Genomic DNA, 122,553 nt, shown 5'->3' on the forward strand with positions numbered 1-122,553 from the left:
GCCGGTTCCCTGGGGAAGTGGCTGTAAGGGCAGGGACCCACAGGGCCTGGGTTCAGGGGAAGGAACTGGGGCTTAAACCATCTCTGACTTCCAAGGTTTGCCACAGCAGGAGAGCCACCACCTACCCTGTACTTTTCTTTTTGGGATAATGGTTAATAAAGACAAAGATAACCCAAAACTTTAGCCTTTATGTAATTGCATTGGTAAAAAAAAAATACGAAGGAAAAACCCCAACCTCTCGCAGAACAGCCAGGAGCCAGCACCGAGCACGGCGCGTCCCCAGCCCAGCCCCCTGCACAGCAGCTCCCGTGCGGGAGGGCGCAGGCCAAGGGGCGCCTGGCCCCGTCCTGCCCGCACCGGCTGGGGCTGCCTCGGGGAGTCCCGTCAGGCAAGGCCGGTGCGGAGGGAGGGGCGGGCGGCAAGTCCGGGCCGAGTTCCCCCTCCCTCCCACCGCCCTCCCGGCGCAGCCCCCGCCCCCGGCCGGCCCCTATGGCGCTGACGTCCCGGGCCGGGTCGGGCCGTGCCGGGCGGCGGCGCAGAGCAGCGCAGCGGCGGCGGCAGGGCTTGGCAGCCGGGCACCGAGCGCGGCAGCAGCAGGTAAGGACGCGGCGCCGGGCCGCGTTGCAGGCCTATGGCCACCTCGCCCTCCCCCGCCGCCCTCTCCGCGTCCTCACCCCGGCCCGGCGGGGGGCGCCGGCCCGCCGCCTTCCCCCCGCCCTCCCCAGCCCCGGCGCGGCGCGGCCCGGCCCGCCGGCAGGTGCGACCGGCTCCCCGGCGGGGCGTTCGCTTCGCCGGAGGCTTGGCCGCGGGGAGCGGGGCTCCGCGGGGGCCGGCGCCCTCCGGTGACAAACGCCGGCAGCAGCGGCGGTTGCTTCGTGAAGGGGCGCCCGCCCGGGGCCGGGGGGCGGCTGCGCCCCCCGTAGCTCTCACCGTACGCACCTCGGTAACGGCGGGAACGGGCTACCGCCGGCCCCGGCTGCACCCAGACTTCCCCCATGAGGTACACTAGCAGTCTGAAGGGAGTTTTTTCTTCCCTTCCTTAAATGAGCTGCCGTGGGAATTCTTTTCCTGTGGTTTTTTTTTTTTTCTTTCTCAGTATGATCCTCTGTAAAATGCCGTCTGTGCTGCCCTACAACTGAGCTCCTCTCTTCACTTCGGAGGCATTTCTCTGCTGGTGGGGTTGTCCTCGTCACGGAAAATAAATCTTTTACAGCCTTGAGCGGCCGAACGCGGTGTGACCGGTAGCGCAATTAAAGTACGTCTTCTCCTGGCGTGTTTCTCGTTGAAGTACTTTTGCAGGGTGCGTTTCTGGAGGGCGGCGTGGGTAAGCGTGATGCGCTACCAAAAACTGGTACCCCGCTCCTGTAACTTGTGCTCGTTACTGAACAGGAAAACTTAAAAAGGCTCGTTCCTTTTAATGAGCCATCGCAACTTGCAGTGCAGCGTATTTATTGTTGATGCTTGTCTGACGCTTGGCCCTCAGATTGCTCACTAGTAAATCCTAATGCTACCAGAGGCCCATAAGATTGAGATAGCCAAATTAGTAGATTACAGGTTGCATAAAAGGATGGTCATTACCTGTTATTTCATCTATATATTGCTGATGTCAGCCCTTTTTCACGAAGGTGGAGAGAAGTAGTAGGTGGTGAGCTGCCTCCTATCTTGCTCTCAGAAGGAAGAGGCCTTTGAGGCGACCTAATTTCTTACAGTTCAGTTGGCGTCGCTGGGCTGCGGAGCGGCCTGTGAACTGGGTTTGCAGCTGCCGGAGTACAAAGGTTGGCCATGGGGCTCAGTCTTCTTTCTGATGCCAACATGACAAATCAACAGAGGGTAGAGATGAACTCTGAAGTTAAATGTCATCTGCCATTTTTCCTCTCAAGATAGAGGGGAGTGCTAGGAAAAAAAGCCTAATAACAATAGAAATTATTTAATGATTGAAATTATCGTTGTGCAGATTTAAAAGTGTAAGTAAACATGTTGTTGCAGTATCCATTTAAATATCATAAAGCCGTGCTAGGTAACTATAGTTAAAATGTTAACTATGAAATGTACCATTTCTAAAATAGCTGCAAAAAAGAAGTCTGTTTATTGTTGAGGTGGGAGAGTAAACATTGAAATTGTCAGAGCAAAAGTTAGAAACCTTTACGATGTTGTTTTTACTAACACAGAAATTAGGATTTAACTTGACTCTATTTTTAGTGGATGTGTTTTTAATGTGTATAAGTTAATAATCTATTTAGTGATGGTACAGTTATGCCTTTGAGTGTGCAACTATAAAGCCAGCAGAGTGAACATAAAAGCAGTGAAGTTTGCTGTGAGGCTTAATAGCTTTCTGAATTAAAACAATGTCAGTTTTAGTTTGCAGAAATTGCAAGTAAATTGAACGAATTTCCCCGCCCTGAGTGGGCGTTAATGTATAATCTGCGCTAAGTACTGTGTCCTTCAGGGTCTGGGATGGCTGTGCATGTTTGTTTTGATACTGGGTCGGTGTTTTGACCTGTTAGTCATAATGTTCTCATTAGGAAGGTGAAGCAGTGCTTCCTTGCACCTTGTCCGCAGGGGTGGAGGAGGCTTGTGGCCCAACCTAGCCTTCATATTCTCTTGGTATTTGGTAATGCTGGTCTGAGGAAGATTTTGAGGTTTTAGAAATTTTGATGGTCTCATGAATGATGTCTAAAGGTGAGTAGGGACTAACTTTTTATTGTCACTTTCAATACGAAATGTGGAAGTGTGAGGTTAAGCTGACAGGTTGAAAACAAACAAAAGGGGTGTGTTTTGGTTTTGACCCAATATGTGGTTAGTTAAGCTTTAGAAATCCTTTCTGAAGCATGTGGATATTGGAAGTTTACAGGGACTTGAAAAGCAGCTGGACAAATCAACGGAAGAAAAATCCACTAAGGGTGACTTGTACAGAGTATCTGCTGTAGCTCAGGGAGTCACTGAGCTGCACTTGGAGCCTGGGAGAATATACTGGGAAAGTGCTGTCAAGTATTTACCAAACTTCTGTATTCATTTCAGGCATTGACTACTGCAGGTGGCGTACTGGAGACAACAGACCTGCCGTCTGACCCAGTAGGGCTGCTCTTATTAAAATTATTTACTCATCTGAAGTGTTTGAGAACAGCTGAGCCAAAGGGACCAGGTCTAGAGATAGTAATGCTGGGTGATTATTCTCACAGAGTGGTTATGGGTTGTTACTAAACTGGGAAGTCAGCTTAAGTGGTGCTGGGGGCAGTTCTGGCACCTTTGTACTTTGCTGTTGTCACTGATGTCTTTGATTAACAGAATTATCGCAAAGTCTGAAGGAGACCGAGAAGGGGTTTCAGGACTTAATTTTGATAATCTGTTTTGGAGGACAAGAGGTTTTTGGTAAATTTGATGGCTGTATTCAAGTACAAGATAAAATTTCCAAGAAGGAGATCCCATAATGCAGATCGGTAAAGTCAGCTTGGCAGCACCGCCATGGAAGCAGACCCGAGTGTTATGGGGGATCACGAAAAGCAGTGGGATGCAGTATTATTGAAGTTTTATCATTTACCTTTTCCCACTAGTGAAGCTTAAGTTAACAGAATAATGTCTTCAGTTTTGGTCACAGCTCTTTTAAGAAAGATAAATGCAAATGTCTCAATCTGGCAGAAATGGTCATCAAGGCTTAGGAAGGGTTTGGAAAACGTCATCTACAGAGACCATGTGTGTTTGAAAAACATGGTCTACAAAGGCCAGCCAAACTCGGTTCTATCAGAAAGAAGATGCTACAGTCTTAAAGTTAGTGAGAACTGGTCTTTGTCCCTCTGTCAGTGACTGTATTGAAAAAGATGAAAGTAGTTTGTACCAAAGATTTGTAGTTCATGAAATCTATTATGTTTTGGGGAAAACTGGAACAAGCTGAGGTTGTGCAATCTACTTTTTGCAAAGGTTTTTGAAATCAAGTAGGACTTGCGTTAAGGATATATTTAAAGACTTTCCCTCATGACTTTTACATGTTTTCACACAGAGGTTTGAACTTGATTTCTTCAGGTGCTCTCTGTATTCTGGCATGAGTTTATGTGGAAAAAAACATTTTAGTGCTCAAAAGAAATGCGATTTCTGTGATAAAGAGCTAGAATCTTTCAATTATTGCTGGTCATCTGATGTTGCAGCTTGCTGTGTTTGGTTTTAAAGTAGTTAGTGTTGAGGTAAACTATTGCATTCAACAGCAAAATGTTGTGGTTTAAGAGCATAGCCTGTAATCCTGTAGGAAATGTAAGTGTAGGATCATACTGTGATTTAAACCAGGAAAATCAGAGGGATAAAACCTGAGGTATTCATCATCTACTGTAGTATATACTATATGTGGCTTCATAACCTGTGTCCAAATGTTACAGCATCTTCTGTCCTGAAATAGTTTTAAAGAACTGTCAGCCTATTTAAAAAAAAAAAAGTAATCAGACTTGTTTCTTTAGGTACCCTCATATCGAATCTGTTTTTTAAAGTGTGCATGGGCAGATAAAAATTACTTAACATTTTAACACAGCATGTTTTAACACAGCATCTGAAGTACTTATAGACACTCTAATAATGTAAAGAACACATGAAAAAAACCCAGTTTTTGAATTGGAATCTGTGGATAAAGGCTTTTCTTTTTTCCCCCTAAAATACCAGTTTTGCAAAGCTAAATGTGAAGTATCAGCAGCCCTCGTGGTTTCTCCTAAGGTTTTGATGGCAAGAAAAAGACATATAAATCCTTGAGTTCTTTAGTCTCTGGCAGGATGATTTCTTTAAGTAATGACCATTCATATTTAATAGTATGTATTTAATTGGAAAGAGCATGCTTATTTTGTCTTTCAAAAACTGACTGACTTACAATACCAATTAAAAAAAGAAGTTGATTTAGCCAAAGTGAGTGCTTGCTTTTTCTTTTGTTAAACAACATGCAAAAACGGAGCAGAAGGCAATGAGGGCGGGTTCGGTCCGGTCCTGCCTCTGCGCTGCATGCCGCAGCTCAAAGGCCGAGCCTGTTGCCACCCGTGGATTGCTTAGCATGGCCTTGTGAAAGTGGTTTGGGAGCCCCTGGAGCATGTGAAATTTTTCCGAGTGAAAAGGGAGTGAGTTGCAGTCCGGCGGCATTTACCCTGCAGACACGGTACTGGCTGCAGCTCCTGTGGGCACGCTGTGGCTCTGCGAGCTAAATTGCAGCTACTGTCAGTAGCATGGCATGCACAAACGCTTGGCTAGCATGGGATGGTATCTCTGCTGCCGTGACTATGCTGCAGGTCATACCCAGAGCTCATGCAACTGGTGAAGCACTTCTGTCAAGCCAGGGGCCTTCCCTTGCCAGCTGAATGTGGCTCACTCTGCGAGTGGGTGGATTAAGAAAGGGTAGTTCATGCTTGCTTCGGGGAATGAGAGAAGGATGAGGCACCTGCAGTTAAACCTCGTTTTCCATATGTTCACCTCACAGCACCGCTGCTGCTGTGTTTACCTGGTCACAGTGGTAAAGGCAGAACAGGGCCAGCCTCCAAACTGGGATCCAGCCTAGCAGTGCCGAGTGGAGCTGTCGTGAGCGCTACTAGAGCTGGCGTGGCTGTGTCTGTATGTGCATCTCTCAGAGCCCAGTCTGCTCTCAGAATAATCAATAGAGAAATTCCCAGATTCTTCAGCTGGAAGTCTGAGTGAACCCTGGATTTGTAAATACTCAACAAAAGGCCTTTTCAGATAAGAGAAAACTTACATTTGCTTTTTGAAGTAACCTGTCTTGAATGACCTTCCTGGATTTGTTTTGCAAAGGTAGTTAAATGGACAATGAAATTAACAGTATTATTTGCATATTGGATAATTCCTTAGTTTCTTGAACAAATTTGTTTTCTTTGTAATGAACAATGTTTAGCAAACTGATTTGAAATTTGGGGGAAAAAAATGAGAAGCAGGGAATGTAACACAGTCAGTGGTTCACAAAAATCTCTCTAGTATCAGCAACATCTGTGTCTATACTGGTAGCAACAACTTCCTGAATTATATCTAAAGTGTTCTTATGGATCCTTTGGGCCTGATCTGAAGTTGTGTAAGTATTGTTATATTCTGTATTTTCCGCAAGTCCAGCTCATGATTTGTAAGGTCCAGAACTCTGTCCCTTGCATCTGCTGTACTCTCTTACAGTGACACTTGGCAAGGGTTTGGTTGTCTCAGGTTCTTTCTTAGTGCCTTGGGTCCAGAGCAACCTGACTAAAAGGTGATACTGTAAAAGCCATGTTTCAGAAGCAGCTGCCCATGGGAGGGCAGCGTGTCCTTCTCCAGCCCTCTGGCACAGCCCATGAGCAAAGCCGTTCCTGCGTCAGGGTGAGGACATCCCATTCTGAGTTCCCATCCATGCTTTGCTCTTTCCTGAGTTATTCAAGCGCAGCCCATCACACCCGCTCTATAGTGGTGGAGGTGATAGCAATAAAAATCTTTCACAAAATCCTCCGTGGCAAAGATGAGCTATTTTGCTGCATCTTCCTTTTTCTCAGCTGGGCAAGTGCTGTGTGCAGGCACGCCAAACCTGCCCGCTGTGGTGCTCTGCTTGTTTGAGGGGAGGCATGGGAGAGTTTTGGGAGTGGGATGCTCTGTAGCTGCTCTGCTGGTTTGAGGTTTAACCGTGTGTGGTAACCTCCTGTTTACGTATGACACAGTTTTCAGGGCAAGGATCAAAGCGTTCAGGAATGAAGAGACCGACAACTATTTTTAGTAACTTAAATTTTAATGATTCTCTAGGGTTGCAGTTTTGTGAGTAGTTGGGCTGATATAATTGCCTGCTGTCCTCTGAAAGGAGGAAATCTTCCTGTAGCTCCGCTCCCTTCCCAGCAGCGCTGATGGTCATTGGGCTCTTCCACACCTCAGTGCAAACTGCTAGCTCTGCAGAAAGCAATGAAACCCATCATCTTACTCTTCCTCAACTCCGAGTTATGGAGGGATGTCGTGAGTTTCAGAGCTTATGCAATGGGACAGCGGGAGCATGTAGTGAGGAGCAGAAATGAGGGGAAGGCAGATGAAGGGTTTGCCTCTCTTGGGTGGTAAGCTGCTGCCGGGTCAGCTCTCATGAAACTACAGCAGGTCTTTTAAACCTGCGTAACCCTTCGTTGCTGTGACCAAAACGTACACAAATGCCTCCAGTAGCCCTGTTGCAGAGAGAAATGCAGACATAAAGATCATACATAGGGAATTTTAGAGTCATAGCAATAGGACTGTAAAGGATTTTAAAGGATCACAGACTTCAGAGGGCCCAAAAATAACATGGGCTTTTATTACTGTATAGGGATAAGAACACTTAGTTTTAGTACATGTGGTGGTTTTGGGGGTGGGGAGGAATTTCTTTTGTGGTTTTTCTTTTTTTTTTTTTTTCCTCCTCCCTACCTGGGTTCCTTTACAAAGATAGGGAAACTAATGAGATAAATCTTGGTCTCATTTTATGGATGCCTAATAAGTTATTTTTGCAGAGTTTGCTGACTGCATTAAAGCTCTTGCTGTGCTCATTCAACAAGCCTTTTTGACAGGGGCGTGGCTACACGAATGGCATTCTGCAGCATATTTCTGCTCTACTGCAAGGAGGGTTATTTAGGTGGATGCTACTAGATGCGTGTTTCTCCTTCTCTCATACATGTTGGCTTGCCTTTCAATGAGCATGTTGCCAGGCCTGTTTTTTTCCTTCTCTTTAATTTTTTTTCCAAAAATAGACCTGCAAGCTGTGTATTTATTTGTGGGAATACAGGTACATGTTGCATCATCACTTTGTTGGCCTTATTTGCTTTTTGTTGGGATCAAGCTATTTCTCGGACACTTTAATGGTTTTTAGAGATTTCAGTACCTGGTCTTCCATAGTTAAAAGCATTGCTTCAAATTTCTCAGTTTTCAGGAGAAAGAAGAGAAATGGGCTTATCTGTCATGTTGTGTTGAATCAGAACTGTTGGGAACAGAGCATTTAACAGCAAGTGTACAGAAGAAACAAGTTTCAGAGACAATGTGATGATGTTAGTCTTTAATTGTCAACTGAGTAGAGTACTCTTGCATCTTCTCAAGCATCTGAAATTAGCTGTGGTCGGACGCTCAATCTCAGATTTTATGGACCTTGAGATAGTGTTTGGTTCACTGCATGAATGTCATAAATTAAAATTATTTTTTCTTCAGGTGTTTGGGCGTACATTATGGGCTTTTGAATAGTAGTGTAATGTCTTAGTATTTTTTAGGTCATTTATACAAGAACAAATTTTAAGCTTTGGTTAGGGGAAGGATGCTTTTTCAAATACATTTAGTATCATATCTTGATGGTAATCTGAAGCAAATTTTAGATTTTGTTTTTATGTTTTGCTTTGAAGTTCTACATCCTTTCAAAGAAAAAGATTATTTCTTACTAACCTAGGGAGAGGAATCTTAGACATGAAGTTTCTTAGCCTGTTATCATGGTCTACGAGTCATGTCTTGCTCAAAAGGTCAACACCCACAGAACATGTTTTTTGTAGTGCAGTGGACTAAGTAGCTGCTTTTCTTGGGGCTGTAACAGTCTTTCCTATTGTAAATGAAAATACAGTCTTTCTGTGGTATGGGATCTGATGCTATGGTATTTTTGTATTAAATGCTAAATTGTAATTATAGATCATCGCCAAAGCAGCAGTGATAAATATAAATAATATATTGACCGTATATTCTTGTGGACTGTTTTCTTTACATTTAAATTCTTACAGCCTTTCCCAATTTTTCATGCATATATGTATTTTGAAAATATTATGTCAGATTTCTTTTAACTTGAAACTCAAAGTACTTTTTTTAACAAGTGTTGGAGGTCAGCTTTTTTATTTCTGTTGATACGGAGTTATGTGTCTCTTTATGTAGCCTAGCAGGGTTTTAAGATATTAAGCTGGTTCATAGACTTTTTTTTTTTTTAAAAATTGCCTTTTGCAACTTCTATTGCAAACCCTTCTGTTATGGTTCTGGATCAGTTACTGTACTCTGTAGAAGAAGAATTTTTCGTATCCCTTTAAAAAATGCAGTTCTATTATTTCCTGATTTTTTTATATTTTTTTGGGTAAAAATTTGGGAATTCATGTGAGTAATAAGTATTGACTGCTTGAGTGCATCAGATGGAAGAGGAAATTTGTATGGTGTCAAAGACAACTGGCTATTTGAGATGAGTTGTTTTCTGTATTAATCCTGGTTTCTTTATGAAACCCTGTGGGAGGGAAGAGGGCAGACAAAGGCCGTGTTATGCCATGGCGCGTTTGCTGAGTGACTCTGGTGCTTAAGCCCTAGGGAGGAGGTAGAAGCAGGGGAGAGGGAAACTAGGAGGAGGTAGGGTGGTTTGAGTGAGGAACACATGAAGGCTGAAGGATGATGCCAAGGTGGGAAAGGCTGAGGAGCTGAGAAGGCCAAAGGGACCCCAGCAAATTCAAGAATTGAAGATTGTAGTGGAAGAAAAATGCTGCTTTGACTGCTTGAACGCAAAACAGGTTAGCATCAGGGGTTGACCTTCCTACCATGCCTGGGCTGGACTTCAAAGCCATGTTTTGCTTCTCAACTGAAAGATGCTCTCTGATGCCCATACGTGCCCAGGCACTGACCTCGGGTGTGCCTGCCGTGGGCGTAAGGAGAACACAAGGCCTTGCAATTTGGGCTAAGTATTTCACCCCAATAGAGGTAAAGGTTTTGGAGTGACATCTGAAGGTGTGCTGAGGTGTGGTTAGTTGCAATTAACTAAAGCTAATTGGCGCATATTTTCCTAGGTTTCAGCACATTCTCTATAGCAGCCTCTCTTATTTCCATCAGTCCTCGTGTTGGAAATGGCCAAGGATTTTTGAGAGGATCCAGGTAAGACACGAGTCTCCTCAAATGGATATTAATTCCTCCAGTGTACATACTTTATGGAGAAATTTTAATAGGCAAGGTACAGCTGTGCATGAGGCTCATGTGGCTTTGTTTTGTTTAGTTTGATCAGCTGCTCCATTTTAAATTCATGGGCTAGCATTTGTGATGAACATCTTGTAGGCAGGCAAACCCACAAAACTCCAACCGGTAGTCTCCAGTCTGACAATGAGATAAGCACGTCTGTGTGAGCAATACAGGATTTTTTTCAAGTATTTAATTTTTGAGGCCTTTTCTTAAGGAAGAGCTGTGTAACTATTACACACCTGAAGATACAGGAGAACCAAGCTGAATATGAAATAGTAGCCATGTTTGCAGGAAAAACGATTTTATGCTGTGAAGAATTAGCCTAGTGATGTTAGCAAGCATTTAAACAAAGCTTGGTGGTTGGTGTTGGGGGCTGTTTATTTTTGAATCTCATGTCTTAGCAGTCTTCAGGTTACTACGGTTGAATATTAAGGGTGGCTTTCTTTTCCCTTTTTTCTCCCACATCAGCACTTCCCTTAAGCATCTCCTGCAAGTGTTTGGACTATGCTGTACTTTTAATATAAGCTAAAAGCTTCTACTAGTACCTAGAGAAGTTAGAAAAACTAAAGCGCCTTCTCTATTATTGTACCTCTGTCAAGGTGTTCACGTATATTTCAATACTAACAAGAAGAAAAGGCGGGAGAAGAATGAACGGTTTTTTAAAGGTCTTCCTGTAGCTGAGGGAGAATTTCCCCTTTTTTGTGTACCGGGGCTCTTCTCCAAGGGCCCCCACCCAGCTGGGACGGGAATGGTTTGGTGTGGAGCTTGAGTGCTTCAGGCTACAGTGAGTCATACATGGGATGCAGACCTTGGTTCAGTGATAGCTGATACTACCTCTTTGCACTGCTGGATATAATGGCAGTCAAATTTTGACCCAGATGCATGTGATAGCGTTCATTTGGAGTTCACCAGAGCGTAAAACATAATGAATACTCCAGTATATGGTGTTAGCATGTCACCTGGATTGGCTTCCAGGGTTGCATGGTGTCTGGCCCATCGTTCATCTGCCTGGACCACTCTGAGATCCAGGCTGCAGCAGAGGTGTGGTCTAGAACCTTGGTGCTTCAAGTACAGGTGTTTGTGGGTGGCTTTGCAAGGTGGCTTCCTCTGAATCAGAGTTCTGTTTTCAGGATCGTCTGCTGCCCTTAAAGAAGCCCTGCGTATGCACTATTCCCAGGACACCTGCCTTTTCTGCCTTTTTTTATTTTTCTTTTTTCTTTTACTTTGCTAATTCCAGGATATCCTGCCTTTTGTGTTTCACAATTTGCTGGAAATGAGAAGGATTTGCATGGCGTCAGTCCTACAAATGAGCATGCAGTTTCGTATGCTTTTCGTGGCCTGCATATGCCAAGATAGATTGCAAGTGGAGTTTGTACAATAGAGCAAGTAAAACTGGCTGCATCAGTACGGTTTTCCAAGGATGAAAGAGATGCTGGGTTTTGTTTTACTTGGCAGCGAGGCTTGGTGTCTATTAAGAAGTGTAGTGGAGAGATGCAAGGCAGAACGTCTGGTGAAAGCAGAATTGAAGGATTGGCAAGAGAGTTTTAATCAAAATCTGTATTTTTCTTTACTCTGCCTTCCCTTGTTGAGGATGACCAATGTCATACCAGTAAGTGCTGCATTGGGGATGGCTCTAATTATTTGGAAGCTGTCAACCTAAAATTACCCCTGCTTATCAGCCTGAAGTTGAGAGAGTGACGTGGAGGGGACATTTGCTGCAGGGAACACTCCTCTCATGGCAGGCTTTGCTCACGTGTGCCCAGCATAGCCTGGAAGCCCTGCAGTGGAATGTGCTTGCTCCCCGTCTGAATCAGCGGGAAGGTGTATTTTTTGTTCTTGTAGACTGTTGTGGGTTGCTTCTCAGCTGGGGACTCCTTTGGCTACTCACAGTGGTCCTTGCACTGGTTGATATCACACTGATCTTGTTCTGGGTCAGCAGAAGCACCTTGTCACCATGCCAAAAGCATCATAGCAAGAAACCCCTGTGCCTTTTGATGCTCACAGTGTGTGTGGATTCACTAAATTCCCAGACCAAAGCAGCAATCTCTTTTCCTGTTTTTGGAAGAATGGAAGTGTGGGGAATACTGCTGTGTTGAGCTGGAGATCTGCTTTAGAAGCTAATTTTAGCTTTAGCTTAATGTGTAATGGGGGAGGCAGTTTAGAGTAGAAGGGCTTGAGAAGGGGAGTAACTATCAGAGGTACAAAATTATTAACGCTGGTGTTGACCAGGGTGGGGTGGGCAGAAGCAGCCACGTGATGTAGGGAAAGCACGATCTGGAACAGTGGCTTTGCCGAGCTGCAGACATGCTGAACCAAGGAGGCTAAGATGACATGGTTCACCTTCCAGGCAGAACCTTGCTGACCGCTGGGCTCAGGGACACAGCATGGTGCAGGACCAGCACAGTCCCCCTGGCAGGGTGGGGAGTTTCTGGTGTTCCCCAAAACCAAAAGCAGTCCAGAGCATTTCAAGGAGTTTTTCTTACCTGGAATGGCATAAATTGTGATTTTCTAGGATGTGTCCCTTTCTGCTGGCACATTTTCCCTGAAATATCTTCAGTGATCCTGCCATTTCCATGTTCTTTGATTTGCTGATAACTGACAGTTTTAACAACTGATGTGAGTTTCTCTTTAGAAAACAAAGAAAAACTTCAGAATTTCTCTTCAGAGAGCAGCTGAAGATGGGAGAAGAGATAAACTATGGGATACCTGGGGAAAGGGGAAAAGCTGAGTGCCAAAGATCACTAAAATCATTCACTGCGGTTAAGGCCTGTCTTTCATTGCAGTGCTACAGTAGAAGGACAGGTCAGGTGGAAAATTAGTCCTCTCTCCTATACTTCTGTTCCCTTATGTTTTTCAGTATAAAACGGGTTCAAGAGACTCTCAGCTGTAAAGGCTTACAGGAGGACTGCTGTAGTTATTAGAGCACTTCCTGGGTGGCTCAGAGTTCGTCTCCAAAGCCACAACTGGTTTATTAGGGTTTCCTATGCTGTTATTACAGGACGCACTCTGTATACTTTTCCAGAATGATGTCAAAAGCTTCTGTATTAGAGGCAGATCATCACACAGCACAAGCTGCTGGATGCTTGAAGAAATAGTTGAATTACAGCATCCAGTAAAATTTGAATAAGTTTTATAGAGTAGAAACTGAAAAACCAAATACTTTTGGAATAACCTTTGAAAAATACTTTTGCTTCTCCGTTGTGCGCTTAAACTTGAACATCAGCAAGTTTTGCTAACTTGTCACTTCTTACAAAAAAAAATTATCTCTTAACAGACCAGGTGCAGTGGTATTTTTCTTTTAGCAGAATTAGATTTGTATCCTTCACAGATCATAACACTGGGAGGTAAGCCAGCATGGCTCACCATGACTGTGAGTGGAATATAGAAAACAGCCATTGCTTGTTGTACAGGCATTTGAGAAGACATTTAATTAATTTCTTCTTTTCCTTGCTGTTCCCAGGTTATTGGAGTTATTCAAGAAGCATATATATTTTCTCTAAATTGTCAGGGTAAACCATTATAGCTAGCAAGTGCTTTTTATTAGTTACCCAAACAAAGTAGAAACTATGGAAGATGTGAATTTCCATTTGACAGAGCATTGATACTGAAAAGCAATGTCAGGTTGATAGTTAATATTAGTAATTTTCTTTCTGTTTAGTTAGAAAGAAATATTGGCTGCTTTTGTTTTTTTGGGGGATACTGGGGCAAAATTGTACTCCAGGTTTAAATATAGTCTTCTGAATGACACCCTGGTGCTTATTTTAAATATCCTTTATTTTTTATTAAGATAATTCTTCGGACCTTGTGTCCTTCAGTCGATAAAAGAAAACATGTATGTCCTCATAATTGAAGACAGGTATGCTACTGTGGAGGGTGGAGTTGGGAGAGGTGGGAACCTGAGTCTTCCTAAAGAGAGGTGGAGTCTCTGGTAACATAGTGTGACGAGGCTACTGATTCATCTGTTGTTGCGTTTTGCAAAATGGGTCTGTGGGTTGGTGTAGTTGGTGTGGGTTTCTTTTTTTGTTCCCTCCCCCACCTACCCGGTTCAGTGGGTTATGAGTTGTATCATTGGCTGCTTTGTACAATCATCTTACTTTTTTTGAACTCAGTTATTCTTGAGTTCTTGCCTCAAGACTTCATATAGGTCCCTGGAAGGTGAACGAACCGCATGTATTTATTGTGTTCTCTGTCTCAGTGCCAGGCAAAGAACTGGGCTTTTCTGGATTCCTGAGGAAGTGCCTGACTTGAATTAACCCTCTGAAGTAGTCAGATTTATCTCTATTCTATACATGATTTTTTTTCTTAAACTGTGTCTTGAAGTTCTTCTAAGATGATCTTAGATCTCTAATCATATGATATTGTCAGACAACTATACTCACAGCTTTTAGTTTTCTAGTTTCCATGAATCATTCAAAACCAGAAACTGTTCTCTGAGGAAGATACTAATTCCAAAGAGGAAATGTAGGAAATCTGTGAGGAGTTTGGTATTATCATCCTCCTCCCTCCAAGAGGGTGCTCAGATCCTTCAACAGTGTGAAGAAATATCCATTATGAGAGGAGATTTGAAATATTTCTATACACAAGCAAGAGTTTGCATTGGTTATATCTGACCTTCATGTAGAATTTCCTGATCACTGTAATTTAAGCTCCTTTTGGAGCTCAAATTTTGTATGAATATACAAAGAAGATATATTGACCGTGTGCATCTACAATAGGCGATATATTTCCTGCAACGTAGGAAGTGCTGAACATGTCCAGACTGGAATCCCAAATAGAGTGCTTGAGTGAACTTAAGCTGGAGTATTGCACACCAGAAGTCCAGAAAGCCGAAGAGGATGCTTCCTAAAGCCCTGCACAAAGGAATCATTGGGTTCTTTGCTTGTGGGTCTGTTGATGGTAAGTTCTACATGATCCCACAGGCTTTCTGTTGATAGCAGCACAGCCTCTTATGCATCTTTGATCAGTTGGTTTGAGTTAGGATTGTGTTTTTCATCCTTTAGAAACTAGTAGCATGTTAGTTTTCTCACAGAAAAAAACAAGACTGTTTTGTGTTTTGGCAGTCAGCAGTGAGGGTCTTGCTTGTCATCACAAATGCATTGATTAAATGTTTCTGTCATCGGGACTTTGTATGTGCCTTTTTGAACTGTTTCCTAGACCTTTTGATTGACATTGCGAGTACTTAGAAATGTCAACAATATCTGCAAATGCTGAAACCAGCCAGGAATTTACTCTCAAGTGTTTCTGGCAGAAGGCACTAGCACTTATATTTGGCTGTGTCTGTATACATGCTGAAAAATAAATAAAAAAGGTAGCTGCTTTGCAGACTGGGTGTGATGTCTTGCAAATCAGGCTGAGAAATATTGAACTAGGAAGTAACAAAAAGTAAAAAAAAAGTAGCCCTATTTTAAAATCTGTGTTATTGGTTAAAAGTAATTCTAAAAAGATTTTAAAAATGATTGATTGCCTTTGTGCTTAAAATAGTGCCTGTTTCTAGTCTGTGTAGCCTCTTTTTCTAGTGATCGTGTGTTACAGCTTTTTCTGCTAGATTGAAGAATTCTTTAGTTTTCCACACATATATATTTTTCCTATTTAACCTGTGATGATGCAATCTTTTTTTTTTTGTTTTTTTTTGTTTGGCAAAGGGTTTAAGACTTCAGGGGATTTCTGTGTGGCTGGTAGTGAGCATGTATGTGTGAGAACAGCAAGAGGATGTGTCTTCAAGCTTAGAAATTATTAAAAATATATTTTTCAGTGTGAAGGCTTTTGAAACTCTTCAGTTACATTGGGCTAGAATTAGAGGAAGGCTTTAAAGGTGCTGCTCTTTATCACAGAAGGTGTTTGAATTAAAAGAAAAAAGTATAAGAAGGTTTAAGTATCTTTGAAGCACGCTTAAGAATTATTTCACATTATCCTCTTCTCTAATTGATTAACTGGATAATAGGTTTAAATGTGCCAAATAACAAAACCCATGGATTTTATAGCAACTGATCTAAATTGATCTAATTAAGTTTGGTTTTTTCCTCTTGTGTCACCTGGGTGAATCCTAATGATGTATGGCAGGTTGAATTAAATTGGGTTCACAGAATGGCAGGGTTTGGAAGGGACCTCTGGATATCATATTGCCCAACCCCACTGCTTGAGTAGGCACACCTAGAGCAGGGGGCACAGGAACATATCCAGGTGGGTTTTGAATATTTCCAGGGAAGGAGACTCCACAACCTCCCTGGGCAGCCTGTGCCACTGCTGTCACCCTCACAGGAAAGAAGTTTTTTCCCATATTGAGGTGGAACTTCCTGCGTTCCAACTTGTGCCCATGGCCCCTTGTCCTGTCATTGGGCATCACTGGAAAGAGTCCGGCCCCATCCTCTTGACACCTACCTTTCAGATAATTGTAAGCATTGATAAGATCCCCCCTCAGTCTTCTCCAGGCTGAACAAACCCAGATCTCTGAGCCTTTCCTCATATGGGAGATGCTTCAGTCCCCTGATCATCTTGGTAGCTCTCTACTGGACTCTTCCCAGTAGTTCCCTGTCCTTCTTGAACTGGGGAACCCAGAACTGGATGCAATACTCCAGTTGTGGCCTCACTAGGGTGGAGTAGACAGGGGAAGATAACCTCCCTTGACCTGCTGGCCACAATCCTTTTAATGCAGCCCAGGATATTGTTGGCTGCCTTGGCCACAAGGGCACATCGCTGGCTCAGGATCAGCCTGCTGCCCACCAGCACTCCCAGGTCCTTCTCAGCAGAGCTGCTTTCCAGCAGGTCAACCTCCAGCCTGTACTGGTGCATGGGGTTGTTCCTCCCCAGGTGCAGGACTTTGTTCTTGCTCTTGTTGAATTTCATGAGGTTCCCCTCAGCCCAGTTCTCCAGCCTGTCCAGGTGTCGCTGGATGGCAGCACAGCCTTGTGGTGTATCAGCCACTCCTCCCAGCTTGGTATCATCAGCAAACTTACTGAGGTTACACTCTATCCCATCATCCAGGTCATTGATGAATATGTTGAACAGGACTGGACCCCGCACAGACCCCTGGGATGCACCACTAATTATGGGTGTCCAAGCAGACTCTGCCCCGTTGATCACAACCCTCTGAGCTCTGTTCAGCCAGTTCTCTATCCATCTCACTGTCCACTCATCTAACTCACACTTCTTAAGCTTACCTATGAGGATGTTATAGGAGACAGTGTCAAAAGCCTTGCTGAAGTTGTGGTAAACAACATCCACTGCTCTCCCTTCATCTACCCAACCAGTCATGCGATCATAGAAAGCTATCAGGTTGGTCAAGCATGATCTCCTGTTGATGAATCCATGTTGACAACTTCTGATAACATTCTTTTCCTCTACATGCCTGGAGATGACCTCCAGAACAAACTGTTCCATCACCTTTCTGGGGATGGTGGTGAGGCTGACTGGCCTATAGTTTCCTGGGTCTTCCTTCTTGTCCATTTTGAAGACTAGAGTGACACTGGCTACCCTCCAGTCCTTGGGCTCCTCTCCTGTCCTCCATGACCTTTCAAAAAGGTGAAAGTGACAGCATCCACCAGCTCCCTCAGCATTTGCAGGTGCATCCCCTTGGGGCCCATGGATTTGTGAGGATCCAGTTTGTCTAAATGATCTCTAATGTAATCCTCCTCAACCAAGGGGAAGTCCTCCTTTATCCAGATTTTGTCTCTCCCCTCTGGGAGCTGGGATGCCTGAGGGCCAGCCTTAGCAGTGAAGACTGAAGCAAAGAAGACATTCAGTAACTCTGCCTTCTCTGCATCCTGCATCACCAGGGCACCCACCTCATTCAGCATGGGCTCACAGTTTCCCCAGTCTGTCTTTTACTACTGATGTATTTAAAGAAGCCCTTCTTGTTATCCTTGACATTCCTTGCCAGATTTAGTTCCAAGTGGGCCTTGGCCTTCCTCATTGCATCTCTGCATACCCTGCCAATGCCCCTGTATTCCTCCCAAGCAGCCAGTCTCTTTTTCCACATAGTGTAAACCTCCTTCTTCCATTTGAGTTTCTCTAGAAGCTATTTTCTCATCCATGCAGGTCTCCTGGCTCCTTTGCTTGACTTCTTCCTCACATGGATGCACTGATCTTGAGCTTGGAGGAAGTGGTACTTGAATATTGACCAGCTCTATTGGACCCCCCTGCCTTCCAGAGCCCTAGCCCATGGGGTTCCTCCTAGCAGGTCTTTGAAGAGGCCAAAGTTAGCTCTCCTGAAGTCCAGGGTTGTAATCCTACTTGTTGCCCTGCTTCTACCATACAGGATCCTGAACTCCACCATCTCACGGTCACTGCAGCCAAGGCTACCCCCAACCCTCATATCCTCAATCAGACCTTTCTTGTTTGTAAGTATAAGGTCCAGCAGCACATCTCACCTTGTTGGCTTCTCTACCACCTGTGTCAAAAAGTTATCCTCATGCTCTGCAGGAACCCGCTGGATTGTGTGCGCCTCGCTATGTTGCTTTTCCAGCAGATATCAGGGTGGTTGAAGTCCCCTGTGAGAACCAGGGCCTGTGATTGTGAGGCTACTTCCAGCTGTCCATAGAAGGTCGTGTCAAGTTCCTCTTCTTGATCAGGTGGCCTGTAGCAAACGCCCACAACAGCGTCACCTGTATTTGCCAGCCCCTTGATTTTTATCCATAAGCTCTTGAATCCTTCCACCCCTAGGCAGAGCTCGATACATTCTAGTTGATCCCTCACATAAAGAGCAACTCCCCACCTCATCTTGCTGGCCTGTCTTTCCTAAAAAGTATGTAGCCATCCACAACATCATTCCAGTCATGCGAGCTATCCCACCATGTCTCTGTAACTGCAATCAGGTCGTGGCCCTGAGACCTCACACAGCTCTCTAGTTCCTCCTGTTTATCCCCCATGCTTTGTGCTTTGGTGTACAGGCATTTCGGAGAGGTACTTGAGCATGCAGGTTCCCCTGGAGGGGTGCATGAGGATCCACTATAGCTATGCACACCCTTGAGGTGGTTGGTCTGCTTGTCATCTCATGTGGCAGCTAAGGCACCTTTGTCACTGCTCTGGTTGGTCTGTCTTATTCCCCTGTTGGATGTGATGGCATTAACATTGCCACTTTGGACCCCACCTCACCTAGCTGGCCAGCCTGCAGGGTTGTGCCCGTTTCTTGGGAACGGTGTTAAGAAAATTAGAAATTTCTTCAAAAATGTTAATTAAATAAATGTACCAAGTGGAAATGGCTGTTCAGTGCATTTCTGTTCCACCTGCGCTTGGTCCTTCTCACTCATTTTGGCAATTCCATTTGATTGCTTTTCTTGATGGTCTCAATATTGAGCATATCGACTGCACTTTGTATGTGTAGATGTGTAGCTGATACATGCTTTGAACCTGTGATGTCAGCTATGATGTAAGTTTTGCCATTACCTTGCAAAAATAATTTAGTCTTTCTGATTTCTGGGCCCCCTGAAGTTTCTGCTGGGCACCTGGATTCTGCCAGAAATTTCACATCTGTGGGGTTTGTGGAATATTATTTTTTCTTAATCCATTTTTGGGGGCTGCCAAACCAGCAGTTAAAAATAACTGTTCTAGAAGAGCATTACTTAAATCCTTACCATCATACTGGTCAAATCTCTGTGATCCACATGAGGTGCCCTACTTTTACAGTTGTGAAATGTGATGTCAACCATCCTTGACATCAGATAGCTCAAAGAAAGGTTGGTAATCATTTCCAGAATCTCCGCACATCTGAACTCAAGTTGAGTCCAGGTAACTCAGGCCATGCTTGTATGTATTTTGAGATTTTTTGCAAAATGTTACAGGTAACATCAGCAGGGGGAGATGAGAAAACCTGCTCACTTTTCAGAAATATTGAACAAAATCTTCAAAGCTGTGGAGAACCATTAGGTTTAGAAAGGTTTGAATTTTTAACCTGAATCACTAAGAAAATGCCCGTAGTTAATGTTGCAGATATTCTTTGTATTTCTGCATCTGATATTTTGCTTTTAGTAAAGGGAAACTTTTATGTGTAAGAAAGGATTGTATGTTAAAAATGAATGCAGTTATTCTGCATTAACTTTGAATTGTAGGTGGACTTATTTTTGTGCTTTAGAAAAAGCAGGCATTTAGTCTGTATTCATTCTTTTCGACTGCATCCTTCACACCTTTGCCTGTATTTTCGGAGATGTGGAGAGCCAATGTAACAGCTCGCTGTTGCCTCAAGGAGGAGTTTCTGCTCCCATCTCCGCCTTCTCATGGATATACTTTCTACTTCTACCTTATGCAGGCAGTGGAGTTCACCCATCTTCTTGAACTGGGAGGGATTGTTTGAGTGGATTAAACCATGCACTTTGGCTGAGATATTTTTCTGCAAGCACCGGTGCTGGTACTGCTTGAGTGGGGTGGAGGGAACTGGGACTTTTGTCCTTGGGGCAGTGAGCTGTTAAGTTACCTCACCTGCTTTTTTTTTTTTTGAAGGTTCTGGATATTCTTAATGGTTTTCTAGCTGATTGTGAGTGGAGCTTTTCACAGTGAGTAAGGGGGCTGAGTTGTCCTGGCAGAGGGGAAAGAGGGTTTTACTTGTGGTTTTTTTGGAGGAGGTATCTGTGGTTTGTGGGGAAGAGTAACATTGCACTGATCTTGTGTTTTGGAACTTTAAACTTCTGTGTGCAAGCCTTGCACGCTGTCCTTGAGGGTATTTTTAATAATCTCTTCCTGTGTATTTTTAAAACAATTTGGATTTACATTTTATATATTGCCCATAATGAAAGAAAAGTTTACTTTTTATAATCTGATGTTGGAACAGGAGCAGAAATTTCAATATGTGATTAGATTTGCACAACTGCAAATGTTAGCTGTGCTTTTGGCTTAAAGCCTTACTTCAAATCTGTCCTGTCCAACAAGCGGTGGGAACATTATTCTCCTCTGGAGAGAGGAATCCATACCCCAGTTTTAGACAAAACAGGATGATTAAAATTATTTGTAGGCTGAATAAGCGCAGGCCTTTGTTCAGGAGAGCTGAACAGGGTTATGTCGAAACATGCAGGAACAGGAGTTACTCACATTCCTGTTGCCGCTGCTTCCGGGTTTCCGGTCCACAGCATCATCTGATGGGGAGCTGGTGGTAAGTTACCAGCTGAGTCTAAGTGATATTTTACTTTGAGACCTGTTGTCTGATGAGACAACAGTATCTTCGGGCGTCCTCCCGCAGCTGGGGTGAGGGCTGCTTGTTGGGCACTTGTTGGAGTGCAGTGCCCATGGGTAGGCTGGGGAGAGCTGCCTGGTGGTGGCTCACAGGCTGGGGGCTGCTAGATTGTCTTGGGGCAATTTAGAGGGTACTAAAGATAATTTTAATGATGCTTTGTTTTTAGAGAGCAAAATCACTACAATTATATCTGAAGGGGGGAACTCAGTTTAGCTGGTGTTTGAACTCTTTAAATGTATGCTTCTTTTAAAAAAGTATTGGACTTTGGAAGTCTAAGGCAATTTTTTTCTGTTGCAGTAGCAATAGTCTGTCATTGGAGGGAAGGAGGAGGAATAACAGCTTACATTATTTAGAAAAAAAAACAAAGTTATGAGAAACTGTCTTTGCATTGTTTGAAGGCCTTTTTTTCCTGGTTAAGTAATGCTGTATGATTGGTATCTATATGTTATATGATCACTAATGCTCAGTATTAAAAAATAAAGCTTAGAGTAAACTGTCGATAAAGTTAAAATGCAGATAAAAAAGGGGAAAAAATGCCCTAACCTGGCCCATGACTATGTTGGAGCAACAGTCTACAATTTCTGTGTTTTCCCATGCCAGGAACCATCAGCAGTTGGGTGAAGAGCAAGTAGAGGTGTGTCTCTATTGGTCTTTCAGTTCATCTTGCTTGCTGTTGTGGTGAACCTCCTGGTTGTCTGCATTTACTGCACTGCAAGTCCAGGCACCAAACTGGATCCTGTTTGGATGATACTGGAGTGGGTGATGCTCCTTAGAAAAACATCTGATGCTCTCCAGCTGTGAATTCATATTCAGTCCAGGGACCCAGACTAGAGCCATTTGGTACCGATTAGATTTAGTAAAACCTTCCAAATGCCTGTGGTATGGGCACTGGCCCCTCAGTGCTGCTGTTTCACTGTAAAAATTTGCTCTTGTCGTTCTGTGTTACTTGTTAACATAGGTGAATCCATTGAGTTGAAAATAATCAGTGTTTTCATGTTTCATTTTGTTCCTGAGATGAAAATTAATGTAATGCGATCCTAGCCCCACTGTAATGTTAAATTCTGGGATAATTGTTAAAGAAGGGAAAACAAAATGGAAACTAGGTTTTCATGTAATTGAAAGAAGAGGAGGGAAAAGTGGCTGTGATGAGTTTTCTAACCTCTGGAGGTGCGCTATTTGTATAAAATATTTTGCATACTCTGAAATTAATGCTCAAGTGCCGTAGATAAATGCTCTTGTCTTTGAGCTGCTGAGTCCACTTGGGAAGTAGCAGTGGCAGCATGACAGGGCTCATTTTCCCGGAAATTTTGTTCCAGCTGTAATGGCTCATGAAGTTTTAAATTTAAAAACACCTGAGCCACATTTTGCAGCTGAATTTACAACCTGACTAAAAGCTTTCCTTGACTCCACTTTTGGTCTCCTTGCCAAAATAAATAGGCCTTTCTTAGCATGTGACCATGGTGGTTTGTCCTTTGCGTGAGCTTCTGTACAAAATTTGTAATTATATTTAAGGGTTGGTCCTAGAAGCTGTGATTTTGCATGTGTTATTTTCAGTTTACTTTCATATCAGATTTATTGAGACCGTGTGTGCCTGTCGTTGCTGTGCTTTAGTACAATTCCCAGCCTCAGGGACCGCCCTCTTGCATGTGAAGAGACAGTGCGTTCACTCTATCTCCTGCACCACTGGACTTGCTATTGAAAGCCTTAAAGCTACTCCAGATTTCTTCTGAAAGATGGATTTGGCCAAACCTGGTCACTTGTGTAGGTTTCGTAACACTGGGACAGAAAATTAATAATGATTTTTGTGGTAGTGCTGGTTGGTCATTTTTAGTCACTGTTGACTTTAAGAGAATCTTTTGAGCAGGGATGCACTTTCTTGCAGCATTCCTGTTAAATTGATAAATAACATTTTATACATGGCAGGGGTGGTAAGCAGTGTTCAGATGATGTATTTGAGGTTTTAAAGTGAATGAGTAAAGTACAATTGGACTTTGAGATCCGTCTTCCACATTAGATCTTCTAACCATTTTCTGAACAAGAAGTGAGTGCGTTGCTCTTGGGCTGGATTTCTTATGACTCGTGGTCTGTAAATGTATGGAGCTGGGGGAGCTGCATCAGTTATTTGAGGCAGCTCCCCAAGACACTGACCCAGCAGTAAGAACAACAGCTTGTCTGGCAGGAGTACATTTGTCTTTGTCTCTGGCAAAATCTGAGCAAAGATTAGCTGTGATCCAGAGTCTATATTCTGCTTGGCCACATACCTAGGTTTAGGGAAGCCCAGAACTTTCTCAGACCTTGCAGAGAGTTAGTGTCCTACCAAAAATAAGAGAGTTGAGCTGTGGTCAGGATGTGGCTAATGTGGAAGTTGTTACGGTCTGCAATTTTCCCTGTTGCTGAGATCTTGTCAGTGCTAATGGTAGATTTTGTCTGATTTGTTGTTGTTCAGATGCCTAGTCTTTACAGCACTTTGCCTTCTGTGAAAATAGAAACTCTTCTGGAATAGTACAGGAATTAAAGGTTATTTTAGAATCATAGAATGGTTTGGCTTGGAAGAGACCTTAAAGATCATCTAGTCCCACCCCCCCGCCATGGGCGGGGATACCTCCCACTAGATCAGGTTTCTCTAAGTTCCACCCAAGCCTGACCTTGAATATTTCCAGGGATGGGGCATCCACAGCTCCTCTGGGCAACCTGTTCCAGTGCCTCATCACCCGTGTCATAAAAAATATCTTCCTTGTATCCAGTCTAAATCTACTCTCCTTCTGTTTAAAACCATTGCCTCTTGTCTTGTCGCTAAAGGCCCTGGTTAAAAGTGTCTCTACATCCCTCTCTTACAAGCCCGCTTTAATTATTTAAAGGCCTCAATAAGGTCTCCCCAGAGCCTTCTCTTTTCCAGGCTGAACAACCCTAAGTCTCTCAGCCTTTCTGCACAGGAGAGGTGTTCAGCCCTCAGATGATTTTTGTGGATTGTTAGTGGATTTTATTCTTAAAACTTATGTTCCAGATCTTCTTTTGAGATAGAGATAGTGTAGGTGGTTTCTTTGCAATTACTGTCTTTTGCTGAAATGACTATTTGTACATTCTTGCCTCATAATAAGGAGCCCAGTACACTCATCTCCTCAAGAAAACTGATAGATTTACTGACAAAACATGGTCTGTGTCACATTCTCTGGGCAGCTCTGGATACTTGGTTTTTTGTCCTTTGCTGTTGATAACTGTCTTAAACTGTCTTAAATGGCTCTCATGCTCTTTTATGTTAAGAGAAAGCTTTTGGTCTCATCCCTCAGAATTACTTTATCAGTGACATTCGTGAACTCAGCAGTAGATTTTTCTGTTTGTTTTGGTGGTGGTGGGTTTTTTCTTTGGTGTGGGTTTTATTTTTTTTTCTTCTCTTCCTTAAGGCAAGATTGAATAGATTTAGACAAGAATCTTGCCTTTTTAGTTACCGGTTTCTGAAGGGCGAATTTCTGAGTTCATTACGATCTGTTGAGGATTGTCTGTGTTTCAGCCCATTGCCTGTAAATTATACCCATACTTCTTGTAGGATGTACAAGCTGATACGAAGAGATGAAAAAGGAGGCAGTACCTGATAATATAAGTGTTTCTAGGAGCTAATTCTGTCTCTGAAAGAATTATGGTTTCTGTGCAGAGACGGATTTCAGTAAAGAGTTTCTGGATTGTACTGTGTGTCTGCAGTGGCCTGAGATCAAGCATCTGAGGTTTCCTGCAGACCCTCCGGCAGCCTTTGATGCTGCCATCCGCAGTGCTTAGTTTATTTGATTTGACTTGGATCCTGGCTGAGTATATATTCTTATTTCTCTAAAATATCAGTTCCATTTTCACTCTGATATGTACTGGGAAGTAGTGTTTGGCAGCGTTCTCTTGTTGCTGGACTCTAAAAACAAATTACAATTCAAATGTGTCTCTCTGTTCTGTTATTTATATGTGTATGTATTTATCAAACTGATAAAACTCAATGCAGGTTGCTTTCTTGCTTATCTCTGTATTTACAGCTTTATTACACTCCAGTGAGAGGGTTATATAGCTGAAGTTCAAAACTTGACAAGACAAATGAGTTCAGGGAAGGGGTTGCAGTTGTGAACTGGGTACCCCCGGCAGTCCCTGGAGTATGCCGGGAGAAAAAGGTTACTGATAGCCTTAAGGTTACGATCTGGCTCTTGACTTTCTCTGCTGGAATTGTCAGGTGCCCTGAACTTAAGGGAGGGACTGAGCACAACTCATCTAAATGTATGGTATTCTTACTGGTTAGTGTAACCTTTTTTCTTCAAATATTTTTCTGAAAAATTACTTGAATTGTGGAGAGTTCTTGAATTGCTGGTGAATTACCAAAAATTCAAAAGCACTCAAAAGTTTTTTGTTTTGGGGTTTGTTTTTCTTTTTTCTTAAATTGCTGGTTAGGAATATGCCTCTAATCTTGTGAGGGGATGAAGTTTGGGTTTATCTGTGTTCATATGAATTGGAATAAATTACTGGGATTCAGTCTACCTCAGCCTCTTTCTGAATTGGCTTGGCAAAAGCTGATGTAAAAAGCAATATATGCTTGCTTTAACTGGTACAAGCCCCTGCTGGTTACACCAAGATGTGCTTTTAACCGACGTTTGTGATGGTCTACAGAGGATTAAAGTTCTGGGGCCCCGATTACTTATCATAATGTGCAGCTTATGCAATTCAGATTATGGAAGCTAGTGACCAGATATTTATACACCAAACCAATATTTATGATAAATGATAACATTTCATTTAGGTATTTGGGGATTGAAGTAAGGACTTTCTTACCTTACTGCCGAGTAATGTGTTTGGCCGACTTGAGGCCGGTTAGTAGCTTTTGGTTTATCTTGTACACAGAGCTCAAGGAGAAACAGGCGGGTGCAAAGTCTTAGAATAAACAGATCAGTTCTTGTATTAGGTCACCTGAGGATGAGCAATAGCTTGGCAGCAGGGTGCCTTGGGTGGGGAAACGGGGCACTTCAATTTGGCAGTAGGAGAGTGAGAGATGTAGAAGATGAATGGGTGGAGAAGGCTGAAAAATGACACAACTGGAGGGGAATTTAAACTTCATTAGCCTGGAGAGAGTCATCCTCAGTCTTCAATAAGCATTTGTTCTTTCTGATGTTTGTACTTGGAAAACATGGCACACGAGGGTGTGAACAAATACACCGTTAAAGTGCTAGCTGAAGGGGTTTGAAGTTACCTGCCCTTGTTGAGGCTCTTCGTTGGATATGATTTAAGCTAGCATGCTTGAGGACTGCTAGCAGAGGTCATGCAGTGTGGTCTCTCAGCTACAGGGGTCGTTAACTCCAGAGTTCTCCTTGTTAGCTTGAACTACTCCACCAGCTAGATCCGCAGAGAGCGTGTCTGTCCGCTCCTATGCATTCTTTATACTTTATCATGAGACAGCTTAAGATGCCTTTGGTTTTGCTTTGATGCCTTTATCTGTTTGCTGAGTTCTGCCTTATGCTTACTTACCTTCCCCTGTCACTGCCCTCTGGTTTTACTAGGGCTGACTTGCAGAGTCTGAAAGCATTTAGTTGGTTTGAACAACCTCTTTCAAACTCTGTCTCTTAGCCATATTGGTTTTCTCCTGGTTTTCTGGTCCTCTTTTCTGTTCAGTAATGCTTCTGAAGTAGTGTCCAGACCATAACTGAGGAGTTCTTTCTTTAATTTTAACATCAGCTTTTTTTTTTGTCTTGCTGAAATCTGACATTGTGTTTTTCTCCTTTTCTTCCTTCTGCTTGATGGTATTATTGGTGTAGGTATTGCTGTTGGTCAAGAATGCTTGTGCACATTCCACTTGGCATACTTACTCCTTGGTTTGTCAGGGAGCTCCACTCGGGTTATTGTAATTAACAAGAACTGGGACAGAAACTTCTCTATTTCATTAGTAGGAACTAAAATAGGAACAATGTTCTTGAGAGAACGGTAGCTTAAAAAGCTGGCAGAAGAGCAGGAATCACAGAGGAAGTCATCAGACCTCATTGATTCTAATATGAATCAAGTTTAACTGCCCAATGTCGTAGTCAAAAGACTGCATCCTCTGTGGTTAGAGTTCTGCAAGCTGAGAGTTGTACAAAATTTATCTTGGTCTTGTATAGCAGCAGTTGCAGTTGGACAAGTACTGGCTAAAAAGGATTTGTGCTGATGTTTGACAGAATTTTATAACTGGCTAGAATTTTATTAGGAAATTAACTAGAAATATGTTGCTGCAGATAAGAGCTGTTTCAGCCTAGCTTTTGTGGTTTTGAGGGGTTTTGTTTGCCTTTTTTCTCATTTTGAACTGTTACTGCAATGGGATGCTACTGTATAAGCCACATCTCGAGAGGTCCAGTCAGTACTTGCCGTGAGGAGCGTGGGTGGGCACAGTGCATAGGGGGCCTGCAGTGGCATTAGGTGCCGCAAAGATCTTCGGTGCTCATGGGAACTGACGAGGGATGTATTTTCAAAGACTGGTAAGCCCAGTTGGGCAGAGCCCCCCCAAAAGCTTTCCTCACAGCACTTGCTCCTGCAGCCCCTGTTGTTGGCAGACGGGAAAACTTTCCACCAAGCTTTTGCAGCTGGTGGTTTTGATTAGGTTTAGTAAAAGTGAGATGTTGCTTTTTGGTAGATGTGAAATTCTTGAAGCTAGAACTACTGTTATATTTGTACAGGGTCCTCAAACAAAACTACAGAAGATGATGCAAATGCTTCCATCCTAAAGTTTGCTGAGAGATAAATCTGTTGGCATTGGTAGCAGATGGAAGCTGCTTGTTCTCTTCAGTGTATTCTTTTATTTTAGGTTTATAGAAATTAGCTCTTCTTTTTTTCCCCTTCACATATGCTTTGGTCCTTCTTCATGGAAGTACATCATGTCAAGTACAAACACGATCAGAGTTACCTCAGGATTTGATATGAGCCAGTATGAATCTGCTAGGTAATATAAAATGTGTGTTGCTGTCTTCCTTTGCTAAGTCTCTTTCGACCCTTTTTGTCCTCTCACGTGGTAGAGTTCATGAGAGTGCTTGCTGCTTCTCTGTTGGTGTGCAATGAGCCATCCTTTTCTTTGTTTGGCCCTTATTGCAGGTTTGTATCTTCCACCATACGCACAGAGTTGGCATGTTGTAACTTCCCAAACCCTTCTTTGGCTTTCTTGGAGCTTCACTGTAACCTCCAACGGCAGATTTCCTTGGCCGCGCAGTATTTATTTTTGTTTCTTAGGGGGTACTGCGGCTCTTGGCACTTAGTAAACAGCGGAAAGACACTTGGCCTTTTAGAAATCTCTTCAGTTAGAAGTACAAATTATGTTAGATAATCTTACTACAGTAGATCCTTTTTTAACGATCTCCTTTTTAATGAGCTACATTTTTGTGATGTGAAAGGTGCATATACATTCAAAAGTGAGAGTTGATTAAATATGTTGTGTTTGAAGAAGCATAAAGTAAATGTATTTCAAAACTGGAAGAGTTGCTTGCCTACAGCTCAATGCATGTAGCACTTTATTTTCAGAATAGTGATAAATACAAAATATTCAGTTCCTGTGAAGGGAATTTCTTACCATAATTTGAGTTAACAAATCTGGTTGTTTTCAACAACTTGGGTTGCAGGAAACATTAAAATAGTTGCAGACAAAGTGGAGGTGTGTTGTGGTGTGTGGTGGGTTTTTTTGGTTTTTTTTGTGTCTATTTTTCCCAAAGTACTTGTTCTTACTCAGACCACCTCCTGCTCTGGATCGGTATTTCTCAACCTGGCCAGGAGAGGAAGAGGCAGGAGCAGGGAGCAAAGTCAGGAGTGTAGCTGGGGTGAATTGACTTGAGCAGCAATTAAGATGCAGGAAGGTGAGATAGGTTTGGCAGAAGACCTGTACAGCTTACTCGAAACTGTCTCTACCACACCCTTTCTTCTGTGCCTTGAAATTTTGTCTTCAAGGATATATTTCTGAGGTTACTTGCATCTTTTCCTTCCAATTTCAGAACTTCTTCATAAACATTTCCCCCGGTGAGAGAAGTGGAAAGAGAACATCCGTGTTCTAGGCAAAGGTGTTTGAGAAATGATGTGGAGCGATACAGGCTGGCTTTACTGAGGCCTAGAACAGTTTTTTTGTAATTGTGAATTGCCACATTTTTAATGTGGAGAAAATAAACCTAGATTTCTTTTCTGCTTTAAGCATGGGGGATTGACTTGTCTTTTTTAAATGTTTTGACTAGTAAACACAACAGCAGACAGCAGAGCAGGTATTTCCTATGTGAATGCTAAATACAAAGTGAATACCAATACAACAGAGTGATTCTTCCAGAAGTACCACAGAAATAAGTTTCTAGCCGTTCAGTATTGAAAACATGTTGATGCATGCAAATATACAAGAAAATGACTATGGCATGAGAATAATTTCATCAGATGCTGTGCTCAAATTGTCTCTGGCAGTCAGAGCATGTAGCTTTAAAGGAAGTTTTTATGTAGTAAATCTCAGATATGTGAACTGTTGCTCTTTGTTTTACTTGCATGCATCTACGAAATATATTGGCAATTAACATGTCAGCATTAATATTTTCAAGGCAAATTGTTTTTGAAGGTACCTTTGTACCTTTGTGCTGTGCTGAATTCTAGCCCGTTCTCTCCTTTTCTGTGTTGGTAGAAGTCTCCGCTTGACACAGTTCCCTTGCTGTTGTCATCATAAGCAGGTATGGGAAAACTGCAGTTTGGTATATGGCTAAACTAGAATGTGTTAGTGCAGAGTAAATTGTAGTAAATTGAAAAAATAAATAAAAATTGAATGGGTTTAATATTCAGTTAAGCAGTGCAGTTATTGACTGTATTGCATTTAGCTGAAAAAAAAAAAGTCTGTACAATATCTGCAGTTCCTTTGAAATGTTCTGTCACTTGCAGCAGAGTGCTGAATGCTGCCTAAGCTTTGATTTGTTGCTGTTTCAGTTAAACAGTGAACTGGGGCTGAAGAAATAACGTGACTGACAGTAAGCTACCACCATGTATCAATGTTTTCCTCTCTCTGGTCTGTCCTGTGTGTTGACAGGGCCTTTCCCAAAGCATCCCTCTGGGCCCAGTGTAACCTGCAGAATTTTGAGCAGCTCTTAAACAGATAAGTGGTAGTTTGTTTTTTTTATTTTAATATGAAATACCGATGTAATTCTACTTTTACTGTGATACTTTGCTACTATACGTATTTTGACTAGTTTGTTTTCCTTGGATTTAGCCAACTAAATGAGATACCATCAGTTGTTTAATGAAGTTTAATTTTTAATTTCTTTTAATTAGTTAATTCAGCAGTCAGTACAGTGCCTTAGTTATAGTAAACTGTTCATAGGATAGTAAATAGAATCAGATCATACAAATACTTACCTCTGGGCTCTGGTAAAAAGTTTAAAACTGCATTACTATATTTTGCTTTCCTAGAATTCTTTCACCTGATGGTACAGTTTGATTTACTTTTGGATACCCTACAAAGCCAAAATGTAGTTGTGTTACATTCTTTTAAAATCAATAATGTTTAAGTAAAGATAAGTGGGAGGATACATACCAACTTTTGACTGAGGAATTTTCAGTTGTTTCTTGTTCTGTGTTATGTAGATAATTTTTTTGAAAAACAATATCATTAAACGTTCTCCAAAAGAGGATTTAATAGTGCAAAAGAAGTTAAAGAAGCGCTGGCGGGTGTTTTTCTTGCTGTTGTAATCTGTGGAGTTCAGTATAGTTTTGTCTTGCAAGTTGTTTGTACTGCTGGCTACTAGTGTTTAGCCAGTGCTGAATGTTGAATACTATTACTGATAATGAAGGCAAGGTCTATTACTGCTTGCCAATTATGAAAATATAAAATCTGACATTTGAAGGAATAGCTGTTAAGTTTACCAACTTCAGACAAAGGCTTGTTTTATTACTGTCCTTTTCCTGCTCAATGGAGAGAGAAACTCCAGTATGGGGTTCCTGGTCTCTCTCTGCTGACTGTAGAAAGGGAAAAGGGCAGATGGCTTCCTGGTTATAAGTGTAACCGTGGTGAATTCTCTCCTTCCTGTTGGAAGAAGTCTTAATTGTGGAGACCAAAATGACCTAGCAACTTATCTACTCCTTTAATATATGTTCAGTGCATATATGCAAATATAGAAGTGGAAAATGGTTCATTTTGGCCTCTCGTTCGGAAGCATCGTTCAGGTGACTGCTTGTGTATGTTGGTGTTGCTCTCAGATTTGTTGCCTTAGTGCTTTTAGCCTGGATATGAGCCTTTTTGCTTATATAGTGTTCAGAAATGGTGTGCTTTTTCAACAGTAGTGAAGTTGGCTGCATGTAGACTGGATTTACATGAATGCTCATGAGGGGTGGGGAGGTGTGTTGCCGCTGATAGCTATTAATGGTCTGTAACTAGACTGGGCTATATTTTCATGGGGAAAATATGATTCGAAGGTTCCCCATGCAAATCTGTATTTTTCCCAGTTTATACTCCGAGATACGTATGTTTTAATGATTAAAGCATAGTTTCATGTTTTAAAAAAGTGCTGTTTTCTTTTTCTAAAGGATTTATATCAGGTAGTTGAACTTTGAACTACTTTTGTTTCTGCTTACCTTAAAATGCTGGGCTGGAAACCGGCCATTCAAGAGCTGGTTCAGGAAAAAACTTCACCTCTCTCAAGGGTACATCAGCTGGAGGGGTACGTGGGAGCAGGTATGACCTGGCGGTTTCGGTATCCAGTTTTAAAGTGCTGCCTGTCAGAGTCCTGGCTGACAGAGTTGGAATGGTGCCAAAACCAAAATGTTACAACTGGTTTTGTGTCCCTTCCCAGGCAGAAGGCTGTATTTATTACAGGTAATTGTCCCGTGAATAACTACTACACTCATATTTAGATGCCTTCACCCAGTGGCTTCTTAGAAGCTTGCAAAGCCTCAGGTATTTTTCTTAAACATGCATTTCCTGGTGGTGGCTGGATTCAATCACTGCTCTGTTCTTCAAGATTTTTTTTTTTTTTTAGCTCATGACATTCTCCTATCATGATTTATTAATAAAGTATGAAGTAGGGTTAAGAATAAGAATGAATGCAAAAGCCCATGTCAGTGAGCAAAGCAGAAGCCTCTGGATGCTAGTTGGGAAGGTTGGATTCTAGCTTCTGGCAAAAACTTTGGCACTAATTTCAGGGTTCATTTCTTGTGCGACATGGTTACGTCTGGAGCCCTGGCCATGCTACTCGGGATGTAAAAGAGAGCCTTGTTTTTAGTGGTTGTGTGACATATCACTTAGGTACTAATTTGAACTAGCATTTTAAAAGCAAATGATAGGCTTGTGAAGAAATGAAGGCCTGATTATTTCCAGAAATAAACTCAGCTGTTTAGTAACTATGGCTGAGATGGCAGTTGTACTCAGAGGTCAGACCTGGCTTAAAAAAAAAAAAACAAAAAACAAAAAACAAACCAAACTGTAAAACTGTGGTGTATAATAGATCTGATTTACAGTATCCAAAAGTAAAGAAAAAATGGCCAGCAGCCAATTGTGAGTGAATACAGATGTTGTTTTACAGGATTTATTGTACAATGCTGGCAGCACATGATGAAGGTGATGGTGTTTTGCAGAGTTCATGGGATGTGGCAAAAGTTTCGAAGTAAATAGAAGTGAATGTGATGCTTGAGGTTTTAGAACACAAACTTTCTATGAGTAGTTGAAAATGTTTTCCTGTATTAAATATAACATTTTAAATAGCATGAATTGGGTGAGTAGAATACACTAGAACCATTTGTTAAAATCTTCATGAGCTTCTTACATCCTGAACTGAAGTCAGGGAGAAAAAAACTGATTAACTGAGTAAATTTAAACACAAAACCAGATGTCAACACTAAATTAAGAACTCTATAGCTAGTTTTTTCTGTTTCTTCAGAACATGACTTCATTAAAAAAATAATTGACTTTGCATTTTGAGTCTTAGCTTTAGAGTTACTTTTTATGTTCTATCATTTCACATTAAAGTTAACAGCAAATTGCCTTATTCCTTGACAAGTAAGATGTTAAGGCCAATGGCGTTCTCAAAGCAGTCACAGCAAGCCTTTTCCTTCTCTTCAAATATTTCTAAAGTCCTTGGAGGCAGCAAAAAGCAGGTCATGTGCAGCATGTCCTGACAGATTCTCTGTGGGACAAGAGTGTCCTTTTCTGCTTGTAGTTGTACACCTTTCTGGTGGGCTGATGACTCTCTGTCCTTGCAGCTGCTTATGGCAAAGGGGTCTGCAGTCTGCCCTGGTTGTGAGGAACTTTGGAGCTCTTTTTTCCTTCAGATGTGGGAAAGGAAAAATGTGGGACGTGTTTCCTAGTTTACAGGCTCTGGGAGTCTGCTGCCAGTGTTTTCTTTGCTGCTTGGCAGGCTCATTTCTTTCATGCTGAGAGAGGCAAGTTACACCTTGGTGATATGAGGTGGTACTTACAAATTTTGGAATCACTAAAACATGTCAGTTTAGTATGTGAATGAGTTTTGGAGGGGAGTAAGAAACAGCAAGAAGTGAGCCTTTCAAGCTGTGTGGACTCCCTATTCTTATTAGGGCAAGGACTATAAAGTAGATTTAAAAAAAAAAAAACTAATTCAGCATATTTAAAATGGCACCGTTAGCCATTCAGAGTGTGCCAATCCTGGCAACTTTCCTGGTTAGTTCAATGAGCATTGCATGCAATCAAATACTCCTTTTAATTAGGAGCTTATTTAGCTGCATAACTTGAAGAGCCTATGGTTTGAATGTCTTGGCCTTTGCATCTATTTCACTTGTAGACCTTAGATTCCTCTAAAATGATTTTCACATCATACTTTTATAGAAAGTGTGGTTGGTGTTCCTTAAGAGGCAGAGTGGTAATGTCATAGTATCGGAGGTCTGTCTCTCAGAAGCTTGTAATATGATAAATCGACTGTGACCAAATATATTCATGGGTTATTTAAACGCCATATGCCCAGCCATATGAAAAGAGTGGGCATATTCATTCATCTGAAATGACTGTTGTGTTTCTGCTCATGTGCCTTGACACGTGCCTGTTACAGAAATCCAAGTATTTTCACACAAAATCAGGTACAGACAAGTATGACAAGTTAGGGAAATTGGGGAAGGACCTGCACGGATTAGTCTGTGGACCCCACCCCCAAGAATGATCTGTTCTTGAATCTTCTCCATACCCAGGTCTGAGGGACTCCTCTGTAAGCAGAGTCATGGGTTGGAAAAAGGCTGGAAGTATCTTGTCCTGACAGGCTGGCTACTTCCACATGGAATAACAGGAATGGACATAATAAACTGAAGTCTGTGTAGATAATCCTGATAGTTTACTAAATTTGTGTACACATTTTTTCTTGAATTTTTGTTTTTCTTACAGGAAATACTGGATAGATCCCACAATGGAGGACGGGAAGCCCGTTTGGGCTCCACACCCAACTGATGGGTTTCAGATGGGGATGATTGTGGACATTGGCACTGACAACTTAACTATTGAACCTTTGAATCAGAAAGGCAAGGTAAGTGTCTCACAAGCAAAGGAACAGAGAAAACCTTACAAAAACTGTTTTAGCTGTAGGACAAATCTTTACCAGTATCTACCACTGCACACAACCTGAAGGAGTGGGAAATGGGTTTTGTCTGGAGAAGGATCTTTGTTCAACCTTAGCTTGCATTGCAAATGAAGTATCCCACTGATAAGGATTGCTTTCGTTCTGTCAGTTTTCTGCATGTGTGTGAAAGACAGAAGGACTGAACCTCCATAACAATTTGATTCAGTACTGTATATTTTTCTAAATTAGAGGCTGCTTAAGAGTCTACTGTCGAGGTCAGCTTCTCTCTTTTCTCTTAAATGCATACAGACAGTGTCCTACAGGGATGTCCTAGACTCTGGCTTAGATTAGACACTTTACTGTTAGACTGAAGATTGAGAGATGAATCCTCTTACCTCAAGCACCCTGAGAAGTAACATGATGTCAAACAAAGGTCCCATGGAATTGCTACATCAAATCAAAGGCAAAATAAATGGAACTTTTAAAATGAAGTCCTAATTCATCCTAATCAGTGTGTTCCAACTGCTTCATTCATCATGACATCTTTCAGATTCAGTATGTTGTAATTAAATGTCAGTTTTTACAGGAAGTACGATGTATGTATCAATTACCCTAATTCAAATGGTCAGCATCCTGGTTTTCACTAGCTGGAATAAGATGAGACACTGTTTTAAAACTTGTGATTTTGGTCTTTGTGAATATGTGATATGTGCCCTTTCAACAATTTTGTCCTTTCTGTATCTTCAGGTGTGGAAAGAACACTTTTTTTTTTTGTAACTTCTTTTTTCATGTCAACAAGAATAAAGAATGCCTTGTCACAGGTCGAAAGGTTATTCAGCAGCCCTTCCTTTTGGGGGGAATGTTTACAGACTTTTTTTTCTACATCTTAGAGAGGAAGTTGATGTTGCATTCCTTAGAAATATAAAGCAAGTGTGATGTCTGATTTTTTTTGTGAGAGAAGTCTGTAGGTTTAGTAGTAGTAGTATGCATTCTTCAGTTTGCGGAAGAGAACATTGTTCAGGCAAGAATATTAAATATTCTAAAACTAGGACTAAGTATTCTTTAACTGACCTAAAAGATTTTGACTCCCCCCTCATTTCTATTTATATCCCCAAATGGTTCTGATGTGATAAAGAGCAAAAGCCGGTATATTGAAATGAAAACAGGCAATAAGGGGATTCCTGAGTCACTATTTATTTCTAACATATGCTCCTTTCAGGGAGTTTTGTGTTTTGTTTTGTTTTGTTTTTTTTTTTTTTAACAAAAAGATGATCCTGAAATACAAATATCTTCATGGTTCACAATGAACAATCTCTTTTGCCTAGAAAGTTTGTTATTCTGCTGTTGACTGTTTTCTTGAATTAAGCAGATCAGTCAGGGGCCCAATGTTCGTTCATCTGAGGGAACAAACACTTCACAGTTTAAATACCATAGAGATTATGGTCCTATATTTCTAATTATCAAGTTTCCTTATATTAATAAAGGTGGAGTAAGACATTTTCTTAATTACCTTCTCTGTTTTTTTCAAGGTGTCATTGGTCTCTTTTTATAGTGAAATGTTTCTCATTGCTTTTTGTCTTTTTAAGAAGACACTGTTCTTGTGCGCTTAAACCATTAATTTGAAGCAGTCAGCATTAATACCCATTATTATCAACTTTGTTTACTTAAAATGATAGTTCAAAAGTGCTCTTCAGAGTGATCCAGCAGCTCCAGAGTTGCCCATGATAATTACAGGGAGGAGAGGAGTAACTTGATCCTGTAAACGTATCCGGGCAGCGTAACTTATTATTATTTTTTAATCTGGGTCATTAGCATGTCATATGTATTCTCTGTAGGCACTGGTATCTTACTGGAGATCACAGGCCGAAAAGGAAATGTTTATGCATATGTTTGATTATTGCCTTTTTATACCATTTAATGGTTAATTAAAATATGTTGTTAATGGCTGCAATAAATGCTGCAAGGCAACATTTTCATGATGTCTTGAAAAATCTTCCCTCTGTTCCCCACCTGTAGCTAGCTCTGGTGTTGCAGAGTGGCACCCCCTCAGCTCTGCTCGCCGAGCTGTGGGTGACATAGCAAACGAGCTCAGAGAACGGATCCACCTTAAAAATGAAGGAAAGTTTCCAGCACAGCAGCAAGCAGTGGCAGGAGGACTAGGACCTGAGGCTGTCGTGGCTGGAGATTGCTTTGGGTTATGAAGCCAAGTTATCTAGTCCAGACTGGGTGAAGGTAGTTGTCCAATACACTGATTTACTTATAAACCAGCAGTAGTAGTTTTGGGTACCACAGCTCATACAGGGTTAACGACATTTACATTTCTGTGCGGAGGCTGGGTGTCTAAAGAGAGGTGGGGATCTGAGTCACCTCGTTTATGTTGTATGAGAAAGAGTAACCCGAGCTGCAGGAGCCTGTTATCAGAACAGAGGGTGCATGTGTTACTCGATGGGAGGTACTCCCTGAAAACTAGATCATCGCCTTGCAAAGCTGATAAATGCCATGACTGGAGAGAGAACAGAGAAACTGGAGAGGGGTTTGCAAATGAGCGTGGTCCTACCTAGGGCTGGAGCGCTGCCTTGAGGGTGGGCTCCAAACCGGAGCTGGCAGTCGCACGCCAGTGTACAAGGAAGGAGGCGGGTAGAAAGGCAGCGAGTTGTTAAACTCAAATAGTGTTGCATTTATGCTTCTAGTTGGAGTGTACTTTTCTGAGCTTACTGGGAATCCTAACCTCAGATCCTGTTGCATGTGTCTTTGTTGTGTTGCTCGATGCTGTGTGTGACAGGGAGAAGGCAGATGAGAGCAAAATTGCCAAACATGGAATTTACTCTTTTCCTGGAGGTAGCAAATCTAAGTAAAGCAATTACGAAGAGGTGCCTCGGAGGGCTTGCACCTTGGATACCATCCTGGGATCCTCGTGGCACTGAGGGGTGGGGGGCAGGTGTTTCTTAGAGCTTCAGCAGTAGTGAGTTTCTGGCAGTTGGGAGGGCATGTGGTGCTGCAGGCACTTGCTGACACCCATCGTGCTGTCAACTGAGAGGCACCTTGTGGCTCTAGACCAGTTCTGAAGGGTCATAGAGGGCTTTATGGGGCACCTGCTCTGGTATGCTGTGAATAACCAGAAAGGTATTTTCCTGGGCTAAGTATAAATGAATAAATGTACTTTGAAAGTAAGGATCAGAATGTCCAAAGTTCAGTGTTTCAAGTGAAGGTTTTTTTTTTTTCCTTAAGCAGAGAGCACAGCTTGCTTGTGCTAATGAGACATGTTCTTGCCTGTCTTACTGTTCGTGCTGCTTTAGGTTGGTTTGTGAAATACAGCTGAGGGTAGGGATGTCTCCTGTCTGTATCTGGAAGGTATAAAGGAAGCATGGTTACACATATTGGATTACATGGTAGAAAGAAGATCCTGCTTGAATGGAAAGATATCTTTTTTCACTCCTCTAGTTTCTGGGAGAATAATTAAGATTGCCACTGGATTTCAAGGGTTGCTTAGTTACAAAGAGGGCAAAAAAAAAAGCACCTACAAAAAACCCTAAACCCTGTGTTTTGTCTCCTGAGACCACTTTAGTGTCTCTGAGATTCATATCCTCTCTGTTTGCTAAGAACAAGTTTGTCCTAAGCTGTGTCTTAATGCAAAAGTCTTCCACCAAATGCCTGAAGTGTTTTCTCTTTACAATAAATGATTAAAAAAGAAAAAAGGGACAACATAGTAAAGGATTACTTTGGATTTTTTTTAATTGATAGATCTGGAATACCTTGCCCATTTTCCTAGTTACTGTATTAGATTTCAGTAGTAATTGGCAATACTCAGAGCACTGCACATCTAGCTAATGCTACCTGCAGAACAAGGAATTGCTTTACATAAAGCAGTAGTCCAGCTGTGACATATGGAGTGAAATTCTTTGTTGGCATAGTTGAAGTTAGACTTTATGTTCTGATCTAAAGTAGTCCAGCAGAAAACCATCAGCTTTCAGATGTCTTTGTATGGCTTATTTGTTTTATCACTGCTGAAATATTCTAGAAAAAAATTCACAATCCATATTGAGGAAAAAATATTTCTGAATGACACAATACAGCATAAATTCTCACATCTTTTTTTCATTGTAATTTATCTTGGATCAGAAGGCTGAGTGGTGAGGACATTGGAAAAAGCTCTTCCTTCCTCTACTGGGTTAGATCTGATATGGCTGAATTATCTGATATGGATCTAAAGATCCATAAATTTAAAGTATCAGAGACTTGTGAAGAGTCTTACAGAATAGCTGGGTATTGTGTTCGTTCTGTCCTGTGAAAAAAAAAAATATGTCTTTGTTAGTGGTTAACACATCAGCAGACAAGAACAAGAAGTGAAGTTACATTTTTGTGAAGCCAGTCATGCTCTTCTATTAAAAAAAACCACCTTTCCACTGTTTCATGCACAGCGAACTGATTATGTTCGAAACTGTTGTGTTCAAATATATCTTTACCCAAAGAGAGATACCTTGATTGTTGACAAACTTGCAGAGAAAATTATTTGGATAATATGTATCTAGCTGCAGTACTGTGAGAGGGAGGAAATGGGGGAGGAATCTTTGCTCTGCTAAAACTCTGAATAGCACCTGGCAACTTTCTGAGGTAGGTAAAGACCTTCAGGTCCTGCACGGCTCCACCAATCTCCAATAAAGGTTACTTTGGAGGAAGTTGGTCTGATGGACATTCAGATGTTCCATCATCATCAAGCAGCTCTGTTTCCCTTAAGAAAGCTTCTTGTGCTTGTTTTTCTGCATTAGATCCTGATAAGGGGATGACAAAATATAATTTATTATGACTACAAATTGCATTCTTTATCATAACTTTGTAGGGAAGGGAAGGGATATCGTAGACTTACTGTTTTCCAACTGGCAGCAATTAGTTCTCCTTCAAGTCATTTTTCTCTTCCCACTTCTAAGGGAGTTGGAGTTTGTGGTTGTTCGTGATGGTGTAAGCTACAAAAGCTCATATATTATGTCTGTTGTACTGAAGCAAGGATGAAGCAAGTTGTATTTCTTCTAAGCTTTCACGTGAGATGTTTCTCGTGGGACTATCTTGCTGAGTACAATGTTAAACAAGCAAACGTGTTTGTTTATTAAGGTCATTCTTTAGATCCAGTTGGTTGCCTTTTCAAATATTAGACTAGACTTCTTGTCTCCCTTTCCATAGGGAAAAGGAGACTGTGCCTGCAGCAGCGTGGTGGTTATCATGTTTAATTGGTGCAACAGGGTTGCTGTTCATTCATGGGTAGCTCAAACAAGTTATCACTATAGTAAACAAAAAAGTATAATTAAAAGTCTACCTCTTACAATAGGTGTTTTTGTGCAGGTGCCGTAATGTGTCTGTTAGGATGGTTTTCCTTCCTTTTTACAACAATATAAATTATGATTTCTAGAGAATAAAGAAGAAACAAAGTTTGCTTTTGTTATGCATTTTTCCAGTTGGACATGAACACTTGATAATAGCTGTTTTGTATAACTGGCGTACAAGGGTTGAAGGAAGGTCTTGTTTTAGTTTAGTATTGATTTACTGAAGAAGAAAAAACCCAAACAGCAACCAAAGCTACAGTATTTGGGGATACAGAGGATGTTATGTATTGAACATTTATATTTTAAGTAGGAATGTTATAAAACAGCATATGATAATGACAGCATAGTCCTTTCACTGAACTAATAATTTGATTTTTATTCTTTGTGCTTCTTTGCAAAACTGAGGAAGGTCTGTGTCCTTTACAATACTGTTCCCTTTCCAGTACTTTTTTATCCTCATTTTTTATATTACACAATATTACATGCAATTTTGGAAATGAACATCAAATATTATTGCAATAAAAATATATTACAGTGAGTGCATTTTTATAATGTCGTGTAATAATGTAAATGCAGTAGCTCCTCTCTGCATCTAGTAGCTCAGTAAAATTTCCAATGTTGAAGTATAAAGCTGGCAACTTCATTTTAAAGCATGCACAGTTACAGCGGACTCATTGTCCGCTGTATCATTGTATCATTGCATCAGACATCTTTGAACTCTATTTTTATGGAATTCTTACACTGTTAGTATTTTTCATCTAACAGACTTTCCAGGCTGCTATCAATCAAGTGTTTCCTGCAGAAGAGGACAGCAAAAAGGATGTAGAAGATAATTGTAAGTTACGAATTTAAAAATAAATTATGCATTTGAAAATAATATCTCTGTAGAAGAGAATAGTTTCCTTACAAGCTTCCTGTTTCTTCCTTGTGGTCTTTGTTTTGCTTCTTTGCTTGAATTTATGTATGACCTTTACTAGTCCTTTAAACTTCTTAAAGTAAGCCCATTTTAAACATAATTTATTGTGTTTTTTAGTTTTCAGTTAAACACTGTAGAGGAAGTCATAGTTATATTATTCCTACATACGACTGTTTCTTGACTTCAGATATGTATCAGATGTCACTTAACTGCATGAGCTTCAACTGCATTCAGCATTATGGGGGTTACCTATATTTTTTATAGTGCAGGAAAAGAATTAGTTCCTTTATCAGCAGCTGTATTGTACAGTGTTTTCCTGCGTGTAACCCATTCTCAGAGAGCATTCCTGTGGAAGTACAGGTGGTTCACAATAAATTTTAAGATAACCTTCCCAAAACTGGAGACAGGAATCTGGACCCACTGGGGCCACTGGGAAAGGAAATGGGTTATAGTGAATTAGATACAGGAGTGCTGCTGGAGAAGGAGTTTTGAGGTGAACTTGTATGATAAACTTCAGTGCTGATCTACAGAGCTTTTATTTTGTTAAACATTTTATAGTTAGATATGTGGAAACAAATACAGATTTCAAATCTGGGGATAGGGGACAGAGTAGCAAGGAAGGTGAGTAAGCGCTAGCGTCAGCTTTTAGTGAACTGTTAAACAAATATTTTGCTGCTGTTGCTCTGTGTGAGCAAATCACAGAGGCTCTCCTGTCTTGAAAACCTAATGAAGGCAATTCTTTTAAACATTTCTTGTGGTGCTTACTGGTTGGTGAAAATACTAATAACTTTGTAAATGGTGGGCAAAATTATCTTCTGTTGTTACTCATTTAAAATAAAGGCTAGGACTTTGGAAGTTGTTTAGGTGATTTAACCACAATTCCTGTTTTGGAATAGGGGCTAGTATTTATATCCCGTGGCAGGAAATACAGCTGTTACAGCTGTTCCACAGGGAACAAGATGAGACCTGAGGCTTATGACCTGACTTAGATGGTACAGTGTTGTTACAGGTAGCTGGTAGCCTTGTTTCCAGTTGCTTATATTTTTGCAAACATTACGTGGGTTGAAATTTTTCAAAGCTGGTGTCTGTATTCTCTGCACATGATGGTTGTTAGGGAAATGCATTTAGTCTGTGCATCTGTCACAGTGATTTTACTGAGATGTCCTGGCATCTCGGTGTCCTAGTGCCAGGGAATTGAAATTTGGAATGAGATTATGGAAAAAATTTGAGATTTGCACAAAATACTATTCAATTAAGTTAAAAGAGTCTTTCTATCAGAGAAAATGTCTTCCTTGGCTTACTGAGTAAAATATAAGACTTGAAAATTCTCTGTCCAGTAATCCTTTCTGTACCAAACATTATTTTGAGACTCTTCTGACATACTCTCACTTTTTGTTCACTAGTTGATATTTATCAACTGTGTGAAACCCAATTTGATTTTCCTTTTATGCCAGAGAGCATTTGTGCTGAGTACATTGGTCTTTAAGAATAAACTTCATAAAATACTGAATGCTTTCAGTCTCTGTATAATACTGTTCTGAAATATCCTGAAAACCTAGTTAATAATACACTTACCTTTCCAACCCCTGCTTTAGTGATTAACTCCCTTCTAGAAACTAATTTGCCGAAGTATTGCTTTTTTTGCACCCTTAGTCTTTCATATCCCGAATGCAATAGCTGCAAGAGACACCTTTTTGAGAATCTATCCCTTCCTTAAATGAAAATTTTCAGTAAAAGCATTTTCCTTTTTTTCTGATTCACATTCCTCCCGCCCCCCAGTTTTGGGGTGTTGTCACCATGTGTGGAATTTCTTTTTTATGGCCAAGAAAAAGGAGGGCAAAGTATTGGATAAAATTCTTTTTTAAAAAAAATTCTACAGATGTAGAGCCTTGCAATTACTTGATAAAATTATTTTCTATACAAACCCTGCTTCATTGTGTGCACAGGAGAGCCAGGGTAGGTTTGACGTTGATGTTTCCTAGCCTTTAGTGGCTGACTTAATTTCTGTGAACTTTGTGTGCGTGTATAAGTAAATATATAGTCTATTAAACGCACATACATACACTGGTTCTATTTAAGCATGAGCCATATGAATATTCAGAATTATTTGGTGACTTCCTTTGCCTATGAATATGGATGCCTCTTCTAGAGGATTTAATCTAAAGTTGCATTTTAAACTTGCTGACATAAGCCTTAGTTTGCATGTCTTAACATTCCTTTGGGGAGGAAGCTCCCATTATGCACCGAATCTGCAGGTATAACTGCTTTAACAAGCCCTGGAATACTTTTGCAGAGAGGGTACTGGGGCTGCACTGAAATCTGGGGTCCTTTGTTGTTTAGATAACTATGAAGTTCTTATTAGGATGCTTAATGGATGACTGTTGCCTTTAAAATATACTGCAGACCCTGAGAGGTTCTTATGAAGGTACAGTCAAGGGAGAGGACTGTTTCTTTTAGTGTATGTCGACAATTACTATATAGTAGTTTGTCAACTTGATGCTGAGAATCCAAACGACTTAAATTAGCAAACTTCAAAAGTTAACACCTTGTTCCCTCCCCCAAGGCACACACAAGGGGAGAAGGGGATTTTAACTTTCATTAGAGCAAGCTGGAGTTGCTGTTTCTGGCCTATTTCTTTTTTAGTCTCTCTCGGGATGACCTTGTTAAGAGGTGAAGGCATAAAGAGGTCTGTGGAGGCAGACTTGCAATTTGTGGTCCCAGTGACATTTTCTCAGCTCCATGGACTGAGTGTTCCTGGGGAGGGGAGGAGGAGAAGTCCTGCTGCGCAGCGCCAGGTGCCTGCGCTCGGTTGCTGCACGTACCAGTGATGTTACGTGGGGGTGTAGGTCTGCTGGGATGACAGAGGAAAGGCCGTGGAGATTGGGGCCAGCCTGCTGCTTCCTGAAGGTATCATGCACAGGCCTGATTTCAGGGCTGTTATGACCCAAATGGAGATTTCACTTAGTGTAAAGCTGAACGTGTGCTGTGTGTGCCTCCGCCAAGGCAGGGGTGCACATGCAAGGGATGTTGCGGAGGAAGATGGCTTCTTCTAAACAACCCAGAAGTTGCAAGGTCCTTTGAGAAGCATGAATGATTCCAGCCTTAAGAAGCAAAGCTATATTTGGTCACATAAGGGAAGGAAGGGCTGTTATTCATTTGAGCTGCGCAAGCCGGAGGGAGGCTGCACACTGCTGCTGAACCAGCCTTTGTTTCAGCCAGTCTGGTGTAGGTGGTAGGAGGCAGAGAGCTCCACAGCCACTCCATGGTCCACTGCGGGAGGAAGGGTGGAAGATTGAAAACGAAAACACACATGCACTTGAGAAGCTCCCATAACCCTTTGCCAGTATCTTTTGGTTCAGCATTGAAGAAGCTGTTAAGAGCTGCTTCCTGAGCTTGAGGTGTCCTTGCAGGGCGAGGTGGCTGGGCAGGTTGCCTTTAGGTCATAACAACTGGCAGCCCTACTTACACTTTTGTATAAATAAGTTGGAATACATTTATCTCTGCTGGATCCCACGAGAAAGGGTATCAGTCCAACTTGAGAAACACTTTTGTTGGTCATTATAGATTAGAGGTGCATACGTGTCCCTTGTGTGAGGTGCAGGGTAACAACTGCTATTACAGGCACAGTGCTTACCCCATCAACAGTAGTCAGATGGATACAACTTTTTAAGTGGCGCTAATGCTGTAAGGCTTACCAGGATGGTAGTCAGTCAGTTGTAACTAGAGAAGAGTGTTGTACACCTGAATTTTAAGCGGCAAGAGGATTGAGCATATTTTAAAACGGATACTGTGTAATGAGGAGTGTCCTCAGCTGGTTTAGGGATAATGTTTTCAATATTGTTACAATGGGAACTGGTAACAACCTCTGCAATTAAGGCTGGTAACACTTTCCAGTGCTTTATAGCTGAAAACACGGACCAGCTTTGCCAGAATGTGAACCTGTGCCATCTGAGGCTTTCTGTGAGTGCCCACTCGCTGCCTTGAGCCACTGCCTGGAAATATTTCAGCACAGTTGGTTTGGTTATTTTATGTTAATGAGCTAAGGAGAAAAATAAAGCTAGGCTTTGTTGTGTTAACAGTTACCCCCCCCCCCCCCCCCCCCAGCAGTTTCCTCGAGGAGGCTTAACAGCAACAAAATTCAGAATTGAAACACAAAAGGTTGCATTGGTGCCTGGTGTTGCCGTAATGCCTGCTGCCACCTCTAGACAGTATTTCCTGATTGAATTGGTGAATATAAACATCTAAAAATCACTGGAAACCGGCAGTTATTCTAAATATCAGTCAGGTGGCATTACCCTGGGGACACTGTGGCCGAGACTGGAGAGGGGAGATAGAAGGAAGGAAACAGTCGAAGTTAGGGATTTTGGGAGGCACTGATTTTTTGCACTTACAGGCTGGCATGGAGGGAGGTGCACCGTGTTCATAGGAAAGGCTGGTAAAAGGGATTTTTTGCTGAGCAGGGCCGTATTGAGACTCCTGGAGTCTGATTCTCTGATGTCTAGCAACTTTCTGTAACTTTAGTTGTACAGTAAGGAGCAGGTCTACGGTTTTTAAGGCGTATGTTGAGTCAGCAGTTCTGCCTGAAGACATTATAAAGAAATGATAGGATTAAACTGTAATCGAAGAAGGGAAGTACAATTCTCCTTAATCCTAAAATTAAGGTTTTTTGGCTGTACACGAAGGTAGTCCTGAGCTCTTAATGGTATATGGTTGTCTTTTACTTGCAGGTTCCCTTATGTATTTAAATGAGGCCACTCTCCTTCACAATATCAAAGTTCGGTACAGTAAAGACAGAATTTACGTAAGTATTACATGTCATGACAACCAGTCTAATGATAGATGTCCTTTCAAAAAATAAACAAAACAACTGGTCCCGATTATGTTTTTCCTATAACAGAAACTAAACAGAAACGGTGACATTGGAAGGTGAGAAGGTTTCAGACCTTTATTTTTTTTTTCCTCAATTATACCTTTTTTGAGATCTGATCAATGTTACCTAATTTTTACCTAATTTTTCTCTACACGTGCACCCATACCACAATGTTGTATCCCAAAGGTCTGTTCCTCCAGGTAGCTTACTTCACCACTAGAGTAGCTGTTAACAAAGATGGTTTTCTTTCTTCATTATTTTTGAACGAAGCAAACAGGTGCCGTCTTTGACACCTCCCAGCTCAGATGTCCATCTTAATGTTTTATATTGCTATCAAATTGCCTAATTGTACTTAATGAATTCTGACTAAATTACATTTTGTCTTTGCCATCTGCCTGGACACTGACAGCTGTGAAACAGAAGATAGGAGTTTTCTTTCTTTTTATTTTTTTTCTAAAAGAAAGCTGGCTAGTGATAATATTAAACAGTTCTATGTATTTTCCAAGTGTCTTTGTTAAATTAATCAACTTTTGTTTTAGTGTACTGTTCTAAAATGAATTGAATTAGTTAAGCCCTTCTATATAAATATAGAAAGTATAGTTGTTTTCCTTTGTTGCAGTTAACCTTACGTAGCAATAAATTCTTTATGGCTCAAGATCAAGCACCAACTTTAAAACAAATAAATAAAAATGGCCATTTGAATGCTGTTCTGGAAAAATAATAATTAAAAGAAACAAACAAAAAATAAAACCCAAGAAAGAGAAATTTTAAAACTGAACTCGTTGAGGTAGGATAGTATTTAGGTTCATAAAACCTTTCTTCATTGTAAACAAATACTATTAATATGTTGCCCTGAGTAGGTATATTTTCTAGAGGAAAAACAAACAAAGAAACGAAGGTTCAATTTATATTTTAACTACTTTTCCCTGTAACTTTAAGATACAGTCTGAATCAACACTTCTTACTTTTTGTTTAATGCTGGTTAACAGTATCTGTCTTGTTACTAAAAAGAAAACTAACATTAGTACTTGCAGCTCTCTAAGAGCTCTGTGCATCTGTTTTCCTTCAGTGAAATAAGTGCTGACAATAGAGACATCTGAGATAATTCATATATTGTGTGTGATCCAGCCTTCTATCAACATATCACGATAGTGCCCATGTTTCAGTTGTCTAGGGATATGCTCAGTAACAACAAACCAAATAAGTTATTCAAGCTGAAGGTTTATCTGATTTTCTTCAGAACTTTTCCTGCAAATCTGCTTTTTTCTGTGACTCAGACGCCTGTTCTGCCTTGTATGTAATCTGGTCATTATAACCAAGCTATGAAAGGATTTTTTCCCTGAAACCTTAAAAATCTTATCTTTAGTCTTTGTTACCCTAAGGAGGGGTATAAAGTGTCTTGGTTTGAGGTTATTCTTGAACTCCCTCTCTATTAGAGAACATTCGCATTATGTATTTTTCACTGTGGAAGCAGCCGTAGCTGATTTCTCTCGGCTGAATGCTTTTATTGCTTGGCTTGAGTGTGTTCCCAGGCAGGATCCTGTCAGTCCTTCCTGCTGAGTTGCTTCCATTAGATATTGAAAAATTATCCTCCTCATTGGAGGAGAGTGTGTTATGCTAGCCAGGAGCTTAGTTTATTCACTTTTGAGGAGGAGGTTGTGGTGTCCTATCCTTGATCCAGTAACTCGGACAAAAGGAAATGATCTAAAGAGACTGGGAGAAAGGTCAAATTCAGGACATACTCCACAGCTCAGTGGTTAGGAAATTCTCCCAAGACATGCTTTTTCATGGAAGTTCTGAGAAGATAATTAGAGTAATTCTGTTCCCGTATCTGCAGTTGCTGTAATGTAATTGTAAATTAATTGTAATACTTAGGCTATAGTCTTCAATAGAAGTAGAAAATTGCTGTTAACCACTTGGTTGGATACTAACTAATGGGTTGCTGTTCATTGTTTTCTTCACAGACCTACGTAGCCAACATTCTTATTGCAGTGAATCCATATTTTGATATACCTAAGTTATATTCTTCAGATACTATTAAAAAGTACCAGGGTAGATCACTTGGAACATTGCCACCGCATGTTTTTGCTATTGGTATGTATTGAGCCTGTATTTCTCTTTTACAAAACAAACATTAAATACTTTGCAGTTATCCATAAATTGCCACCTATAACAGTAATTAATTTACTTTAAACTGTTACAAAATAAAAACACTGCTAAAATTGCAAATCTTTTCATCCTTGATATGCAGTTTGAAGAACTTGGAATTTAGCAACCCTGGCAACCCTGTTATTATTATTCTATACCTCCAGTGTTTTATGTCTAAGTAGTTTAAATATAATAAATATAATTTACAACCACATAAAAACAGTAAAATTTTAGAAGTGAAGAATGACATAGTTATGATTGGCACCATCTTTCAGTGTAGTGATTTCCTTTGCCTTTTGCTATGTTACCAGCACACATGCACTGTTTCTCTTTATATGCGTGTGTTTATAGGCAGAAAGTGCATTTAAACATTATTAATGGGATAAACCTGATTTCATTTGCTTTGTTTAAGGAAAAAAAAAATTTGGAAACTACAAATCAACTTTTGACTTCTTAAAAGCCTTCCCACAGTGTTGCATTTTGTTTTGTACTCAGAGGTATAAATAGCTGGGGTTTTAGTACCTGTTGCATAACAAGAAAACTACCTACGTATTTCCCAGTTTCCTTGTCTCAGATGTTACTTGTTGCAAAGTGCAACTGAAAGTTTCCCTTTAAAGGACACATTAAAGTGAGATTGGTTACAATTTTGTAAATACATTTAATTCAAGAGATTTCATTCTAGATGGTGGTGTTTATTTTGTCCTGGATATAGTTGAGTAGGTCTTTGTTCTCAAAGACTTTAAGCTCTTAAGTGTCAGTGTTTGAGGGTGAGCAACTATAATATAATTTAACGGGAAACAGACTTTAATGAGTTGCAGTGCACTTGATTGTGAAGATGTTACATTTTAATTTTTGTATTGTAGCTTAATTTTATGCTTGCAACTCTCCTGAATATTAATATTTGTCATGTTTAATGCATTCTTTTTTAGCTGATAAAGCATTTCGTGACATGAAAGTGCTCAAGATGAGTCAGTCCATCATTGTCTCTGGAGAATCGGGAGCTGGCAAGACAGAAAACACTAAATTTGTTTTGAGGTTTGTGCTTTTGGATCAAATTTATTCATAAAATTTCTTGTATTGGCGCATTTGGTTGACATACAGACAGAGCAAATTGTGAAGTAATCAGTATGTTTAAGCCACAATTCAGTAAGATGCTTCTGTGTACACTTTAATATAAGAAATCCATAGGGTTAAACTGAAATGCTGACATGATAATGTACGGAAATGGCTATATATTCACAGAAACCTTAACTCGGTTATAGTGACATCATGTAGTAGTTATGGTTTATGATGCAGTCATTTTGGTATTGCACATCTGGTATTGTGGTAGATAAAAACATAACTAGGCATTTTAACTCTACCTTGCAAGACATTGTTGGTTTTCCCATAAATGTGTATTCCATGTTGTCTTCTCTTTAGTTTGCTTGAGCATCTAGGGCTTTTAAAACTTGATTTTCTGGATCACTGCTGAGATTCTGTAATATACTTTATTCAATCTCATTCAATACGTTAGGGTAATGGGATTGATTTATTTATCGATGTTCATGTACGACTGATGCGAAATCAAGCATATTAAGCTACATGGAGGCATGTTGCTGATACAAGAGGAAGCAAGGCCGATATATGATTCTAATGTTTTTTACCATATTTGCTTTATACTTTAACTGCTTTATATCACTCTGGAATGCTGTAACTGGAAAGCACTGCTCCGTTCAGTTTACCTGTATTGTAGGTGGCCTGATCATCCAGGGAAGCACAGTTCAGGCAGTGAGAATATACACCCTTCCCTGCCTTGTCCCCTTTTCCCAGTATAAATCTTTAATTCCCTTTTCCCTGACACCATGTATCCTCTCGTATGTATGTACAGTAGTGGTATTATCTTCCACATCCCATGAAGAATTGTCACGGCTCTGTCCTTCATACTGCTCTTCTCTGCCCCTGTGCAACCTTTAACAGATAGCTGTAAGAATTACTGCGAGGTGCTGGTAATGACTTTTACAGGGGACATCCTAACTTTGATCCTGCTAAGAGTAAAAAAAGACAGCAGGCACTGGGAGAATATCTCCTGAGGAATACTCTCAAAGGAGGTTTTTCTTCTGCTTCTCAGCAAAGGAAATTCTGATCACATGGTAGGCAAATATTGCTGCTGCTGCTTCTCCCCATCACCAGTCCCCACAGAATCCATGCACAAAGCATCATTGAGTTTTAAAAGCAGAAAGGTTTTTCCCTTGTGTGATCAGAAAGCAAAAGGTACTAATACAGCTCTGTTAGTGCTCCTAATTTTTTTTTAAAGGCCCCATTTTTGAGAACTGTTTTTAACTTGTCCCACATTTACTTGTGAATTTCCAGAAAGCATGCCCTGTGCTGGGGGGCAGGGCACGACAAGCGGGGAGAAGAAAGCTGTGACTTTGGAGCAAGTACTTTCTGGATTTTATTTTCAAATTCTTTTTTTCAGTTGCTAAATTGAATCTTACCTTGATTATGCACCTGCAAATTCCTATCTCACCATCTCTATGTGGGATTTTTATTAACACTGATAGTTATGAACACGGAAGCTGTATGCGTGGAAACAGTTTTTAGTTCGGGAAATACGTATGCAACTTTATGCATTTACTAAGATTATTAATAAATATGGATAGTACAGGAATAGTTTCGTTATCTTTATATAAAAGTGTAATTTCTATATGTACATCTAGAAGAAATTTCTAGCATGTCTTGAAGTATTGAAAAAAATCTGGAGTCTGCAAGAATATTCTTGTTTTAACAAAAAAGAAAAGTCAAACTGCATATATTTAAAAAGGTACAGGTATTTGGTACTTGTAATCAATGTGCTTTCCCTTTAGCAAATGGTTAGGAAATATGGTGCACAGACATGATAAATCCTGTTGAACTGAAGGTAACCTGACTCATGAAAGATACTGATATTTTTATCTTACTTTACAGGTATTTGACAGAATCCTATGGTAGTGGCCAAGATATTGATGATAGAATTGTAGAAGGTATTGAATTTTTCTTAAAACTGAATTAAAGGTTCCAATGTTTTAATTTTTTTTTCCAAATTTGAAATTTCAATCAGCAGTAATTAAAAAATAAAAATCTGGGATGGAAATAAGTGTCACACTTCCTAGGACATCATTTACTGGTAGTTTACCCTGATGCTAAATTCTGAAAAATGTGTATTTTATTTGTGATTCAATTTAGTTTTATTTAGTATAGTGTCATAAAGTCCTTGATCTAGAAAATGTTTAATTGTGTGTTTAAGATGAACTTCATACGTATGTGTACCCAAAATTGGATTTTACACAGTATGAAATCTGCAAGGACAAGATTATGTTCTCATTACTATCTGTCAGTACCAGGAAAGAGTAATCCCTCCTCCTCACCATAAAGTTCTCAAGGTCAGATAAAACAGGGAGGTTCTTTTAAGTTATGGTTCTACGTCATTTTTCTGTTATGCCTTTTTTTGTCAGAAAGCATATAACTCAGATTAATACTTTCGTTATGTCTATAACAGACTCCCAAACAAGGTCAGAAGAGACTCTGTTGATCATCCAGTTGAGCCTCTTTAATGTTGCATGTACTTCCTAATTGAACAGAAAACGACTTCTTGAGAAAATATAAATATCTCAAAAACAAACAACCCTCAGCCAATCTAATAATGCCTCATATGTCAGTTTTAGTCTTCTGTACCATATAGTAGATTTACTTTGGAATTTCATTACTCTGTATTTTCCTGAAAGCAAAAAGTTTTACTTTTGCTTTGAATTTTCTGGTTTCAAATTTGAGCCACTGGATTATTCAAGAGAGCTACTGCAGGCTTTAATCTCTTGTTGCTGTAGGTTTGCTTAAACCAATTCCTTAGTGAAATCCACTGTGTGCTAAAGGAACTCAGAAAGTGGCCAAGAGCTGGATAATGCCTGACACAGTATGCCATGAAATTAATGGGTACTTGTAGGTATTCTTAGAAAAGTTTGTTTTTTTCAATATAAAACCGCATCTGATGCATGAATTTTGAAGCTTTTTTGGGCACAATTTTAAAGATCACGCTTACAGCATATGTATTACTAGAGGAACCTTTAACCTATCTGAAAGACCTCTTGCAGTTTGTTTTTATTCATAATCTTTTCTTCAAAACTGTTATTATGTAAAATACCTGAATAGTTATCAAAGATCTCTTAAGAAGTCATTTTTGAAAGTCAGATTTGCATTTTCATAAGCTTTAAGTATTTAAAAAATGAAAACGTGTCAAAACAAAAAAGTTAATGCTGATGACGTCCTACTAAAGGATGCGTATTATGCATAATTTATCCAAACATTGTTGTTATTCCTTTGTTCTTTAATTTTTGTAGGAGCAGATTTGTAGATGGTTGCCAGTGGAGTTTTAAATCTGAGTTTCTGCTCACTTGGCTTCCAGTGCATATTTTTTTACCTAAAGGCCTTAAAAATTCTTGCAGATACTTTCAATGGTTGATTGTTAATGTGATTCGGGACATCATTTTTCTTTGATCTTCAGAGCTAGGAAATGCAGTCTTTCAGAGGCCTTGTGTTACAAAGCTACTAAGCACTTTCAAACTGCTTGAACTGAGCATGATATGTAGCTATATGTGTGTATATATATAAGCTTCAGAGTGCTGCCACTTTTTTCTGTATGGGCTTTAAAGTGCTTGAAAAATGCAGCCAGTAAAAAATAAAATCACTCAATCACTTAATTGACCTAATTTGAAAGGGCATTTGCAAGTTGTTTTTGAAATCAACACACTCTACTAATATGTTGTTTTATTCCCTAATCAATCTAACACGTTGCATGCATGACATTTAAATGGCACTTTTGTCTATGGGTTAAGTGGGTAGTTTAGATTTTATGAACAACTCCTCATTGGGAAGTGTCAAATTGTGTGTTATCTTGTATAGTTTGTATATCAGTTATTTACCTACTTGCTGTAGAAGAACATCACTGAATAATTTTGGTGTTTGTCTCTGAATTTCTTACAGTATTGGTTCAAATGCTTTGCAATGTTATGTGATATTTAACTATTTCATTTTAAGTTCTATCACAGTATATCCAGTACAATTTGCAAAATTGATTTCTAGTAGGTAATATTTTTCCTTTAATTTTCAAACCTTATTCCCAATAAGTTCACTGAATAATCAGTATGCATTTGTTCTGTCTTTCTTTTTGATAGTCTATTGACCAAATGTTAACACTTCAAAAATTTTAAATTTTTAAACAGCAAATCCCCTATTAGAGGCCTTTGGAAATGCAAAAACTGTTCGCAACAACAACAGCAGTCGTTTTGGGAAGTTTGTAGAAATTCACTTCAATGAAAAGGTACTGGGATTTTGATACAGATGACTGGGTGATGATTTTTTGCCATAAAATGGTAATGCTAGACTGGAAGTAGGCTGAATAGACTTGTCTTACACCATGTAGCTACTGTCCTGCTATACAGATATGATTTGTATTCTTATCACCTTGAAAGGAAAACCAAAGTCACACAGCGCTGTGTCGCTACTCGAAAAAGTGGGTCAAGTCATTAGGAAAATTGCTTCCAGCCACAATAGAATAAAAATTGTTCCCTTCATTGCAAAAAAGCATATTAAAGAATAACTTACTTGCTGTTAAGTATTCATGCATTCCTTTAACGCACAAAAAAGTGAGTTGCATTCTAGAGATAAACAGGTATAAACATATTATAATGCTTTAATACTTTAAATGAATTACTGATGTTTTTATGTATTTGTATGATATTTTGGGACCTCACATTAGTATTATGTATGTGACAGAAGTCATAGAATTGGGTTTTGTCAGAAGTACTATTTTTTGGGTGTAGTTTTGCTTGGATAATGTATGTATATACACATTCCACAACTAAGGATGACTGTATAGCTGTCCAGTGTGTCCAAGTTGAAGACTTTTGTTGGCAATACCTGTAGAGATTATGTACGTGCCTGCTCACCTTTCTGACTGAGGATGTAAAAATCCTTGCAGTTCCTTCCTGCAGAATTTAAGCTCATCACGTGGTCTTGAGCTTGTGGTCATCCCTTGGTTTTGTAACTAAACTTCAGATCATTGGCTAATAGTTTAGATAGTAAATAACCGAATTCCTTTAAGGGTAGAGGGAGTTTATCTGTTGGTTCAGTTCATGTTAATAAACTTGTGGAAAGGACCCAAATTTCTACTTGGAATGATGCATTCATGACCTGTCATCTGTCAAACACTTGCATGGTGTTTCAGACTAATTGCTTCAGCTGAAGCAAACAGCACTCAGAGTATCTTCAGAAACTGCTTAAAAGCCTGTTTCAGCTTTCCAGGGCAAAATCAGTCTGTTTATTTGAGCCCCTTTTTCACAAAACTTCATTTTGTGGTGACCTTATTAGGTCTGATTTCTGAAAGGAATATTATTACAGACTGGGGCCCTCTGAATGAGTGAATGACCGCATAACTGTAGTCAAATTTATCAGTCAGTAAATCCTTCTTAGTTGCTGTAATGGCCATAAGCTCAGGAATTTCCTTGCTATTAAGATTTGTCTAGGCACGGAATTTTATCGTAGGCCAGATAACAAAGGGCTTTCGAAATCTGTGTCAGAATTCCACCTCAGAAAAAAAGTGCAAGTGTTTGAAATAAAATGTTCACTCATAATTAGTCTGCCTAAGATGTTGTCCAAATATGTATTCTTTAATTTTAACCCTTCCTTCTCCTTTGCAAGACTCTCAGTGAAATGCAACTAGAGAAAGTTGTAATAGCATGGTAATGGCACTTACTGCCATCCAAAAAGTGTAAGCGTGGCTGTAGCAATGCTCTTTGCAAGAACTACTGGGATTCTTCCAAGGATTTCTGCTTGTTAGGGTGAAGCAGACCTTTCTTTTAAGAGGAATGCATGCATATGCAATAGACGAGCCGGGGGGAGAAGTTATGGCAAAGGCAATGGTTTCTTTTCTAAGCTTAATATGTATATTAGGTATAGATACATTTTAATTTACTTGGGAGCAGTGTCTGTTGAGCTAGCCGTGATCAGACAAGTGGAATTGAAAACCTGTGAATCTCAAATAATCAAAAAAATACTCAGATAATCAGAAAAATATTTTTTCCTCCTAGAACTCAGTGGTTGGTGGATTTGTATCGCATTACCTTCTGGAGAAATCTAGGATCTGTGTGCAAGGCAAAGAAGAGAGGAATTATCATATATTTTACAGGCTTTGTGCCGGTGCTCCAGAAGACATTAGGGAAAAACTGTATCTAAGCTCTCCTGACAACTTTAGGGTGAGTATCAGAGTTAGTGTTTGTAAAACCTCTCATATCGCCACGCATTGATTTTTGTCATATAGATCTTATTAAAAATCTCTATTTATTATCTTTGACAGACTCTTTCCTCTTACAAAAATGAGAAGATTTTTTTGTTAAATCTGTTTGATCCTGCAATAAAGCTGCCTGCTGTTTTTCCTTACTGGAAGGTTTCCTGTACTTTATGTCTTAAAATTGAGGAATCTTTGGCTGTTTCTAGAAATGTACTGTTGCGTACCCAGCTGCTAGTAATGTTGTTATGGGCTCTTCTAGAGGTGTAAAGTGTGAATTTCTTGATTGTGCTCTAACTGGGGGTAACCTATCTTTTAAGTCCTGAAAACTGCATTTATTTCTTCCACTTCCAACCATGTGTTTAGGAAGACGTAGCTGTTGTCCCATGATGCCCTCTTAAATTATTCTTCCCTTATGCTTCCCACCAAGGAGCAGACCACGGTGACAAGATGGTTTTGCTTCTCTGTTCCAGTCCATGTGCTTTCACATCACTTGCCTTCTCTACTCTGTTGCACCTTGTTCCCATGATACTGTAGTTATTTGTGCTGCTTCAGTTTTGAGCCTCTCCTGTTCCTCTCATCATACTCCTCTGTCATTCTTGGTCACTCCAGGTTACATGATAAAACTCATCAGTCCCTTTCAGCTGAAAGCTCACCCTTTTATCTGCAGCTGACCCAAAGCCCATGCTCAGTTCTTCCTGGCAAGATTACTTCTTTTCATTAAGCATAATTCTTCCTTTTAGGTTTTTCTTCACCTAATTTATTGTTTCTTGAGGAATACTTACTATTTCTGAATTTTGGCTATCTTTCCACAACCTGTTACTGATCCAGTTGGTGAAGTAATGGAGAAGCCAATAAAACACAAGTAAAATCAGTGCTGAATGTAGTACTCCTAATTATACCTAAACGAAAGTGAACTTAAAATAAACAGCAGGGAAATACGACTTGAGCCATTGTGCATACTTACTTAAAAATGTTAGGTTAATATTCAGTGGCAGGGAAAAAGACTAGAATTTTAGGAGTTGTTTGGAAGGGAGGGGAGAATGAAATAGTGAGTTATCCTGCAGTGTACATCCATCTTTGTAAATAACACACACAGTTTTGTATACCAACTTGGAAAGGAACAGTAAAATCCTTGGGTGAAGCAGAGGTCATGGTTGAAGACAAGCTCTTGGATAGTATGAGCCTTTTAATTCAATCCAGTGTGCCTGTTCTTACGACTTCTGATTTTTGTTTACTGCTTTCCCTTCTTCCCATCCTTTATTTTTAGGGGTTTTGCCCTTTTCTGCGATTATGTGGTTTCTCCTGATTAACCCTGGTTCTGTGTTATGTTTCTAGTAGCAATCCCACAAACGGGCTGGCTTTCTGTCCTACCATTATGTTCTTGCATTCTTTTCCTCCCATTTTTCCACTGAGTGGTTTTCCTACTTCAGTTTAACTTTTAACTTTTTCCTCCAGCTGTCCTTCGTCCTCCTCCCCTTCTCTGTGTTCAGATTACACTGAATTGTTTTCAGAAATGATCAACAAGTAACATGACGCATCCTTTTGCTTTCTTCCCTTTGTTGTCAGTCAAAATTGTTTCTCTATTTTGTTTTCTGTTTGCCTGAGTGACTCCATCCCCATCTCCCTTATTTTTACTCTCTTTTAATTTCTCAGTGTGTTAAACTTCAATTATTGCAGTAACTTTTTTCCTTGAGAAACAAATATTATTGAACTCTTATCCAACCAGTGCAGCTTTACTGATACAGCTGTTTCTCATTGTCTTCCTGATTGCCCCTTTTCTTTCTCTTCAAGGCAAGCTTTTGCTGTCCCTTTCAAGGTCCTTCTAAGCCTATTCAGATCTTATACTGTCATCGCCAATTTTATTAGTAGGGTGAAGACTCTTGCCTTCAGTCGTTCATTCCTGCTATTTAATTATATAAGTATATTGATAGCTTTTTGGTGTTTTTTTTTTTCCTTTTGACAATCACACTTGAACTGTAAATACCTACAAATATCACCATCTACTTTGACTTGCATTGAAAAGAAGAATATTGGCAAATCAAATCCTACTGGTAAATACTTGTAGTTGTTTGCTTGTGTTCTGTCACTTGTCTCCATCTCTCCACTGTCTCTTGTCTTATGGCTTGGTTTGGAATCTCATGGAAGCAGATTTCTGTGTATTTCTAAAATATGCAGACCCAATCCCTGCCGTGGGTTTGGAAGGGTTTTGTAACACAACCTGGGAGAACATGTGCAATTACAAGGTTATAAATGAATTGACTGTCATCTTTTTAGGCTTCCTTGATATTGAACAGGGAGAGGAGCACTGCTAACAAAGAATTGCATTACTGTATTGTTTTCTTTGTTGGTGTATCTTTGTACTTCGTTTTCTAAATAAAACTTGGACTGTGCTTCTCTGGTATTTCCCCCAAAATTTTTTGTTCTCAGTTTCACCTGAATTCAGCAAAGAGGGTCTAGAAGCCTTAAAGATACAAAGCTCCTCCTAGTTTTGTGCAAAGCAGTGGTTGCGTAGGTGATGCCTGGACTAGTGCATTCACTGCAGGGAAGGTGGGTTTACACTGGTGACCAAACAGGTTGCTGCTGCCTCTTGGCTTGGCCAAGTCAGTCTCTGCTTACTGGTGAGCCAGGAAGCAGGCACAGAGCTGCAGTTCCATATTGTGTGCGTCATACGTTTGTACTGTGGTATCTAGATGATCTTGCTCGCTAAAAGCCATGGCAGTATTTTAGGACAAGTTTCCTTACTTCCTGAAGTGCATTCCTAGGGGCCTTTATAGACCTTATATTATTTCTTTAAATACTTAAGTTTGTATCTTCTTATAATTTATCTATTTGTACTCAGTTGTGCAATGGAAACTTGATCTGATGCTTATTAAGAAGGGACTACTTCTGTTCTCTAGAAGGAAAACTTTTCCCAACAAACACAATACTTAAACCCAAACAAACAACATTTCTTTTCATATAATATGGAGCTAGTTTTCAAAACTGTCTTCTTTATTGTGTAGTTATTCTACGCCATATTCTCTTGTATGTTTTAAAGCTAAAATCCTGAACAAATTTTCAAACACATTTTTATTGTGCAGCCACTTTTCCATTAAAACTTATTTCTTGTAGTTAATAGATTTTTTTTTTTTTTTTAATTCTGGAACTGAATATGCTGTGTGCCCATTCTTGGGGATATATATATATTTTTTTTAAACAAAAACTCTGCTCATGAGAGCACACAGGTTGTAGATGTCAAGGTCTGAATTATAACCTGCTTAAAAGCAGGCTAGTGCAGTACAGTACCGAAGAGCCTGAGTGCCTTTACAGAAGGCACCCACTTGCCTGTTTCAATTATAGTTTACAGTCACACCAACCTTATTGCACCGTGACATAATTTTTTTGACTTCTACTAAGTTTGCAACAGATACTTCGATTTCCATTAAGAATATTTATTGCTTTACCATAAGTTAGTACTTGAGTTCCTTCCTGCATGTGAAAGATCCACCCTGCATGCTAAATTTAAGAATTTTAACACTTCTGAAATACTTTAAAAACATTTTCCTCCTCTGAAGTTTATAGTTTATCTCTAATTAAAGAAAAACCATAAGGTTATTTTTGTCTTTTTATGTATGTAAATTAATATAAATAAAGTTTATTTGTCACATTGCACTAAATTTTCATGAACTATCACTATATATGAGATTTTTAGGGGGGGAAAAAAAAACCTGTAAAAGGTTAACTTTCTTCCTAAATTTGTATTACTTTTGCCAAGGTTATTTTTTCTGTATTATTCTTATTTGCTGCTTCAGGTTTTATCATAAAATGGCTCTGAAAAATCATGCTTGTGCCAGTTTTTAACCACATTTTTTTGTTGACTGCATGTCTGTTTGGTTCAAATTTCACTGAAATACCATCTTTCACGCTTCTAATAAGAGATGGTGATATACTAGGCAAGGTTTGATGTATGATCAGTGTTTCGATATTAATGCTAGTGTTTTAGATGAAACAAAATGTTCAGGGAAAAAAAAAATCATACTTTTAAATTGTTTATTTAGAAAAACCTATCCCTAAAGTCGCAGTTTTGCATCGGCTCTGTTGTACTGCTTGTCTTATGCCTTTTAGCTTATCAAGTCAAAGTCCAAATTAGGGCCAGTTTGGGTCCTAACACTCAAGCATGTTTTGCTCAATGCCTGGTTTCTCTCAACTACACTCACTTGAGATGGTCCTATTTTCAAATCGAAGGTAAATCTCATTTTTCACAGAAGTGAAACAATATTAAAAGGCAAAGCATAACTTAGTTCTTCCTTTTGGCTTAAGTGATCCCTTGTAATCTCCTCCCTGTGCATTTGACCATCTTGGCATAGGTACGCAGTTGCTCTGAGCATATGAGCCAGCACAGCTGCGCTGGCTGCACCTGCCTGACCTGTCGTCTGGATTTCAGCAGCACTGATGGGTTTTAGCTCTCTGTTAGTTCATCCTTCCCCTGCAGTTCCCCTGGGGCAGCATGAGTTTACTTAGCCAAGGACTATGAAAAGTTGCCGTTTCCTTACACACCCTACTTCTAAGCACACCCACACAAAAGCATGCAGTCCCGGGCGCTCGTGTTTTAGGTTCCCCTGCAGAAATTTTCAGAAATTCAAAATCATTAGATAACCATGTGCTGAACCTTGTAGGTCTAGGTGCCTTGGACTGCACCACATGGATTTGAATGTAAAGCTTCACAGTAAATCCGTACCTGGAGTATAGTTGATGGAGATGAGAAGCTGAATTTTTTCAGATCTTAATTTCGAGAAGAGAAATCACATTCCCTTGTGTTAAGGTCACTGATGTTATAATGGGGTGTTGTACTTCAGAGCTGGGGAAAAAAAAAGTACAGTGGTATTTAGATGTTCTTTATGATAACCTCAAGATGTGTATTTATGTGCTTTAAAAATATTTCTCCTAGGTTTCATATGTAAACTTACTTGATTTTTTAGCTTTCAAATAAAAGCCATTATCTTGTGATTAAATGTCTCCTACATAGGTTCCTACTGAATGCAGTGCTGGTTCACATTCTCAGCTGGTCAGACAAGTTTCCACACTCTCTTCTTGAAAAGTACAACCTTTTTCACTTCTCATCCCTAGCTTCTGAGATCATGCTACTAATACTGTAGTACAGGGATATGTTGCTGTGTCTAAAATTTGCTTTGCTTTGTGTTATTATTGGCTGATAGAGAAAACTTCAGTATTTTGTTAAATACTGAGCTAACTTTGAAGAGTGTTCCTTGTCATTTTGTTTTAATATTAAATTTGTCACCTAGTTTTCTTCTGCTATTAGAATTCCTTTGAAGAATATTTTATTTTTTAGAATTTTGTATTTAAATGTTAATTCAAGTGTAGCATTATCTGTGGTCACCTAGTTGAAAACAACATCTTTGTTCATGGGCTGGAGCAAAGAGGCAGTTCACGTCCTTTAGACAAAGGGCTCTGTCCAAGCTTTTGGATGGAGTTCTTGCTTTCAGCTGAACGAATCAGAAAGAAAAAAATGGTGATCCCATTTTGCTAGAAGTGCCAGTCATTATCTGAATGCTTGGTCTATTCCCTTTACTATCCAACATGAGATGGATATCATGCCAGAATTCTGAATTAGGCTTTTAAAAAAAATTTTTAGGCTTTTTAGTACTCTTCAAGCTTTTTAATGTGCTGAGTCTCTTGCTACCTATAGAAATATTTCACTGGTGAGGAAAAAATGACCGTAAAACTACACTGGGCTTGATACCACAAATTCTTTGATCCTACCTCTCTCATCTCTGGATATACTATGCTATATAAAGTCTATATGTTGCTGAAAACATAAAGATTATTGTGAATTTCCCTGATGTTCTATACAGCTTGCTGGAGTAAAGTTTGGTATTACACATAGGCCAGAAAGTTTATTTTCTTGGTTCCTAACTTTGATTGTCTTTTCTGGAATCCATTAATAGGTTTAGTAGAGTCTCAAAATCTTTTGTTAATGTTTGACTTAACAGAACTGATATCCCACTGTGTTAAAGAGTATTTTAGTTGTCGAAATCAAAAGGCTTTCAACAGAAGTTTGTTACTGTTGTACTTACTTACATCTACAAAATTACAGAAGAGCATTTTCAAGGAATGAATGCTAAATACCTAGCATGTTGTTGGTATCATGATTAAATCAAGCTATGCAGAGCAAGCCTTAAATAAAAGCATATGTTTTCCTTACTTCTGTCTTTAAGTATGCATTTCCTCTTCTTTATTGTTACAGTATTTAAATCGAGGCTGTACCAGATACTTTGCTAACAAAGAAACAGACAAGCAGATTTTGCAAAATCGCAAGAGTCCTGAGGTATGTTTGTGTCTTTTGTTAGTTTATATTATAAACTAATGCAGATATAGTTAAAAATGATGATTACAGTTTTACAGTGTGGAATGAAACGTTCATTTTGCACATGTTTAGGTCTAAATGGGTACTGCCAAAGCTGGTATATTCAGAACTCTGGTTTTGGAGTTCAGTCCTAGAAATATGTTTCAACATGCATCTTAAAATCCCAAGTGGAACAATAGGTAAAATTGTTTCCTTTTTCACTGTTATAATAATATAACACTTAATGATGCAGCTTGTCTTCTGTGGAAAACAACAATCTATTGAAGAATTTTTGTACTTGTTATTTTAAATAATACTACTGCTAGGAACAGGTCAGAAGCAGTAGTTTTTTCCAGAGCCGTTTTCACTGTCTGGATTTTTGAAGTGATGCGCCAAACTGTTCTATAAAACATAAGTGCAGCCTTACTTCCACCACGAGTATATCCCCCTCCCCAGTACACTGTGTTCTTGATTGTTTTTTGTTGTCCCTTTGCCATGAACTGTTACTTCCTGGAAGAAAGCGTGAGAATTCAAACATTTCTTTCCTTCTGCTCAATCTCCATTTACATTTTTTGAAATTACCAGAATTCATAGCATTTAAGCCTTTGAGCTTGTTCACATAAGGACACTAGAGAATTTAATCCGAATTAATAGTGTATGTGAACTGGAAGTTGTTCAGACACTTCATTAAACTTCTACTCTGCTCTCCAATACAATTTTTGTCTGTCATACCTAAAGTATGAATTTGTCATTTGTATAGCTGGAACATATTTCAAATCTTAATCAAATCCATACTTGAGATTCAGAGGCAGGGCAAGTCGCATACTCGCGTGGAATAGTACAAAGATAAGTTTGCTCAAGAGCTTCTCTCCCCCAGTGTCTGTGCCATCTCTTTCACCTTTGAGAACCTGGGCTTGAGCTTTGTACGTAGATCATGCCTAGATGTGAAAGGCAGTATAGATACTTCCTTTACTCAGGTCAACACTGTAAAGTATGCTCCTGGATTTCTAGAGTTCGTATGTTTTAACACTGAGCACTAATGCCAATTTATTTTGAATGTAGGCTTTTTTTTCTATAAACAGAGGTGTTGGAGGGTGAGATACAGAAATGCTGAATTGATATTACTGTGAGGCAGAAAGCTGGTAGATATTCAGTTCTTGTCAAGCGCATAGGCTAAGAAATGGTTGGGAGACTTTGCCTCAGTTTACCTAATTTGCCTTAATTTAAAACTTGTAGTGAGGTTGGTAATTTATGCTTACTACTGAAAGATGAACCTATGCATTCATCTGTTACTGATATGATTTACGGGCAGGTGTTCTGTCATAAAATTTGTCCTCCAAAGGACTTAGTCTGAAATAAGTGTTTGTCTAAACTAAGACATCCTGAAAGAATAATCCTGAAAATACATATTGGATGCTAAATAGTGGAACATATGATGCCATAATACTTGTATGTTACATCCATATCGGTTTGAAGGCGCAAAAAATGATCACATTTCAATTATATTAAAATTTAGTCTAGCCACTTAAACAGGAGAGATATTGCAGTGTTCAGTTTTTTAAAATCAGAAATTTAATATTCACTCTGTCATTTTGTGAAAAATATTGTTCATTTTAATAAAAGTAGTCAATTAATACTTAAATTATTTTTGTGTTTTCCTTATCAGGAAGATGAGGTGATCATTTTACTTAATTAAGATGGAGTTTAATTTTATTGATGTGTCTAAATGTTGTGTGAAGTGAATTTTTCAGATGCATGTGGTGCTTTGTTTTGATAAAAATCACAGCTTATTTGACATTAACAAGACTGCTATTTAGAGTTAATTATTCTTTTTAGTTAAGAGCATTTTAAAGTAATTGTAAAACCTTAGATCAGTCTGTGCATGTTCAGTTAGTCTCTTGATTGCATGCAGATGTGTTACTATTTACTGTTTAAAACTGTTAATTATTAAAATGGCTTGTCATGTATTTAATATTTTTCTGATTTTTCTAATTTAAAATTGGTATTTCAAAATGTAGCCGGTATGCTTTTAACCTGTAGAACACTGCAGACATGTTACTGCTTCTTAATCACTAGCAAACTTTTAACAAGTTTATTTCTCTAAATAAGTCTGTCTGGGAGAGGGATAACTCTTCCAATTCTGGTATGTCCTGTTCTGCTTTCCCATGGCCTATCAAACCTTCTGTCACCCTATTAACTGCTAGGGGCTAGAAGCACTCCTTGGTGTAAGTGCTTTGATAGCTTCCTTCACCAAAATCTTTCTTCCACTGCTCGCTATCCTGTGTTCCCCTGTCCTTATCTGTCACGCTCTCCAACTTCTGTTTTCTGAAGATAGTTTGAAGTTTGCTTTGAAGCTGAAGTTTGAAGATCATGCTTCAAAGTACCAACAAATGAAAACAAATTACAGTTCTTGCAAAGCGTGTGCTCTATGAAGAGCTCTAAACTCTTTCTGCTTAGTGTGGCATGCTTTTTTTTTTTGCTTTTTGTTATGGTTTATTCTTGACTGAAAATAATTGCTTACATTTTCTTTAAAACCACTTCCTGAATTTTTGTTTTATCTTGTTGTTTTATAGTATCTCAAAGCAGGTTCCTTGAAGGATCCCCTCTTAGATGACCACGGAGATTTTAACAGAATGTGCACAGCAATGAAAAAAATTGGACTCGATGATGCAGAAAAACTTGATCTTTTTAGAGTGGTGGCTGGTGTCCTTCACCTTGGAAATATTGACTTTGAGGAAGCTGGCAGCACTTCAGGTTAGCTGAAACATAAATTGATTTCTGTAAAAATACTGAAAATGTCTCTTGATTGTAGATGATTCCTTTCCATGGGAGTTATTGCTTTAGAAAGCTGTCTTGTGTTCAAGGTAATTCAGCCTTAATTCACACCATTTTGAAGTCAAGTTTAGCTGTTTGAAGTTGTACTTCTTTACATGCTCTGAAAGCGAATAGGCTCTCACTGAAATTGTTCAGGAAAACGTTCAGTGTGAAGTTTGATATAAAGAAAAGGACATTTTTGTATTAATACTTTTTAAAAGTATTGCTAATGTTATGAAAACATCTTGAAATTAACTCTATCTGTAGGGAGAGGCATTATGTCCTTTGGCTTCCAAAAATACCATCGTGTTAGTATTTTGAGAAGTGAGGAAAAAATTACAGCAACAAGTTAGGTAAAGCTAAACTTCCTAATTTTAAGATGTACCAGCTCATCTTTTGACTGATGAGCATAGCTGGGACACAGTAGCAGAATGCGCAGGAAGGCTGAGGAAGGGGACTGAGTATTTTGGGAACAGTCCTTCATACCTTAATTCTGAAATCAGCCTCTCGAAGTTGAGAACTGCTGGCTGTATATTCCTGAAGGACTGAAGAAACTCCTGGTCTGGATGTACTACAAATGTAACCGTAGCAGAAAAGCTACGTGTGTAGATCTTGAGTTGCAAGAAACACAAGATACAGTGAAACTGGTTCCTCTTAGTCCTGCTTCAAATACATATAGATGTTGCTGAACTTGGTAATATTGTTAGGAAGGGCATACCAAAGAACATTTTAAAAAGTGTTTTGAATAGTGAATTAAATGAGTACTACGCTCATAGGTTCACTAGCTCCCGACCCTAAGCACGTAATCACCGCAGAACTGTACAAACATTTTTTTCAGAAGAGATCATGCGAGGTCTCTAGTCCAGTGTGTCCTGGTCAAAGTAGGGCCAACACTGAATTCAGACCAGGTAGCTTAGGGTTGTCACTGAGAAGGTGGGGTTTTGTGGTTTTGGTTATGTGGTTTTTTTTTTTTTTTTCTTAGGTCAAATCAGAACTTCCCCAGTATCAGTTAATGATCTTGCCATCTTCATGAAGATGACTGAAATGGACATGATTAATGTGAATGAATTTGGGAAGACATGGGGTAGAAAAGGGTAGTGGCTTCACAGGGCTCAGCCGTAAGCTGGCAGGGAGCTTCCTTGTTTGGGCCTTCTGTGAGATGGGACTTTGGTGCTGACAAGGTGGGACAGGGTGAAAAAGGTGCAGTTTCAGGAGGTAAACAAACAAGGAGAGGGGGAACCTCATACGGAGAGGAAAGTCAGTGTTTAGGGAAGGGAAGAAGGATACCAGAAAACTTACTTTTCTCTGGATGTTGAAATTCAAACCCATTTTTTTCTGTAACTAATTATTATGCTTCTAAAATGTTCATTGCATTGCAAATACGCGCTTTATTCTGCTCTCACCTTGTATGTCTATGCATAGGGTGTTCATTTGAACTGCTCCAGGCAGTATGTCTCCATACCAGAGACCCTTTAAACTATTGTTGCTGCTTCAAAATCCTGGGAAACACCAAACAAAAACTTTTTGCTACAGGTCTGATGGTTTTTCAGAGCTTCCAAAATCAAATCAAAGAGCCTTAATCTTTTAAGGACTCCTTTCTCCCACCTCCCTTTTTTTTTTTTTTCCCCTTAATGTCATTGTAGAGTTAAGCAATTCAAGCAGTGTTTGACTAGTTATTTATGCCTTTTGGTCTCTCCACTTACCTGTAGAAATACATTTTACTGAGAACAACAGGAAATAAATGTTGTAATCCTGGCATATGCAACTGTTGAAGCATTAAACTTTGCCAACGTATTTGAGCACTTCACTTAAGGATTTATGAACCTGTAGTGGCTGGACGAGCTCTGGCACTGAGCTGAGCAGAAGGAAGCATGCCTCTTGGCTGTTTACCTGGGACAATGTACATACCATTATCTGAAAATGTAAGCGCTAGGAGTCTGCTGTGCCAGGCGCTTCTAATGATCTATGCGCACATGGCAGGGAAGCCTGGAGGATTAATGGAAAGTACAAATCCAAAAATCACCTAGTTAGTTACTGAGTGTTAGAACTTCGACATTTTGGGATGGATCTTTCACTGAAAAGCAGGTTAGCTTTTGAACAACCTGCTTTTAGAATGATTTTCTAGAGATACAGAATCTAATGCGTAGGTTTTGGGTGGGGGGTTTTGTTTTGGGAGGGTGTTTTTTTTTTTTTTTGTCGTTGCTTTTGAGAACAGACTCTTTGCATTTAATATATGAAGTAATTTCCAGAGGTAAACTTTAATTCCTTCAAAGCTGATGTTATTTCTAGGCATCACGGCACGGTCATCGCCAGTTCCACGGGTTTGGGGTTCCTTCCCCCCCCCGAATTTTCCATAAACACGCCAAACGGGCAGCTGTAGCGCTGCCGTTAGAAAAAGCACGCTTTTGCCGGCGGCAGGGCAGAGGCGGCGCGTTGCGGAGCGCGTTGCGCGGCGCGCGGTGGGGTAACGGCTGTGGTGTTCCCGGCAGGGGGCTGCACGCTGCGCGCGCGGAGCCAGCCGGCGCTGGAGAGCTGCGCGGCGCTGCTGGGGCTGGACCAGGAGGACCTGCGCGGCAGCCTCACCACGCGCGTCATGCTCACCACGGCAGGGGGCGCCAAAGGAACGGTCATCAAGTGAGTCCCGCGCGGCGCCGCCCCGGGGCGGGACGCTGGAATCGCCTGCCCGGGGGTGCCCCCCGATACCCCCTGCTATCCTGACGGGGGGCCTCGCTGTGAGTGTGGCCGGCAGGCGCTGAGCCCCCCCACCCCCCCGCCCCTGCGAGCTGGGCTCTGAGGTAACGCGTTGCCTAACCTCCCTCCCCACTCCCGCCTAGGGCCTTCGGGATCTGCCCCCGGCTTTGCCTCTTTCCTTACCCACGGTGAGAAAGGGGAAAATAGCCTCAAACTCCGGCTTGACCATTTGCAAGTAGGAGCTGAGTTGTGCTTAGCCCAAGTGCAGCTACTTAATTAATTAAGCTACTGCTTACTTAATGGTTTACAAAATAAGAGCACCAAATCACAGCACTACAAAAATAGGAGAGTGCAGAAGACTGGCAGACTTGCATTGTTAGTCCCTTCAAAACAGAAACAATGTACTATGCTTTTCTGTCATGCAGGAGTTAATTTTGAGGTAACAAAGTTTTAACAGGGCTTTGATTATCTTTTTTTTTTCTATTTTTGCTTTTTTAAAGCAGTTGATCCAAGTGCGCATTTTTAGATGCTCAGGGCTTGCTTGTTTCATTGCTGCTAGGCCATTAGAGGTTTTTTTGTTTTTATTTAGAAGAGTGACCATTTTACAATGTCTGACTAAAATGGCCTTTTTTTGACAAACAAAACACCAAACCAAGCAAACGTCAACCAAACTAACAAAAGAACACCCCCCCAAAAAAAAACCAAAAACAAAACCACCCACCAAATTCAAAGAACAGCTTTGAATAAATCACTGCCACATTTTATAAAACGCCTCACGTGTCAGTGAGTACGCCGTGTGGCCAAAGAAAGTATAGCAGTCAGCCTGTCAAACCTATAACCCACACAGAAAATTAGATATGCTAATAGATTTAACAGATACATGGTATCAAGGAATGTTAATGCTGTGCTTAAAGTATTTCAGAAGGTATTTGGATGCATCTTTCATGTCATGGGGGCTGCATAGTGCTCCCATGACTGCTGCCATTTGATATTGGATCTGGGATGCTCTAATTTAGACATTAGTATATCCACCCTTCTCAGTGAGTGGGAGATCAGTGTCCATGTGTTTGCCACATCTAATTCTTCTGAAATCAAGTTACAGCTTTAAAAGCACCACCGCAAATGGTGATCCAGAAGTGCACTGCTTCTTGCTGTTGCTGGTAAACAAACATTTAATCTTGGCTGAGAAGTTAATATTGTTTAATAAAACATAAAAATAGTGGAATTGGGTAAATTTAAGAGAAAGTGAGGGTTTTTTTATTGTAGCTATTAAAAATGCATCACTATTGAAGTAAATAGTGATCTTATAAGAGTGATTATCCCTTTCATTTTGACAAGAAGCTATTATGAAGGTAACTTCCTAGGCACAGAAGTAGGATAGTGATGTCTTTCTGTATGCACATGAAGAAGGAATAATTGTAAAGGACATGTTTAAACATGGTACTGATGATAACATGTCAATAGGGTGGAAGTTATGACTCTTGTGAAACTGAGTTTTATAAAAACTATTTAGCTACAGTTGCCTTTGGTTTATGAAAAACCTCTAGCTTCCACCACAAATATTCTTTTACTGAGACTGATCCGTCAGGCACGCAAGCTGTCGGGGGTGCCAGCTAAGCTGCGTGCAAATGAACTGCGTGTTTTAACATGCGGTTTTCTATGTTGTGTGTTTCTGGAGTTAAAGAAAACACTGCCTCAAAAACTGAACTTGGACTAAATAGTTATGTGCACATTAAAAGTAATTCTCAATGTTTAGCTGAATGCATCAATCTTTTAATTAGGAAACTAATTAACATTCATTTCACTCATTGGAAGAATGCATGAGTGGTTCTTATTGACTTATGGAAAGAATCAGATTGTTTTAGTGAATCAGAAAATAGAACTTTATGCGCATTACACCAGAAGTTTAATATATGAAAGCCATAATTAAATATCTGTGTTAACATGGTTTATGTAAGTTCATTGCGTATTTTATGTCTGTTGACATTTATTACTATTATTTATATTTATGTCTTATAGTATTTGTTAACATTTCATAAACTTGTGAGCAGAAACAAAGTAACAGCTGATTGATTTAACCTTGGTAAGTCACTGTGGCCAGTAAAGGTGGCAGGTGTTAGTTAATGCATGCTTAGGGTATGTCAGACTTATGAGGTGAAAAGTTATCTTTGAGTACTTGAGAGCATTGGCTTTTTTAGTCCTCCGGGGATGTAATGGATTTGAGTAATGAAGGTTTCCAGTGGTCAAGAGCAAGAGGAGCAATCTTGATCTCTACTTCATTCTAACTAATAATAATGAATTAAAAGGTAATAGCTGTAGTGGAAGTACTGTTCAGTGCCTGCTTCCTGTTCTTCAGGGTGAAACTCATCTTCCTGGCTGAAGTTTGAGCATAATAAACCATCGGTGACAGCCTGCACTGTTTGAACATAATGTTTTTTTAGGGGAAAGCAGAAGTTCTTCTGAATTAACTCATATTCAGGAGTCTTAAGTTTAGCATGGGTGTGGGCTGTTGTTCTAGTAATACATTATTACAGAATAGCTGACCTTTGAGGTGTATTTCTAGACAGAGCACAAGTAATCCTCTTGGTGATCTGCTTATTTCTGTACTTTGAAAGAAGGGATGTACAAGAGTTGGAACTTCATAGTGAGTACTGTGGGAAAAGTTACTATGCAGTGTCAAATGGTAAGTAATGATTGGGGAGGGTTTATTCTGCCTTCAGTTAAAAGCTCAAGATGTATATCTCTTCATAATATATTTGGTAGTGCATTTCTGGAAAGTGGTTATAAATTCCTCCTCTTCCCCCCCGCCAGTGATTAGAAATTGGGGACTCTTCGTCATGAACACCTTGCTGCCTTATCAGCTGATATAGAAAGTTAGAAATAATTTTTCTCTTTATAACAACCTTCGCATGTAGGAAGACGTGGTTCTTGCAGGACAAAGTGCCTCCAGTGGCCAATATTTTTGAAGTTTTACTATTTAGGCTCTTCCAGACCATGTCTAAATTGACAGCAAAATATTTGATATATTTGTCCAGGAGAACCTTCATCAGTATTACAGATAACATTACAGTAAAATTATATATTTTACGGTACAGGTGGTACTCATATTAACACATGGCAGTATGTGCAGGTTTTGGAAGTTAGTAACATTTTTTGCTTAATTCACCTTGTGATCCACTGTAACTACTGATCTTTCGCTGTTGACTCACTGCTTACCTGGTTGTCCTCCATCTCACATTTGTATTTTTGGATTCTCCTAAGTATACCACCACACGCTTTTCTTTACTGAAATCTGTCATGTGGATTTTTAGATCTTATCTTCAATTTGTAAAAATAATTTTATATGCTAATCTTGTTACCAGGATTTCCCACTTTCTTAGTTAAGTAGTATCAGACCATTTTTTAAAAATACCCTTACTTGTGCATTCCTTTTAAGTGAAAGTGTTAACCAGAAGCAGAAGGGGTTTGAGCAGATCACATCCCTGTTGGATTCAGGCTCTGGCAGTGCTCTCAGTGAACTATTGACTCAGCCTCTGAGAACAGATTAGTTTGGGCTGTTGTAACACATAACATGTAGGTAAAGGCTGTCTGTGTAGTTTCTTTTTGAGAATGTTTGGTGGGACATATCAAGCACTAAATCAAAGGCGTGTCATGATATGCTGCTTCCTTTTCACCACTTCTCAAGTGACCCTGTCAAGGAAGGTTTCTTAAGAACAAATACAATTTTTGTTACAGCTTCAAATTCACTTTGGATTAAGACAGTAAGGATTTTCTGTTTAGCATATTTATCCTGTTAAGCCTGGGACGCTATTAGCAGTGTACTGTTTCAAAAGTCTGCAAGCACAAGGAGCTATGTTTTTGTGCCAACAGATCTTATTTTTCCCTAGTGTTTTACTTTGTGGATGGCAAAAATAAATTCAGAGGACTCCTTCCATCATCTCGAAGAATTAATGCATTAAACGTCTTTCTCTAACCTTTTCTGAACTTGTGCAGTTAGAAACAAACATACACTAATAAATGCACTAATGTCATCTTCTTGTGTGGCTTACTGCATGTGCAAGGACAGTGGATTGGACTGGATCAGATATTTATTAAATAGCCACCAGGTTTTTAGCATAGTTTAGAAACTATTTGATTGCTATCAATTTTATAGTTTTGACAAGCACATTGTTCTATTCTGTCGCAGCAACCCGAAGAGCTACTCATTTCTCTCTCGCTTTCTTAGGGACCTTTTGTGTGCGTGTAGATCATGTGAGTCCGAATAGGTCACAGTGAATAAATAGCTCAGCTGAAATCACTGCTCAGAGTATAACAAAGGTTTTGTTCTGCTGGACACAATGGAGCCAACAAGGAACAGTAGGAGGGTGATGCTAAATGCTATCTCCATGGATTTTATTAAATACTAATGTGCAGTGGGCTGCCAGGGAGACTTGACAGCTGCACTACATTTATCTGTTCTTGTTCGTCTCCCGAAAAGAGCATAATGATCACCTCCTTGGCTGATGGTTTTGCCATCCATGTAAAATGTGTTCATAGAGAGAAATAATGTGTTGTATTCAAAAGCCAGTATACTTCTTAGACGGTAAATGCACTGTACTAGTTTCCTATTCATTTTCTCCCTTTCCAAGAAGACCGTCAAACAGAACCCTGTCATCACAAAGAAAATTATTTTATAGTGTGAAAAATTAAACTGACATCATTCTATGTCCTCCACCTGCTTTTGGAGTACATTTTCTATCAAAATACTTTTTTTTTTTTTTTTTTTTTGTGGTGGTACTGAAGCTTCTGTTGGAAAAACATTTGGAGGCTGGTCCCTTCAAAAAATGTTTCTGTAAAAAATATTTTTCTACAGTTTTTTGGTACTTTAACTTTTCTCAAATAACAAATATGCTGCTTATATTCTTTAATTGCATAGCCCTTTCAGGGTTATTTCAGCCAAGCCATTTTATTTGTGAAGCAGTAACCAGATTGGGTGACAGTGACTGGGTGTCTCTTCACCTGCTCTCTCTCCCTTAATTGTTGGCAACCATGGGCAAATTATGCATATTTTAATTGCAGTTTTTGTTCTGGAAAATGTTTGGGGACTGGATGGAATTGTCCACAAGATAAGTTCAGCCCATGAGAGTGCTTTCCCCTGGGCATCAGACTCTGTCGATCACTGGAAACCTCGCTGAAGAAATTAGTATGCAGCCCAAACAAGTTTTTTTTGTTGCAGCTTTACCACATAGCTTGGAAAATGTGGAGAATTACTTCTGTGTTCCTTACAAGTAGCTGATGGATGGAGTAGAGGGTGAGACGGTGAAATGAAGGAAGGAAAATATATCTTTTCCTTTTCAGACAAGAAACAGGAGCAGGAAAGAGACTCCTTTGTCAGTATGCAGACCAAAGGAAAGGAGCAGCTCAGGAAAAGCAGGTTGACAAGAAGGAAGTTGCTCATGCTGAATGTCAGTTCTGTAATAGGGCTCTTCTGTATCATCTGTGCAACTTCAGCATTATTTTGTGGTTCTGTACATCTCAGCTGCGCAAAACACATTGTAGGGTTACATTTTCTTCCCATGGGTTTCTGTTGCATACTATGATAATTTAAAATAACAAGAGAGTTTTGTGTAGTCTCTGGAATTCTACTTAATAATGGCAGAATTTGTTGATTTTGAAGCACAGTACCATTTTATAAACACATGCTCTAGAAGTATGACTCTGCCATGTTGTTTAACATGCTTTAAAAAAACAAATTGAAAGCATAACTGTGTATTGTGTTATGTAATAGGCCTGCAGCTGACATGTGGGAATTAGTATTCTGATCTCTTAAACGTATCAGAATGGAATGTAAAGGTACCTTCTTTCTATTTATAAGACAAGATTTCTGTCAGTACTCATTACCTTAAGATAAGTCAGGAGATACTTCGTGGAAGACCAGATTGTGTGTTAAAGCTAATTACTATATAATGTAATGTAGCTGCAGGTGTCCTTAGTGAACAGTCTCTGGTCCCTTGACTTTCCAGTCACATTAGAAAGTGATTTCTATCAGGCTCATGTTTCTGCATCAGAAGTAGTGTCCTTGAAAAAATACAGAAATAATAATTAGGCATGATTTAGTGCATGTGAGTTGTGGGAAGGGAAGGAAATGAGGCAGTATGGGTGAGCTGTGTAGCATTAAGTTTTCCTTTTCTGACCTGCCAGCTCTTTGTGCTGCTGTGTACAGAAAACTGCCTGGCGGGGGCGATAGGTCAGTTCTGCAGTGGTGACATCTTGAACCTTGTACATAGGACTTACTTAAACAGTTCAGATAAGAGGTACTTTTAAAATGTAGATCTGCTGCATACTTGAAAAGTTCCATAGTTGGGTGTCTACCGCCCTAGCTGGACAGTCTATCCTTTGGTTATTGCTAATTGTTCTTGGAGTGCTGGTGATCCAAGGGTATTTACAGGCAAGGTATATGGGAAGAAGTAATACAGGATTTTATATGATGAGAAGTGATTTGTTTTATTAAGCCAACTGATTGAGATATTCAGAAAAAGCAGAAGAGCTTTTGGCATACAGCCATCCTCCTGTATTCCTCATGACAAAGAGGATCGGTGTGATAAAAATCTTGACATTATTTCTCCCTGTTCCTCCATGCAAATTTTATCAGCTTGGTTAGCAAAGACTCTCTTCCTAAAAATATCTTCTTTTAATTTACTTTAACATTGGAAATATCTGTATGTCATCTTAGTGTTGTACAAAGCCTTTGTGTTCCCACAGTTGTTCTAAATTTAGGCCTTCTTTCCATGCATGAAATTTTGATACTGTCTGGTCAAGGGGCTATCAGTATTTCAGTTTAATTTTTTCCCTTTGTTTCCGGTGGGGTGTGGTTTTTCTTTTTTTTTTTTTTTTTTTTTTTTAATTGACATGTAAAAGTATTTGGAGAGTTTTGATCTTTGGCAGTCTGATTCTGTTCTGGTCTGATTCTGTTCAGATTAGTGGGACTTTTGCTTTTGAATTCTTTGGTGACATGATTAGGATCTAAGGGCAATTTGCAGTCACACCATAAAGCCAAAAGTTAATTTTTCATACTACTTTCATGTTGTTTCTTAAACACTTCCTTAAGACTTTATCCTTGTATCAGTTGTCTTATCCTGGAGACTTCTACAGGTGCTTCCTCAGCTGTGTACAGTGTAACTGTTTTTAAGTTTTGGTACCCTTATCTGTTAATCTGAAACCTATTTAAAAACAAAACAAAAAATTCTTGTAGAATGTATTTATCCAGGAAATGAGGTGGTTAAATGTGCGTTGAAATGTATGCATTCTAAGCATGTTATTGTCATACTGACTTCAGGAAATAGCTATATATATATTAGTATATGTATAACTAAATATGTAGTTATATTTGGCTGATACTCCCACAGTTTTGTTACACATTTCATAGGCTTTGAAGTTGAGTCGTGGGTTTTTGTGTTTTTTGTCCTTTTTCCTAACTGCTGAACTGGGATATAAACTTGTAATAGTCACAATGTAGAATAAAGGTTTACAAATAAGGGAGGGAGAATAAATTCTCATCTCTTAAAAGGCTCATTCCTCCAGTATTTAAAAAAAACCCTTATTTTGGGATTACATCTAACTTTCACCATGAGTACACACTCCCTTATATATGTTTTTTTATTTTTGTTACCGATTAACTTGCAGCCTGGCAGTTTTAATAATAGCCCTTATGAAAGTATAGGGACAAAGATGTCAGAGCAAAACTGAACTATAGGTTTTACTGTAATTAGGCAGCACATAAATACTTGAAATTTATTTTGTAGGTGGGAACGTATATATTTTAAATATCTTTGGCAGTTATCAATATAGTTTCTAATTATCTAATGAACGAGTATGAAAACCTCTGCCTCTCACTTCTACTGAGGGTAGTGGAACATTATTCTTTTCTTTTTACAGGCAGGATAATTAGTCTAACTTGGCAAGATTGTTCCCTACCTGGGCCTAGAGCTCAGGTTTTTTTGTGTCCTAACTTACAATAGTTGGAAAGGCTCTTTTTAAGTTTAGAGTCTAATCTCAGTATTTCTGAGTAAGGAACTCTGGAAAATAAGATCTGTATTTTTGTTTTTTAGGGTACCCTTGAAAGTGGAACAAGCAAATAATGCTCGTGATGCCTTGGCTAAAACAGTGTATAGTCATCTGTTTGACCATGTAGTGAACAGGGTAAACCAGTGTTTTCCATTTGAGACTTCTTCTTTCTTCATTGGAGTTCTAGATATAGCTGGTTTTGGTACGTATACTTAAAAAGAATTAATTTTCTATCTGTCAATTATTGCCACCAAAGATTCAAATGATAAATTCTGTCATGGAGAGTGAGAGGGTTTTCTTTTTTGTGTTGGTGGGTGGGATGGGTTACAAGGGCTTAAGAAGATATCAAGAGATCAAATAAAGCCTCATTTTCCTGAAGTACAAGAAAAGGTACAAGAGGAAGTCTAGAGCCTCTCCTGATGACCTACTAGCACTAACAAGCGTTAGTGTGAAACACGGCATCTTTGTAGTGGTTTCAGATTCCTGTAGCGTCTCCATAGACACAGCTTTTGAAGGACTCACAGTTTTGAATAGAATGTTACTGAGACCACCCAGGAAAATTAGGAAAGATATTGCATGCCCATGCTGTTTTCCCGTTCAGTCCTGAGAAGACCCCTGCATACTGACAGACAGGCAGGCAAAGGAGGCCTCGGAATTAAGGTTTCCTGGAGGCTGAATAGTTCTGTTATGGAGGTGGACTTTGGGCTTTTGGTTGCTCCCTGGAAGTCGTGGGCATTGATGGTTCCCATAAAGCATTTGTCCTGTTTGGCTTGCTGATGTTCAGAATAGGGCATGTTTTCTGGAATGTTCTAGCCCTGCTAAGGTGGGCCAAGAACAGTGAAAAAGGGAACGTTTGGTTTTCAGGTCCTTAGAGCTATGATATCTTGTGCCAGCCTGATGTAACATGGATGCATGAGGATGTATTGGTTCAGTTTCACTGTATGGTAGCATCTTGCTTTGGTTTGCTGCCAGATAGAACTGTTTGTTATTTGTCTTAGGAATATGGTCTGCCGCAGTATTTTTATATCCATCGTATGTGAAACTTTAAAATCTGTAAAAGCTTTTATTTTACTGAAAGAAACAGATATGGATCTGAACACATTTTTAAATATTAGCCCTGCAAAGCTTTTCTTGGTTACTATGTAGTATAAATTCTTGCAACACTGGTTTAACATAGGAGTTTGACTTTTGTTTTTCAGAATACTTTGAGCACAACAGTTTTGAACAATTCTGTATTAACTACTGTAATGAAAAACTGCAGCAGTTTTTTAATGAAAGGATTCTGAAAGAGGTATGTTATATTTGAGGATTTATTTTTCTTAGTAAAGAGATACTTAAAGTAACACTGCTTTCCGTAAGGGTTGCACATTACGCTTAGGTTAAAGAAAATTGTGTTGACAAACTGTTTTCCTGCTGTGTGACATCTGGTTCTGCCAGAAAAGAATACGACCATCTTTTTTCTTCTTCTTTTTTACCATTCATTCAAATGAGGCATCCAGATACCGGACAATATGTCATACCTAATGGGAATATCTAATTGCATGGGCATATCATTAAGGAGGTGAATTGGAATATATTAAGCTGTGGAAAGAGATTCTATAATTTGTGTTGATTTGTGCTGTATTCAAAAATGTCTTCATGTTTATTTAGAAAACACTTTTGGTGGGTTAAAAAAATATATGGTGAGTGGTGTTTTCAAATACTCTTTTTAGGAACAAGAACTTTACCAGAAAGAAGGCCTGGGGGTTAATGAAGTGCGCTACGTAGATAATCAGGACTGTATAGGTACGTACTTCTTGGAATGTCAAGCTATTCATTAGCGTCGTGGACAAAAAAGCTTCAAGCAGAAGAGGCAAAATATGCGTAGCACTAATAATTTTATGCTTTAATGCCTGTTGCAACCTTGTGAATTGTTCCAGTTTTGTATAACATTGCAGTTCTGATTGATAATAGAGCCACGTTGTCCTATAGTGTGTAATAACTGCAGCTGGGACTCGTGAATTTCTTGCGCATTTTCCTGGAAAACTAATTGGAACACCTCAGTGGGGTAAATAAAGTGAAGAAGGGTGTGAGGGTGTCTGGGGAAAAATATTCCATGACTTAGAAAATATCCCATCCCTTCCCCCCTCCCCGCCTTTTTTTGAGCCAGTAAGCAAAGAAACAAAATGAACTATGGGCAACGGGCTGCAGGTGTTACTGCTGTTTTTAGGCTTCCACAGACTGATATATACCAGAGGCTTAAGACAATGGTGTTGGTTTTGGGTTTTGGGGTCTTGATTTTTTGTTGGGTTTGGTTTTCCCTCTGTGTTCAACTTCTATTCTCCAAATTGGTGTATAGTGAACAAAAGTTCATTTTGCTTTGGCATGTACAGTAATTGGTTTATGGTAACTAGTCAGTCCTGGCTGAGCAGAGAGTGACAGAATTTAATATCTGTTGCAAAATGTCTGGTTCTTCTGAGTTTCTGTAGCTCCGCTGAAGTTTTCACTTTGACAGATAGGAATGCATAGTCACTAACTCTGTCAAGACAGCTCTTGTCAAGCAAACCTCTTAGCCGTCATGTGGAAAAGCAAGAGGAAGGTATTTGGAGGAGGGAACAAAACATAGCAGTGGAAATAGGTGACTTCTATGAATACAAATCTTTTCTATTTGTTCAATAATGTATTTAATAATGTGTGTATGAGCCTGACCGTGTTTGCAAAAAATCTTCTTGTAGTTTTGGGTTTGGTTTGTGTTTTGTAAGGTTTTTTTTTGTTGTTGTTGTTCTGTTTTGTTTTTGTTGGGTGTTTGTGGTGGTTTTGTGGGTTTTATTTATTTTTTTTAAACATACTCAGGATCAAAAGGGGTTCCCTGATGCCTATTGGAAGGAAGGGTCTCTGACTCATAGGGAGAAAATGGGTCAGGTTGTAGAGATTGTTTCCAAGTCGTTGCCTTTTCATGCCATAGAAAAGGTTTGGACAGCTTATCTATGAATACAAGTAGCAGTCCTCAGTCATGACCGTTTTGCTATTCCAACCAATGTATGACAACCCACCACAGATTTGACATATTTCTTCATTGTATGAGTTATTCTTAAATAAGTTGATAAAATTTTAGCTTAGTTAGACCACAGCATGTATGCCTTTATGTTCTTGCATAGTCAGGAGAAAAGGGTTTTCTACTGCCTTTTGAAATGAGGGAGAAAAATAATGTTGGTTTCTGTCAAAATACAATTTGGTTTACGGTGTTGGACCAGGCCAGTGACAGCAGAGAAGTGAACATGTAGAAATATTAACTGTCACAAAAGAGAAGGATATGGTGACATGGACAATCGTTTAACACTATGGAAGAATCTTAGAAAGTCATTAGTATGTTAGAATGTTTTGATGGAATGGTTGTCATCTCTGTAGCTAAATTAGCTTATTCAGATTTTATAAGGGTAAATTCTTTGGATCAGGGCTGTCATTGTGCTTTATATATAACCTCATCCTGTTTACAATCTGTGGTAAGAGTTCATAGGCATTGCTGCAGTACAAGCATTAGTCATTTCTTCCTTTCCACAGGAAAAAACATAGATAGTAAAAATTCCTCTTACAAGAACAGTTTCATAGATAGTACAAGAAAGTTTTAAAAGCTGCAACATTCTTGTGTCTAATAGTTTCAAGAGCATGAATTTCTGTGTCAGCTTTCGAGGGCTTTGTATATGTATGTGAAAGGTCAAGGCAATGCACTTGTAAAAAATTGTGAAACCACCACTGTATGCTCAAGTCTGATCTGCCTTTTGTAAAACAATGCATTTTATTTTTCTCCCCAGATCCTGTTGTGAATGGAAGTGTGTGCCTTTTCATGCTTCTAGTTTTGACATGTGGTGAAATACGGATGGAAAGCTTAACCCCCACCCCCCCAGTATAAGCAATTATTCCATAAAACCTATGGTTGTACCACAGACACATTTAGGCACTTTTTGGGAATTAGATGACTAACTTCAACTTGAGACCCAGAGTAAAAATCGAACAACTCGTGCCTGATCTTTTTTCCCTCATGTTCCTTGTGTTAGAGTTAGAACTTGGTACGTATAGGATGTTGACTAAATCAACAATTCAGATACATAGGATTAATTTGCAATGACTTTTTGTATTTTGTGTTAACACCTTTCCCTAGCTACAGAATTGGATCCGTAGCATTTTAAACTTGTAATGTTCAGTTCTGATATGAGGTTATATATTCAATTTTTGTAAACATATTTTTTTAATTAATAGATTTGATTGAAGCAAAATTAATAGGTGTGCTGGATATTTTGGATGAAGAAAATCGTCTTCCCCAACCAAGCGACCAGCATTTTACTTCAGTTGTGCACCAGAAACACAAGGACCATTTCAGACTCTCTGTAAGTTTATTTTTGCGGTCATGTCTTGTTTTAATAAAACAGTTCTTGGAACAGTTGATAGTAACACTTCAATTTAATGAAAAACTCTCCTAAGAAATCTCATACCAGACCAGTGTGCACAACGCATATTCTTTTGTTACAGACAAGTTTGGTTATTGGGTTTGTTGAAAAGTTCACTGAAGGCTTAAGTCTTCTAGCAATTCTAATATCCTGCTGAAACTAAAGCCACATTCTTCACTTACATATGAAGTTTGTTAACATGTAATGCATGAAAAGGAAATAAAACCACATTTTAATTATTTCATATCAGATGAGCTATTTTATTGTTCCTTTCAAAAATTCCTTGCTTTAGAGAATATCAGACTCACATGGAGTGTCTAGCTAGCACTGCAGAAATGAAATTAGGGAACACACAAGGAAGACATTTGTTGTTGTTAATTCTTTAGCATACAGCACTCTGTAGAAGATTAATGCAAATCATCGCAATTTCCTTATGAGACTGCCATTGAAATGCAGAAAAAAAGGAGAATAGTTTCCTGCTGAAAAAATGCAAGCAAAGGGAGCCAAATAAAATTGGCATCCATTTACCTTTTGTTACGTTTCCACTTAACGTTGCTTAACTGGATTGCTGTGCAATGAAACATTTTTGTTGGTATGTGTATGGTCAGCTAGGTAGTTGCCTTTTAAAATATACCATCTAAAGGTATATTTTAAGCTTCTATCTAATCCTGTTCATATGACAAGGCATTCATCGGCTGTGGAATTAATGGTCTAGAAATTTTTGATTAAAGGCAAAAAGAAAATCAACTAGCTGGTGTTAGCAATCCTGGTGACTTTTATTTTGAATGTGAGGGTATCTAAGAGTGTGAATGAGAATAAAAATAGGTTTTTGGAACATCTTGGTTTGCATGAGAGTGGCAGTGGTCATCACAACTGTACTGCAGGAAATGTCATTTTTAATACCTTCTACTCCTGGCAGGATCACGGCGATGTTTTAAGAATAAATTTTTCCTCACTCTTCAGTGTAATTTTTCTTTGTAATTCCAGATTCCTAGGAAGTCTAAATTGGCTGTTCACAGAAATATCAGAGATGATGAAGGCTTTATTATCCGACATTTTGCAGGAGCAGTATGCTATGAGACGGTAATTTTACTTACACAAAACTATTTTTGTTATGCTTTGTAGTATTTCTATATTTTTCAGTGTATATAGGTTAAATAACAAAAGTTCCTTTCATCAGAAGAGAAATTCAGAAGTTGATGTCTTAGCTTTGAAACAAATTTTGTGAGTGTGACAGAATTGACAGTTTCTTTTAACTTCTCAGATTATAGACTGTTTCGGTGACGTATATTTTGTGTAAGAGTTTGTTATAAATCTATAGGTAACTATGTCAATATTAAATATATTGATTCATGATCTACTGCAAATCAACAGATCAAAGGATGTTTGCATCTTGGGGAGAGGAATATAGTATGGGATATAAAAGTATTATTAGACTTGAATAACTTTTTGGAAGCATGCTTATCCTTGTATGCAATCACTGTTTATGTTATATTAAAAATCATTTTTTTTGTTTTACATTTCTACTGGCACTAGAATCATTCATGTAAGAATAAGAAATACCTGAAATTGCTACCTCCAAAATATATTCCAGATTCTTATACTTTTTTCATCATTCATCATAAAAGAACTTTAAAACACCTGAAGCTAATATCTAAAACCTAGTTTTTTTAAAAAGGGTGCAGAATAAACAAAAGATGCATAATGCTTCGTTGTTCTGATCTGTGACTCCAGTATGTAAGAGGGAAGCTACTTCCAAAGATGGTTTCTTGTAATTTGAAAATGCATAGTTTAAGGGCTTGTTCCTCTTTACTTCATAATGCTCCAAGAATGGTAATGATTACTCTGCTGTTTTGAAATAGGCACATTCTGTAGGTCATTTTACAAATAAGAAAATTGAAGCCTTTGTGTTACCTACCTAATTTTTATGAGGTCGCTCAGTGAGTCAATATCAAAATAGTAAATAAAATTGGAACATATTTGTTCCAAGTACTCTGTGTTTAACTGTGTACCTCATTTATGACATGTTAATAACACCCTAGAGTGTCTTCAGGAAGAGAGGAACCAGATATGAGCACATAAGCTCTGCTGTCAGGGCTAATTAGATACAAGGTCCGGAAGCTATGCTAAAATGCTTGACTTAATTTATCCCCTCCTTCAGAGGGACTTACTTAGCATGGGCCTTAAAACTTTGGGACTATAGCTGCCTTGTACCTCACCTGTTACTTGTCTCTCATTCCACTTGTTGCTGTTCTCACAATCTAATTTGTGGTGAAGACGCCTCTCTGGCTGCGTTCGTATTCCAGTCTTGTGTTTTCATAGTCCAAGGGAATTTCGGAGGCATGTGTTTGTCCTTTTGATTCTCACCACCATTAAATCTCTTTATGAGACATCTGGAAAATTTTTATTTTCTTCAAATTAGTCTTGGCCCCCTCTGTTCATAAATAGTAAAGTCACTACTGAAGTTACACCAAAAGCTATTGAAAATTTTCTTAGTGTGGAACTGGATACTGGTGTCTTGATCTCTGAATATCAGTGTAATGTATTGTTCTTAACTTCTAAAAGTTAGTGAGCCAATTTAAATAAACCAGAGGGGTAAGCTTTGTAGGAAGGGGGAATATATTTTACTACTAAAACAATGATTTTCCATTTCAATTTCCAAACTGTGTAGATGCACCAATTAAAGTGTGAATGTTAATATCCATTTCACAACAGATCTTAAGTGATATTACAAGCAGTGAAGAATTAAGCTTCTCAGAACTCCCAAGTGATGATGTGCTGAGTGCTGGAAATGGAAACAAGGAGGATAATCATTAACAAAAACACAGCTGAACTCTTAAAAGGCACTATACCTTGGGTTTCACGATTCCAACATCCCTCAAATTTAAGAATATCTTTTCTTGCTGACATTAGGGTTTTATGTGTCCAGTTGGAAAGTTGTTTGAATATTTACCCCACATATTCTTGCTGATTTCTGAATTAAGTATATAACATTGTTTTCTTCAATTTTCTTTAAGACTTAAGTAACTTGGGCAGTGAAGCAAATGTTCTATTATTTTTGGGCTGTCTTTTCAGATGCAATTTGTGGAAAAAAACAATGATGCTTTGCACATGTCCCTTGAATCTCTTATATGTGAATCCAAGGACAAGTTTGTTCGGCAGCTGTTTGAATCTAACACTAACAACAACAAGGATCCCAAACAAAAAGCCGGGAAACTTAGTTTCATCAGCGTGGGAAACAAATTCAAGGTAACATAATATAGCAAAGAATCCTATCTTCTTGTAACATATGTCACTTTTAAGTTACCTGAAATAAGTAGAACCTAAGGTTGGGAGAACTAGCAATAACTTGAGATTCATACGAAGAAAATATTGTTAAATAAACATTTTTTTCTATCGAATTATAAGAAACCAGTATATTCAAGCTATGTGCTATGCTTTTCTGTCAAAAAGCTGTTTTGTAACAGTGCTTACAGAGATTATATAGTAATTTTTAAGTCAGAATTTTGCCAAGTCACATGGAAGTCTCTATTCAGAAGGTTTAAAGACTTGATCTAAATTTGGATTCTGTGGACTTTAAGGGATTCTAAATGTGACAAAAGGTATTCTTCTGTCCTATCTTAAGTGTGCATTCTAGAAGATGTATCAGTTGACTACAGTTTGCCATTCTCAAAATCAATACCTAACCTAACCACTGTTTCTCCTCTTCTAAAATATAGTCATGGCTTTCACAGAAAGATGTTGATTGTGCTGAACGTTTCCTTTCTCAATACCTGAATCTGATGCTTCTCCTCATTTTCTCCTTTCTTCTGCTTTTTGTAAAGCTGACCTTCAAACCTTGTCTTCTCCAAATGTTTTCTGCATCCTTTTCTCATTCAGCAGTTTTATTTTAGCTGGACTATTCCAGCTCAGGATGGCTAGAAAGAGATCTATAGGGGAATTAAGAGATGAAAAGCAGGCACAGCTGTGAGCTGCAGGTAAATTTTTCAATCTCATGGATTCACTGTTGGTAGAGCTGCTGCAATTTCAGCAAGAGCTCTTCTCAACACATCTGGGCCAGATCCAATCAAGGATTTGTATGCCTTCAAGTCAAGTGCCGCAATGTTTTTGGTATGCTACCTTACCTAGGGCACATAAAACCCTATGTCATGCTCCTAACTAGACTCCTTGTGTAGTCCCTGGGGAAAGCAAGTATCTTAGACAATCCAAAAACCTTCTTGCAGAGTGGAGCACTGCCAATAGCAGAAGAGTTTTTCTTTATTTCTCCTTCATGTCAAGGTTAAGTGTTGAATCAGGACTGCAAGATGAAGTCCTTCTTGTATAATCTTATCTTGTGGCTAGTGTTTAGAACGGTTCTCTAAAAATGCAGGGATTGAAACTAGAAGGATATGGTAGCAATGCTTGCTTTTTGAAGCAACAGTGTTCTGCTTCAGTTCTGTACTGTATTCAGTGTTTAATGGCTACTGTGTTTCCCATAGCACCTAGTTATTGGTCATTCTGACAAAGGGGGTTCTCCTTATACCCTTCTGGAGGTGGGTTGCTATGTAGCCAGAAATAAAATTTTGATGGGGCCAGGAAGAGTAGGAGACAGAGCCTGACTTGTAAGGTAGTGGTTTCGGTATTTAACTGGGAATTGGGCAGCCTGCTCTCTTGAGTTTTGCTTTGATGATTATTTCCTCCTCCTTATATAGTGGTTGTAGAATTAAACTGTAGCAATTGGTTTAATATCAAAATCATGATCAGAAGGCAGACTGAAAAATGGAATTACATACAGATACGTCATGTCCTGAGCAAACCCTGTAACCATGAGTCTGCTGTAGGATCCATTGTTTTTTATAACTGTACTTTCAAAATGAAACCAACTGTGGGTTCTTTCTTCCATCTGGGTGTTGAATTCCTCTTGGATTTAGCACCCCATATCCAATAGCTGTGGACATGTGAATGATACCCATTGTCCAAGGAGGGCTGAAGTAAAAATGGTGGGGGCATTTTTTAAGTTAAGCAGCAATTGAGTGGGGAACTTTTTGGATTTCCTTTTGGACTTCGGTGTTCACCTCTGCACCTAGAATGTGACTAAAGTCCTCTTTGGATCTGGCCCATCAATCTCTAATTTTTTCAATGTTTTCAAGTTTCATGGCATTTTGAATGTATGTGTTACTTTCAGTAATTCATTTAGTGTTACCTTCCCAGATGAACACTAATAGCCTTGAAAATGTCACTTCAGATTACATCAAAATAAGTTCTATTATCTTAGCAGAAATTTGATCTCTCTAAGAATTCTTAGTGTGTCAATATGTAAGTCAGTCTCAGGTTCTTCTAATTTCATCAATTATTAGATGATGTTGCAGAGACTTCTTTTTATGAAATCCTTCACACGTCCCTTCCTTATAACTAATTAAAATTAATTCTCATTTATCAGTTGAGGAAATAATGATTAATTAATTCATCATATCTACTCCAGAACCTTTGGGATGATTTTACCTTACTACAGTAATGATGGATTAAATCGTGATAATGTAAAGAGCAGTAGTTTTAGCAATATGTTTTATTCATATGATTATTTCATTAGTGGAATTTACCTGAGAATGGCTTTGGCTTATTTCTTGACAAATCACAGAGTATAAGGAAGGGGGTATTTTTCCTCTAGCAAAAATGTATTTTGTTGATGGAAATTAGGCTGTCCCTTCCAAAATTAAGCTTTTCAAACTTAAGAAAACATAAAGATTATACTCAAGTAGAGATGTAAAGAGTACATGTAAGTGAGAACTGAGCAGGAGGTTATTAGTGTTTGTCATGGCTCTTCTGGCACTCCTTCTCTCTTTCTAACCATATCCATGATAAGTTTAAAAAAACCCAAACCAATTTTATCCACCGGAAGGATGACTGGCAACTGTAGGTGACACACGTTGCCCATGCAAATCTAGTTTCTTGGATTTGAGGTAATGGAAAGATCCAGTTTAAAAAAAATCAGTCAAAAGTTAGATCCTTTCAATTGTGGTTCCAGTAGAGAAAATGAGGAATATGTTAGGACATACAAAATCTTGTCTTACTCCAGTCTGTGTACTTAATGCTTGCTAGTAAACTAGAAAGATTACTCCTGTGCGAGCCTATGTGGTAAACCAGACACATCTGTCAATAAAAGTACAGCTGTTTTCCTGATGTGGTTCTGAAATATATTAAGTCCCTACCAATTAAATTCAATAGCAACTGTAACTTATTCTCCCTCATAACCTTAAGTCTCTGGTGGTCCTTTACACTTGCCCCCAGATAATCATAGGACTCTGGTCTTTCCTCATCACAGTATGTTTAAATCCAGCCTCAGTAAATGTAATTTTAAAATTATAGTCTATTGTCATCAACAGAGAATTAAAAAATCTGGAAGTTCAGAATTAAAAATAGGCTGTGCAGGTTCATTCACCTAAATGTTGATATAGCTTTAAAAAGATTGAGAAAACCTTGCGCATATCTGTTTTCTGTCTTAATTATTTAAAATATAAATGTATGCTTGTTATAGAACAAATTCGGGCTTTCACAAATTTTCAGTGTATTTTTTTAATTATTGCTGATCAGTCTAATTTTCTTTATAATTTTATTACACAGGCATTATTTATTTATCCAAATGGGCTTTCACTTTTTTTGATAACTATGTTTTAGTAAGTAACTAGTTCATACAGTATTATTGTACAATTAAACACAAGCAATTTTCTCAGGACCATTCATGCACACTTGCATGATTTTGTCTGTTAAAATTTGTGAACATTTGATTTATCAATTCTGTCTGATTTACTAACAATAAACGTGCATGCAGTAATGCTATGCCACCGTCCTGTGTGTATATTTCTGTAGTTGTGGCAGGACTCTTGAAATACCTGTTTTCTTTTACAGACTCAGTTAAATTTGCTTCTTGAAAAGCTTCGCAGTACTGTAAGTATATTACAGATCCAGGTTCAATAATTTTCTGATATAAGTCATAGTTATCTGAACAATATGGCTTACAATAAATGTGATAAGTAATTGCTTTAGAGTTTGCAGTTATATGGCACTTTTGAAATGTCTTGCTGTGCAGGTGATGGTTATTGAGTTACTTCAAAAAAACCTACCACCTTTAAAAAAGTTGTTGTAGAATGAAAATTACACAATTTGAGTAAACACTATGAAATCTGTCTGGGCTGCAGTCTCGTTTTTAGTCACTTTCACTTCCATCCATTCACTGGTTATTACTGATGACTAATTTGCAGAAGATTTAGAGTTGTTATTTAGGAGTAAGGCAGATGATAATTTATTATTGATTACTGTTTTCAGATTCCGTAAAGCCGTTAAAAAATAGTGTGTTTCATTTCACTTTTGTGATGTACTATAAATGCACAGATGGTCAAAGAACCTGATTCCCCTAATGAGTATTTGCTAATTTAGCTGATGTAATTTGATACTTTTTGGAATTCTTCCAAGTAGTTCAATGTACCCTTCTGGTTTTTTTAGAACTTGTAGCTGTAGGAACACGTTCTTGTTTCTCTTGACCGCATGTTCTAGCCTATTCCAGATATGGGGTTATACTCTGTCAGAAAAAGAAAAAGGTGGAAAAACCTTGGAAAAAAATGGGACAGGTGCTGGAGTGCCCGAACATTAAGATTTTACTGTACTCATGAGGCTGGTCTGAAAGAAAGATAATCTCTTTCACACCGAACACTCTGGAACCAAGACCCTGTCCAGGGAAAAAGTATGTGGCCAGGCTTGCTGTACCCACAGTTTAGCCAACCCATGAGTGAGGATTTATTGTTAATCTAGAGCTCCCTTAGCAGGTGCACTCTCACTCTCAGCTGAGAGAGAGAGAGAGAGAGAAGACACTGCAAACCAGGAGTAGTACTATGTTTTCTCAGTCTCAATTTTGTTTTAGTATATAAGGTAGGTTATCATTAGCAACCACCTGTTACAGGAGAAACTGAATAATTGGATGGTGTTTTGCAAAAATGTCACCCTTAATGAATGTGAAATAATCAGAGAACGCAGTGGGTAAAATGGCAGAGATAGCACACGTGGTGATAAGAATAAGATAAGCAGACTGGAACAACGTGGGGGAACGGAGAGTGAAGCCATGAGCCAAAAGTAAAAAGTAAAAGAAGAAAGGAAGATGAAGTTCATCTGGCATGATTCCAATGCTGAGAGGCTGATAGCACGTTCACTGATGTGAACTGTGGAGGACTGAGGCATTTAGGTGATGTGACTGTAGAAGATAATGAGGGTAGTAGAATCTAGACCGTTAAATCATGATTAGATTGTACTCATGTTAAGAAGAACAGTTAACCAAAAACTCAGAAGTTTAAGATTCAGTTAATAGCTTGAGCATTGAGATCAGTTACATCAAGACCAAGACTGGAGTGCAAAACTGATAAGAGAGAAAAAGAATGTCAGTGTTTTTCTTTTACAATACTATTATTTTATCTCCCCTTCCTTCCTCCCCCCCTCCCCCCGCCCCAATTCTTAGAGGCCTAACTTTTACTCCAGCTTTAAAAATGAGTAGAGTCTGTTAACTACTTCTTTTGGTAATAGGGGTCTAGCTTTATTCGCTGTATCAAACCTAATTTGAAGATGACAAATCACCATTTTGAAGGAGGACAGATCCTCTCTCAGCTTCAGTGTTCAGGTAATGTATGCCTCTGCTACTTTTCCCTCTGTTTATTACTTCGGGCATTACAGATTGACCTAAATTTGAAATATGTGAGATAGAAGCAATAGTTCCTTGCTTGAACTGTTCCTTTCTAGAAGGTAGCTTATTTATGCCTTATGAACAGTTGTTAAAATTCTTAGTAACTCAGCGCTCATTTTCATGAATAGAACCTTAGAAATAATTGATCTTAACAGCCATAAGGTCTCTTCTTTGCAAGAAGAGTTGATGTAACTTCCATTGACAGTTTTTCCATTGATTATGATGAGAGTTCAGACACCCGGCACATATGTAAGAAGCCATGTAGCCATATATTGGTACGTAAATTTAGACTTCCTGACCTGGAGCTGAATCCCATCTCTCTGTATTGCCCACAATGTTAATAGGGCAGCAGTTTGGTCCAGAAGACTAGAATTCCTTCAAATTACTGTGGCAATTGAAGTGTTAGAAAATCCTGTGTGCATTTAGAGGCAGTCAGTATTAGCTGAGATATCTGATAATTGAAACACACTTGTTTTCTTTGATTTTATAGATACTATGGTAGAGTTGAATCATCTTGTTTTACTTTTTCAAAATTTCTTTATGCCACTGTTAATTTGATTTGGAGCTGAACTTCCAACAAGGCCACTTCAGCATAGTCTTTCCTGTTGCTTTATGTACTCTAGATTGCGATGCTGCATTTTCATTTTTCTTGAAATGCTAGGTGCTTTCCAATTTTAAAGCTTTATTTTAAAGAATGAGTATTATCATATTCATAACTCATGCCCCACTGAACGGGGAAGGAACTGCTGCTTGGGGAGTAGAGAGCTAGTAATGTGGTTCAATAGGGTGTTCATCAAAGTACTTCGATATTTGGTTTTTTTCCCTTTTCTATATTGTTGTACTTCCAGTAGCTTGTGCTTCATTTTTTCTCTTTTTGAAGTCAAGATACTTCCAGGTTCTGCAGCTGATGTTTGACAAGTCCACATGTTTAACATCTCATGTTATCGTCACAATTGCTTAACAACTTTTCAGCAATTAGAATGCCATTAACATCATTAGCAGTAGTTTTCTTCAGGTTAACAGCACTTGGCATGTCAGGAAAAAATAACAAATTAACTCCTCCTGTCCCCGCCAGTAATTGCAGTACTTTACAGTAGTCTGTACACTTTTCCATACGTGCTTACTTTAGCAATGGTAAATGAAGCTTAATCTAGTAAAACAAAGTTATAATATGTGACGTTAAAAAAGCAAGATGTAATGCTGTAAAATCTTTATTGAAAAAGAAAGACTTAGTGTAAACAACTCAAATTTCCATTGAAAGCAAATATGCAAAAGATTAAGTTTAAAGACAGCAACCACAAGTTAAGGGCTAACTTAAAAACTTATATGCAGAATTTGTTGATAGGGTTATGTAAAGCAGTGAGCAAAACCAGGTACGGCCTGTGCTGCATGAAGTAATTTGAACCGTTTACCGACTGTGTCTGTGCTTTACTGATGTCCTAGTTGCAGACAAAATGTAACAACAGTATTTGGGATGTTAAAATTACATCTTAGCAGCTTATACCTAGTAGTGCAAGTACCTTAAATGTTCTAGCGCTGCATATGTATTTGATGCTCATCTGTACCACATTTCACAAGTATCATTGACACGATGAAAATAAAAGCCTGCCCGGGCATTGTTTGGTTTGATTTGATTGGGGGTTTTGGTTTTTTTCTCTCTTTAAAAATTAAAATGTCAAGTCCGCTAAAAAGAAAAAAAATATTTAGAAGAAATATTAGGAAAAAATTCCACTGCATGATTGGCTGTTTCAATATTAACTTTTTGTGAATGATCACATAATGAAGTAATGTTAGAGACTGGATCAAGTCCCAGCTGAACTTTGTGGCTTAGTCTCTGAACAGTGTTGTTGAGGCTTATGTCATAAACTACTGGTTATCATAAAAATCACTGCTTTGTTTGCATTTTACTGATATCAACTTTTGCCCATGTGTTTCTATGAATCTAGGGATGGTGTCTGTTCTGGACTTGATGCAAGGTGGTTTCCCTTCACGAGCTTCCTTTCATGAACTCTATAATATGTACAAGAAATACTTGCCTGAAAAATTGGTTCGACTGGATCCTAGGCTCTTTTGTAAGGTAAGAAAGAAAATAATTCTTCTACATCGTTCAGAACAGCAAATGTATTGTGGGGGTGGTTTTTTTGTGTTTTTTTTGATGTCTTTTGGGTTTTTTTTTTTGAAGGAGGCAGAATATAACTCTGTTTTCTGTGTTTCAGGCACTATTTAAAGCCTTGGGACTGAATGAAAATGATTACAAATTTGGGTTAACCAAGGTGTTTTTTAGACCTGGCAAGGTAACGTTTCTCTTTGAGTTCATGATGTGAATCTTAAAGTAATTTTGGTTGGAAGGGGCCTCTGAAGGTGACATTTTTCAACACACTGGTAAAGTGTGGCCAACTTAAATAAGGTTGCCCAGTTTTGTGGTTTTTTTTTTTTTCAAATACTGTTCATTTTCTATGGAAAAAATATATAATAACTAATATAATTGGTTTCATAGTCTTGTTCCTAATGCTGCTGTATTCCTAATGCAATGTTTATACTCCCAGGTGTTCTACCAGTCAATTAAGTCTTCTGTTGACCATTAAAAAGAGCAAGGCAGAGCAAAGGAAAAATATTCTCTAGTAAAATCTATTTAGAGCTGAAATCTGTGATTCTGAGCATTGTGCTGCTATGCAGAGAAAGGAGATGAACTAGGGAGCTGTTGTGCCTAGAAAGCAAAATTATTGTAGTCCCAGAAGAAATGTTCCTACTGTCATAATTACCAAGAAGTAGAATTGCAGGATTTTCAGAGAAGGTTGCCCTTTAGTTGGACTCTTATATGAAGGTTAAAAATTGAGAAGTGCTTTTGGGGCTTTATTTTTTCTCAGATATAAAATTAGAGGTGACTTGAAGTTGTAGAAGGCCAGAGTAAGTGTTCAGGATGTAGAGAAACAATTTTTTAAAATTTTGGCAATAAATTAATTTCTGTAATCATTAAAGAATGAAGTGATGCTAGACGTGCCTACTCACTTGAATTAATTGAAAGCCTATTTTACCTTTTTAACTCCACATGGTCTTAAATAATAATATCTAACACTCTATGTTCCTCTCGTGTGTGGTGTTGTGTTTTTTCTGTTTGTTTGGTGTTTTTTTTTTTTTGTGTGTGTGTAGTTTGCAGAGTTTGATCAGATAATGAAGTCTGATCCGGACCATTTAGCAGAGCTAGTTAAACGAGTGAATCGCTGGCTTGTCTGCAGTCGTTGGAAAAAAGTTCAATGGTGTTCTCTCTCAGTGATTAAATGTATGTATTTTATGTTTTATTAAATCAAAATAATTGTTAAAAATATAGCAAAGCAATTGTTATCACCTTGAAATGTGACTAAGGACATGTATGGTAACATGGTTACATATTAAAGTCTGAGTAATTGCTTTCAAGGATGGTGAGATTTCTTTATGCTTTATGTTAGGCACATATAGGGGGGTTTAGAGCAAAGGGTTTTAGAAGTGGTACATACAGCCCACCACCAATCTCCCGTGTCCAGTCTGGGTGCTTACTGAAGCCTGGGTAAATGCTTGCACAGTCACAATTATCACTAGAAATCACAGGTCTTGCGGGGAAGAGACTTCTACATCAGCAGGAAAGAACAGGAGTTCAACTCTTAGCTGACAACATAGTCATTTAGTTCTGGGAAGTGTTTGCACAGACAGAGGTTGTCACTTCTGGACAGAAACTCTGCGTTTGAAAGCACTGACATGAATTACGAGGCAAGCATCTCCACTCCGGCAATTACTGCTGAAAGGCAATTAGTGCCTATCACTATGGATAGTGTGGCACTGTTGTGAGTGTGCACACACTTAATTCTTTCTGTTTGTTTTGGTGGGAGCCTCTGTGCCTGGCTCAGGATTGTGAATTCTGTTGCCTGCTGTTCCTTAAGCGTTGTGGTTCCAGTATAGACCTAGCTCTCAAGCACACTTAGTCTACATACAGTTTTGAGCCATCAAGTGTGTGAGTAATACAGGAGTTAAATTGTTAAATTTACAGGAGTTAAAGTGTTAAATTGTGTAAACCATTGAGACTTGGTATCTTCTGTGTGTTTACAGTGAAAAATAAGATAAAATATCGAGCCAGTGCCTGCATTAAGATACAAAAGACTGTTCGTATGTGGCTTTGCAAGAGAAAGCACAAACCACGGTAAGAGGATATTCCTTGATTGAAGAAAATGGATTTTTAATATTGTGAATGTAAAGAGGAGATTTATTATGCTTAACTAAATATATCTGAAGGCATAGGATAATGCTAAGTATGACTGGAAGAGACTTTGAAAGGTGCCATGTTCCTTCTCTCTTTCCCAAGGATGAATAGAGTAAATCTGAACCTTTCCTAACAGATGTTTGTTTAGGTCTTTGTTCATAGAATCCTTCAGTGGAATCTGACTGCATGGAATACTGATGGAAAACCACTTAGATCATCAAGCTCTGCTAACACCTTTTTGCTCTTTGATAGAGATCCAACTTTCTGTTTTTTAATAGTGAGGTTCTTACAAAATGTTTTCTCTCACATTCTTTGATAGTTATGTTTCATTTTGTACCTTGGCATTTCTGACTATGTCTCTATATTTTTAAGCTCTTCTGTACTCATCTTTAATGATTTGGTTTAGTTTCTACTTATTGGGTTTTTTTCCTGAATCTCAGTTCAGTGATTTCTTTCTAGGAAGACTGTCTCTGCAGAGTTGTAACTTGTATGTGTGGCCTTCAGTAGTGGTTCTCTAAAAAGCTCCAAGTTTTCCTGGACTCTTCTTTTTCCCCATACTTCCCCCGACCTGCCCCTGGGAGGGGTTCAATAACTGGGCTCCCTGCTGCATAGTTAAGTTTTATCTGATTCAGTCCTGTTACTGCTCTTTGGCTAAGGGGCAAAACTCAACCCTTATCCACTCTAGTCAAAATCCTCTAGTGGATACTAATGATTTGCTATTGAAAAAAATCCAAACCTCACATTAATCCTCAAAATAAAAATGCATTTTCCCATTTTGAGTTACCGTCTGCTAACCAGTTTTAATTATCGTTTGCAAAAGGCTCCATTGCTTAGTTACTTTGTGTAATAAAATCGGAATTTCAAAGAAAGAGGGTGAGTGTTACCAGAAGGCATATCTTGTCTCCCCTATCTACCTCAATGTGAGTGATCAGTGATAGTTTTAAAAATGACCTCGTAAAAACATCTCAAGATAAAAATAAATTGTCTTACATTGACAGCATTGATGGCCTGATAAAAGTGCGTATGCTGAAGAAGAGACTTGATAAATTTAATGAAGTAGTAAGTGCTTTGAAGGAGGGGAAGGCGGAGACAAGCAAGCAAGTCAAGGAGCTGGAGTATTCTATTGATGCTTCAATGACCAAAATTAAGGTATGGCAATAATCAGAGAAATAGTTTCTTATTACTGGAATCTTTTGAAAACTTTAACTAAAGTAAAAGTCCAATGTATTTTTCTTAATAGGAAAGACATTTTAACATAGAGGTCTTCATTTTCAGAGGCACTGGGTAAATCCTGTTTAAAATTATTTGTGAATGTAACTGAAGTGAATCTTGAAACCGGGAGCACACACCTAAACTTTGGTATTATTATCTGTGTTTCAAAACTGGTACGGAGAATTTAAAGCAAAAAAGCGTGTTGATATTGAGAGACAAGTGTCACTAATAATTTGCTTGTTGCTTTTATTATTGGAATAATGCATATTAGCAATGTTCTAATCAGAGCTGAAATGTACAAGCATTTATCATAGAGTGAAGAGATTTATGTTCTAGTTACAAGTTTTTTTCAGAGTTGGTAGGACAGAGAATTCAGCTTGCTGATTATGCCTCAGGGTCTATAGTTCTCTGTTTCTTACTACAAGAGCACACGTCAGAATGAAAGCACACTGGGATTTATTAACGTTAGGAAAAATTCGATGTGTTCAATTTTTGTTCCATGTGATGTTATAGCTTTCTTAGTGTACCATATTAAGATTTTTCTATTTAAAATCACAGTTGGAAAGATGCTAGAGTTAACCTGTCAACTTATAGTTTTCTTTTCTAATAAAAATAAGACAATATGATTACCATGATGATACACCCTCCAAAAAGGTCAGCAAATGCTCCGTATCAGTTTTATTAGTATACGTCAATGTGAATTGCAAAATGAAATGAAATTGTAGCTACCAATGAGGTTTGAAAACATACATAGCAAAGGCTATTGTTTGAAGTATTTTCAACCTGTTACTTGCTACTAATAGCTTTTTAAAAGAAGTTAGTCACAGCATGGTCCAATATTTTTTTCTGAGTGCTAGCACACATAGTAAGAGAAACTATTCTGTGCTATGACATAAAAGGCAGAGCTGTAAATAACCACTATAGAAGCTAAGAACACATAGGAGGTCCTCAGTTTTCATCTTAGCATGGTAAGAATTAAGTTCTGTTGCTTAAAACTGCAAGGTTTAAAAAATGAAGGCATGTTTTAAAGAGAAGTCATGTTTAATTTCAGTGATGATAAAATGGTGATTTTTTTATGGTTTTATATGAGAGGAGAGCAATGGATCCCCAGGATTTTATGAAGGAAGGGAAGGATGTGGTCAAGCTTCTCCCCCACCCAGAAGTGTATATATAATTTAATTTTACTGCTTAATGCTCTTGTTGCACTTAATATTTTTTCAATATACATTTTTCTAAAAAGTGAAGTATAAAGGTAAAGGAGTATAATCCCCTCTTATTATCTCATTTTACAGACCACGATAATGACTAGGGAACAGATACAGACAGAATATGACGCTCTAGTTAGAAGCTCCGAGCAGCTTCTGAGTGCATTGCAAAAGAAGAAACAGCAAGAGGAGGAAGCAGAGAGGCTACGACGCATCCAGGAGGAAATGGAAAAAGAAAGAAAGAGACGTGAAGAGGAAGAACAACGACGAAGAAAGGAAGAAGAGGAAAGACGCCTGTGAGTCTTGAATAAATAGATGGTTATAGAATGAGGAAAAAAATAGGAAAGGCACTTTAATGAGGTTGGTTTTAGTACTCCTGTCCTTAGAGAGTCACTTGGATTTTACTCCTGGTGTGCTATGTAGTGTTAAAACATTTCCTTTTCCAGCAATTTATGAGGTAAGTGTAGTCACAATAGAGTGTGGAAGAAATTTTGTGATGCAGCTGGAAATACAGATGGACTTGGAAAGTTTCCTGACTTTACATGTAGTGTCCTGTCATCAGGACTGTACTGACTTCTGGATTACCATACAGTTTTATGGAAGATACTTTCATACATCTTGTTCATTTGCATCGTGATAACATGTTTTCATTTCCTCCTCCTCTTTTGTAATAGGAAATCTGAGATTGAGGCAAAGAGAAAACAGGAAGAGGAAGAGAGGAAAAAGAGGGAAGAGGAAGAAAAGCGTATTCAGGTAATATTTTAGCTGTTTGGGGGGTTTTGTTGGGAGTTTTTTGGGAGGTTTTTTTGGTTTTTTTTTCAGAGTTAGGTTGTCCACTGAGTCTAACGGCTTCGTTTTATAAATGTGCATCTCAAAGTCATTCAACAGTGTTGCTTTAGTAGTAAATGTAAGGTGAAAATCATGATTAGGGCATCCCAAGACAGGTTACCAATTTCTGGTCCACATGCAAGTTCAGGTCTTCTGACTAGAGGTGTGTTTTTAAAGAATTTTTAAAGTCATTTTAAAAATACACAACACTGAAGAATCCTAGTTTATCCTTTGAAGTTTTTGCAGATATTCCATGTCAGGCAAGTTTGGCACTCTTTTACTAGAAGTCACATCTGGACTCAGACTGTGTCATGTACCAGCTTAACTGTAAACACTCTCGGAATACTGGTAATAATGAGAGGGTACAGGAGTGTCTCTAGTAGCCCCTTTGACTACATTAATGTAGAATAAATAAATATGGTTCAAACCTTGCTCCTCCACCCCCTCCGCCTTGATTCCTGACACTTCTTACTGATCCCATCATGAACACTCTCTCTGAGGTGTGTTTGGTCCCTATACCCTTGTTTTCCTCTTGTCTTGGAGATCACTCAGGTGACCTGGGAGCTCAGTCTCCAAGAGAAAAAGCTCCTCCGTCGGGGCAGTTGTAGCAAGTGCAGGGCAGCGGTCACTGATGTTCACAAACTCTTTTAAGCCCTGCCCATGATTAATCAGAAGCAGAATTTTCCTCCTGTATCTTGTTAGCCCTGGAATTACCCTAGCCCTGCTTATCCTTCTTGCCTCTGCATACTCTTTTTGTATCATCTTGCTCGTGTTCCTGATAAACAAGTCACTGGAACTAACAGAGAAAAAGAGAAAAATTATAGCCTGACTTTGAAAAATGAATCTTTCCTGTATTATTTGGTCTGTCACCTGTATCAGAATAATAAGCACTACCAGCTTGCAGAAGTTAAACATAAAAAGAGTAAGCTGCTATTTGGCTAGTCTCTAAATCATTGCTTGGAGACCACTGCAGATGTGCCTAGTGTTTCGTGAGAAATTCATAGGGTAAGTTTCCATTCAGGGGCAGTTTAAATGGATTGAACTTTGTCCACTGAGGAACCAAGATGGACTGTTGCCAGAAGGTTTAAAAAGTTGGTCTGCCAGCACTGCGAGCATCCTTAGGAATTATCTTTATTGATGTTTCTTGGTTTCCGAGATGTGGATATCTGCAATGCAGAATCTAACTCTTTTACTTAGAAATGCTGCGTTTGGATACAAAGCAGATACTAATCCAGTAGGGTATTTCTTTCTTCTACACACAGTTAATTACTCATTATCTCTCCTGGTGGTTGTTACTATCAGCTAATCTAAAATGGTACTCATAGGGTAAAGTCACTGGTCTTACTGCACTGCTTTAGTGGTGCAAATACATGATGATGAGTGGGAAGTGACTTTGTCTCCTTTGTTGGCTTTTGGGCACCAGGAAAGGCACTGCTAAGACTTGACATGTGTGACTTTCAGAAGTATGATTTGGATGGTCATATTTTACTTACTATGTGTGCAAGACCCTTTGTTAAATAATGGTGAAAGACTGGAATTATAGTTTTGCTCTGCAGAGATAGTATATCTGGGTAGTTTCTGCATTGCAGTAAGTCAGAGTTTTAGCATTTGCTTAAATTCAAAGCCAGATCAGGTCCACAGAGGATTCCAGTGCTCGTCTTGATCCCTTTTCAAAATGAACCACAGACCTGTATGCACAGCAGTGCCTGTTGCAAAGTCCTACAATGCCGGATGAAGAATATCAAGGGAGTATTTTGTTAGTGCTGTGGAGGAGTAACCATATTGCTCTATATCATCTGAGTTTTAATGATTCTAAAAACTTTTGAAGTCTAATTTTCATAGTAATTAACAAAAAGCTTGATTTTTTTTTTTTTAATAAGGAATAATTGATTGACACTTTAATTTGAAAAGAGTAATAAAAGTGGTGGACAACAATGATTTGATAAACTGTATGTAAACCAAGGTGTAATCTGTAGCTGTTTCGTTTTTCTTGGGTCAAACTAAATACTAATGCTGTTGCTCTTTCAGTTCTGTAAAATTTGCATGTTTTGAAAGCTATAAATATACTAATTGGCATAGTTTTCTAATAATGTGCTTATGTAGCATTTTGGTTTAGATTGGATAAGGTTAAAGGTGTGTTTTCATAAAACAGGCTGAAATTGAGGCTCAGCTAGCTAGAGAACGAGAAGAGGAAACACAGCACCAGGCAGTTCTTGAACAGGAACGTCGTGATCGTGAACTTGCAATGAGAATTGCCCAGAGTGAGGCAGAACTCATCAGTGATGAGGCTCAGCTTGATTTAGGATTGCGAAGGTATGGGGTTAAGTAGTTAAATTTCTCTCTCCTCCCCCCCCCTTTTTTTTTTCTTCTTCTTCCTATCCTGATCCCTTTGAGAATATGCTTTTGTGGATTTTATGTATTTTTGTATTAATTAAATGAACCTTTTAAGTCAATGTATTGGAATATTTTTCAAATTAACTTGTGAAATTTGTTAGATTGCTTTTTCATAAAGACTGTCCGTTTTGCTTCTTGCTACATCAATAATTTAGTAGGTGCTTATGAATACAACTGCACTTCGCTTTATCTTTTAGAGTTCTGGCAAGGATGGTAACCACTTCAAGTTTCGATTTTTATGACTCATTTAAAGTAGTGATTGGAATTTCTTAAGCATTAAGTAGTAAAAACCCATACCCTTTTTGGTACTTGATTGTTCCAGTAGTATAGTGTGAATTTGTGTGTGGTTTTTTTAACAAGAAGTCCTCTCTGAATGCAGACATAGTAGTTATTTCTGTGTCCTGACTGATAAGTTTTTTAAAGTGGAATGAATATATTTAACATAGATGGGTTTGAAAATGAAATGTTGTCTTAAACATTTTGTTTTGTTTGAACTTTTTGATGTGTCACAAGAAGTGCTTGGCTTTTGGTATATGGATCCACATTGCCAGCAAAGCAAGATCTCCTCATGTGTAAAGGGTGATGCCTCAAATGCTTTATACCCAGCAAATGTACGTGTAATTACTTGATGTATTTTCTGTGTGGCTTTCTTTCACAGAAAGCTCTTTAAAATGTGGCCTTTGAGTAGTTCTTCAAAGGAGAAAAACAACTTGTAGTTTTTTTTGTTTGGGTGGTTGTTTTTTTTTTTCTGTAGAGCTCTGATTTCAGACTACCCCATTTAAATATGATCAAGATAAATATATGATTCAACAGTCATGGTTCCATGAAAAGTGAATTAGGGCTCTGGGCTTTCTGTTTCTGTATCAAGAAAAGAGCAATATTGGGAAAAGTTTAGGTGAGAATTCAGCGTAAAGTTCCAGTAAAAGTGGTGGTAGTTGGTCAAATCGCTTATAGGGACCTATGAATATGATCATGCGATTCGTGACTTCATGAGTACTGGTCCATTCAGTTTGAATTTTCTCGTTCAAAGAAGGGGGTGTAAGAAAATCCTAAGTGTTTCCGTGGAATTCCCTCCTCCCAGATGTATCCTCTTTGCTACTCACATTTTATCTAGAGGTATACTTTTTAAAAGAACTGTATGCCTCCATGAGATAGCTAGGTAATTTTTTTGTCACGTACAATTCTGATTTTTTAGACACTTCCACTAAAATTATTGTGGTTTTGCCCTCAGTTACAATAGCTGTCATATTGTCTCAGATAAGACTTTAACGTGCTCAGTTGGATGTCCAAGTGCTTCACAGACAGCATCTGGAGATTTTCATACTTTCCTTGTTTAAATTTTGGGTTTACCTTCAAATATTGCATCAAAGTTGCTCTAGTGTTGCAACCTGGCAAATTTCTCTCTCATATAAAAGGGGAGGCCTTAGACAAGCAGGGCTCAGAGAATTCAATAACTTTTCTGCCACTGAAGCTCTAATCTCCACAGTGTTTCCCACTGCCTATGGGTGATGCTGGTATTTCTCTTTCTCGTGTAGTCCTGGAATGGATGATGAACTAACCATTCTGGTAATTTTGACTGCCAGTTTCTCTCTGCTGTGCAGCTCGCAGTAGGAGAACGAAGACTGTTTTCTGAATGATTGGGAAGTGCAGAATGGCCTGAACAAGTTAACATAGTGATGTAAATCCTTTCTTGAACAAGATAATATATAAATTTAGAAAAGAAGTAGTACATTTTTCTGCATGCATGAGATTTCTTTTTAGCTCGTTAGCAAAATGTTTTTTTTTCCTGTTTCTGCAGTCCACTTCAAAGGTTTGAAGCGTGTCAAAAAATTCTTATAATTTCACCTTTGATTTGATTTTTGTTTTGGTTTGTTTAAAAACAAGCTAAAACGTTCTCCAGATCCCAACATCTTATTTTGAAATCCAAGGGTAGATTTCCACATAAGTGCAGGAATTGGCTTAAAGGTAGAAACAGTGGGGAATTCTTCTCTGAAATGAAAACTATTTATTGGTTTGAACAAAACACATTATTATTTAAACATAAATTCTCAAGACTGACTTTAACTGATATAAATTAAAATCTTACAAGAGTCTTAAGGAAGTTTTATTCTGCCATCTTCTGGTTTCGAGACTTGCATATTACCATAGGATACACTGAAATCACTGTGACTTTTATGTATATATATTTCCCTTTTCTCTTAAATTTTGTTGTAGTAAGGTAAAGCACGTATCACTCCATACTGAACTCATGCAGTATTCTGCTCCTACAGTGTTTTCACACAATTTTGTAAAAAATGGTTTCATACGTACATGCTTGCATGAATAAAAGGGTATTTTCTATTGTGCTGTGCTACCCGCGCAGTGAAAAAAGTAAGTACAAGGTGATATTTATGTGTCACTTTAAGGAACTCATACATTTTGCTCACTTTTAAGGCACATGTGATACTTGCATGTTGTTATACTTGAAAGTGAATAGCCTCTACTTTGTTTCTTTTCTCGCCAATATCTTGCTGCATCATCATTAGTTTTCATAGATATTTAAAGGTCCATGAGTATTAGTAATTTGTTTGAGAAATATACTCATTGGTTCCTGTCAAAGAAGAAAAGTGGTGGGTTTTTTTTCTGGCAGTAGATCCAGCATTTTTATCTGTGCTTATTTTGTGTTGGATATGCTGGACCTCTCCTAGCTTCATCCAATTTTATTATAATCCACAATCTGAAAGCATATGTGATAAGGGATTTACTGCACCTAGGGGTAAATTAACAGAAGTGCTTAGCACTTAAGTAAAAAATTAGTAAAATAACGATATCTGTTTTCAGCTGTGCAGTATCTTTACGTGGCTTATTGAAACATGCAGTATAACATATAGCACCAAAATAGGCTAGCCTCAGTGAAGGTCTTGTGAGTGTATCTGTTCGGTACGTTGTGTTAGAACAATCCAAATAAGTTCTAATTTGTAGTATATTCAATGCTACATGTGTGTACCCATGCGTCTTCAGTATGGCAGTTAGGCACAGCTTGCATGAAGCAGCTATCTATCCTGTTCCTGGAGTACCTGTATGAGGATTGCTGTTATTTCTTGTGATATGCTTATCCAGGTGTAAAACATATCAGTAGCATGTCTCAAAATCTTTGATTTTGAAAGATGGGGGTGGGGGAGGTTGAAAAAGGGTGGGGGAAGTTTTTGCTTGTACATTTTTTTCCAGATTATCTTATTTTAACTTTTTACGCTCATGACTGAATGAGAAAGGTGAACTAAAAGGGTCTATATAATCCTGGTTCTCAGTTAAAAAAACCCAAACCATAAGATAGTATTTCCTGCTCTCTCACGTCTTTTTTACAATGACCTACTTTTTCCCACTTCAGTTACTAGAAAGGTAAATAGGAAGTAGTCTGTCTAACATAAATATCTTCTATTTGCAGAGCCAATGGAACAAAGCTGCAAATGACTGCGTATGGTTTTTTTTTTTGTATTTGAATGCTCTAAGAGAAAAAAAAGCAACACTAAATAATTCAAAGGAAACTTATGTTTTCCTCTGATTTACTAATACCCCATAGTAATCTTTATTAGCATGCACCTGTAATCTTTAAATCAGTTTGTCACACCTTATATCCACTACTTTGCTCATGTCTAATAAACAAATTAATAATTTAATGTACCTAATAATACCTATTTAAAGATTATTATATAATTAGTGTAAACTTTTTCACATACCATCCATTTTTCACTGCCCTGTGATCTTCACAGAATCAGGACTGTGTACATATATTAGAATGGAAATTATTTCAAATAAGTAGCCTTTTTTTTGTGCACTTGAATTAGCTTCAGTTTGGTTGGCAGGAGATCACAGTTATAAAGGCTGTTTTTATATTAATGTGTTTGGTTTATGCTTATTTATCAATTTTCTTATAGGGAACAAATGGCCACAGAAATGTCAGAAATATTGTCTAGGTAGGTGAGAAGACTACTCCGAATGAACCAATCATTTTATAAGAAGAAATCACACATGAAATGGGTTGAATTATTATGGAATGAAAAATTATGGAATGAAAAATAATGGAATGTTGGGGGGTTTTAAGTGCTAAGCAGATAAAGGAAATTTATGTGAAAGAAAGAATTTATCAACAGCTCTTTTCCATATTTTTTCCTGCTATTTTAATTGATTACATATCTATATAAAGAATAAGAATAGTTCACATACCCTGGTATTTTGTGTAATTTTGGTAATGTTTCTACAGCTTTCTTCTCTTTTCACCTTTCTTATAATGATAATAGAAAACCAGGGTCCACATCTTTCGAAGGAGGATGTCTGTGGATTCAGTTTAGAGTTAATGAAGTTATTTGATGTTAATGTAACTGTTAGTGCTCCTAATAAGAAAATATTCTAGCTATAATTCCCTTCAAATAAAAGCAGTTTTGAAAATTACCATGTTAAAAGCATCTTAAGATGCTCTTAAGACAGCTAAACAAAATCCCCTTCTGAGATTTCTTGAATGCTAATGCAAGATTTTATGCGCGATGCAGGAGGAAAGGAGAATGCAGATTCAGATCTGAACATAATTCTACTGTAACAGTCTCATGCTAGTTTGTGTTAGAATACTAATTTTCTGTTGAAAGAAATTGCTATAATGTCTTCCATATCAATGAGTAATTAGAAAGTGTTTGTGCAACTTGAGGACAAAAAATAACCTTTTGACATTCATTTTCTGACGCTTATGTAAGAAGCAAAATTGTTTTAGAGTTTTTAAGTCTGTTAAACAAGCTACTATGCTGTGTCTATATAGTCTGAAGATGGTCAGTCTCGCATGATGGGTTTTTCTAGTTGTAGCATTGATAATTAGGAACGCAGCTGTTAACTAAATTTGTTTGTTGCAGTGGCATTTTAAGAATAGGAATAAACAATGGTGCGTTATTAAGTTAGCACATGAATGTAGATGGTTAGATTGCATATATTGACTTCGTTCCAGTGACAATGGCCAATTCTTAGTGTGCAAAAAATCACAAAACTTTGGGGCAAAATCCATATACTGGAAACTTTTGACTTGAGACTGATTTTTTTTTTTCTTAATCTGTAAATACTGGTTATAATACATAATATACAGACTGAGTGGTGAAGACTGATTGTCAAGTGTGATGCTCCTCTTACTGCCAGACTGTTTGCTTGAAGTCACGTAGAAAACAAAAGAGTGATCTGCACAGTGCAGAGTAGAACTGTAATGGAAAGGCTAAACCGTTCAATTGGATTAGCATTCTTAAAGATTACTAGTTTAACCAGAGATCTTACAGCCTAGTTCTGCTGCTCTAAATTATGTAGCAAACTCTTGGAGTGGTCGGTAGTGTTGCTAATTAAGGAAAATCCTTAGGATTTGTCAAATTAGATTCAGGAAGGTTAGACACCAGGCAGTGGAAATTACATTTGGCAGCAATCCTTTAATGTCCTACAGGTTATGCCAATAGTAGCAAAATATTAAAATATGTATTTTGAAGGAGACTGTCTAATGATTTATTTTACACTTATGAGTAGTGCTGAGGGTGAGGAAAAGTTCCTGTTCCTCAGCTATGTGCTGATTAAAATTTAAAGAGGTAATTTTTAATGTCAGATTTCTCACATACCATAACTGAAAGCTGTGTGTTGACTCAGATTAGTAGTGTGAGTAGGCATAATTAAGGTGATGCTGCAGTAAACAGTAAGATTCTGTAGTTTTAATTACATTTGAAGAGATAGTTCAGTTGCTATTAAGAACATTTGGTTAAACAGATTGTATTTTTCTATGAAACTTTAAAAATAAATAGCATTTGTTATCTCTGCTTTCAGAACTGCTGTATCTACACAAAGACTTTTGCAGAAAATGTATTTATAACCTATTAAGTTAAAAGGAAAAACAAACAACATAAAATTTCATAGTCCCACATGAGACCTTTATGGAAAAATAAACTTCAAAATAATATTCACTGGATTATAAATACTGTGATTATGTAACAGTCCCACAAAGATGTTTGCTGCTCAAACAGACTTTAACTGAGGAGGCCTGGTTTCTTCTCTTTCTTTCCCATGTGAATTTTTAAAGTGACATATTGCATCAAGTACTTTGCTACCCTGTTAAAGATCTAGTTTCTTCTGAACGAATCCTCCCAGATCCTGCAAGATAATTCAGTTTGCCTCATGTTCTTAGTCATGGGCATTAGCAGAGATTGGTAAAATCGTGTCTGTTCCTGAATTCTTTGGCGTTTAAAAAGCATTCTGATCATCACTGAATGTTGGAGTGTTTTGAACTTAGTTTATATCCAAATAATCTAATGGAAGGTTGCCATTCCTAAGGGAGAGTTTTCCCCTTTCTTATCCATACTGTTTTTAAGGAGAGAAGAAGAAAAAAAAAATATTTTCAGGTCTATATAAGTATGCATATAATGTTTGTTATGTGGGTAACCTTATACATACTGTTAAAGATGATGGAGATTTTACTAATACCTTCTCACTTGCATTTGCTGTTGACTTTGTTGCATACTACCTACAGGACGAATACCTTCTGTCTTTGAAAAACACTGTTTCTAGATGAGTCTTTTGATACTAGTCAGCCTTTCTTAGAGTGGCCTTTTTTCCCGTGGTATCTCTCAATGATTTTTGTCCCCGCACCCCCTCTCCAGCATAAATATTGCTGTTCTCAGACAGCTACTATACAATTAATATAGAATTAATTTGATTTCTTCTCTCAAATTAGAGTGTTGTCAAAGACATGGAATATTTTCTCTAGTCTGAGAACAAGGATTTTTTTCCTAATCCAGTTTTAAATAGCAGGGAGAATGCCTTTTCTCCCTTCTCCATGTCTACTTCAGAAATATTTTTTCTTGTCTGTTTTTCCAAAGGGAACTAAAAACGTATACAGCCACTCTTAGTTATCTGTATTCTGCACCTTGACTAGTACCAAGAAAAATGTACATCAGCATGGGTTGAGGTACACATGAATAGAATATGCATCTTTTAATGCATAAGTGCTAATTATTAAAGACAATTCCTTTTAATCTCTAGGCAACCAATCAGAATATTATATGATTTTTGGATGTAAAAGATGCTTTCACTTTTTTCTTAATCATTTGAACATCCTGAAAATAATATGGTGCTCTGCCTTTGAACAAAGTCCCTCTGCTGCCGATTTTCATTGTAGGAAGCGTGCTGCAGTGTTGACTGTGGGACCTGTTCATCCTGTTGTAACGATTTCTGTTTCATACTTGAAAAAATACACATATATATTTTTTTAATAATTGTAGGAGTCCTTTAGTTCAAGCCACAAAAGCTGCTGCTGGTACTAAGAAGCATGATCTCAGTAAGTGGAAATATGCAGAGCTTCGTGATACAATCAATACATCCTGTGGTAAGTCGGCTTGGGGTTTGGTTTGGTTTTTTTCTGATTTGAGAAAGAAGCCAAGTTGTGGTTGTATGAAAGGTGTTGCTTTCTTCCTATGACAAAGATAAAAACATGCTCATTAATTTATTCAGGTTTGACTGATTGTCAAATTAATTTTAAAAAGTTCTATTACCCTAAAGAGACCAACAAACTAAGCTATTTCCATATTGAGGAAACAGAATTTCCTTTGCTACCTTCTTTGCTGTTTATGATGTTAAACTGCTTGGGCCATAAAACACGTTAAAATTTCTTAATTAAATTGTCTCAGTTTTATGTATTTCCACATAATAGTTCTGCTTTACCTAGAATTTGCCTGTTCTAAGAAAGTTTTTACTATCACTTCCTGCTGTCACCAAATCATGAAAAAACAAATATATCATCTAAAGCACAGCATAAAACATTTTCTATTTTAGATGTTCAGATTATTCTTTAATGTTCAGAATGCGCAACTTCATTTGGAAATCTCAACAGTTGGGACATTAATTATTTTCCCTCTGGTGTTATGAAGATAGAAACAGAGAGGATTTATTCCTTTATTAAATATTACTGTTTCTTCCTGCTTCTGATTGAAAGCAGTTGGTTAATTTCTGATTTAAGATAACTCAGAGTTTCTCCCTGGATGTAGAAATGGGAAAAACAAACCCATTCTCTTTATTTGTATTTAGAACCCAAAGTTAGCTCCAAAGTCTAACTGTGTCTCTGTTGTTTTTACATACGCAAGACTGGAGCAATGTTTTCAGCTGAATAGGTGCTGCAGTAGTACATGGTGCTAATGCATATCCATCCCTAGTGAAGCCAGTTTGGATGCCCTTAGGTGATTAATGAAAAAGCCTTGCAATTATTCAGCCTCTTAGTATTATGAAATTCAGCAAAATTAAAATACATTTAATAAAGTGGAAAAAGAACTTAGATCTGAGCAGTGAAATGGCTGACTTTCTTTTTTTTCAGTTGCAGAAATAAAGTTCAGTGGTGAAATTTTATCTGTTTCTGTACTGCTTGGCTTGTGATAATGTCAACAGACAAATTTAGTAAAGTGCTAATTTTATTTGTAGCATTTCACTGCTCCAAATCTTACAGTAGAACAGCCACTTTGGGGACTGCCATTCCTCTAAAGGAGAAAAGGATATATAGCACTCCAAGGATCCTTCTGGGCCATAAAATACAGTCCCTGTTGCTGCAGAGAATGAGTTTATTGCATCATATTGTAACATATTAGTGTTACAAACTGATCTAAAAATTGTGTACCTATCAATATAGAAAAGCATTTCATAGATAATTTTTCTGATTTTTTTCCTCGCTCCTCCCTTCTTCCTCATTTTTGAGACAGATATTGAACTGTTGGCGGCTTGCAGAGAAGAGTTTCACAGGAGGCTGAAGGTTTATCATGCTTGGAAATCCAAGAATAAGAAACGCAATGCAGAAACAGAGCAGCGTGCTCCCAAATCAGTCACGGACTATGGTGAGGAGAGATAATTTCGTATTTAAAATAATCTTGGTAACAATATTCTAAAGAAAACATTGCTAGAATGAATTTTGGTTTTGCTTGGCTGAAGGAAATTCTTGGGGGCTTTAGGTTACTTTTATATTGATTTAAGGTACATATTTTGGAAAGATTGTAACTGGCAAATACTTTGCAGAAAGTAGAAGGAGACCCCGATACATGTACTGAATAGCTCTCCCTAAAAACTTTTCTCATACCAACTCACATCTGTTAAGAATAGTTCTTGGTTTGGTGTTGCAGTTGCTGGCATTTTTGCTCAATGTTCTTTGCTGTGCTACTTAAGACTAAGGAAGGTCGTTTTCCATTTATGAAAATGTGGTTTGCATTTTGGGACTTTTGAGACTGTGTTTTTGAGGTGGTTCATACTAGTTCTGACCTCTGTAATTATGAATGTTGCTTTCTGAAAGCACTTAGTGTTCAGAATCAGAGAATTTATACCTAAGGACAGAATAGAGATTCTGAAAATAGTTAGCAAATAATCCATGTCTCAGAGAATTGTAAGTGATTTTTTTGGTGCTATAAAAAAACAAGATTAGAAGGAATCACGGGGTATAAGGGTATTGGTGATAAGGGTTGGTTTTTTTTATCCCCCTCCTGCTTTTATTCTTTTCTAAGATACTGATATATAGACATAGATGCTTTTAAAAGGTGCTAATAATTCCCTCATTTGCATTACTGTAAGCCTTATATATTTCAGGTTGCATTCTCTCTTTTTAAATTCTATGAGCGTTGATTTGCAGTTTTTGATTATGGGATGACGAATTTTGCACAGTCCCTGCTTTCATACTAGAGTGTCGTTCTGCCGATTTCACAGATGGGTGTTTATTGTCAAAGCAAGGTACTAATGAAAATAAATTACTACCTTTTTAAATTCAACAAGAAGGTGTAGGAGTTACCATGTTTAACACTACCAGACCTGAAAACTAGGTGCCCAGTTTCTGGAGTGATATTTGCAGAGCAGATTGTTACTCTTTCCCCAGCACCTCTCTTCCTCCAAGTCCAGTGATCGTCTGTTATAGAAGAAATCTAGGAAATGAACAGAATCACAACAGATGGATATAATAATGTAGTCAGATCTTTCCTGCTGTCCTTGTGTTCCTGGCCACACAGTTAATGGGGAGAGGCAGAGGAAAGGGAAGATGGGGAGAAGATGCTCTCCCCAAAGTCCTCTTAGCCTGGCCTTAAAGCATTGTCCTGGGACATAGGGGATACAGATCCCAGGGGGTACAGGTGCCATGCTTAGTGTTAGTTCCTATACAAAGGTATCTCCTACCCCTTGATTCATTTACTGAGTTAATGCATTGCTTGAGCATTACCTGAGAATTTGAGCTTTTCAGGGAACTTTGGTACACATATATGGCAGGTGAAATCTGGACCCCTGGAAATGATGTTATCAGAGAAGGGGTCCTTACCACCATGCCTAGTAATGTAGTTTTAAGTGCTTAAGAAAGCATATGACTGGAACAGCAGGAAAAGGCATTTGAAGCACTTCTGCAAAGTGGTAAGTTGCTTTGAATTTGAGCTCGCAAATTCTGTCTGGAGCTAAATGGATAAAATAAATATTCATGCACAGCATTGCTGATGGGAAGTAGCAAAGAGCAGATGATCTTTGGATTTGTGCAGATAAAGCTTAGAATATTCACGATCTCATCACAGTTAGGCATTTACAGCATTCTTTTCAATGTTTTCCATTGCATTTTTTTTACTTTGCTTGAAATACGGCTTCATATTTCTGAAGAAAAGTTAGAACGTTGCAGTTCAGAAGAAAGTCTCTCCTAGTGACCTTTAGAGACTCTTGTTACTGTCAGAAGTAATTCTTCCTATTGCAAATAATATACTACATCGGCATTTCACATCTATGTATTGTAATGATCTGAGAAGGCAGAAAGAAGGAGCTCTGATTTCTTAGATATTTAAGCTAGAAGTCTTTTGGGTGTCAGTGGATGTGTGCTTCAAACGATGTAGTTACTTCTTTCCGTCTTTTCACTGATGTCATAATTTTATGGGCATCCTTTAATTAAATTAATACATTCAGTATAGAAGCTAAACACTAGTTTGTGTATTATTATTGGAATAAGCAGATTTGGTATTAATGGAGGTCTGGAAATATTTCCCTAGCAGAAGTGTCAAAAATTAAAAGTACTACATTAACTAACTAGCAGATTTGTTACAGTAATCTGTGCTTAGCACATATACAGCTGAGGTTTGTAACAGGCGTTGCAAATCGTTGAAGTACTCCATTTCAAAATTAAATGCTGATGAAAATAAAAGCACTTGGAAATCTATGAAACTTGAGAAAAGGAGACATTTTATCTATGTCAGTGAGCAAAAAATGAATAGAAATACTTAGCTCGGCATCTGTGTTTATCTTGTAATTAGAATTGCCATTTGTCTATCATCAGCATTGGTGAAAAATGTTGAGGTAATGAAACTATAACTTATAAAGGATCAGCACTTTCATGTTTTGTTCAACATGTAATGTTTGTTCACAGATTTTGCACCATTTTTGAGCAACTCACGTAAGTGGGGAGATGGTTATTTAAGCTAACTTTGAAGAATAGGAACACTTGAGAGCTCTTTACTAACATTAATTAATCCAGTGTTTTGCTACACATGTACATAGAATTTAATTGTTTAAAAAAATCTATTTTGCAATTTGGCAGTGTTATTCAACTGATGGTAATTATATGTTACTCTAATAATTTACAAATGTATTTTACTGTTTATCTTCATGAGATCCTACCCCTTTGAGCAGTCATGGGAAGGGAGGATGAAATAACCTTTTTGTGTAGGTTATCTGAAGGTATAATTCCTACTTTTTTTCTCTTTTTATCCTCCTCTCCTCAAGAAATACTGTGCTTGTTCTGACATTCTTTATTGTCTGCACCTGGATTTTTGTTGTAGCAAAACTCTGGAATCAACTTAATATAACAGCTATTTTCCTAGCGCACAAACTAACATTCAGGTGATGGTTTCTTTTGAATAAAGAACTACAATCCCATAACACTGAAAAGTAGAGGCTGTATTTGCTGCTTAGCATTCCTGTCCTCTGGATTTCCTCTTGGACTTAGGTATGTATAGGGGTAGAAATAAGCCTTAGCAATTACCATTGCAGTGCAAAAAGTGTTTGGCAATACTAAAGCACTGATCTGCTGTGATACATGCTCAATTTGCAGAAAATAGAATTAATTTCCTATAAACTTTAGAATATGTCTTCCTGTAAAATACATGCTTTGTCAGAGTTGATGTATAAAGGTAGCATTCACCTATTAAAAGTTGTTTTGTGTTTTGTCTCTTTATTTATGTAGACATGGAAAAAAAATTGGGGGGTATGATTTCTATAGTACATATATTATTTTAAGATTCTGCTCTTCACATTTAGAAAAGCTATTTTTGCTTGAATCTAAGTGAAAGAAATGTCAAGGTGCAGTTGCTAGTCTATTAGTCTTGTTCATAACCATAAAAATATGTTATTAGAAGTGATTGTCATTTTTTTCATTTATTTAATTTTAGCTCAAAAGTTAGCTTTGCTGCTTCATTAGACAATGGACAAAAAAGGAATTATTTTCTTTATGGTGAAACGTAGAACGGTTAATACTGATTTTCTTTTGTAGAGAAGGCATAGATTCACATTCAGAAATTCTGAAACAGGATGTTGGTAATGGTAGTATTGTAAACCACTAAAACTAGATCAGTAATAAACTTTTGCAGGAGGCAGTTTATTAAAGGAAAGGATCTTCCTTGTAAGAGCATTTACTATTTAAAACTGATTATGATAGTCCATACATGACATTAAGAAGGTCGCTCAGTTGATGAGTTAACACAGAGGTTATTTGCTCTTATTCAAAAGAAAGTTTCTCTACAGAGTCTGAAATGTGTGGGACTCAGAGAGAGTCCAAAAATACATATGGGAAATGTTGACCAAAAATATGTATGAAGCTTTAAAAGATTTCAGGTAACTCTGTCTTCTCTAGAAGTTTGGTCTGTTGATCTTAATGGTTTGAAATAAACACTTTCTTTTAAAATCGAAAGCCACCAGAGAGTAGTTCTAATGCTGGATTTTGGTACACAGAAATCTAGACAGAAATTTATGTTTGGTGCCAGCTTTGTAGCAAGAAATATTTGTTGTCAACATTTCTATTAACAAATTAGTCATTTCTAACAGTATTACACATCCTTCTGTGCTGACTGTCAAAAACCTTCAAGTGGTGCTTTGTATTTTTGTAACTGAAAATGCTTCTTTGCACTGTGACCTTGTTTTACAAAGAGGCGGACTGAATTAGAGCAGTTACTGATTAATGTTCCTGGTTGGTAAGACATTCTATATGGGAAGTTTTACCTTAAATACTGATTTAAAGCAGAATGTGTTGTTTCACTCTGGTTGTTTTGTGTAAACGTACGTGATGCCATTGAGCAACCTAGTTTTACATATAGATACAATAGTTAACATGAGCCTTTCCTCACCAGTGTTGTAGTTGTAGAGATTAAAAGACAGAACATTATCTGAGACGGGAATACTTTTTAGTTTTGAGACTTTGGATGACCTTGTATTCAGAGAGAATCTCTCAGGTTTTGGGGGTTTGGTTTGGTTTTTGGGGGGTTTTGTTTGGTTGGGTGGGTTGGTTTTGTTTTTGTTGGGGTTTTCTTGTTTTTTTTGGAGAGGGTTGGTTTTTTTTGGGGGGGATGAGGGGGATCCTTTGCTGATTAATCAAGCAAGTCATAATATGGCTTTTTTCTACTTTTTTTTTATTTGCTTGGTTTTTTTTCTTCCCTATGATAGCTCAACAGAACCCGACAACCCAGCTACCAACCAGACAACAAGAGATTGAAATAAACAGACAACAGCGTTACTTCCGCATTCCCTTCATCCGTCCCGCGGACCAATACAAAGATCCCCAGAACAAGAAGAAGGGTTGGTGGTATGCGCATTTTGATGGGCCATGGATTGCTCGACAAATGGAACTTCATCCTGACAAGGCACCCATTCTCCTTGTAGCGGGTTGGTATTGAAAGCAAAATTCAAATGTTGGAAAGCTTCAGAGTTGATAACTTACTTTAGAAAAAGAGGCTGATGATACAAGTTTCCCAAGCTGTATCCTCTTTTTTTCATCAGCAGTTCTTGTCTGGGCAGAATTTGAGGATTTGGGACTGCTGTTGATGGTGGCCAAATGTTACAGGGTTTCATTTGGAGATGTAACTTGTCACGTGTTTTATTTGTACTTGTACTTCAATCTGGGAAATCATTGACCGAGTGGGAATCCAAGTGTAAATGTTTTTATTATTAAGTGTCTTCAGATTATTTGCTGAACCTGGAGACAGTGGGAAGATAAAACATCACAATGTATCTGAGAAAGTTCTACTCATCTTTGTATTGGGTTTTAGTCAGCTTTGAAAAATTACAGCAGTTTGTATCAAAACAATTTATGCATGTGATATATTGTCTTTCTGTAGTGCGGTGCTAATAGCAAACTGATGCTTTTACCGTATTTATGCTGCCTAATGTGGGAGAATAGCTTTTTAATCTTAAAATAAAAACTAAATGTGGCAATGGATAGGTAGGGATTTACCTGGTAATGAAATGTATCCTCCTTTTCTGGAGGATAAAGAAAGGGGGAGAAAACACTGCAGAAATGCTGCTTACAGTTCTGTGTTTTGAGTTTTTGTGTTTAACTTGGGGACTGATGAAAAGGCTATAATCAACTTGTAATTTGTTTAGCTTCAGAGCGATGCTTTACTAGCAACAAAAGTTCCTTTGTTTTCTGCAAATTACATTTAATAGAATTCCATATACCAACTGTTGCCTGTTCAGTGTCACAGCCCATAGCTAAAAGCAGCATTGCTGTCATGAATACCACATTCAATGGATCACCTATTAAAAATCAGGTTAAAATATAGCGAGTGAGCTACACTCATCATTTCATTGGATTCCCTGTGTCAGTCCTATTTGGTAAACCCTGTTTGTTTAGCATGGGAGGCTGACAGATTTAAGAATGCTGGCTACTTCATCAAAAGTCTCAAGTTCTTAGTCGCTTTGCTACATTTAAACAAACTAATTAATAACAGCGGTTCACTGGAGAACTGAAAGTAATGTGTAAAACAAATGTGGTTGTCACCCCGTAGTGGATTTCAGGAGACTATATCAAGATGCTGTTTTTTTGAGCTTCTTTCCTTTGTTCTTTTTTACTTGCTTTTTAAGCACAATTTTGTCAGTTGCAGCACCTGATACTAGTTTATTTTGATACCTCTTTTCTGCTCGGTGTGTTTAAAAAAAAAAACCCAAAACAAAACACACAATCAAAAAAAACCCAAAACACCAAACCAAAACCAAAACCCCCCCAAACCAACCAACCAACAAAACCCAAAACCCACAAACACCCCACCCCTCCCCTCCTCTTCTCCCCCCCCCCCCCCAAAAAAAAAAAAAAAACCAACAGCAACAAAAAAAACCCCAATCTGCATCTGAGGACTGATTTCCCCATAAGCTCTGAAGTCTGTTAACAAATCAGAGCTTGAGAGAGGAAATCTGATCAACAAAAATCTAATCTTTGTTAACGGGACTTTATATTTTCCCTTTACTGTTTCAGGTAAGGACGATATGGATATGTGTGAGCTTAATCTTGAAGAGACTGGCTTAACTCGAAAGCGAGGTGCTGAAATTTTGCCGAGACAGTTTGAAGAAATCTGGGAGCGCTGTGGAGGTATCCAGTATCTTCGAAATGCAATTGAAAGCAGACAAGCTCGTCCTACGTATGCTACAGCTATGCTGCAGAACCTGTTGAAGTAAATGGTCATTTTGCACAGTAGCGTTCGAGATGAGAACCCTTGCCCGTGATACAAAGGGAAGAGTTCCTCTGTGCAACAGAGGACATACACGTTCTATAATCATATTAGAGATGTTTAATATAAAGTGAACAGATTTTATTAATCATGTGGTTTGTTAATTTGTACTTTATGATGTTTAATTTGTGGAGTGAACCTTACTAGGTAGGAGGACCTTGAAGAAATTTCAGTCAGTGTAGTTTGTTGCATTTTGTTTATAAGTTTCGTTTCTTTAACGGTTTCTGTTCTAGCTCTTCACGCTTCTAAGCCATCTGTCTCTACTCGGGTACATACACAAAGAACTGCATTGCAACCACCTTTTTATAAAATCCCCTCTTTAATACACTGAACAGTTGGCTTCAAGTGGTAGCCTAGTAAAGAGGATATGCTGTTCCTAGTAACTGGAATTGTGAGGCCTTAGCTTTGACTTCCGTTCTGGAGAAGTTGGAGTATACTTTTATATAATCTGAGACATTTTATGTCCTGATTTGAAAACTGGTTAGTGTCTGTATTTACTGACTTTCTCGGAAACTGGTGGGAAATCCTCCTAAACTCGAGACCTTTAAATTCCTATTTAATGCATTCTCTGTCTTGGTCTGAGAGAAACGGTTTTCTGTACATTCTGAGAAGAGCATTCATGTATGTCAGTAATGTGTGATATTGGAGATACTCAAGGTGTATACTGCTCGTTAGGGCTTATACCACTTCTCTCTTTGTTTCTTTTTTCTCCTCTTAAGCACAAATTTCCGTTAGACTTTTTTTTTTCTGACCAAATTTCGATTAGGAATTCTTGGACAGCTTGTTTATCCAGGTAGTATAATTCCAATATATTATGCAGAAGTGTTTAAGACTTGCATCTGGAGGCATATACGGTTAAGGATAGCGTAAGGGAAATAAGTTCAGCTTTTTGGTGGGAGTATAACTTAACTGAATATTGAGGCCTAAGCCTCAGACATCTTGTTTATTTTAATTGTAACAAGATGCACAAGGTCTGTACCTTTTGTTAGATTGATTAAAAATTTGGTCCAATAACGTCACCTTAATGCCATGTGCTGATGAAACAGCTCCAATGTTTAGTACACTGGAGTATCCCAGTGAGTCGGACACTGAGCTTTATCTTAACCTCCCCCATCAAGTTTTGTAGCTTGTAACAGTTCCCTTATTAAGCAGTCTGTTTGGGGAGTGTTTGTGGGTGGGAATTATTAATATCATAGTCTTAAGATGCATCTTGTTCACTTACATGAACATTGTTTCACCATGCTGGCCATTATTTTAATAAATTGAACTTGATTATTTATTCTCTCTCCAATGGGAATTTGAAATACAAGTAGCTAGATGTCCAATTACTTATTCAACCCGGTTTAAAATGAAGTCTTGCTCTGTCAATTGACAAAATTTGCTTACACTATAAACCAACTTCCTCACTGTTTACTCAGTTTGAAACTTCATGGAAACTTTAGTTTTCAAATACATAACTATACTTATTAAATAACTCTCAAGAGGTGCAGTTCTGTAGCACAGGGGAAGCTCACGGTGCATATATCCTCGCTGACCTTAGATTGTGCTTGCATGCCGCAGCCTGCGTCTTGTTATAAATGCACTCCTTACTGTAATACTCGTGGAGATGTTTGAGTAATACATTAACGCTGCGTAAGTCTGCTGCATCAGGGACTCCGGGCGTCCACTGCGTACCCAGTCTGCTTTTTGGTCATGTGACTGCAAACGAGAAAATGTTTTCCCTTTACCCAAACAAATTCTTCACTGAAGCAGTAATTTTTGGCTAGAAGATGGAAGCGCATCAGACTGCTGGCTAGCAAAGTTGTGTGCAAGCCCGTTCGGTGTTGTGTGAGTTTAAAGGTGCTGCTTCTGAAATATAGATTACTGGTTTAACGCTTTACTGAATTGGAACCAAAGTTTCAGAACTTCCAGACTCCAGAAACTGAGCACCGCAAGAAGCTGTGATCATTCATGCGATAAAGGAAGAAAAATCACTGAACTGATAGTGCTGAGATGCCCCACTCTGTATTTATTGTTATCTAGGTTTAACTGAACACACTCAGTCTCAGTTCATACATACATATATAAAATTAAATAAAATGGATCTTATGAGACTGAACGTGGTAAGCAAAGAACCTCAATACTTAAGTGTGTGTATGTATATACACATATATATATGCTTAAACATTTTAGTATATGTATGTGTAAACATACTTATGGGGAACTTAAATAAGGTGGCTAACTGAATTTTTCCAGTCTGTTCCGTTGATTATGCCAGGTTTTCCTTGACTGGCATCAGAAAGAAAATTTATTTTTCTGAATGGGGTTTTTGGGAGTTCTCGTTAACTGTAAATGACTAACAGATCTGAGCTATGAGGAAAATAAAATTGGCTTTGAAATAGTGGAAGAGGAACTGGTGGCTGGATGTTCTCAAAGGAGCTGTTCCCACCTCTCTGCACTGCTCCAGCGGTGTGCCTGAGGCAAGCAGAAGACGCATTTGAAAAATCAGGGTATTCTAGCCTGCACAGTAGCACGCCTTTTTTTTTCTGCTCCAAAAGCAGCATCTGCTTGTAGTTTTACTGATCTTTTTGTGCAACAAAATTAATTTTCAATTCATTTCAGATTTTTTTTTTTTTAAATATCAGGCAATATTCAGCTGCTTACCGATTGTTTCCATGGCCCCATCTACCGCGTCAGATAAATTACATTATTGGTCAATTTGGAGAGGAAATAAAAAACGGGAGGGAGTGGGTCGGTCTGTAGGATTGTAGTATTACCTAACGCCCTTCTGATCTACGGTTATAAGGAAGAGAGTAATGTGGTTTTTGAAGCAAAATGATGAGGTAAACATGTTGCCTTAGTTCTGTGTGTTTGATTTTTAACAAAAAAAAAAAAAAAAAAATCTTCCCGCCTCTCAGTGGAGTTGTGCGTTATAGCTGAGATCATCTGCGTGAAACACTCCAGAAAACAAAGGAGAGGAGGAGAATCCCTGTGCCAGGCTGCGTTCCTGACTAGGTGATCCAGGAATATGAATTGTCTAGAGAATGCTTCTTCGAGGATTGCAAGGTCATTAAATGCTTGTCTTTCATCCACTGATAAGATTTTTTTTCTTTACCTAGTTGAATCCTTTGGGGTTTTCTCCAAAATGTTTATTTAAAGTATTTAAATGACCTCCTAATACTGTACTGAAAATTTTAAAAAAATAAATACATTCCATGTTGAAATCTTGATTGTATCTCTCTTACCATTTTGTCTTTAAAGATTGGAAGTGTAATAAGTACAGGCAGGTTAAGTTGTGAGGATAAAAGGATTTCTGTGCTGCAACTGCCTAATGCTTTTCTGTGAGTTGTTCATGGCTAGCAAGGGTTTCGTCTTCACTTTCTAAGGTGAGTGTCCCTCTAAAACAACGTTCTGACATGAAGAAATTCTGACTTTGCTATCTTTAAGTCTCATACCTCATTTCTCAGTATTTGTGGCACAAGTATCTTTTTATTACTATTTTTTAACCTTTGTGGCTGTCGTTTCCAATGTATTTGTCATCTGTGCTGTGTGCTGGTTGCAACTTCTTCTTCATCAGTGACTAGTGAAACCACTTGCGATGCTTGGAGTGTGTGTGTGGTGATCTTTGGGGTGTTGCTTTTATTTTGAAAAAAAAAGTTATCAAACTTTCTTGTCTTAAGGGCCAAATCAGAGAGGTATTTGTTTGAATTAGTTCAGTCTTCTTAAATTAGACTTCAATATCTAGGAGAGAGAATTTTATTTCACTTTCCTATGTCCTTCAGTTCCAGCTGTCGCTTTACATCAGTTCTAAGATAACGTGATGTGTCAAAGTGTGAGATTAAATACCAGTTCAATTCCCTGTGAAATTTTCAAGTAAATAGTTTTATTATATTTTATTGAAATACAAAAGGCTTACATCCAGCAAATATATTTGGTAATTAATAGTTGAGAGTGATAAATACAGTCATGAATAATCATCATTAAAGTACACATTTGAAAATTACTTATTCTTTAATCTGACTAGTGATAACTAGTATGAATTAAAATGTACTAAACACATACAAAAATACATTTGTAATGGAAAAAAATTGAACGCTTTCAGCATTCTTAACTTACACGAGCAGTAGTGAAAAGCTGACGTTAGGCAGGGATGGCTTCCAGCGCCCTGCAAGAAGTATTTTTAAAGTAGAGTTTTATTCTGAAGTGTTGCTGTGTAAAACCACATCTTCGATTTCTTTTTTTATTATTTTTTTTTTTCCTAGTTCAGTAAAGTAAATAAAAATACTATTTGAGCTGTAGAAACTCAACCTCGTATTCTCGGTGCGTTGCCTTCATTTGTACGCGGTCACCAGTTTCAGTGGTTTTGCAGGCAAGTCTGTGCAGTAATTGTTTGGAATTCGTAAACAGTTCCTTTGAGCGTACATAAGAAGGTAAACTAAAGTTCAGGCTTTGCTGTGGTAACTGCATGGTGCAAAGTAAAAGAATTGTCACTAAAATCAGCTGCTGTCCTGCATACGGGGAAGTTTCAGATCTGGCTGAGGAGCTGCCATCCAGTGTAGTCGTGAACCTTGTAGAAGCTCAGTTTGAGCTGTAAGTATGACTTCTGGTATGCACCAAGCAGCAGACAGTGCCTGAATATTATACAACACTGGTGCAGCGTATAAATGCATATATATATATATATACACACACTCTCAAGAGAAACATGTTCAAGGTAAAGTAACGCTCATACGTGAATCAGGATTGTGGGTCTGTAGAGCATAAATTACTAAGCCTATAAAACATTTAATGGCCACCCATTGCCTGCTTATATTTCTTCTACAAAAACTAATGGGAACCTCTCGGATTTCTTTGTATGTTGAGTAAGTGTACGTGTTTGTGTGCGACACGAATCTGCTTGCCACCGAGAGGGATAGAAATCCCATGTTCTGAAAAGATGAAACTGCAGGTATTGTGCCTCAGCAAAAAGTCTGGAGTCTCAGGATAAGACAGTTTAACTGTCTCCAGAAATCAAGCAGTGAAGGGGAGATGTACACGTGTGTACATAATGTCGTTATTAACAGAAAAAAAGGGACCTGATGATCATAGAGACCACTAAAAAAAATTATCCCAACGTGTGCGTGCTTTGCAATGTGAGCGTTGTAGGGAGAGAATGAAAAAGTTCCCAAAGCCTTTTAATGTGGCCTTTGGTCAACACCAGCTCTTATTTCCGTGTTGCCCCTCACATGAGCGTGTGCAAGGAAGGTTAACGAAAGGGTGTAGAAACGCAGAAAAGCGTCATCGATGTTTTTACCAGAACGGTTGTGACATACAATATTGAAAACAGTCACAGCTTGGCAAAACCTGGTTTTAGCGCTCAGCTCTCAAATAAAAGTACAGTTGAGATGTGTAAGCACTGGGCGCTTAATGAATGCGTGATAACCCTGGTGACTTCTTATTAGGCCAATTTTAGATGTGGTCAAATAGTTGGTCGACTTTGTCATGTTGGGTTTTTTAGTAAAACAATTTTTTTAATGTGTGTCCATTTTAAAGCAAAAACGTTCTATCTTTAGGAATCCTTGAATTTTTTTTTCATGTGCACAATCAACCTGAAGTCCGGTCTTGAATAGTGCAGGCCGCCTTTTTTAAATACCTGTAAGAGAAACTCTCATAAGACATTTGAAAAGCATTTTTGAATTTGAAAATATATTATCTACTGCTAATGGGCAAGATCTCACTAAAATCTGATGAGATAATCTCCAGTTCATTGTAAGGAGAACTGAGTTAATCCTGAAGTTATTTTACATACTAAGTCATCGAGCTCAGAGTAAAATTACTATTTCTCCTGTATGAAATAACAGACGAGTACCACCTGCATCACCATAATCTGAAGAACATATCTTTGTAAAATAATCAGAATGCCGTGTGCTATAGAAGAAGCCGTATCGAAAGTATCGGCAGGGTTCACAGTTACGGCAGACCTGGGGTAAAATAGTCTCGGTGACGTTCAGCTCCTGGGCATTGGTTTAAGCGTGAGAGCAGCAACTGCTGTGCATTTGTAAAACCTGACGCCCGGCATCGTCGAGCGAAGAGCACAGCGCTTCCGACGCTGTACGGTTTTCCAGGTCTTCCTTCCCTCATGATTTGGGTTACGAAACACTAAATCTCTGAGGTTGGTGGGGAAGCTCTAACAGGCTAACTCGTTTTGTCGTATTGTTCTAGTGCAAAATACTCTTTGCTTGATGATCCAGGTGACTGACATGAGGATGAAACAATGGCAGTCTTCGTCTTCTCCTCAAATTTAATTTCAGTCATCTTTCTTGGCGGCTGACAGACAGTTTTTCAGAGGATTATGCTGTGTGTCCTGTCCGTCACTGGTTTTGGTGGGCAAAGAATGATGTATTTCATGTATTTCTTAGGGAGACTCTAGAATGGCTTTTAGGCTTCATCAGAATTACATCAAATGAAGCAGTCTTTGTCCACGCCAATTAGATTCAGCATTATGAAACAAATTATTCTGCCATCCTCTTATCCAGCGCTTTATTTCCAGTGCTTCTGGGCTTTTTTATGTCAAATACTCTGAGTCCTCTAAGGTTTTTATCTAAGTTTGTTAAAACTGATTTTCTGTGGTGTCTGTTGCGGCACAGTTCTTTTGCAAGCTTAGAAAAGTTGGTGACGACTTTTCAGATGAGATCCTTTTTCTTTTCAAGGGTTAGATCCATGACTGAATTTTGCCAGATAATGTCTTGAAAAAGAAGCCTATCCCCCCACGCCCCGCGCCGTGTACGAGCACAAATAAAAGACGAGTTTATGAAGTAGCATCCATTAGACCAGCTGAAAAATAATACACTTTACAGGCAGCTTGACAGAAGCCCCTTAGAGCGGAAAAGCAACGCGCTCTAGTTTTCAGCACCTTAGTCACTGAGCAGAGGATGTCCAGCATGGTCCCTAACAGGGACAGCGGATGTTACAAGGGGAAAGTTTGCATTTTGAATGAGGTGGCGTCTTCAGCTTTCATCTCAAAGGAGCAGAGAGGACGCGTGTTAGGTGAGGAAGGCAGGAGGGACCCAGATCAGCAGGATCATTTTTAGAGAACTTGGGCACGTTTGACTCTCAACCACGGTAGGCCAACTGGATGTGGACTTGCTGGCCTCGCGTCGCAGCCTGAGCGAGCTCATCCCCTTGAACACGTGCATTCTGGCTCATTGTCGCGTTCTGCTTTGGCCCGAAGAACGGTGACCGTCACAGTCGTTTTATTGCTCATGCTGTGCTCTTTGTGGAGCAAGACACTCCGGGTTCCCAGAGACCTAACCACGTAGAGGGGGGCTGTGGCTTTCAGCTGCTCGCAAGAACTTGCATCTTCTACTGATCTCATAGATAAGGAAGAGCAAGTTCTTCACCTGGATGTGAGACATGTTTGTTAATTCCTGGATGGGTAATTGGGTGAAAACCCAACCAAATGAAATGTTTTCTGATAACTAAGCTTTGCAGTAATTTTCCATGTAGTGACCCTGTAACTAAACTGGAGACATTTTTCATGCTTAGGAAGGAATTGAAGGGGTTTTTAGCTTCTGCTGGAATTTTATGCTTATTTTCATATACATCTTTATAAATACAGAGCTGTACTTACTGTAAATAGTATGTCCTAAAAAGCTGTCGCTGCTGTCATTACGCATGGCAAAGCAGAATTTAAAGACTGGAGTTTTCAATTTGGCCTAAGGGCTCTAGATAGCCACCTCCTCCCGAAAATCCAATTAAAGTGCCATATTCTCTTTTAAACATCCGAGCCCCAAAGGAGCTTTCCAGATTGTGATACGGAAGCGATGCTCTTAGTTCCAGCTAACGAAAGCTGTGTTCTGCACACATTTTTCTTCCTCTATCGTCTTTTATTGAGTCATTAAAAAATGTGTTCAACATATGGGCTCTGATGTAAACACTCATTTTGAACTTAAGTAATGGTGAAAAATGGCCAAAACCACCTCATCTTTTTTTTTTAAAACCCATTTCTATTTTGCAGTTGCCTCACTTCTCGCTAAATTAATTTCCTTAACTAGATCTTGAGAAGAACTTTGTCGATATACTTTTCACAATTCAATTAGAGTCTAGAATGACACAGGCCTGGTTTTCTCCCACAGATGTGCCATTTTATTCCTTTCATGAATTATTTAATGCTTTTGTAAGTAGTAATTTCGAGTTGTTCAGCTGGTATGAAAGTTTATTGGTCTGCAATTACCCACAGACACATTTCTTTTAAGAAGGGTGTAAAATACTAATTGCAAGCGTCTGTGTGCAGAATTGGCAAAGCCAATTCATTCTCGAGCTTTTCCAAACTGCTGCTCCCTGCTGACTTGTCGCTCTCTGTCGCCGCGTTCCAGCCCCCCACTTGTCAGCTCAGTCTGTAACTGTCATCTTGAGTACTTGAAGAAACAGGCCTGGGCAGGGATCCTCTGATGAAGGTCAGTGAAGAGAGAGCTTTCTCTATGGGATCGTTACTTGTTCCTGTGTTTATGTAACAACGTACTGGCTCAAGCCAAAGGTAGATGCAGCCGGGGATCCTGCGTCCCACAGTACGTGCCTGGTGCCAGGGCAATCCTCTACTGGTGTTTCCCTCAATAATAATGGGTACCGACAGCTGCAGTGAAACCTTTTTGTTCCTAACTGGGCTGTGATTCAGAAGAATGAAAACGGCAAAGTAAAAGCTTTTTGTCTACCTTTCAAGAGAGCATCCTCTGATACATCAGAATTAAGAAACAGCCTGGCAATTGTCGAGAGTTTTTTGACCCTGCTTTTCTCCTTTCTTTCATTTCCCCCACTGCCCCCTACAGATACAAGAGGTTTCATGTTGCAAAACTTGACATGATAG

General features: G+C 38.6%; 1 protein-coding gene across 5 annotated transcripts; it reads left to right on the plus strand.

Moving 5' to 3' along the window:
• The first annotated feature begins 456 nt into the window (after positions 1 to 456).
• On the plus strand, positions 457 to 116,344 carry MYO6 (myosin VI). 5 transcript variants are annotated; one of them, XM_075087124.1, is made up of 35 exons: positions 457 to 597; positions 20,326 to 20,378; positions 34,383 to 34,521; positions 40,635 to 40,704; positions 45,513 to 45,586; positions 47,620 to 47,749; positions 48,733 to 48,838; positions 50,747 to 50,802; positions 53,035 to 53,132; positions 54,901 to 55,065; positions 61,345 to 61,425; positions 64,017 to 64,197; positions 66,747 to 66,891; positions 75,036 to 75,193; positions 76,191 to 76,282; positions 76,704 to 76,776; positions 79,228 to 79,355; positions 80,403 to 80,498; positions 82,491 to 82,664; positions 86,301 to 86,339; positions 87,963 to 88,056; positions 90,066 to 90,196; positions 90,336 to 90,413; positions 91,270 to 91,399; positions 92,200 to 92,290; positions 93,349 to 93,499; positions 94,855 to 95,063; positions 95,442 to 95,520; positions 97,748 to 97,908; positions 101,414 to 101,443; positions 101,904 to 101,942; positions 105,258 to 105,361; positions 106,722 to 106,853; positions 111,676 to 111,894; positions 113,480 to 116,344. In XM_075087124.1, the coding sequence occupies exons 1-35, from the start codon at positions 490 to 492 to the stop codon at positions 113,677 to 113,679; spliced, it is 4,014 nt and encodes a 1,337-aa protein (XP_074943225.1). In that variant the 5' UTR covers positions 457 to 489; the 3' UTR covers positions 113,680 to 116,344. The 5 variants fall into 5 exon arrangements, with proteins under 5 accessions (XP_074943225.1, XP_074943224.1, XP_074943222.1 ...); XM_075087122.1 differs by lacking the exon at positions 20,326 to 20,378 and adding an exon at positions 1,097 to 1,255 and having other exon boundaries at positions 506 to 597; XM_075087123.1 differs by lacking the exons at positions 111,676 to 111,894; positions 113,480 to 116,344 and adding an exon at positions 109,388 to 109,527 and having other exon boundaries at positions 469 to 597.
• Positions 116,345 to 122,553: the final 6,209 nt, after the last annotated feature.

This window comes from Phalacrocorax aristotelis, chromosome 3 (assembly GCF_949628215.1).
Source record: "Phalacrocorax aristotelis chromosome 3, bGulAri2.1, whole genome shotgun sequence".
Lineage (NCBI taxonomy): Eukaryota > Metazoa > Chordata > Aves > Suliformes > Phalacrocoracidae > Phalacrocorax > Phalacrocorax aristotelis.

Excerpts from the sequence above, each read along its gene's own strand:
- MYO6 (XM_075087124.1), top strand. The coding sequence starts at position 490 with ATGGCGCTGACGTCCCGGGCCGGGTCGGGCCGTGCCGGGCGGCGGCGC. Across the intron at positions 34,522-40,634 it reads CTTTGAATCAGAAAGGCAAG|ACTTTCCAGGCTGCTATCAA; the intron begins GTAAGTGTCTCA and ends TTCATCTAACAG. Across the intron at positions 76,777-79,227 it reads AGATAATCAGGACTGTATAG|ATTTGATTGAAGCAAAATTA; the intron begins GTACGTACTTCT and ends TTTAATTAATAG.